Source organism: Thermobia domestica, chromosome 11, assembly GCF_964235325.1.
Source record: "Thermobia domestica chromosome 11, izTheDome1.hap1.1, whole genome shotgun sequence".
Lineage (NCBI taxonomy): Eukaryota > Metazoa > Arthropoda > Insecta > Zygentoma > Lepismatidae > Thermobia > Thermobia domestica.
Genome location: NC_137464.1, coordinates 124,724,050 through 124,854,341, shown reverse-complemented (window position 1 = coordinate 124,854,341; position 130,292 = coordinate 124,724,050). Strand labels below are relative to the sequence as shown.

Here is a 130,292-nt window from a genome sequence, read left to right as displayed (position 1 = left end):
CAGAATGTAAGGGAAATTTGAATACATTTTTAGCAAATTGAAAAGACTGTAATTTTCTGTACATTCCAGCCACACTAGCATTATTCCCAAAATAATTTTACGAAATGGAAAGAACTTTTGTCACTGACTGTACAATCCACTCGAAAATCATAAATATTCGAAACAAATTCATTATTGAAAATGACAAAACAATTCTGATCATTTATCGTGACACAGTGTTGTCACACTTGGTGCAATTGTACCAAATTCAGCACTTTGTCATTCAACGGCCCATTTTCATCCCTTTTTGTGAAAAAGTTGGTACAATTGTACCCAATTGTACCCAATGTAACAAATACTTCTCATTTTCAAAAATGTCAATAAGACTTTTCCTACATTTTACAGTACTCATACTGTGTGTTGGACTCTTAAAAAATGCTGTTGGACATTCATTCTTTGACGTTGCATCGCTTAACGCTAGAAACTATACCAGGAAATAAATGACGATACATTGGCGCATCCGAGCCCCGTATGAACTAGACGAGAAAGTAACAGTGTTGTGGAAATATATTCTTAAAATAATAATAATAATAATAATAATAATAACACACAAATACGTTGAACCAAGTGTTGAATATTCTGAAGAAAACCAGCCTATGCTCAAATAAGTCTATAATTTATGCGTCGTTGCAAAGATTTTACACCAAACGAAAATAGCACGAAAAATATATTGACATAATTCCTGCCTTACCGCGGTAAGTTGTTTCTAATTACGCCATATTGACGTATATAAAGATACCCGAACATTTCTCCGTTTTATAGATCTGTATCGACGCGTTGATTTGGACCCTTGAAAGAGGGGGGGGGGGAGGTCTAGAAATTTACTTATTTTAGTTTCGTGTTACAGAGTCATGTATTACACTGGAATAAATTCAACCCTTTTTGTTTCAATTTGGTACTATTTTTCAGCTCCCTTCAGACCTAGGACTGTGGCAACACTGTCCTGACATGATTGCTTTATTACCTTTCTCATTTCATAGCATTTACAGCACCGTTCTTGACGCTACATTGTCAGAATTTGTCATAATCAGAGAAAAATGTACATGTGTAATGTCGCTTTCTTTGTGGTTAATTATTTCAGCAATATGGCGCTAACCAACATTCATTATATTAGCAGCTGTTGTCATCAGAAAAAGTTCAAGATTTTTCTGTACCAACTCGCTAGAGTCCTGACGAATGCATAGGGAATTGATTTGCGTATTAAGATGCACGTAAAAACTCACACTTAAAGACCGTTTTTTACAAGCCTATATCTGAGGCAATAAGGTGTTAACCAACATTTTAACAAAATAACAAAAATAAAACTCGTTTCTTACCTCAGAGTCGGTGCTGTTGTTGCTTGACACTCCAAACACATACTCTGGGTCATCAAAGCTGTTTTCACCGAGTAGGGGGCCATCTTCTTCATCAGAAACACTAATATGTGCGGAGGTGCTCTGCATAACATTCTCGATAACTGACATTTTCCTGTGGCTTAACACCTTGTTGCACACAACTTTCCGCTTGTACGTTTCTTCTCAAGAAGGATATCACGTGATTGCGCGCGATGACGACACAGCACAAGCACCATCTGTTGATGAATGAAGCAGACCTTCATGCCTAATGTAGTACACTGTTTATCTCAATTTTGACAAAAGTGAGGGTTAGCTCCTTATTGCACCGAGCCCTTCATATATTTCCGTCATTTTTGATCTCTATTGCTAATCTAATGTTGGGATGTATACTATTTAGCAGGGTTGGCTGGTTTAAACCAAAAAACGAAAAATGTTCGTAAAAGTATAACTATTCGTAAAATCTTGATGAACACACATTTGTGGGTTATCACATTTCACTCCCATATATTATTCGTACTATATTCAGACCTAAATTCCCCATTTTTTACTCAAAGAGATTATATTACAAAAGCAACTTTTTTATGTAACTATGGATGTTTCTTTTGTGATTTTTTTAATAGTTTATTATTATTGTTATGCAACCAAAGGAAAATTCTAAACATTGTTTTGTTTTAATAATGTTTACTATTGATAAAATACATCGAAATGCCCTACCTTTTTGGGGAGGGGGGTCATACAAGCCCCATGAGAGGTAATTATTGAAATAACAAGAATCTTTGGTAACTATTTATGTATAAATAGGTAAAAGTCAAAGTGGACTCAAATAATTCGTATCTTTATTCACTTTTCTTACTGATATGCAAAGTAAGTCGTTATATTTCTTTAACTTGGACTAATAAAAGTCGTAGTGAACTGACTTGGATTAAATTAGTTCTTCTGTACTCTGTAGTACTTTGAAATTGTCCATATGTAATTCTGTATAATGTTTCCACTTGTGCAATTATCTTTTTGTCCTTCTGTCCTAATGGCTCTTGACGATTATATTAACAAATATGTAAAGATCAGTCAACGTATTTTTATCAGGAGTCCTTCGTGAGTGAGTCGGCAGACGTATCGCATTTTTGGCCAGTTAGTCGTGGTTTCGAGTTCAAATGGAGGACAATTTCTCTTGGATGTGAGCCGAGAAGCGGTTTGGATTCTGCTTTAAGCTTATGCGACCCCTTCCAGCATAACCCGGTTGTTGCATACTAACACAAAGGCGAAACAAACTTATTTTTGTCCATATGTGATATAAATACATAGAGCAAATTATTTAAACCAAAAAACCTGGTTTAACCCGTAACCTGGGACATATGAATTTTGTCGCAGTAACCTGGAGGTGGGGTATTTTCTACCCCACGTAAATACTAAGCTCTATTCAATACCTTGTATAAAATTTGACCATTAAATTAGTTTCATTCGTTTCTGGGAAATATATTTTATTAATGTATCATAAAAGTTAACTACTTTTCTACAAATAAGACGTTATTTCCAATAAGTTTTCACTTTAAGAGCATTTTAGACGTACGTTTTGCAGTTCCTGAAGTAAAAACAAAAAGAAGCTTAAAAAACAATTACAAACTAAAAATGAATTCTAGCACACTCATTATAAACATGTATGTATCAGTCTATGTGAACAACTAAATGATTCTCAAGAACAATGTACCAGATTTTTTACACTGAATGTAAGCATCCATCACAAACATAATTTCTGCAGTCTCCACATATTGGTGAAGAACATAGAGCACATGTCTGTTTCGTTTTCTTATCATTTCCACGGGGACACTGAGAGCACCTTACATACCTCTTTAGATCCTGCTGGCGTGAGATTGGAAGTTCTTTCTTTAGGATAACAGCTATAGTTTGGCGAATATGTCGAGGAACGTGGCTATTGACCATTCTTCTCATCATATATGGTGCTGTTAATTGTTGTGCAAGCGATTTAATTATGTCGAACCGTGTTTTCTCTTCATTCGGGTGGACTGACAAGTACAATACAGATGAATTTACTAAAGAAATGTTTAAAAGTGTGTAAAAAACAGTAAGAGGCCATCTGCGAGAGCGACGGGCTGTGGAGTACACGGTACATTTTTCATCAAGGGCATCCACTCCACCTTTTGTGCTATTGTAAAACTCAATAATTTCAGGTTTGCCGGAATCTTCTGATACAGAACTTGTATGATGCATGGATGAAATTAAAATCACAGCTTTGTTCTGTTTAGGCACGTGGGATACAAGAGTAGTGTTTTCAGAAAAGCCAAACCAAGAAGAAGATTCTTCTCTTATCCTTGACGGCAGAAACTCTTTGGGAATCTCTCGTTTACATTTCTTCATGGTGCCTACGTATGTTAATTGTTTATTTTGAAGTTCTCTTACAAGCCTCAATGATGAAAACCAGTTGTCGGCAGTTACGTTACGATTCGTTCCTTGTATTGGTTTGGTATGCCTAAGAACTGACTGTGTTGGTATGTCTAATGTCCTTTCTTCTTCGGTCAGAGTTTCTCCATCACTGCCCTTTCCACTGTATATGTATCCATTCAGAAAGTAGTGGGTCTTAGCATCATTTAAGACCATCAGTTTCAGGCCGTATTTTCTGGGCTTCTTTGGAATGTACATTCTAAAGCTACATCGCCCGCGAAATCCAATCAACATTTCATCTACACAAGCGTATTCGCCAATAGAGTAAACTTTCTAACAATTCTCAACAAATTTTTGGAACACCCATGATATAGCCGCTGTTTTATCTAACACTTTTCTTTCAGTTCTTGTATTAGCATCATCAAAACGGAGACATGTTAAAATTACATTTATACGTTTCAAGGACATAATACATCTGAATATCTCCCGACCTGTGCCATCTGTAGCAAACAGTGCTTCTAAATTTTCATCGTTGGATTTGAATATGGCAGTAAAAAATAACAATCCTATAAATGCCTTCAGTTCTGGAAGATCAAGATCTTGATATTCAATCTGATTTGGTTTCTTTAGTTTTTGCCTCACTTGTTGCAATTTAGTGTTTGTGTGACCCAATATGTCTGTTAATATTTCGTCCGTGAACAGCAACTCCCAAACATTTTTCTCATTACATTCTGAAGAAAGGTTTTTAGCTTCACCAATTACCCCTGGTAAATGTGAAATAATATTGTGTCTCCTTGTGCGTATGTTATTACCCGGGCCCTTCTTGCACCATTTTTGTCCATCTTTCCCGTAATAATAGCAAGTACGAGCATCACTCACTTCTTGTACATTTTCTGAAAAACGCAGTTTCTTCGAACTCATGGTAGTTACTTCATTGTCATCATCACTGTCGGCTTCAGTTTCTGTATTGCTGTCAAAATCACACACAAAATCAGGATCTGCATCACTGTTATCACTGAAGTCACTTTCTTCCGCTTCTATAGCACTCTCCACCCACTCACTAAAGCCTGGATCGTCAGTTCGCACACAGTCTTTCAAAGTAGAAGCCATGATGTCCTTCCAAAAGCAAATGATCACAGAGCAAAATCACTTACGTTACTTTGGACGTGGGGTATTTTCTACCCCACCCGAACTTTACAGCAATATAGCTTAGGTTCTCACGCACCCACAACACACCCGTCACCCCTAGCTATCAACAAGCAACTAACGGAAAGGTAGACAGCCGCGCTCCACATTATGGTGGCGGATAGCTGAACTAATTTGGCAAACGTAAATCGCTTGGGTAGAATCTACCCCACGTCCAAGGTTACGGGTTAAATAAAAAAAACCGGGTTTAAAAAAGTTTTTTTTTTTAAATAAAAACAATGGGTTTTGCCAACCCTGCTATTTAGGTAATTTTGATATTCTATTAATGCATATCTTTCTTATGTACAAACCAGGGTTGTTTTGTTTAAAACAATTGATTTTCTTTAAAATAAATTTTATATGTGTTTTAAACGTTTTGTTTTAAACACGAGTAATGCTGGTTTTAAACATATGTTTATTTTTATCTTATTTTTATAAAAAATATCTGCCAGAGGAAGAAAATTGTGAAAAAGTGCTCCCCATTCAGAAGGCTGTTTTCTTCCCGTATGAATGTTTTGATTTCTCGTGGCTACAGCAGGTCAATATGATGATCTACAATTTATTTTGTCTCTTTTTTTTTTTTTTTTTTCTTGTTTTTAGCGTTTATTGTATTGTTTAAATGCTTATCAATTAACTTGCGAGAAAGTGTCGTAGTCGAAGGTTGAACTACTTGTAGAACTGATATTAAGTAAAATAATTATCATGGAAACAAGTTTTTGTGTTGTATTCAGAAAACAAAGGATTCTTTGCTAAATTGTGGTTTCTGAAATTAAAATATTGCAGGCATTCGTTGATACAATACATGCTGGTTTCTCCGTACAATTTGGAATCGTTTAACATGAGTTATACGGGAAGAAAAAAGGACATCATTTGGAGCAAATTTATTAAAGTAACTAAAACTGCATCAGATAAGAAAACGACCATACGAGCTCGTTGCAAAACGTGTAAGAAAGAAATGGTTGGTTTAGTTCAAAGAATGAAGAATCATTATGAAAAATGCAATGCTGTGAAAAAACTGGAAACCCAAACAGATGGTAGATGTGTTGATCCGAAAAATGCTCCTGATGATTCTCACGTCAGTGATGTGGTTGAGATGCAACCGGAAACTTTAGGAAAGAATTAATTTTGTATCACCAATGTCTTTTTCATTATATTATGAAAATTTTATTTCGTTTCCCTCCCCCCCCCACCTCCGTTCTAAATTTTCTTAGAAACTTTAAACCGTGGCATAGCTTGTATTGAAGGGACCAGGCGAGAAAGCGCAAGGTATGGCAGTCACCCGCGTAACTATCCCTTAAAGATGATACTTACTGTCACATCATTGGCGAACGTCAGTGAGGTTCCTAGGAAGACTTGTTCTACATTTGTTCGTCTGTTTATATGTATGTACCACGTTACAGGGTCCAATTTTCGGTTCTTTAACATTAAATTTTGAGAGTAGAGGCATGAGACGTCCGGAATTTGTTGTATAGATTTTGACTACGATCCGAAGTAAAATTCCAAATTTTACTTACTGGCAAGAGGATGTAATAAAAGAGTCGTGACATGAAATAAGTTGAGAATTATTGATCTATACTGAAATGTTCTGTACCCAACACAGTGTAGTCTTAACCAGGATAGAGTAAATGAAAAAGTCGGTTGCAAGTAAAGAGCAAAAAGTCTTAACATATAAGTTATTACACGATTTTGAAATATATGTTTAAAATCATGTTTGAAACTGTTCAAAATGTTTAAAACATTTTTTCGTGTGTGTTTTGAAACGTTTAGAATGTTTTGAACATCCTTTTCATGTTTCAAACATTTTTTTTTTTTTTTTTAAATTTCGACCCAGGTACAAAGTACAAATGTATCATCATGTAGAATTTTGGTTTTAGTTCGCTGTTTCTAAGGCTTTCTTTTCCCAAATTTCCATTTAAAATTTATAATGGCTAGGATAACTACGATCTCATAGCTGCATCATCCAGTTTTTCATAAAATTTTTCTTCATATTTAAAATATGTGGACGTTAAAACTAATTTAAACAAATTTAGCATATATTGTTTAAAGATTTTATTGAAAACATACAATTGCCTTACATTTTAGTGAATAATTTTATTACAATAAAAAATTGTGAGGAGAAAGAGAAACAATAGATGGCAAATGTCTCAGTCTGTGCGTCACCTAATCGTAACAATAAAATCACGCTAATAAATATCTTTTGTCTGTATAACGAAGTACTCGAATAATTGCTAAAATATGGTATGGAATTGTGTGGGTAGGCCCAAAAATTAATAAATAAAATAAAAACATGCAATGTCAACCTAAAGCGTTTTTCACAGTCCTTTGCACCCTTCAAAAACGAACCGCGTAACTCGATGTTGTATCACTGCGCATACAACTATTTGCTGATTGCTGAAGAGGAAATTGTTTCGTCTGTTTCCCGCAATATTTCTGCTGCAGCATGTGCATGTATTTCTGCCGCTGCGATATACATTACTCGTCTCACTCTCACACCATCCCCGTGATATAGGGCAAAATACCCAATACCATATAATTCCCCCCCCCCCACCTTTAAGAGCAACTGAACATTGTTATTTTTCTCCAAATTGTAATTACAGATGAAACTGCAATCAGTTAAATCAAATTATTAACTGAACGATTAAGAGATGGCGCTGGTATGTAACGGCAAGCATATTTATCATTATGAGAGATTGTTTCTTTTTCATCTATTAACTAAATCATTACGCATATCCATGAAAACAGATGGTACTTTTCCCCTTAAGTTCAATTTCTTGATGTGCTTTCTTACATTGTATAGCATGTAAACATACAAATAGTAACTTCAGTACTACAAAGTAAGTAAATAAATAATGTGTATATATAATATTTTGCGAGAACATGACAATTAGCTACTTAAGGTCTTAATTTTCTTCAAGTGAATTGAACAACGTTGATATCGTTTGATAAACTATTTGCTTTTCTTCTGCACTTACGGGTTTCCCTTCTTTATGTTTCACAGAATAACTCGGAGCAGCTCAGGTAACCTGCTGGCTTCCTTGGGCGATATCTTTAAATTGTGGCGCGCACTTTGCGTGTTTTGTCATTGTTGTAACCATTTTCACTTACAAATTTGATTTTGGTTCAAGATTTCGATCCCATATAGATACACACTTCGAGTCGGATCCTAAATGTTCTTACTATGCCTTAACAATGCATTAATTACCATAATATATTGCATTTGTTGTGTACTATTTGCTTATGGAAGAATCAACTGTTATTAATCTCATTTTCATTATATAACTTATAGTTATTTTTCAGTTTTTCACAAAGATTCGTTGTCAAACAGTTGTCATTTCATGAAAATGAGCTAAGAAAAAGAAAAAGAGAAATCAAGTGTACTCGCTGTTCTTATTGAAGACATTAAGTTCCTTATAGTATTTCAGATCATTGTTTGACCTTTCATTAGAGATGAGGAAATAGTCAATTAAAAAAAAAAAAAAAAAAAAAAAAAGAAGGGGGGATAGAGAGAATTTAAAGAGAATAAAACTTGTTTTACTCATTCATTACGAAGTAATATGAGAACTTTTCCAGTTATAATTCGTATATATCACCTTTTTTAAAATGCGATCAGATTAAATGGCCATATAAGAGATGCCAAAACTGAATATTCGGTGCCAGAATTGGCAAAATGTACAAAGGAATCTTCAACATTTAAGAATGTTATGATATTGGATAGGAATGTTCATAGCTTTTGAGTCTTATTATTCTTTTTCTGGCTGCAACGAAATTAAGAGGAAGTACTATATGCATGTTAAATAATGTCCCTTTATTTCTGTACAGAATCTAAAAAGTTTCTTGGAATTTGATAAATAAGATGTCGATAGAGTCTTCATACTATCACGACTGATATTTATTTATGGCGTAACTTTTCTGTTAGATACCAAACGAAAGGATAAGTCGCGGGGATTCAAAATATATTTTATAGGTATTTTATTACATATAACAAAGGAAAAAAAATAATAAATTCTTTATTCAATAAATGAGTAAACTCAGTAGTTTTCAAGTTCTTGAAAAATGAACAATTGCTTGTTCCAAACACTCGCTCGCTTGTAATGGAAACGTACAAGGAGCTCAATTTTGAAATGAAATGAAATTAAGTCTTTTGAGTTTTTCGTCCGACGCTTACGCCGGCTAGGCTAAAGGAGACGGTGATGAAAAATGAATGACATGGTGGAATGAAGAAAGTGGGAGGGAACTGAAGAACCCCGAGGGAATCCACACACACGGTGTTTGTACACCACAAGGTTTACTTGGCGCGAGCTGGGATCGAACCCGGGACCCCACGCGCCAGAGATGAACGCTCTTCCACTGAGCCACCGCGGCTCCCCAAGAGCTCAATTTTGAATGGAAGTAGTGAGTGCAACTGCACATGTTTCTAGATCCGTTAATTAACTCCTTTGTGGCTATATGATTCGCGTACGCGTCATCGGGCGGGAGACCCGCTTCCGATTTCCAGAGGGAGTTCACGTAGTTCGGATCACTCGATAGGCTGTAGGTTTACATTTCATAGAGCCTTGTTGTTGAAGGGAACGATAAACTTTAATCCATCCATCCAACCATAGATTTGCTAGTAGGGCCACTAAGTCATCATATGATAGTGGCTCTGAATCCTAACATTTTAGATTGATTCTCAGCTAGAGGAAACGTTAGGAGTAGGGATAGTAAGTTGTAATTTACACTGGTAGAAGAAATTTAACGTTCTGCCCTTCTTCCTCCTGATGCGTGTCGGCGTTTACATAGTAGTTCGATGATTCAGGAGATCAGTGCGTACTCCACTGCAAACGAGAGAAAATGGTTCCTGATTCTCCTATCACAAGCCCATGCCATTTCATTTTTAATCTCATTGTTTTCTCCCCTTCAGTTTGTTTATTCATTTCTTAGCACAAAATTACGTATAACATTTTTTGTTTAATTAGTTGGCAACATTTGTGCACTGCACTCTGCATTGTTTACAAAAGGTGCAAAGCTTCGTGAAAATCAGAAAAGTTTTAATTAACCCTTTCGGCCCTGGCAGTAACATATGTGTACATCATATTTTAAGATTAATTTAATTACTCTGGAGGATTCAAAATGGCTGGATTTTCATGTCAGTTTCTTTGAACTTGTCTAAATCACTTTCCGCTATTTCTTTGGTGCTTTCATCTGTTGTCAGGTAGCTACGCACATTTCTTGTAGAGTACTTGCAGGGGCTATCAGTATGAACGAAGCTCAGCAACGTAGGCTGTTTTATTCTTGGCAAAACAAAGTATTTGTAATAAATCCTCCTCCTACTTTAGTGATATCTTTTGAGTTTCTAAACTATGTAGATCACAATGATGTTTTCGATTTATGTCATTTTGTATTTTACATACGTATTTCAACCCTAGTACACGCGAATTTTACGTTTATAATTCTCGAAATATGACATCCGCAAACAAAATGACGGTTGTATTTCATTTGTTAAGTCAAAAAGACATTAAGACAAACTAAAAATGAAATCGGTGAGAAGCAAAAAATCAGGGCCGAAAGGGTTAAGCACGAGTTAAACCTATAGCGTACAGTGGACTGAAGACTCGTGCGGAAAAACTAGTAATAATAATTATTAAGAAAACTGTTAATATTATGGAAGTAACTGTTAATTGGAAGTAACTGTAAATAATATTTGATTGTTACCTATTGAAATACAAAATTATAACAATGTGAAAAATATATCGGGGATGATCGTAGATTTCCTAAAATTAGTTTATTACTGATGATAAAGGTAGTCAGTTGCCTTTGAAATATATTAAAATAAGTAAAACATGAGTGGAACGCCAAAGTTAATTATATTGCAAGATATTTAAACTGAGTTTTCTGTTTGCATTTCTATTTTAAGGTGAAGTTGAAGGTTCCTTAAAATTGTGTTCTTTCGTAAACATAACTGAGTTATTGAGGGTCTTTTATTTACAACGTGTGCTTTTAATTACCGTTTCGAGTTCAGCCAACTCGTAGATACACGAAATGAGGAGCTAAATGTTCTATCTAAAGCGATTTACAACTCTCGTAACACACATGTAATTACTATGAATTGGTATCTACAGTTTCTCAAATCAAGAATATTGCTTTCAATGCTGAATGCAGTAATACTGTGGTAAAAATATTATAAACTTCTGTAGTAAATACATTGCATAATAAAGAAAATAATATTAAATGATGTGATGATTTGATTTGAATCGAATCAACCCTCAAATCCTATTGCTGGAAGTCGATAAAATATTGAAATACTCTTGCTGTATGAAGTTACTTTGATTTCTCAACTAATTATACAGTGTTTACATTGACATGAAAGATCATATGAAATGTAAATCGTGAACAGAAAATGTTATTATTAATTCATTAGAATTTTGTAAGTAAACTTGTATTGTAGCAGGTATGTTGTGCATCGACACATGAAGATGTTATTAGGTACCCATCGATCCTTTGCAATACAGCAACAACAAATAACAGGCTTAGATATCTATGAAATGCACTTAACATGTACTCCCATGAACAGCTAAGATTTTGGGCCTGCACAGCGGAATCGCCACTCGCTTATTCTTCAGAAGCGGGAAAGATAAAAAAAAAACAAGATTCAGGAGGTAATGTGAGGGGTAACATCAGGATAAGTTCTTATGTGATCAGAATGCAAAGTAGCAAACGAAAACCATTGACGTAACATTATACCGAATATCTAAGCAGTAATTTGCTAGAGAATAATCGTAAGAACCTTAAGATTTAAATAATTTCACTTAAAAACTTTATTATCGTTATAATTTTATTTATTATTTATGTAATGAGATGTTATATTTTAATAATAATAATATAGCAGCAGAATATACCATATCCCAATCAGCGTATGCATCTTCATACGTAGATTCAATCAGATTAAGGTATTACTTTAGTTGTTTCATATAATAGTCCACTTATAGCATTGTATGTAATCTTAACGTTTCTTTTCTCTTTAGATTTAATCTCAAATACATTTACGTCGCGTCCTCCAGAAATAATTAGACATGTCGCAAATACAATAATTAATATATATATATATATATATATATATATATATATATATATATATATATATATATATATATATATATATATATATATATATATATATATTTAGTATATTTTCCATTAATTTAGAATTTATTTATAATTAACTCTCTTTGAACATATATTATATATATATATATATATATATATATATATATATATATATATATATATGGGGTGTTTCAAAACAACACCGACAGCGTTTGGGAGGTGATTCCTGACACCAAGATAAAACAAAAAGTATAGACCAACCTGGGTGCACAAATGCTTCCTTTCGGACTTGTAGGCTGCCGAAAACATGAAAAAGTGAACTTTAAAGGTCCATAGCTTCAAAACTATTGGACCTGCCGTAGTCGGGTCAAGACTTCACTTAGGAACTAGTATGTGCCCTATCCAACTACCCATGTTTCAGAATCCTGCGGTACTCACCAACTACCTCTGTAAAAAACTGTTGCAGAAGTACCGCAGGGTTCTGAAACATGGATATTTGGATAGGGAACATACTTCTTCTTACGTGAAGTCTTGACCCGACTAGGGTAGGTCCCATAGTTTTGGGAATTTAAAGTTCATTTTTTCATGTTTTCGGCAGCCTATAACTCCGAAAGGAAGCGTTTGTGCACCCAGGTTGGTCTATACTTTTTGTCTTGTCTTGGTGTCAGGAATCACCCCCAAAACGTTGTCGGTGTTGTTTTGAAACACCCTGTATATTATTAACTTTAAATACTCATCTTCCCATTTCTTTGTATGTTAGCAATTCTGTTTGTTCCTTAGTTTAAATAAACTTCTACCACATTGCTTAACTTAACATTCCTGCTGAAGACGGCGCGCCCATTTAATGATCTGTTTTGACTCGAGGATTTACTATACTTCGGATGTGATTTATACCGCCCTTCTAAATATTATTGCTGTAGAGAAATCTAAAATTTTGTTGTTCGCGATATTGTAGCGTCCTTAGTTTATAACACTCAATAATAATTGTGCAAATAGTTTAATATGTAGATTTGAACTGTGTAATGATACGACGTAGTGCCATTTAAAAAAAAAAAAAAAAAAAAAAGACTGCATGTTGGGTTGGCAACATTGTTAATCTGGTAGAATTGCATAGTATGCCAAATAGTATTCTCCTATCGATATTTGCATCATAGAAAATGTCATCATATTTTATGCATTAGTTTAAAAGTTACAAAGTATAAAGGGGTAAAAATTCAAGATAAATGTTCCACCTTGTATATATATGTTAGATGAGTTGTTACAGAAAGGCCTTTTTTTAATTATTATTTGTATGGTTGCTTACAATGATTACATAAGAGAAACCTCTTTCAAATGATCTGAACTAGTTTAAAACACTTTAACTAACTCCATAATTATGATGTATTAAAGAGTATTTTGTAATTAAAGAATATTAGTCAGAATTAGGAATAACCAGCTTAAATAACACTTAAAGAAAGTATGAGAGTTTGTTGCATTATTTTTTATTTTTATTGCAGTTTAAATATCAAAACACACATATAAACACAACTTTTTATCTTGTGAAGAAATACAAAGGTATATATTGATAAGATATTGGTATTGTTCAACCAGTGTTTAATTACGATCCGAACTCTCTTTCCATGAAGGCATGCTCATAAACCTCTCAACAAGTTTATCACGTATCCATGTTGGAACTCTAGGAAACAGAAAGTGGTAAATGAAATAACGGAATGTTGTATTTGTATAGACAGAAGAAGGGCTGGAGGACAAAAGGGCTTTTTCGAAGTTTCTTGTAAGTGCTTTGTCATTCATATAGGAGGGATCCTTTTCTACGAATAGTCCACTCAAGTAATTATTCCAGCGATGAAAGTATGAGCCAAAGAAGTGCCTGTCTTCTTCTGTCATCTCTGCTTCCATCTCATGTGCGTACTCCCCTTGCCTTGCTGCTATGTTTGTTTGATGTGGCAGTGATCCTGTTATAAAAAAATATATATATATATAGATATGTATTAGTAGTATATTTGGCTTAGTTTGTATTTACAATACTTTTATCTATATAAAAAATTAACGTAACGATATTTGCACGGTAATTCATCGTGACTGCTACATCGGTTTTTATTTATTTATTTTTTGTACGTGAGTACGAGGGCTCTGATCTAACTTAGGTTTTTAGCACATTTTCGACAAGATGGTGAAGATAATTGACATGTAGAAATAACCGTAAAATATCGATATTAGTGTTCAGTTCATAGTTTTTGAGGTCTTTGATATGAATAATGACCATCCGATGCTGTTTAAGTCTAAGTTCATCATCATGTATATCCTAAGCGGGGAAGGGATTCAAGTACTTCCCATAAACCTATTCATCCTGTGCGCTAGTATCAGATAAATATAAATAGAAAATTAAACAACTATAACTTCATAATAGCTATACGCCATTGACTACCATATACTAATTAAGTAGACTGAAATGTCTTAGAAGAAACACATCGTTCATGCAAGGTATATGGAATTCTAGTTACATAGCCGTGCGGCGGAGACAAAGGAGAAGAAAAAAGTGCTGAATATACAACTTTGTTTGTACTGTTGATTATACTAACAATCGTGACTAGATTAGTTTGACACAAGACAAAATCTGGTTACTTTTTTGTGTTTGCTTCTGTGACAATACACACTAACAAAAATTAATTCAATAAGTACATTTTATAAGCCACAGTGATTATAGGAACGAGTTAAAACATTTGCACTGAAAATAGTAAAATAAAACTATTTTTTAAGTTTAATTTTACCTGTTGAGTGACCGAATGCTGTGGATAATCTATTGGATTGGTAAATTTTGATATATTTGGAATCCGTAACAGGACCTTAACGGAACTCCAAGTGCACAGAAATCTTTCAAACAGAAACGTTAATAAATATCAAAGTGCATGTGCCGAATTACGTGGTGATGCTTCTGAAATCAGGGGCATCTTGGAAATATCTGTACGGGGTGCAACTTCAAAATTTTAACTGAAAACAAGGGTTAGTTTTGCCCCCATTGAAACAATCGCTAATTTTGGTAACAATTTTGAGAGGAAACAATTTGCCGTATCTCTTACCGTTTGCCAGCTACATAAGCTCATTAATACGTCAATGCGAGGGTTTCCACACACTGCAACTGAAGAGGAGTAGTAAGTAATTTTTTGAAACTAAAGCGAAATACAGAATTGCATATGCTTGGGTTGAAAGAAGTGTTAAATGTTAAGTTGAAAGAAGTGCTAAATAGACAGTAGTTCATGACAATTGGTATCGTATGGCTGCTACAAAAACTGAGTTGTTGCAAAAAAGATACTGGGCCCAAAGAAAGAAACAGCTACTGTGCTATGCATCAGCAGCTTATGTTGACTTCGAGACACACAGCAAGTAAACCTTGAGTAAATGCATAAAAGTAAATTCGGAGAGCGCGTCGGCTGCTGAACGTTGGAAGAATGTTAGGAAATGGGAAATGCACAGAATTGCGCATTTGTGGATGAAGCACGGAACTCTGAAGTAACGAAGTTAGGGATGAGAGATAGAGGCGTCCAGGGCCTAAATTACGCAGCTACTATCCCAGCAATCGCTTGGTCTCAATGAGAGAAAACCCAGAAGAGCGATCTTCGTGCGTTCGGACGGGCCTGGGATCGATTCCAGCGGGTGACCATCCGTGTGATGTTTGTTTGATAGTTTCCGCGGAAATACCAGACGAATCTGGGAGGATACTTTGAAACCATGGCCTGGGAAACACCTTCCGACGCCTTTTTCGTACAAAATCTTAGCTTAAGTCAAGATAGCCCAGAGCCACCTATGAAGTCGACACTCGACGTATCTTGCGTACATCCAATGTGTAATCCCTCACAAATCGAGGGACGTCCTGTGTTGCGCTTTGTTGTTCTTTCGAACAACACACTTGTTAAATTGTGCCCGCGGTTGTGTGTGGGTACTATTCTGGATCCAGTAGCTAACGTGTGACGTGGACTGCAGTTCCATAGTGATTTAGAGCACCTATATTGTGTTCGTGGTTGAGTGATTTTAGTAGGAAGTGTCGATATTAAATAACATTCATGCCTTATACGAAGTTGGAGGCATTCCAAATGCTAATGATTTTAGAGGAATGTCGGAAAAATTAAGGCTGCAGTTCAATTATACACTGCACGCTATCTAGATTGACAAAGTACTTCCGATTGCAGAGATAAGCAGCGTGATTACGGCAAACAGGAAACATTCATCAAAGCTATGGTGCCCGGAGAGGAGTCGTACAAAATGAAAACGTAGACATTGATGTACTTGTAGCTGTTGCAATGAATCCACATGTACTTTCGCTGCAGATCGGACAAGAACGTGCTGACGGTCAATGTAGTGTACTACGTATTCTGAGAAAATAGTTTTCCTTCATTCCATCTCTCTCTGCATCAGGAACTAAATGATGCTGACTGCAATTTACGATTTCTGTTCTGAAACTGGGTAGTCAACCAATTCCGAGAACATGTGAATTTCGTAACCTGTATTTTATGGACTGATGAAGCTACATTCTGCAGCGATGGCAACGTGAATCTCCACAATGCACATTACTGGTCAGCGAAGAGTCTGCACTGGATGCGAGGAGTCAATTGGCAACGACGATGGAGTACTAATATGAGGGGTGGCATTCTCGGGACTCAAGTAATTGGGCCATAGTTTTTTGATGGTCATTTAACAGCGGCAATATTTCGTGATTTCTTGCGACACCATCTACAGTTGCTATTGGCAAACGTACTTCTCCATATACGTCGGACGATGTGGTTTCAATTAGCCCAGCATATAATGACGCCATCTGTAGAGAAGAGTTAAATGTTCTATTTCCGCAACGCTGGATCGGGAGAAGTTCCAATTCAAGTGTCCTCCGAGATCTGACTAGTAAGACTATTTTTTTCTGGAGTCGAATTAAGGACCTTGTTTATATCAATAGACCAACTACAATTAGTACCATGAAACAGTGCATTACAAGTGCATTCCGGAACATCAACGTGGCCGAGCTTGAAGCTGTTGCTTACAGTTATGTACGGTGAATAAATCGTTGTATTGCTGTTCGTGGGCATCACGTTGAGCATTTGTGAAACCAAAGATGCATCGACTACACTCCGCAGAAAGTAAGACGATTCTTTATCTATTTAGTCATCTTTCTGAAATTGCTCTATTGTAAATAATCAGATTCGCAGCCCCATGTTTTGTTCAACCCTTTGGCAACAGCAGATTTGTTACTTTTTTCTTAGTTTCGACCAATTGTTTCCTGTTTCGTTTTGTTCCAACATCATAAATCTTATCTTATTATATTGCTTTTGCCTGCCAACAAAACTTCTGTAGCAGCCATCGGTACGAACTGTCATGAACTATTGCCTATGAAAATGGTTCAATATGTAGCAATTCTTTCAACTCAAGCAAAAGCGAACCCTGTTTCTATTTGACATTTTTAAAGTGGCCACTCCCTCACTAGAGTATTCTCGAGACGCCACTGTTTTCGAAAATTGTATAATTTGTATCTGCACATGCACTTTTGTATTTCGCTTTAGTTTCATACAATTATTTAGTCTTCGAGTTGCAGCATGCGTGAACCCTTGCAGTTAGCTATTAATTAGCATGTGTAGCTACCAAATGGTAAGAGATATGGCAAAATGTTTCCTCTCGAAGTTGTTCAAAATGTAGTGATTGTTTCAATGGGGGCAATAACAACTCCTGTTGTTGTTTAAAATTTTGAAGTTGTTCCCCGGTAGAGGTATTCCCGAGACAGACATTCCTGATTTCAGAAGCATCACTACGTGATTCGGCACATGCACTTTGGTATTAAGATTTGGTTTCAAAGATTTCTGTACATTGGGACTGCGTTAAGGCCCTCTTACGGATTTCGTGAATCACTCAATCGTTTCTGTGTTCCTGGTTTTACTGTGACAAACATCGAATTAGCTTTTGTTAGTATATAAATACATCGTTAGATTTTAACTTGCTTATTTATATTCACTTTAATCCCAACGATCGTTCCAGTGGCTTTGTCACCAGCAACATCAGGGTAACACATACACTTACGTTAAAATCAACCATCTTCGATATGTAAGCAATGTCTTAATAATTTGCGTGACAGATAATACTGAGTGTATTTAATAGTCTGTGGAAATACAAGTTAGATACATCCCGTCTACAATGACTTGATGTTTGAGACAAGAAATAACTGGAATTGATAAGTTAACGCAACACTTTATTGCTGTCTAAACAATTTTTCTAGAATAAGTTTTTTTTTGTGTGTGTATATGTGTAGGTATGTGTGTAATGTCTTTTAACAATGTAAGCCTTGTTTGACATTTTAAATTTATGTTTTTAATTTTGCCAGGAATCAAGTCATCGTGGTTGAGCTATATGATTCATTTACCTGGGATAAACTTTATAACTTTCACTCCATACTTGGCTTCCTCAACGCGCAATGCATCGCTCCATGATGATAGCGCAGACTTCGTTGCGCTGTACACTCCTAGTCCTGGTAAAGCAGCCAATGAACAGTGACTGATTACAGTAATTATTCTTCCTAAAAATAAAAAATAACGTTATTTTTATATTTATTTATTTATTTATTTTTAATTCATGCAGATATTAAAGATATCCTTTCCGTACTAAAAGTAGTATGATAACGTAGATCATACGGAACGTAATACCGGTTTGTGCATCCCATCAGATAATTTGTGTAGACCCTTAACACCCCTTGATTTTCGAAAGCCCTCAATACAAAATTTTAGATAAATTGATCCGAGCAAGTAAGTATATCGCCCACTGACCAGTTTTGTGTGTATGTTCTAGGTAAGAAATAGAATTTCCAATCCCACCAGTGCGAAGTGAATTCGTTATTCGATTCCTCAATACAAGAAAAACGTGATCTGAAATTCATAGCTATATCAGTTTATGGTCTTATCAAAGTGGTACGGAAGGTGGTATGGTGGTACGAAAAGTTTAATCTGAACAGATTGAATAGCCCGACAAAGAAACCAGATGCTCAGTTATCATTTCGTAACTTAATCAAGGAAGATGAGCGTCGCAAATTTGACGAAACCTACGAAAAATATTTAGGTTGCGTCGTGCACAGTAATGTGTGAAATTGTTATCGTTCATTTCAGAAGCTCATGAACATTTGAGGCTTACAATAGAAATCCAATTGCTTGTTATATGTCAAAATATTTGAATTGATGTACTAAATAGTTTGCAGTAACCGTATGGAAAAGAAGTCCAAAGTATGTAAAAGTTGATATATTCAGATATATTTCGTTGTTACGTTAGCACTCAACAATGGATAAGATGCTACTATGCCGGACAAACTTCTGTACTGTCTACTGTGTTAACACGGATAGAGTTTTGCAAGTTATTCTACACTCTTGGAAATTCTTGGATTGCTCTTTAATATACAGATGGTGATCAGAAAAATGGAAACACCTGAACGAAATTGCAACTTACCAGATTAATATGGTGTCGGGCCACCTTTCGCCTTCAGAACAGCCTTGATGCGACGTGGGATGGAGACATAGAGGTAGTGAATGGTAGCAAGTGGAATTTTACACCATTCCTCGTGCAGGGCATCGGCCAGTTCTGTCAGAGAGGGTGGAGGTGGAAATAGTCGCTGGAGTCATGTTTCCAAGACGGACCACAGATGTTCAATTATGTTGAGATCTGGGGATTGGGCAGGCCAGGGGAGGTGTTGAACTTCATCCCGATGTTCCTCAAACTACGCTGCAAAAACGCCAGCTGTGTGAATGGGTGCATTATCATCCTGGAAGATTGCGTCATTGTCCGGGAACAACATCCGGACCATTGGATGCAAGTGGTCTCCTAAAATTGCGACATAATCGTTGGCAGTGATTCGTCCGCTAAGTGTGACCACAGGACCCAATGAAAACCATGATATGGCGGCCCACAGCATCACCGAGCCGCCGCCATGTTTCACAGTTGGGCGGAGACACTGCATAAGTTTCTTTGGGCGTTCTTCACACATAAACACGGCCCGTGGTTGGGAATAGGGTGAAGGATGACTCATCCGACCATATCACACGTTTCCAGTCCTCAACGGTCCAAGTTGCATGGTCGCGACACCATTTGCGGCGTGAGAAAGCGTTATGGTCACTGATGAGCGGTTTGGCCCGTGCAACACGACCCCGTAAGTTCATGTCATGTAATTCGCGGTGGACTGTGATTGTCGAAACAGGGTGGGGGAGGTGCTGATTGAGTTCCTCCGTCACTTGCTCAGCAGTGGCACGACGGTTCTGCGTGACAATGCGCTTTAATACCCGCGTGACCTGCCACTCATGATTTTCTTCCGCCCACTGTTCCGTTTCCTCGATGTGGTTTTCCCGTGTGTTGTGTAGACTGTCATCATCTTCGACACTGTCCCACGCGACACACCTAACACAGTAGCCACTGCCGTCACACTCACTTCACATAACCGCGCACCAACAATTTGCCCTCTTTAAAAATCTAGAGGTCTCCCATTTTACACTACCTCCGTCTGCTGCAGCCACTGGACACTGCTGTTCCACTGCGCCTGAAGTAGTATGGAGACCGACCTAACACACCACCACCAGCGGTCCAGCGCTGCGGGCGCCACGACACCACTGCCAACCCATACATCTGACGTGTTGCCAACTACAGATGTTTCCATTTTTCTGATCACCATCTGTATATGGGTCAATCCGTACGAAGTGGTCCAGAGCTGGTTGCTCGACCATCTCCGAAAATTTTAAAAATTTGAGTGTGATGAACCTTGTCTATGAGAAGGTCAATAACATCATTCACGTTGTGGTATATACGAATGTTCCTGAATGGCGGCCATCTTTGTTGTCGCTGGAGTGCCAATTTTTGTATTTGCAAGCGTTTACAAAAGCTACAGTTGCTCGGGATGTACGAATCAGACGAACACCAAACAAAAACGAATGTTTAGAGGAGAGACTGGGGTACACGGAGAATATAAACTTTTGCGTCTAAATAAATATGCAAGGTTGCAAACCATTACATGAAATCACCAGAAAAACTAGAGAAAATGACATTTTTAAACGGGCTGTATTTTGGAATGGCATAAGGTGGGGGTTCATAAGTTTTGTGCTGAATACTATTGCATGTAAACAATTCTGTAGAAATATCCACAGCTATGATACTACTGGCACCGTAGATTTATGGGGGTCCGAAAGTTGAAGTTTGTGATTTTGATATCATTTTTGGTGCGTAATATCAGCAGGGCTAAAAAATTGCTTATGCCACAAAGTAATTCTGTACGTGAATAAACTATTGCAAAAAAAATCATGACTAATATTACATGGAGAAAAAAGTGAGGACATGGTAAAAAAAAGCACCTGCGTGACGATGGTCGTAGCCCGGAAAAAATTAAATGTTTGAATATGTTTCATGCTAGATCTCAAAAACTACGCATGGTGCAGCAATTAGGTCCGCTTTAGTTTGTGTTCAGTTGTGCAAAAGCTTGCTAGTGGCGTTTGTTCCATCTTTCTAGCTCCATGATCATTGTCACGTCTATATTGTAAGGGGGTTAGTTCCCCCTTGCACCCACTACACCCATCGTCGAACTAAACCGCGGTATTAAGGCACTTAATGTATCAGCAGAGTAATATTGAAATCCAATCCAAGTTACGGAAGTTAGATGTTCACAAGGTTACGTTAAAGGATAGACTAACCTGTGGCTACCTGGGAACTCCGTCCCCAGACCCCCTTGTTTGCTTGATCTACGGCTTTGAACCTCTAAAATTCTATCAAACCTTTGAATTCTACCAAATTTCTTTTCGTATTTCAACTATCTAAGAAATAAGATTTTGTATCACAAGAAAACACCCATTTAAATAAAATGGGAATTACTTCATCTCCACAATAGATACCTTAAAAACTAAAAATACTCACTTTTGGCAATTTTCCTGTCGGTTAGTCCCGGAAGTCTACAATCATGCAAATTTTCATCATTCTAATCCTGCCGGAAGTGCCTAAACATTTTGGGGTGTAGAAGACGTCCCATATAAATAACGTTGGAAAGGCCTTTCAGTTCCCCATAAAACCTCTGTACGGTTAAAAAACTATTTTTGGTCATTTACTTAAGTAATGCTAACGGAAACATAGTAGTATACCGAATTTAAAGTTTTTATTCCACTTACAAGTGCCTAAAATATGACATTGTAAGTCCGAAAAAGGGCCCATTTAAATAACATGGAAAATTTCTTAATCCTCCCTTTAGACCTCTTAAAAATTAAAAATATTCACTTTTGGCAATTTTCCTGTGAGTTAGTACTTCAAAGCTACAATCATGCTAAATTTTACCTTTCCACGTCAAGCGGAAGTACCATTTTATTTTATGTCAGTTCATGTAGTTTTATATTTAGTTAGGATAGATATAACGCAACTTTGTGAACATATTAACTTCCGTAACTTGGATTGGATTTCAATGTCACTTTGCTGATACATTAAGTGCCTTAATACCGCGGTTTAGTTTGACAATGGGTGTAGTGGGTGCAAGGGGAAACTAACCCCCTTACAATATAGACGTGACAATGATCATGGAGCTAGAAAGATGGAACAAACGCCACTAGCAAGCTTTTGCACAACTGAACACAAACTAAAGCGGGCCTAATTGCTACACCATGCGTAGTTTTTGAGATCTAGCATGAAACATATTCAAACATTTAAATTTTTCCGGGCTATGACCATCGTCACGCAGGTGCTTTTTTCGCTTTTTTTTACCATGTCCTCACTTTTTTCTCCATGTAATATCTCTCAGTCATGATTTTTTTTTTTTTTTTTTGAAATAGTTTATTCACGTACAGAATTACTTTGTGGCATAAGCAATTTTTTAGCCCTGCTGATATTACGCACCAAAAATGATATCAAAATCACAAACTTCAACTTTCGGACCCCCATAAATCTACGGTGCCAGTAGTATCATAGCTGTGGATATTTCTACAGAATCTTTACATGCAATAGTATTCAGCACTAAACTTATGAACCCCCCACCTTATGCCATTCCAAAATACAGCCCGTTTAAAAGTGTCATTTTCTCTAGTTTTTCTGGTGATTTCATGTAATGGTTTGCAACCTTGCATATTTATTTAGACGCAAAAGTTTATATTCTCCTCTCCTCTAAACATTCGTTTTTGTTTGGTGTTCGTCTGATTCGTACATCCTGAGCAACTGTAGTTTTCGTAAACGCTTACAAATGCAAAAATTGGCACTCCAGCGACAACAAAGATGGCCGCCATTCAGGAACACTCGTACATACAACGGGAATGATGTTGATGACCTCATGCACACGATTCGTCACACTCAAATTTTTAGAATTTTCGGAGATGGTCGAGCAACCATTTTCACAATTTTCGGAGCACTTCAGATGGATTGACCCATATCTATCTATATACCTAGTTATATAATAAATATTGTCGCAAAGTTAGGAGTGGCGCTGTAGGCATCCAGATTGACACAGTGCTGCCACCTGTGTATAAAGCGGAAGATGCATGTAGTGTGTGTTTGACTGTTCATGACATACGTTGATATTGTAATGAGTTCTGATGGAGCGGGGCGATTACGAAAATTGTGTAGCAGTAATTGCACTACGCAAGGTCGGGAAGCCAGCAGGTGAGACTTTCAACCTCCTGAAACCCCTACAAATCAGCAAGAGATTCGTTTATCGCGTCATACAGCGATACACCGAGACTGGAACGGCAGCTGACCGCGCAAGGAGTGGCAGACCACGAGCGGTACGAACCCCGCAGGTCCAGAAAGCAGTCGCAGCAAGAATTCGAAGAAATCCTGTTCGAACACAAAGTATGATGGCTGCTGAAATGAACATCACGAGAAATTCCATGTCTCGTGTGCTCAGGAGTGACCTACATCTACGGGCGTATAAGAGGCGGACTGGTCACTTTTTAACCCAAACATTAATGTCGCAGAGGGTCTTTAAATCAGAGACTGTTGCGGCGTTACACCAACAATCTGCACAGAAAGATTCTGTTCGCTGACGAAAGGTGTTCACAATTGAGCAGGCCTACAATGCCCAAAATGACCGTGTGTATGCCACGTCATCTACTGCAGCTGCTGAGGTAGCTCCAAGGGTTCAAAGGGCACATCATCCTGCCTCAGTGATGGTTTGGTAGGGAGTGAGCTACTCAGGCAAACCCAGCTGCATTTTTGTGAACAAGGTGTTAAAACATCTGCCAAGGTGTACAAGGACACAGTAGAAACACCTATGGTGAAACCACTGTCTGCTACCATGTTCCCTGGAGATAGGTGGACATTCTAGCAGGATTCCGCTCCAGACCACAAAGCGAAAACAACCCAGGACTGGCTGACACGGAACGTCCCCGACTTCATTTCTACTGCTGATTGGCCTTCTAGCAGCCCGGACCTTAACCCGTTGGACTACAAACTTTGGCAGTCCTTCAGGCAAAGGTCTGCCATAAACGGCATCCATCTGTTGCCCCGAGCAGTGAACAATTTTCCCATGGACGTGGTGCGTAATGCCATTGACCAGTGGCCGGACAGACTTCGTGCCTGCATCAAGGCCAAAGGGGGACATTTCGAAAAATGATTCGTGCTTCAGGTGTACAACATATCAGTGTAAAACATGACCAAGATTCACATTCAAACTTGTGACAGTATTTATGATATAACTAGGTATATATATGTATGTATGCTTGGTTGAATTGGAGTTTAATGCATTTTTCAGCAATGAGGCTATATGAGACGTGGACCTACAGATTAACGCGGGATCCAAACCATGAGTTCCCGCCGGGGATCAAACACAAGTCTTCCGTGCCGAAGACCTGTTCGCTAGCCATATAGCCATGAGAAGCTCATATAGATATAGAATAAGTGTGCGCAATTAAGATTTTTGATGTGGATGGTTCGAAATTGATAATTTATTCTGTCCTGAAAGTTCGTATTATTTTAACTCTTTCCCAGACGTAGGAAACATACTTCCCAATGAGTATTTTATTTTTGAATGTCCCTGGGAAGAGTTCTTACTATCTTAGTAGGTATTGTGATATTACCAGAACTTGAAAACTGTTGAATATCTGTATATCACAAGTTATGACTTGTAATGTTTTTTTTTTTTTTTTTTTTAAATAACGGAAACAATTAACCTCAATGATAATGAGATCAATCCTTCAAAATATCACCCAAATTATGATAAAATTCGTAAGTTTAGGCCACGTATCACATAAGTAAACAACACAATTAATGAAGCATACAAAGTATGTATTACGCTGGCTTCTGGTGAATATATTATACTGATGTATTTTCTTAGTTGTCAAAGTGCACGTACAAATTAATTTACACGACCTACGGACACACAAGGAAATAGAGGCTGGGGCATTTGTGGTGCGGCACACGTGAATACAACGTAGTAACAGAGGGATACACATCTTCAATCATAGATCAAATCTTTACCAATATTCATTTATGCCCGTACATTGACAACAATGATCATATTACAATAAACTACTGACTTTCAGCGAATACCATCTTTATGCAATTCGCTGATTATTTTCAATGTAGATACATCATTTCCACAATCCTACATTGACTAACATGTACTATTAAATCCATAAACCTCTTACTATTTCCAGAGATTCAAACTGAAGGCTAGTTTTATACGGAAGCATTTATCGTTGCAAAAATCGTATCATCGATATTTTACCTTGTAAAGTAGCAAATGCTATAGCATTTCACATGCCATGGCATATCCTATGGTATTTCTTGTTGATAGAACCTGCTCTATTTCGTAGCATTTTCCCCTCCATTTCTTGTCCGATTGCAGCATCGTGGTGTGTTAAAAGGAAGCGAAAGATTTTGTGCCAAATATGCTTGCTCGAGAAATGCTACGATAAATGTTTCCGTCTAAAACTAGCCTAAAACTCAATTCTGCCTAGCATATGCTGATTCCATAACGTTCCTGCCGTACTACTATCACCCTTCCAACAGATACCTCTCAGAGGCAGGTTATTACTAGAAAATACATGCCCTTGATATGTGTCAAGGTGGTATTCAGCTGAATCTAAAATGAGCAATGTAATGACCCTAGGTTTATTACAACTGTCTTAAGAAAGAACAAGAATGGAAAAGTTATCAGGTGAGCTATCATACTCCCATAGCTACCTAATGATACAGTGAAATTATGGCAGGGTTAAGTATTTCCACAAGCTTCGAGAACGTTATTTGTTTGATGTTCCCAAAAATGGTAGCATTGTATGCTGTATTCTCTCGTTGACCTAGTAATTGCAACTCTGGAAAATAAGCAAATGAGATCGGCGTCTTCAAGACTAGTTTTCGTCTTCGGCTAGCAAGACGATTGCAGGTTTTCAGATCGCAAACATAAGGTAAGTCTTAGTTTTCTGAACAAGAAGAAAAGTGTCCCAGAAGAGGTAAGGTTAAACAAAGTCGTTGATCACATGCTTGCTTTGGACAAAGCTTACAGATGTTGACATTGGGAATAGAACCGGATACATATCCATATTTCAAAAAATGTCATGAAAAGTAAAATGTTATCTCTATAATGTTATCTGTTAAGACCTACATTGTAAGAAGTTCATTATCTATATAATTTATTTGTGTGAGATTAAAAAAAATAGATAAAATGATGAATATTTTATGGTGACATATTACAAGCAGTGAGGAGTATAATTCTCATCATAAACATTTTCCTAGATATTAAGTAAACGTCTCCTGAGAAAGTTCAATGTGTTTCATTTCATACACCAATTCTGATTCCAAGTAATTATTATTGTACCATTTCCAGAAAAACTGCCTGTTAAAGGATTAATAAATATGTTTTACTATTACATTGTGTCACTTACTAGTACCTTTTATCTAACGGATTGTAAGTAAAACAAACTAATTGTATCAATCACATTGCATTACTTTGAATGCGCCGAAAGTAATGGGAATTTTACACCGTGTTAAAGGATTAATAAATATGTTCTACTATTATAATGTGTCACTTAATAGTACTTTTTATGTAACGGATTGTAATACTATCTAATTATATCAATCACATTGCATTGCTTTGAATGTGCTGAAAGTACGAGTAAATAGGATTTTCTTTTGAAAATTTAACATCAGACGTAAAAGTACATAATACAAAATGGCACTGATCTTTTTTATATTCCTTTGCAAGCTAATGTTGCAATATTTCGAGTATTTTTCTCGAATATCTCCCCTCAGGAACCAAAAGCAGCTTAAATCATCCTAGGCAATAAGTTCGTCACATGCTTATGTATCAACCAGTGGCGGTTTCTCTTAATGTTTGCTTATTTTGTACAAACCTCCTTCCAATATTTTCAATTTCAATTTGTGCTAAATCACTTTTCGTTTTATTGTCAACATCATCTTTTCTTAAACAAGTGCGTTTGAAACGGGGCTAGCTAGTTGCTTTCTGCTTGAGAGTTTGCCAAACTACCGAGCTTAACAGCTTCTGGGCCAGTGCGGGTGTTGCGCAGTAAGGGGGGGGGGTATCACGCCGTGCACTGCTTCATAAGGATCTATATGCTTGCAGATCTTTTGCAAACAAGTCTACAAAACAAAAACAGCTTTCCCAAAACATAATGCTTTGGAAATGGAACTTCTCCACCGTCCCTCCTCCTGCAGTATTGGTTGACAAGGTTCTCGCCTGAAGGGAAATAGTCTGTTCCTTTGTGACAATGTTGCGTACCGTAACCAAGTCGCTACAGAGGAAAAAAAAAAAAAAAAAACTTGCACCTTGCCTAAATGCGAGATTGCCAAATGGTCATAACTATTGGTTCTGTCAACCAAGTAAGGTCAAGGCAGCTATGGAGACAATAAAAGCGAGCCCGTGAAGAGTAAAGACAAATTGAGGGTGTCGATATTTAATACATTCGTATCTGAATGAGTAGAAATTTGGCAGCATAGATACTGTATTTTCCTTTTCATGTGTGTATGGGTGAATTAGAAAGTTGGAGAGCAGTTTTTTAGAAAAAGAGCGCTAATTGGGGAAGGGGTGAGATTTTAAAGCGGGTAGCGGACTTTGTAGTGTTGTATGTTTGTTTGTGTGTGTGTGTGTGTGTGTGTGTGTGTGCCGGTCTTTGTTGTTCATTAAAATATTGTTGCTGTAATTGCATAATTACGTGTCTGTTCCTGATGTACGTGAACTAGTAATGCAGTAGCAATGAATTCTGTAACGTCTCTGTTGAATCAGCCGTTTTCGAAAACAACTTCAGAAGCAAACCTACTTGTGAAAGACATCGGAAGACCGATTCCGACTCTCAATATAACGTAAGTAATTAGAAGTCAGAAAGAAACATTTACAAGGAAGTTTAATCTCAACTTGTACGAACAGCGTAAGTGGTTATGTGAATGTGAAATTAAAAATACTTTGTTTTGTTTTCCCTGTTTGTTGTTCGGAGCGGGCGAAGATGCATGGAGTAAAAAAAGGTGTGGATATCCAGCATCTGCACGACAAAAAAAAAAAAAAAAAAAAAAAAAAAAAAAAAAAAAAAAAAAAAACGAAAATTCGTCAGCTCATATAAGACACGTTCTAATCTCACTGTGTTGGGAAATGTGAATATTGCTGTTCAACTAGATGCTGGTTTTAGGCGGTCCATTGAGAATCACAATCAAAAAGTGACGTAAAACAGGTACGTGTCCAATATAATCATCAATTGCATTTGGTTTCGTGGCACCTTCGAATTGGCTTTAAGAGGACATGATGAAAAACAGACTCTTCTTCAAATCGAGACATATTTCGTAGATTAATTAATTTCAGTGCAGAACTTGACAGCGCTCTCAAGAGTCATTTAGAAAGCGCAACAATTTTCAAGAATACGTCAAAGATCATACAAAATGAGCTTCTCCTTTGCATACTTGAAGCATGCCACGAAGAAATCGCTATTATCATTTATACTAATTAATAATAATAATAATAATAATAATAATAATAATAATAATAATAATAATAATAATAATAATAATAATAATGAAAAAGGAGAGGTCATCTATTGTGCGCCACCTAAAATTCAAAGCACTAGCCGCCACTGGTATAAACATAGTGGAATTATGAAATTATATAAATTTGGTACATCAATACGGTATTACGTATTTTAAACACCCAATTGCAATAGGGGCATCATTCTCTATACGTCACCCCACCGAAGATATCTGTATATAAACGTTAAGTATACTTAATTTGTTACTTATATTTCGTTGCATGCATTAGACATTATTAGGCATCTGTATCTAATTCAAACTATGCTTTTAGGATTCAGGATTTAGATTTCTGGGCTTTCGGCATGTATGGCAAAGTTAGCCCTTCACGTATGAGGGATGACGTCTCTCGGCGAGCACACTACTCGGGGAATGGGAAAGAAGAAAGGATTGGTGAAGGAAGGAAGCGGTCTGGGACCCAAAAGTTAGGTACCACCCCAGCATTTGCCTGGTGTGAATGAAGAAAACCTCATGCAGGATGACTGGCCTGAAAAAGCTTTTTACACTTTTTCGACCGAGTGCCCCCACCGGGAATCGAACCCGGAACCGCTCGCACCGTTCTAATATACTATCTTGCCCTCACACATTACTGGCATGTTACATAAATCCATGTGTTTACTGTCTTCCATCGCTAACAGTTCAACGATCTTATCTAAGTTTCTTTCTTGCACTACTAACGTTTCTTTGTCAAATGACTTTCATTTCTTTCCCTTTCTCTGTTACATCCTCTGGGTAACTAGTTTCTTGTACTCCATGCTTTTTAAAACAATTTCTGAAACTGGCCTTGTGCACCACAAAAATTACTCTTCATATTTTTCGAAGCACAGGAATACTTACGCTATCTCCCGTGCTTACCACCGTTATTATTATCACTGTTACTGCTGTGCTTTACCCGTGTTTGACTTTGTTTGCTTGGCCTACTTTGATAGTGACTCAACACGTTCACCTGACCTACGTTCCCCCATGATTTCTTTATCATAATTGCGGTGTCATTATCGAGAGTTTCCGCTTACGCTATTTGAAATGCCAGTGTGAAGTTCATATTGTCTTCTGCTGAAAGTCTCTTACGTCATTGATTCCGTATATGAACTGATCCCGCAAGGCTTCCTCTGAAAAGGCACCAAATTTACACAGTGCTGCTTGCTGTCGTAACGCAGCTACAAATTCGATGACAGACTGACTTGTCTGTTGAATAAATCGAAATGTGTACCGTTCAGAAATTGTGTTTACTTTCGATCTAAAATGCAGCACTAACTTATCTTTGATTTTTTGCGTACATCGGATTTTGTATCTTTTCTGGTCTACAAGTATCTTTTAACAACTTGTATGTTTTCGCAACGTAAGCACTTTCTTTGCGTTGGTTTCCATCGCAATGCAAAACTTAACAAACCGTCCAAATAATCACTTATTTCTTGGGCTTCAGCTTCAAAAGCTTCAAAGAATGTGGGGCCTGCCCTCGTCGCCACTGCTATTAAGTTTATTGATAAAAACAACTAATTACCTTGTCAAGACCAGGCTAATCTTTATTTACTAATACTGATACATGTACGCAACACTAATAATTATCTCACGGATACTAATCAATAACTTCATGCCAAGAAATATTATTATTCTCAGTTCTTTTTTTTCTTACATTTCCTGCCATGTGCATACTTCCCGCTGAGCTACACACAGACTACTCTCCTGCAATACAGTTTATTCATCATCACACTAAGTTCGAAACTCTAGAGGCTATTTACTATAACGTTTTTACTATTATAGTCATGATTCAATACGCCTCTAAAACATTCTTTTCAATTAAAGATGAAACTCGACGAAAACTTTAATATCTTGTACAGTACTTCTGCAATTTTTAAGTCATAGATAACTCAGGAACGGCTTTCTTATTTTAGGACTACTTTACATGGTCTTTCAATCTAGTAATGATATTCTTTTTTGTCATGTGAATGTACGCATTTTGACAAGAACAAGAAATTTTGTAAATGCTGCTTAGAGCTTCTATCCATGAAATAGCTCGTATATTGACTAAAAGACCTTTCCAAATTCATGGGCAGTTTTAGTCTGATTTTAAAGTTATGATTTTTCGAAATTATCCGCAATTTAGACGACAGGCACGAGAAGAACGAGAAGTAAAATCCATTCTTCAACTTACTTGTCTAGTTTTTCTTCTTTATTTCTTCAGTTTTTAATTTTTAAAATATTGTGAGCACGTTCCTGCCAGCTTTCCAGTGTAACCATTAGCAGAAACTAAGTCAGTAACAGATATAAGTTCGTCTTAAGATCATTTGGCAGTTACTAGTGTATAGGCGCTAATGAATACTCATTTTACTTACTTGTAGTTGTACGCCTGAAAATAATTTGCACTTTCTGGTTTTCGGCTCTTCCCGATAGCCTTGCTCACGAAGGATAAAAGTAAGAGGAGTAACAACAAAACGTCAAAAAAAATAAATAAATAAATAAATAAATAAAAAAATCGGGTAGAGCAGTGCGAACAACACATTGTCTATCCAACAGACCCGAAACGGAGAACACCAACAAAAAAATGGGCTGGACTACCTATCTATATTCCTCAGATTAACAAGTGCATTAAGATTGTTACGAAGTATATTTTTTCCCATAACAATGAAAACTCTCCAAAATTTTAGAAAAGAATATCACTCAATTTGAGAGCAATTAGACAAACCCCAACGAAAATCAGGTGTCTACGAGGGAAAGTGTTGTTGTTTGGAGGTTTTACTGGTACGACAAAAAGAAATTTAAAAGTACGAGTTACGGAATATCTCAGAGATACTAAAGTAGAATCTCCATCCGGTTACCGGCCTGTTGAAACATTTAAAGAAAAACAATACAATATTGTTGATTCAAAAAGTTTATTTGGACCCGAAAAAGAAATAAACTTGTTTCTGAAAATGTCTTTATTTTCTTTAAAACAATCCAAACCTTAGCACAGATAAAGATGAACAAAATAATGATCAAATCGAGCTCGCCATTCCGTCGCCATTCCGCAGTGTGCTGCACCACCATTCAGGGTGTGACTAGAAACAAGATAAAGTGTTCTAGGCACTGCTCTACAGTCGGAAGCTAGGAAAAACAAATTATTTTTAGGATTCACAATTACAATTAAGTAAGGAGACTATTACAATTCCTAAGCATATCGGCTAATGAACATGATCCACACATTTCCTCTGACCTTTCATGGACGTGCAGATTTTTTATGAACAATACTACTACTAAAGGTGGGTTTTTCTATAGATTTTTAATTTTAATCTATTCTGGCGCCTATAAAGGTCAGTACCATTTTGTATTATGTACCTAGGTACAATGTGTTCCTTAGTTCTATTGATTCAAAAAGGTCCACGAACAAATGTGAATCAATTTGGTTCCTTTGAGACGTAATTATTTATTTTCTGTACAAAGCCCGGGGATAAGAGGCAACCATTTCGGAGCAAAGGAAACTCACAAGTGTAGTATATGTAAAAAATATTTTTTAATTTATGTTAATACAATTTTGAAACGAAACACACACAGCCTATGACTTTAAATCAATTATAATTTGAATAAAAGAACAAGGCAAAACATAGAAACTCATTTAACTAGAGGCTGTCATTAGTTAAAGATAAATAAATTTAAAATTAATTTGGTTGAAGGTAAAACATTACCCAAGTTAAACAAAAGAGGTAAAACTAAAATCCTTATAAACTACAAAATCTTTTTTACAATAACCCCGAAAAAACAACTATATTAATGTAAGTCAAAAGAATTACTGTCTTTAAACACAAATTAAACTAATAGTCGAGCTACTCTAACCTAAAAAAAATATTCTTGTGGTTTAAATTCAGTCTGAGTAATCGGCATGACAATCTGACTATTAAAATGTTAAAAAAATATTTTAAAAACCTGGAGATCAATAAAATTTACAACAAAGTGCATTAGTAGCTTAAATATTTATCTTTACTACTATACTACTACCAGCCTTTTGCAAGTTTATTTATTTATTTTAACATTTATCATTTTCAACGAACTAAAAACCTTCATTACTGAATTCTCTATGTCTATGTCTGTGTATGTGTGTGTTGTTTGCGAATATTTCGCGTCACTCTTACCGTTCCCGAGATATTGACCACAAAAGTTCCGATTTCGGGAGATTTAAGGAGCCATATCTCTGGAACTGTAAGTCATATAGAGATGATATTGGTGTTGATTAACACCTAAGAGGATGGTGAACATTTTGGTACCAAATAGTGACCGCTGGCCGTTGGTAATATCAGCATTTTTAGTATATATACGGTGATAAAAAGTGATAACTCAATATAGCTAATTCAATAGGTCTCTTAATACGCAAGTTCCAAACATGTAAGTGTATTATCCATTGAATTTAATCAAATGAATTTAATATACAATTTCATATGAATTTCGAAAAAAAATAATTCTTTTTAAGTTCATTCTGGCAATGCTCTTCGAGCATTCTCAACTGGCTTACTTTTATATTATTAAAAGCAGAGGCAATTTTTCATTTTCTAGCAGGACAGAAAGAAGTCTCCATTTGGTGAAAATATAAACTTTATTTTAATGTACTAATAATATTACCTTAATATAAATTCTAATAAGTAAACAATTGTGTGGGCGAAAATAAATTCTTGAGCTTCAATTTCAACTCAAGTAATAATATATTTAATAATAACCTAAAATCAAGCTATTTATCACAAACATTTATACTCATTTTAATTATGGTATAAAATACGCAGTTACAGTAACATAACGTTTTATATATAGCAATAAAACATGATCCCACACAAATCAATTCAGTATCCTTTTCTATGAGAAAGTTTACTATATACTAAATCTGTGAAACAAATTTGCTTTTTCAAAAACATTACCATAGTAAGAAATAAGTACAAAAAAGTATCCTTCTCAAACTCTCGGGAGTAAAGAACCAAACTTCACTATTAGTAAATACTGTCGAACAAATATGATATTGTCTCCATATATATATTTGTATATTTTTTTCTACATCACAAAATGTTGAAGAAAAGTCTATAATCGTGTCTTCTTCTTACCTAACAATCATCTGCGTTTCAACTAATCTACAATCTGCTATGACAATCCAGCATTCACCCAGATTCCAGACAGTCTCCATTACTTCCAAATCTCCATTACCTATCCAGACTCCAACCAATCTCCAGTGCAACCACTACTAATCCAGACTACGGCCAGGACCACTTCGCCTTAAATTCGTTGTCACTGGTGTTTTTACACAATTGATTTCTGTGTCTTATATGATGATTTTCTTTCTTTCATAGATTCATATTTCACTTATGTTGTCATCTCTTATCTACATTATGCATTTGTATTTATAACTTCTGCCCTCGGGCCGCGGTGGCTCAGTGGTAGATCGTTCACCTCTGGTGTGTGGGATCCCTGGTTCGATCCCCGCTTAAACCAAGTGAACTTTGTGGTGGACAAACACCGTGTGCGTGGGTTTTCTCGGAGTTCTCCCACTTTCTTCATTCCACCTTTTCATTCATTTCTTATCATCACGGTCTCCTTTATCCTAGCCAGCATAACTGTAGAACATAAAACTGAAAGATTTCATTTCATTTTTTCAACTTCTGCCCTCTTATGTAATGTATTCCAGTTTTGCATTGTCTCTCTACAAAACTATAGGGGAGTAATTTAATTCTCATATTCTCCACACTAGTCTGTGCAGGAATACCAGATTCACAAACAGGTGTACATTTATTTCCTTGATTTTTTCCATCACAAATGTTCAACTAATGCTCCTTTACAATCTTCTGATACAAATCATGGCTAGTGTTGCCCACAAATTGAGAATTTTTTTGGAGTCGAGACGGCGAATCCTTTTTAAATCCTGAATGAGACGAGAAATTTCTCGAGTCCCGTGGACAACAGTTCACCCAAGTCTTAGGTCTCAAACATTGTTTTCTATTACATGATTCATAGGCTAAAATTTATAAACCAATAAATTGATTGTACAAATATAGTGAAAAGCATTTATCAACTTTTAAAGATGTACAAGTCATTATACAATACACTCCAATAGTAAATTATCTAATGTTGTTGTATCACAGTCTTCGTGAACTTGTCGCGGTAAGGAACGATTCTGATAACTTCTAGAAGAAATTAAGACAAAAAAAAAAATCAGGGCATAAGTTTTGTACATATATTTACATAACGAAAAAAAAAACTTTTCAAAAATCGAGGCGATACTTCTACATGATTTACGATATAACACGAGGAAACCGTATTACTCATCTCATCTCGTGGGAAATACTGATCCTGGCTAAATGAAAGACATAACTTTCTAAATCTTGCCATTGGGGAATGACATTTCTTTATACAAGTAAAAATATTAAAACACTGGACTCCTACGAGGGTTTTCACGAGACCACATTGGACATACACATCTAATAATTCTTTTAGAATTATCATACGTACAAACAATGTTGTCTACGAAGCGAGAAATTAGATTTTCTAATCTTGTCTCGTAGGTTTTTTTCTTTTGTGGAACTTTCGTCTCGTCTCGATTCTCGGAAAGCTCTCGTCTCGTTTTATAAATTATTAAGTATTCTACGTTTTGGCAGATCCTGGGACATTTGTGCCTGAAAATGCTCGATCTTCAGCTTCCTCTTTTAACTCCCAATATTTTCTTCTATTTTTCAAATCATCGATCAGCTGTGTTCTTACTCCTTGCTTTCCTTCCATCTTTCCTTCTATGGCAGTATAAAGAAGACAATTTCTTCGCAAGATGTGTCCAATCCAATTGGCCTTCCTACAAAGGATGCTGGTTAAAAGTGTCCTCTTCTCTCCTATCCGTTTTAAAACATCGTTTGTTACTCTCTCTGTTTGGTTTTTCTTCTCCATTATCCTCCAACACCTCATTTCGAAGCTCTCTAAATACTTCTTCTCTAACTGCCGTAATGTATAATATAAGTCTCTGAACCATAGAGTCCAATAGTCTATATATAGCACTTGACCAACTTCTTCGTTAGTCCAATATTAAGGCTGCTAGTTAAGAGTAATCTTTTCTTATTGAATGCTTCTTTGGCTATGGCAATTCGTGATATGATCTTTTTGGTGCAATAAGCATCTCTCGTCAAAATACTTGATCTGAACCTTTTCAAATTCTTTTTATTCTGCTCTGACCCGTAATGGCGCGTTTCCACGGGACATTCTCATGACTTTCGATTTCTTGATGTTGATTTCCATTCCATATGATGTTGAGTTTCCCAATGTCAATTATTTTCTCAATCACCTCCTGTAGTCCTTCGTCCGTTCTAGCTATAATAACGTATCATCTGCACACCTGATGGTGCTAATGATCTGCTCTCCAATCTTGAAATCTTCAATGCCAATTAATGCTTCCTTCATTAAACATTCACTGTAAATATTGAATAATTGGAGATTTCAAGTACATCCTTGCTAACCTTTTTTCGACTGGTCTGGCCTTGGCTTACTTTTTTTTCTTCATTTCATCTACAAGTTATTAGAATCCCTCCACGTCACGAAGTGTATGATATAGCCTAACAACATTTAAATCATGCTTATTGTTGGAGTATGTGTAATGAATTGCATATATTTAAATTAAACGTTGCTAAATGTTCATTGTTCGTACAATCTCTTTATCTATTTATAGTTTTTCTACTATGAATCATGTCACGCTAAAACAGTGTTTGAGAGCCAAGACTTGGGTGAACTAGTGTTGCTCACAAGACTCGAGAAATGTCTCGTCTCGGATTTGAAAATATACTTCTCCTCCCATTTTCTAGACAAGAATCGAGGAACAACATTAGTCGCGAAAAATCACGTTTAAAAAATCAATTTTATTGATTTTAAATTTTAATCATTTTTTTTTAAAATTTAAATAATTTGTCCTCGATTTAAAATAAGTGAGTTTTGTTTCACAATCATTCATGAAATTACAGTAGACTTCAAACCTGTGTAAATTCAATATTGATACAGGAACACTATGGAGTGGTAGAGCACTTACCTCTGGTGGGTGGGGTCCTTGGTTCAATTCCTGGCCAAGTAAGTTTGTGGTTGACAACATAGTGTCCGTGGATTTTCTCGGGGTACACCTGTCTCCTGCCACTTTCCTTTTCCCCACTTCTTCCATCATCATTCACTTGCCTTATTCTTTCGTTTCCGTTAGCCTAAAGGTCACAATCATGGAACGTTAAACTGAAAGATTTCATTCCATTTTCTTTTCAATATTGATACACACTTATAACTTCCGACTGCAATAGAGGGATAATGTGAGAGACTGAATCTGTTCCTCTGACACTGAATCGATATGAAAAGGACTTGCTTGATATTTCTTACAATTATTACTTTATAGAAATCAATATAGAAAGTTTTACCATTTCTTACTAGTTCCAGTTTCAGCAGAAGAATCAAACTGAACTGAAATCTATTCTTCACATATTGAATCAACTGCGTGTATAAAGATCGTTTGTCGCGCCCTATTACTGTTTTCGCTCTACGGGAAAAAGAAAATATTAAAACAACAGTAACGTTAGATTTATATAATTTTGGTTGTAATAGAGGAGTAAAGTCTGAGATGGAAACTATTCTTGGGATGCTAAATCCATATTAAAAACTTAGTGGGAAATCGTTATTTGAAGCAGTTCAGATGAGAATGAATGACAAGTAATACTTATTGTCAGTCAATATGAACATATAATAAGAAGGCATGAATTATGCAAACACGGCTTGCAGTCAGCACACTTTACAAATACAATTGCGCCACGTCTGTAACAATTACGTTCCTACAAAGCATGTAAAAAGCGAAACAAATCATGTTCCTGAAACGTGATACACAAAACTGGTAAAAATGAACGACAGAGGCCGTAAATACTTGTCATGGTACCAAACGTGTCTCTCCAACTGTGAAATCACTGTAGTGGTAATGTAGGTAATGTATCTGATGAATGATTTATACAGTCGGCAGAAATGGAGGGAGACGCTAAGTGATCTGGTGGAGCATGAGACAGGTCAGGAAAGATACGATCATAGAAAGTGATGAGCGGATGTGCATTTGCACATATGCACTGACATGTATCACGCATATCCTCTCCTTTCTCACCCTGACCCTATGGAACGTGTTCCCTCTTTTCTGCCTCTGACCTGTTTTTCGGCTACATGTTTAGTTTTCCTCTGCTACCTTTGCCGTCTGTCCGGCGGACTCTGCGTGCATCCACTATATCTAAATATACGCTTAGAGCAGGCTGTATATTTCAGGTGTGCCCTCGAAAAATATGCAAAACATACTTCAGCCTCACCATATCTCAGCCTTTCTGACGGAGAAAACCCTCCCTTTGCTTAGGCAAAAGAAGTGAATGACCTCAGCTGTGTTGCCAATTCGCCATTCCGTCGTTTGGTCTTGACAGTGAAGATCGTAAGCCACTTAGACAGAGCACAGCGAAGTCCGTGAAATAATTCATTGCGGCAACGCTTTCGCATCCAGGAATTGAAAGATAACAGCCGCAGCAACTTATCCCTCCTCTTTCGAGGGAGGTATGAGAAAATACACATCGACAACAGCACCAGAAAGGGCACACTTGAAATAAAAGGCTTCTAGTTCCCGGTTTGTTGGGAAAGAACGTTTACTTGGAAACTGAAATTAGTAGTACATTTCTACCACCTCTGGTTTCAATAGAGAAATAAAGTCTAAGATGGAACCTATTCTTACGGTACCAATTTCATAGAACCGGTTCTTTTTATTCATTATCGCTTTGCAGCATTGTGATCAGTATTGAAACCAGAAATCGTGTATTTCTGACACTTGTAGTTGACACACTGTACAGGGATAAAGGTAGCAATGAAAGATTGTTTGGACTCCAAACTGATTCCGAAAGACTGCTTGTCGATATCTCTCACTGTTTTGGCTCTATGGCGATCAATATTTAAACAGGAAGTAGTACTAAATTTCTACCACTCCCGGTCTTAGTAGAGAGATAAAGAAGACGGAATCTTTTCAAAGACGGTGAATCGATTACAAAAAGATTGCCTGTCGCTATATGTCATTTCTATTTTATTGTGATAAAGATGAAACAAGAAGTGGATGATTTCTACCACTTCAGGTTTGAATACAGTTAACGAAAACGAAAGTGACGGAAGAAAGCCTAAGACAGACGCGCAAGTGTACATATGTGGTGATAGTCACGGTCGTAGACTGTTCGAAAAAGTGAATAATAATTCTAAACACAAGTTGGCAGTGCAAGGAAATGTCAAGCCTGGAGTTAAAAGCGTTGATGTGTTGTCTGATATTAATCCCAACATTGTAAATAAGGAAGGTAATTATGTAGTAATATTAAGTGGAACAAATGATGTGGCCAAGAATGAAGGTAATGAGGCTGTTAGTAGAATTGCAAAACAACTCTCTATGTTGAATAACTGTGAAACAATTGTGGCAAATATCCCTTATCGCCATGATCTTACTGAAGACTCGTGTGTTAATAAAGCTGTACAAAGCACTAACTTAAAATTAAAAACAATGTGCAATCACTTTAAGAATGTTTTAATGGTGGATATCAGTAAGTTAGGTAGAGAAATGTACACTCAGCACGGTATGCATCTCAATCAAAAGAGTAAGGATGAATTAAGTATTAAGATCTGCGAAATAGTTGATAAGGACGTAGCCAGTAAATTTGAAAGTAAGAAAGCAATAGCGATGCCATAGGTAACACAAGAAAACTAAATTCACTCGACTCCATGAATAAAATTGCATGGGGCCGGGTGAAAACTTCAAGTCTAACGACGTTCTTCATTTTAGTAATATAAGTGGTATAATAGAGGCAAAAAATAATAATAGCTTTTCTAAGAACTATGGTACTAACACAGTTCTGCAGAATGTACTAACAGTCCACTTAAATTTACAGTCAATAAGAAACAAGTTGGCTGAACTTGAAATTTTCCTAGATACATTTCCCTGTGATATCTTATGCATCAATGAACACTGGCTTGCAAATGAAGAAATACATTTGTATGTTCCAACAGGATATAGGTTAGCCGCTATTTTCTGTAGAGATTCAATACTCCATGGTGGTGTAAGTATATATCTGAAAAATACGCTTAATATTGAATACACTGTTTTGAATTTAGCCTGTTTTTGTATTGAACAGAGTTCTGAAGTAGTTGGGTTATTACTAAAAAGCATAAAAGTAATAATTGTTTCCACATACCGAACCCCAAACTCAGATATCAATATTTACATTGCTAATTGGGAAGAGTTAAACATTTATCTTAATAAATACAAAAATTATAAAGTATTCTACCGGTACGAAGTCTATTCTGTGATATCCTCAGATCTCACAACTATTATTACGTTAATGATCAACCAACTAGAAAATCTGCATGCCTAGATAATGTACTTACTAACGAAGATAAGACCAGAATGACGTGTTGTATCATACAACCTTTGCTATCTGATCATAAAGGTTTGTGGCTTCTGATTCCTGACAGTATGCATGGATTCTAACTGTTAGAACTAAAAAGTTTAGAATAATGGGGGAAGCTAACATACAAACATTACGAAGTAATCTAAGGAGAACTAACTGGAAAAACGTAGTTTTAAACGGTAAAAATTATTTCTGAAGTCTTTCATAATTTCATGTGGACTTTGACTAAATATCTAGATGAATGTTGTCCTGTAAAAGAAAGAACTACTTCCTACAAGCGCGTTAACAAATTGACTAGAGGAAATCCCAAATGATGTACACCTCGTCTTCAACTGCTCCGGAATAAAGTAATGCCTCTTTATAAAATAGCTAATGCGGCAGTCAACCAGTGACAAAGAGAAATGTAAAATATCAAGAAAATTGTACAGAAAAGAAATTAAGATGGCGAAAATTGTTGCGAATGAGAATTTCATAAATAATTCAAAAAATAATTGCTCTGCGGCCTGGTCTATTATTAACAGGGAGCTAGGGAAAAAGGCTGTTGAAGACTCGATAAAGATATCCTCAAATAAATTCAATGAATATTTTGTAAATAGCGCAAACAAACTAACTGGTAGATACAAAAATGGCATTAGTTCACAAGTAGATTTCGCTTGCTTATTAACACAGACAAATATTAATCAACCTAGTACTCATTTTCTATGGACCCCTTTAAATATTAGAACTGTACTGTCAGTGGTCAACAAATTAAAAGGTTCGAATAGTGAGGATATATATGGGTTTTCTAACAACATGCTAAAGAAGATAATAGACATAATAGTTGAACCTTTGATCTATTTATTCAATTGCGTACTTCTCGAAGGTGAATTTCCGGAGTGTCTTAAATTGACTGTTACAATTCCGATTTACAAGAAAAATGATAAAACTGAGCTTAATAACTATCGCCCAATATCTTTGGTACCAATAATATCTAAGGTTTTTGAGCAATGTATTAAGAATCAATTGTCAAGAAAATAAATTATTTCATAATATGCAATTTGGATTTAGACCTGGGTGTTCTACGACTAAAGCCGTGGAAAATATAGTATCAGAGGTGTTAGATAATTTGGAGAACAATCTTCATGTTAGATTTGAGTAAGGCGTTCGATATATATATTACATAATATATTAATATGTCACATATATATATTAATTGCGAAGTTACACTATTATTGTATTAATGGCTTGCAATTATCTTTAATTGCATTGTACCTTAGTAATAGAAAACAAGCTGTTCGCATTGGAAATGAGAAGTCAAGTTTTATGTGTGTAACAAATGGTGTTCCACAAGGTAGTGTATTGGGCCTCTTTTCTTTTTCTTGTATATATAAATGATTTTCCAAGTTTTTTGCCCAATAGTTGTGTTTTATATGCTGACGATATTACTGTTGTAAATTCAGACAAAAATATAATTGATGTTCAAAGTAGGAATAGCTAAATGTTAGAGTTGTCTTCTATATGGTTTAAATGTAACGGACTTACAGTAAATCAGGATAAAACAGAAACCATATACATTAATCTTAGTAATTCTACGAGTCATTCAGATACACGCAAATCTGTAAAACTGTTAGGAATGTACGTCGATTCAAAGTTAAATTGCAATGAACATACAGAAAATTTATGTAGAAAGTTATCCAGAGTATTGTTATTGCGTAAATTAAAAATTAATTAGTGAGAAATCTCTTATAACATCGTACAATGCTTTTTTCTTTTTCATTCACATTTGTAGTATGGAATAATATTCTGGGATAATTCTTCTAGTGCACAGAATGTCTTCAAATGAAAAAAAAAAAAAGAAAAGAAAGAAAGCAGTAAGAATAATTAAGGGATTGCCTAAAACAACATCATGCAAGGAAGTATTTAAGGAAATTCAAATTATGACAGTGCCTTCTTTCTTTATTTATCATGTATATAAAAGAAAATTTAGATAATTTTAATCACCGAAGTGATGTTCATTCCTACAATACTAGGCATAAAGACGACCTTAATATGTTACAAGTTTGGTTAACCACTACTCAAAAGAGTTATAACTATACAGGTATGAAATTATTTAATGTATTACCACAAAATGTACGCACAATGCCTCACGACAACTTCAAAAAGTTTTGTAAATCCTTCCTTATAAGCAATTCTGTATATAGTATCTCTGAATTTGAAAAAATCTGTTATCAAGAGTTGAAAGCAAGAACAATGATACATAGATAAAACTTGTATATATATATGTGTGTGTGTGTGTGTGTTATTTTTGACAATGTCTATTGCAACAAATGTTATTTAATGACAATAAAGCATATCTTATCTTATCTATTCTTTGGACGCTGAATCTATTACCGAAAACCATTTCTCTATTACCAAAAACCCGTTTTTGCTGTATAGAGATCAAAATCGAAACGGGAAGTATAATAGATTTTTCCTACTTCCGGTTTTAGTAGAATGTTATAGTTTCAAATTGTATCTTTTCTTGGGATGGTGAATCGAGTCCTATAAAAAGAGTGTCACTATCTATCACCGTTTTTGTTGTATGGCGATCAAAGTTAAAACCGGAAGTACTAGCAATTGTTGACCACTTTCAGTTTCAGAATAGTGTTACGGGTGGAGACGATACCCGTTCTTGAGACCCTGAACCAAGTCCAAAAAACACTTGTCGTTATCTACTCAGGGCTAGTTCTAGGTACTTTTCAAGTATAAACAAACAATATTTCTGCGCCTACACCTAAATGATGATAAAAGAGTAGAAAGGTGTAATGGACAAAAATTCTTCACATAATTGTTACAATTGCAAATTTTTAAATATCTTCCGTCTCCCTGTGAATATTAACGAAAAATGGCGAAATTATAACTAATTGACTGTGCATGAATGCTGAATCAAGTTTCAACTTTAATAATTAATAGTTTTTTTTTTTTTTTTTTTTTTGCTAAATGAGCAAAGATATATATATATATATATTTAAGATGAATTTTGACAAGTACAATTGAAACATAAAAGTCGAAACAGAACAGTCTAACATTAACACAGGACCAGTGGCGTGACGTGACACTTCGACGATTGTTACCGGTTGTTGATATTACAACTATCTTTAGTTTTTCAATATCAGAAAATCTAGTACTTTTTATTGTTTCAGTGTATCAACCACTTCAAACTATAGGCATTGGCATCGATTTTTTTTTTAGGGGGGATCAAATCCCACTTCATTTATCTTAATCTTTTTGAAAATTGTGGCTATTCAGGTTCTTCAGTTTTTTACTAAATATAATCGAAACCGTTCCTTAGAAATCTTAGGTATTCATCAAAGTCATCTATTTTCTTTGTGCAGTTACTTAGATCATTAATTTTCTTTTGTAAGATATTAAACAAGATTTCTTATCTTGATCCTGTAACATAAAACAGTTCAAGTAAAAAAATTGAAGTCAAAACTTTGAAGGGTTTGATAGAATTTTGCTCCACGAATTCTAGTTTGAGAATCCCGTTCACCGATGTTTTCGTCATGGATTTAAAGTCCTAACAGCTCATGTTTAAAGCAATACAGCACATCATTTATCCTACTTCTATAGTTCCATCTTGTGTTTGAGACTGTTGGGATACTTTTGTTGACTACACAGTCCAAAGCATTTGTTCTTTTTGAAGACTTCGAGAAAAAAGAAAGCACGTCACGACATAGTTAAAAAAAAAAAACTCTTTTGTACAGTCAACGGACTTTTCTAAAACTAAATTAAGCCTATGGGCATAACAATGAAAAATTTATACTTCTGCATATCTTTGTTTAACAAGAGGCTGCATCTTCTTACGTCACCAACCATAACCGAAGCTATACCGAACCGAACCCTATGTTTGAGCAACAAGTTTTCCGTATTGAAAATTAGACAGTCAAACACAATTTGGGACAGTCAAACTACAGTATAATGAAGACGATTGCACAGTCCTTTTTCAACACATCAAACTCATCATAACGTGAAAATTCAACTAGTAGGCTAGAGGCTAAACATGGAAATTTGCTGAATAGAAAGTATTCTATACTAAATTAAAAACAAAATATTTCAACTTAATTAGCATAAATCCTAAATAATAATAAGTATTCGAATTAGGAGAAGCGCGGGAAGCATCTCTACTTCTCTCTAATTATCATTACTACTTCACCTTGCTCTTGAAACAGTTCATACAGTATGTCACATTCATATTCGTATACACCTAAATTTAAAAGAAAACCACTATATGTGAAACATACTGATAGTAGAATTGACAGCAGATATCTGGAGGGGTGAGGTAGGATCATGATAGACATACCCAGTGCAGAAAGGGGTCAAAACAAGCACACCATAGAAAGGCAGAAAAGAAAACATGTGAGAACTCCCGAATTTACGCCACATTGTTATTCGTACACTTGTATACAGTTTTACATTTCATAGGCTATCAAGAAACTATAATAGAAAGGGACATGTGAATTTCAACAATCGTTTGAGCGTTTCAAGAGAATAAAATAACACTATCATTATCAACGCACTCTACCAAAATTTACTCTTTCTATTACCTCTGGTAGTGACACACTTCAATTACTCCTGGAGTTGTTTTAATTCAATTCTTCAAAGAGCAAAAGCAGTGAGAGATTGTGAGTAATGACTTTCTCATACAGTATATAGCACAATGTGTTTCATCGATGGACATTTCTGTATATTTAATGACACACTTCAAAAACTGACAATATTTTTGCTCTTTCAGGCACGAGACAACCACCATATAATTTTTTCTAGTGTTTAGACAGAAATAAAATCTCAATAATAATAATAATAATAATAATAATAATAATAATAATAATAATAATAATAATAATAATAATAATAATAATAATAATAATAATAATAATAATTCCCATAGCTCAAATTAACAGTGAATAAGAAACTTTATTTCCAATCAAAGTAAACTTATATTAAATTTGTTCGTTAGAATATCCTCGTAGAATATATACTTCTTGTTCTCTGTTGGTACCGTATATTATTAAAAATTTAAAGGTAACGTATTAATATACAAAGCCATACGAAAATGATATTTTGACATATAAATAATGCACTTGGGAACAGACAGTCTCACAGTAGCAAGTGTTCAATGCGATTACTATGAAAAACCTGCTATTTATATTTGTCTGAAATTATATCCTGTTAAGACAATGAAATAACCTTACGAATACAGAAATTACAGACAAATTTGCATCCTTGGAATGCGAAAGCAAACGAAACAGTATAGTTGAATCACACTGCCAGCTCGATCCTTTTAGCGAGAGGAGAGCGAATAGAATAAACATGCTGATGATATTCTAGATTCTCCTTGTTTTGACAGGGAACGTTCCTATTTTTTCCTGTTCCACTCAGCCGAACGGTAACATAAGGGCCATTCCGAACGTCCAAACACGAGCGCGCAGGATGCTTCTGGCTGCACGCTGAAAGGCGCTTCTGGAGTGCATGACCGCTATCGGGGTTCGCGTTACCTCTGAAATCTGGGGTATCAACAACAGTATGTTACTATTTGGCGCTGACATTTTGCGTTCATTCACATTGTAAATGCAATGCGGCATAGGCCGTCCGAACTTTTCCTTTTCTTTCTTTTTTTTTTTTAAAAAAAAAGATGTAAACATCTTCCCATGTTGATGATTAAATTTAGAGACATGAGAAGAACGAAAAAGTGTCATATTTTTAGCGTTACCGCCGGTAACAGCGGTAATATGCACTACATGTCTCTGTACAGAACAGTCAAACACTCATGAGCTTCAGGTTTAACATTAACACAGATTCGATATTGATGAAGAAGTATGCTCTTATGCTTCATTAAAAGCATATTTGCATAGCATTTTCTAGTGATATGATTATGGTAATTAGCTTAATTTCTCGTTTTCTTTGTTACTGGAAAATTCGTTATAAACACACTTTTCTGGCTTTCAATTTGGAAATGTATCCATTTCATTGAGTATACCACTTTCAATGGCCATCAAGCTATAGCTAAACTTGTTTAATACACGACAAATGACAGAAGTGTGTGCCTTAATCGATATTTAATTTGTCTTCAATTAGTGGTGGAACTTCAAAATCAGGTCCCCACTTAACCCACCCCCGTAAAAATTCTTTTCAGGGCCCCTTAGGTATAAAACATTTAAGTTCTTTCATATGTCTTTGCATCATAGACATTCGAAATAAGGCAATAAGTTACACAATGTAAACACAAGTAGTGTTGTACCCAAGATTTCTTTTGGGTCCGAAGATGTTTCGGAGTAACTTACAAAATGCAAATAATTTTGTGTATTTGCAACCTGAAATTGTGCTAATTTTCTTAAAAATTAAAAGTTCTAGGGGAACCAGACTCTGACTACCTTCGTCGGTGTATCCCTAAACGTAAGTAACTAATAATCAAAACTCTACATTGCATTAGGACCATTTCCAAAAGTTTAAAAATATCGAGCCATCTAAATTTAATACGAAAGAATGGGCTGATTACTGATTGTTACACTGTTATAAAGAAATGAACATATGTATACGCTGTTGTGATTGACAGTAAGAGTTCTGAAAGAAAGAAAAGTGTTAATCATAATCCTAATGACTTTTCGATTACAGTTGAGATTTCGATTATAGTTATCCTTTCGAGTTATATATACATATACCGCGTAATTGTATTGAAACAAATTTTGAAATACATTAAATTTAACTCAGAACTAACCGAAGAGGCCATATCCATTCCATTTTAATTTAACAATTGAATTACTGTAATCAAGTAAAATAAACTTTCAAACGTTTGTCGAGTCGCAAATGCTTCGTTAGCAGTAACTGGTATTGACAATTCCCCCATCTCAACACTTGTATGATTATCACTTTTGAAATTTTGTCCAGAAATCTCATGAAACCTTTCTGGAGCTTTCGCTTGCCTTTCATCTTCTTTCAAGTTTCGTAGCTTTCTTTTCTTATAAAATGCTCACTTGCTTTTTATTATTGGTAGTTATTATTACATGAAAAACAAAGTACTATTGAAAAGTGAAAACATGCATCATTATACTGTAAATAAATAAATGAATAAATAAAAAGCTATTCAGGATAGAAACGACAAATGACAAATGGACTAACAGACATTAACCCTTTGGGGTACTTATGGTACAATTTGTACCATACGGGTGTTTCATGGTACATTGCGTTATAACTATCCTATTTGAGCTTTTTCGTCCTTTTTTTTTTTTTTTTTGTTTGTTTGTTTTTCAAGTCTAGAGGCATTGTAGAAGACCTTACGTATGGTTTCACACCTTCCTGCGTCGAGACATAGGAGGTGATGACGTCGTAATTTTAAATATATATTTTCTTTTATGGCCTATTCCATCTCAAGACAGGCAGAGGGTGCCCAATGATTCTCTCAGATTTTCATGAAATTTAAATATGTTATACTAGGTACAAAAATAAGGGACCCATATTTTTGCATTTTGCTCAAAAAAATTTTTTTGACCAAGTTATGCCCACTTGAAATTTTGGGTCAAATCTCCCGCGCTTTTGGGGTCAAAATCTTTAAATACATATATCTCGAGAACTGTTCAAGATATTTTCATTCTGTTTTCTTTCTCTGAAAGCTCTACAAAATGAGACTAAATTCAATGCTGTAAGTTATATACATACTGAGCTATTATTGCTGAAAGGAAAAAATAGACACATTTTTGGGTCAGTATATCTCAAAAACCCCACCCTTAAAAAAATTCATATTTTCAGGATAGATTCAACAATATCCCAACATGCTTCTGTATAAATTTCAGAGAGAGTAAATGCTTGGTTCAGATGTTAGGACACATTTATTAATTGTGGTTATGCCGGAGAAATTATACATATTTCGTTTTTCAGATTCACTACAAATTAGCTCTGTACATGAAAGCATTTTGAATGTCAGATTCTTCTTCTTGTGTTATACCGTGAAGTCTTCCTGACTGTCCTAAAGGATGTGGTGGTGACAGAATCTTGAGAATATTTTTCACTGGTATTGCGCACTCATGAGCTCGCTGTCTTTTCCCCTCTGGAAATGTATAGCCTTTGGCCGGTCCATGGGGCAGCATGAAATGCACAAGCACTTCCTGAAGTTCAAAATAAACTTGTTTAGCCTTAGCAACCCACCAATTATCATCATAAATCACAGCCAAAAATGAGCCAACTTTGATGTCTTGAATTTTACGTGAAACAACACTTGCCATATATGTTGTAACTGCATAAATTTCCTCTTTCTCATGTTCTGCTGTGCGTGCAGTGTACACATTCTTGTCACATACATACCACAAATGACTTTTCTGTATGTTTTTTACAGCCCGTACACTGGTCCACTGAGCAATTTTTTCATCACGAAATTTTTGAACTTCTGTGGATGCAAGATGGATAATGGTGATGGCTTTCGTATATGTTGCAACAGTGGCAGCAAATTCTGTTGCATTTTGAATGCATTCCAAATGCTCTGATGTCAGGTTGTGCTTCGTTGCAATATGCTTTACTGTTCCGCCTATTCCATCACAGGCAGATTTTCCGTGACCTGTTGCTGAATACAGCCATTTTTTATTTTCGAAATTTAAGTTTGTGAGTTCATGAAGTTGATAACGATTGTTAAAATGGCTCGCTGCCCCATCCGATATCATTGTGAAAGTTTTAATGTCAGCTAAATTTTCAGTGCAGGAGATGATCTTCTTTGTTGCCAGCAAAGCATGAGCCGAATCATGGGTAAGGTCATCACTAACAACTGCATAACTTCTAGTGTTGTTGGCACAGTAAGAAACTCCTGTAAATATAGTGACCTGTTCATTCTCCAATGATAGCTTTGAATCTCATCTTTCATTATGGCCGTCCAATTTTCAGCGAAATCTACATGGAGCACCAGATGATGAGAGTCTTCTTTAACTACCATCTTCTCTGCGGCTATGGCTTTTCTTTGTACTTCTTTGATGTGAAGATGAGTCACTGCTTTCAGAGTCCATGTTGCTACTTCTTCAGTGAAAACATGTACTTCTCTTGACTTCTTCACTAGATTTCCTGCTTCCCACACTGCAAATGAAATTTCTTCGTCATCGTCTTCTTTTTCCACTAATCCAAGAGACCCTGAATTGATTCCTTCCTTTCCCGGACAATCTGCGCATTCTCCATAGAGGCAAGATTCACGTGGAGGGGAGCACAGCACCAGATTTTGCAACTGTTGCCTGATTTCAGTTTTGTCGTTAGATAGCGATGTGCTGAAACTTTTTAACGCTGCACAACAGAGTTCAAAGTTTGCACAATATATGCAAAGGCATACTTCTCTTGGTGGATGGAGAATAACCCATTTCGGGCGAAGTGTGTAAAACTTTGACACGCCAATTTTTACATTCGGATGGTCTTCTGTGAACTTGTGGTAAATCTCTTTAACTGTTCTTGTTAAGAAGCGCTTAACTTTTTGAATACGCTCACCATTTTCTCTCACTGTTATAACGTCCTTAGCATTGGGGCTCTGAAGAGAGCAATCAACATCGTCACTAAGGTAATAACTTTTTGCAAGTGCCACAGTTTCTGGAGGTAATGGGTGACCTAAATATGGATCAGGAATATGGTATACTCCATGCATTCGTTGTATTCTTCTGGATCTGTCTATTAAGTGCTTCGTCACGTGGGGAAACCGGGACAGCAATTCCGTCTTCGTTATCTTGTTGGGTACAATTGTCATCAACCGTACTTTTTCATTGTAAGAGCGGCATCCTTCAAAGGCAGCATTAATCTTCTTATGCCACTGTTCGCAGTTAACACACACTACACGCTGAGCACTTAAATTTTGTTCATGGACAGGGACATCATAAATTTCTGCCAACTTAGAGTTTGTTTTTGCTTCAAATTCTGTTACCAGTTGCTTTCGTTTTCTGGTCACATAAGCTCCTCTTCTTTCAGGCTTTACAACAGCAGGTGTCCTCAGTGGTGTCACATTCATTTCAAGGCTGGAAATGGTCGTGTTCATAGCTTGCATCACTTCTTCAGTTTCGTTAAATGTTGCGTCCTCATCAAGTACATTGAATTCAGGATCACTTTCTTCTGTAGAAATATTTGCTGTGCTTGCACTTACAAAAGAAACATACTCTGTTGGTTTGGAGACGTCAGAACTCACTTCAAACATGTTGGAATACCGGCGATAACAGTTGAAACAAACCAAAGTCTCACAGTTTCTAGGGAACAAACCAAAGTCTCACAGGATATATCATCACGTTTAAATAAGTTTTTCAATAAAAAGGACATATCTTCCAGTTTCACAAATCTACATGTTGTGCTTTTGTACACTACATTTTTATGTTTATGTTGAAAATCTGGGCACTTATATCTTTCACCAGAAAACACAGATTTTCCACTCTTTTTCCCCATAACTTTTAGAATGATGTACACAGAACTTTACCGAAATGATACAAAAATATCAGTAAGTATTCAACCCTCAGTACACAACTCTTGACGTACATTCCAATTTCCAGCTGAGTTTATAAAATTGAATGAAGCACATCTTCTGATTGGCTGGGAGTTGCGACTTTTGAGCCACACTTCAAAATGCCCTCATTTAAAGAAGAAATAAGACGAGTTTATTATTATGACATCATCCTGAAACATAAATAATAAAATAAAATTAATTTGTATGTAGATAATTGTTAAAGAGTAGCAAAGATAATTTGTTACTTTTGTCGTATATTAACGATTATAATAGTGCAGTTCCTCCAAAAATTTCATGGCACGAATATTGCTTGCACAGCTCAGTTCAATTCACTGCAGAATAGTAGTACTTTTTACCACGGATAACGTAAGCTAATTTCACCATACGTGAAGTCAGTAATACCTAGGTACACAAATAAAATAAAACTATTCTGCTCTGTGACTGCTCAATTCTCGAGAAAATTGAACAGTGTTGTACAACCAAGGCGGTAACATCTGAACCAAGCATTTACTCTTTCTGAAATTTATACAGAAGCATGTTGGGATATTGTTGAATCTATCCTGAAAATATGAATTTTTTTAAGGGTGGGGTTTTTGAGATATACTGACCCAAAAATGTGTCTATTTTTTCCTTTCAGCAATAATAGCTCAGTATGTATATAACTTACAGCATTGAATTTAGTCTCATTTTGTAGAGCTTTCAGAGAAAGAAAACAGAATGAAAATATCTTGAACAGTTCTCGAGATATATGTATTTAAAGATTTTGACCCCAAAAGCGCGGGAGATTTGACCCAAAATTTCAAGTGGGCATAACTTGGTCAAAAAAATTTTTTTGAGCAAAACGCAAAAATATGGGTCCCTTATTTTTGTACCTAGTATAACATATTTAAATTTCATGAAAATCTGAGAGAATCACTGGACAGATTTTTTAAAATTTGCCTGAGCTGAAATGGAATAGGCCTTATATGTTTTCTTTTTCGCCTATGTTCATTATTTTTTGGCGGGCTTATTTTTGCACGTAGAAGATTGAAATTTTGCACAAACATTCAGTCCACCGAGTAGTATTTACCAGATTTTTTCAGATTTCTGCGTTAAAACAGGGGGTCCAGAGCGGCAAAAAGTTCAAAAAAGGGATATTCTGACCACAAAAATCCCTTTCTTTGGGATTTTCCCGCCTTAGATACATGATGGAGACATGTGAATAGTACCGCCTGAAAGGCAGTTCTATTCTGAAGAGAATGATGTGCAAACCATGATTCTAGGGTAATTAGGAATGTCTCAGGGAATTTTAACAAAATATCCTTCTGTATACGGGAATATGGGACATTGTCGGTATATATATATATTTTGGTGTGCTTACTTTTGCACCTGGAAGATTGAAATTGTGCATGAACATTCAGCCCACCTAGTAGTATTTATCAGATTTTTTCCAGATCTCTGCGTTAAACAGGGGGGTCCAGAGGGGCTAAAAGTTGAAAAAAGGGATATTTCGGTCAAAAAATCTCTTTTTTCGGGATTTTCCCGCCTTAGATACATGATGGAGACACGTGATTCGTACCGTCTGAAAGGGAGTTATATTCTGAAGAGAATGATGGTCGAAAATGACCCTTGGGTAATTAGGGATGTCTCAGGGAATTTTTATCAAAATATATTTCTGTATAGGGGAATATTGGACATTTTCGGTATTTTTTTGCGGGCTTGTTTTTGCACCTAGAGGATTGAAATTGTGCACAAACATTCAGTCCACCGAGTAGTATTTAACAGATTTTTTCAGATTTCTGCGTTAAAACAGGGGGGTCCAGAGGGACAAAAAGTTGAAAAAGGAATATTTTGACCAAAAAATCTCTTTCTTCGGGATCTTCCCGCCTTAGATACATGATGGAGACATGTGAATGGTACCGCCTGAAAGGCAGTTCTATTCTGAAGAGAATGATTGGCGGATTATAGTCCTAGGGTTAATAGAGATGTCTCAGGAAATTTTTTACCTGAGATCATGGTCTTTTGCGGTAATTTGGGGCATTGTGGGGATTCTTGATAAAATTTCTGCCGCCCTTAGTATTCAAGATAGACACTTGAAATTTGGCACACACATTCAGTCTACAAAGTACTATTTATCAATTTTTTTTGAGATCTCTACGTTCACACAGGGCCGTTCCAGAGGGGCCTAAAGTGTGAAAAAAATTCCCCCCGAAATCTTCCCTTTGACATCACTTTTCCCTCTCCTGGTATACGGTATGGGCATGCAAGTGATACCATTTGAAAGCCAGCTCCATTCTGAAGAGAATGAGGTATGAACCATGATCCTAGGATAAATAGTGACGATGCAGTAGCTGCTTGACTGAAAGTCTAAAAAATACCCCCAAAACCCAGGTTCCAGAAAGGGCTATACACTGTTTATGACAAGGCGAAGCACTCTCTAAGACATTTCTTTCTACCGTGATAATGTCACTCAATCCATAAGCAAAACGTGCAGTTGACTTCCTTTGTTTGTTGATCTATTCCCATTTCAAAGACATATTTGGCAATATTCTCTAGCAAGGTCGCAGAAGGACTGTTCGGAAAGGAATGAAGTTTGTATTTTGTGCATATTGTGGGATTGTGGAAAGAATGTCGCTTTCTTTAGTCGTAATGCCGTAGTGCTTAATATAACATCTATTGAAAAGCTCAGTTTGCCTACGTTTTATCTCATATTCCTATAATCTCCCTTTTTGCCTTCTTTAAAAGAAAACTCCTAAATCTCCTTGCGCCGCGGGAAATTTTCCTCAAACTAGCATCACTTCTGAGCATGACATTGGCGCCAGTTGATGTACAAGACCCTTTTAATTGTAAAGGAGTGTTTTACAGACAACTACACAAAGATTCGACTTCATTATCCTTTTGATGTATTTTATCTGTATCTCAGTCTGTACAATATTTAACCTATTTGGAAAATTCTTCATCATAACAATTTCTCTAATAAATGCTGATATTTAAAACACAAAATTCATTTTCCAGTTTGGCGCCCTCTTCACTTGGCGCCTGCTGAGAATGCGTAGTTCGCAGGATTCAAGATCCGGCCCTGTATTTACAAGCCTACTGTTTTTGTTTTATGGTGATCAACATTAAAATTGAAACGCTTGATATCTACCATTTCCGTTTTGACTTGAGGGTTAAAGGAGATGAAACATATTCTTGGAATGGTGAATCAACTCCAAAAAAACTCTTTTATATATCTTACCGTTTTTGCTCTATGGAGATCAATATTGAAACAGGAAATATTAATTTCTACCCAGGCCGGTAGCCAACCCAAAACTGTAGGGGGGAGGTCTAACCATATTATAGTTCATTTTCAAGCCTACCGTAAAAATTTTAGAGGGGCAGTAGATATTTAGGGGGCGGCTTCCAAGACCCCTCCTGGATACGGGCCTGTTTCTACCCCTTCAAGCTTTTGTACAATATTGCAGGTAGAGATGATGTCTTTTCTCGAGATGATGAATCGAATCCAAAAAACTGCTTACTGCTTTATACGAGGGTCACTACGAAAGTTTTGAGATATGCATTGTTGTGGCACAGTATTTGAATTCCAACCATTGCGTTCGGTAGTGGTATCCAGAGCGAAGAAGCGAAGCAAGTTTCAACTCGCCTCACTTATCGGTGTGGCCGTATTGCCTTCACTTGTTTATTGATGTGAGCAGTATTCGACTGTCTAGAATAGAGCTCGAAAAGGAACATTTTCGGACAATGATCCTTTACGATTTCAAAAGTGGTTTGAACGAGACACAATGCCTTGAGCGTTTGCAGGGGGCATTTGGGGACCTTACTCTTTCCCGTGCTACAATTTTTCGGTGGTTTGGTAAATTCAGAAGAGGCCGGACATCGCTTAAAGGTGAAGAGAGAGCAACAGCTGTGTCAGATGAAAACATTGCCGCTGTGGAACAAATGATTCGAGAAAATCCACGAAGAACTTTCAAGGACATTGAATCTACAGTGAACATTGGATCGCCGGCAGTAACAAAAATTCTTCATGATCATCTTCGGCTCAGGAAGGTTTCATCTCGTTGGGTGCCTCACACTTTGACTGAACAGCAGAAGCTCATACGTGTGGAATGGTGTGAAGAAATGCTTGCAAGATTTGATGGAGGCAATTCTCGACGCGTCTCTGACATTGTTACTGGTGATGAGACTTGGATCTATCAATTTGACCCTGAAAATAAACGCCAGTCTAGTTTGGATCTTTCCAGACGAAAATCCACCCACGAAAATGAAGCGACCGCGAAGTGGGGGAAGAAGATGGTCGCAACTTTCTTCTCCAAATCTGGCCATGTTGCAACTGTTCCACTTGAAGAACAAATGACTGTTACTGCTCAGTAGGTACATCATTGTTTGCTTAACAAAAGTGTTCCAGAAGTTTTGGGAACGGCGTCCAAGAACTGGATTGCGTGGGATCCTGCTTCATCATGACAACGCGTCCGCATACACGGCCAACATCACAATTCAGTTTTTAGAATCTACGGAGGTCAAACTTATGACTCATCCGCCGTGTAGCTCTGATCTGGCCCTGTGTGATTTTTTTTTGTTCCCCAGGATCAAAGATCGCATGCGTGGGAAGAGATTTTGCAGCCCTGAAGAAGCTGTAGTGGCTTACGATAATGAAATTTCAACACTTGAAGAAAAAGACTGGCAACACTGCTTGTAAAAGTGGTTTTCGAGGATGCAAAAGTGTGTACAATGTAATGGTGAATACTTTGAGAAAATGTAAGTGTTAAATTGATTTTAAGTATGTAAGTTATTTCACATCTCAATACTTTCGTAGTGACCTTCGTATTACTGTTTTTGTTCTATTGCGATCAACACAAAGCGAAACTAATAGTCAATTCCGATTTTAGTAGAGTAATACGGGCAGTGATAATATCTTTTCTTAAGGCGCTGATCGATTCAAAAAATTCGCTTGTCGTCATTTATCATCTTTTAGTGTGTCCGGGGTCAAAAGTTCGTAGGGGGTAAAAGTCCTTTTTAAGGTTTTGGGGTACTTTTTGTTGGAGTTGTGCAACACTGCTTGTGCTGCAGAAAGATTAAATTGCGGCGGTGTACTGTCCATGTTAGCAAAGGTGAGCGGTGTAAATTTGCTAATACAATGAGGTAAGTTATATTTTGAAGTAATATTTTGCTTTATGGGAAATAGCACCTACAGTCTGTGGGAGAAACTACGACTTATTTTATTGCTGTTTCATATGAAAACATTTCTTGAGTAACAATATACACTACCTTCCCTTTTCCCGGCAGTAGGAGAAATTCACTTGGTCAAAATGTAACCTTTGACCCTTAGGCCCGGCCTAAACCGGCCGAAACTAGTATGTTGCTATGCTGGAATAAGGTAATACGCTCTTGGACGCCTACCGGATGTAGAAACAAGATGAAACAAGTTTTCTCCTCTTCTTCTTCTTCTCGTCTTGTGTTGGGTAGCTATTTTGGACCCCCCGTCCCTAATGCAAAGAGCGTAAGTGTTCATGGGAACAGACTATATGAAATGTGTCCTTTGATCGAATTGGTCTTAGTTGCTAAGGTGCAGTGTGCGAATTGAAAAATTTTCCCAGGGGGGGATGAATTTCACCCATATGCGCACCCAGTCCTCCCCCTATATATATATATATATATATATATATATATATATATATATATATATATATATATATATATATATATACTAACAAGTACAAAACAGTTGAGATGTGAGATCTCATAAATTTTCACTCAAGTAATATTTAGGTTAGCTACGCAAAGTAAGAATTGTTCCTTTTTTCTACCTTATCTTTATGTCCATTTAAAAATACTCCAGAGGGGAAAAAAAGTTATCCCTGCCAGGGATAAAATTTTTCTTCTCCAGGGTGGGAAAGATTTTTGTCAGGGGGGGAAATCCCTGGCATCCCCCCCGCCAATTCGCACCCTGCTAAGGTGTATATCGTAGAATATTTCATGATTTTTTGAACAAGTGGGATGAGAATTCGTATATGCAAGTGCCCCATAGACTGGGCGCTGAGTGGTTAGTTACTAGGTGGGAATAACGTATTATGACTTTGGCCACGTGAAAGTTGTTGGAACATTAGCAGCAGCATCGAAATTTAGCCTTGGTCCTTTCCCCCGGAGATGCCTGTATAAACAAGATGAAACATGACTTTCCCAGGTCTTGAGTGAATAGTTTGTTATTTGGATTCCATTGAGCATGATCTAAGAACGGAAGCTTCTCATAGCATTTCATAATGTTTTAATAACGTAAGATGAAAATTTGTATACTCAAGTCCCCCCAGTGGCCTAGTGTTGCACGTGAAAAGTTATATGAAGAACTACATCAATGAAAATTATAGTATATGATGATGTCTGTAATGAAGCCGTGATGAGATATTTTTCGAAACACATTCCGATAGAAAACGATGACTAGTAATCAAAATCACTTATGCAGAGAACCCAAAGATCAAATTGTGCCAACGAATTTGAAGTTAGTATAGCCTTAAGGTCACATGAGAAATTGAATGTGGTTAATGCGGCCCTGAATATTGAAGACGCGTTTGAAAATTGAATAATACTTTGATTAATGTTTCAAAGCTTTTTTTTTTTTTTTTTAATAGCCTGAATGACATGGGAACGTAATTACTTCTTATATTCCATACAATAAACCTCCGATTCATGTTATGACATGTTTTGTCGATGGTAATCACGTGTGTATGTGTCTCTGACAAAAGCTTGAAAAAATAGTTGTAATTCATAAGTGATACAGTGTATTGTACATGTGTGTGTAGTGCCTCGTCTTCCAGTGAAGTCAATATCTGAATTCAGTTGCTGCTTTTATTAAAATAAGTACAGTAGAGCGTCGATTATCCGAACGTCGGTCAACCGAACGACCGCTTAACCGAACTGTGTACTCGCTCGCACCTGTTACTCTCCCACCCTACCGTCCATCATCCCCCTCACTCCCAAACCAAGTTTCCCACAGTAGTCGCCGCACTGAGCCACCGCTGGCGGAACATTGCTTCTAATGGGGCCTTCATAAGGCGCTGCTGACCGGCCAAGCCGCCAGTCGCTGTGTTTCAACAATCAGCACACTTTTGTCGGTTTGACACTGGCTGTAGAACAGTAGCGGCTCGATACCATAATCTGAGGTAGTTCTGCACAGTTTGTTTTTTGTATATTAAATTTCCCGTTTACAGCAATTAATTATAAAATGTACACGAACCAGCATAATCTTTCAGCACTCTAATCGTTATAAATGACAATTATAATTGAAATTAACGAATATATATACAACTTTAGTGTATAGCAAGCAAAACACTATTGTTTTGATTATTGGTTGTCAGTGGCGTATTTAGGGCTTTGTTTCGGGAGGAGCTATACACAGCATATGAATAAGCACTTAATTTTCCCTTTGGGATGCCTACAAGTTTTAATGAAATTCGGGTGATCTTGAGCCCGATAGCTCCCCTCTAAATACACCACTGTTGTGTGTAACAAATTTTTAAAATACATATTCATACCGTAAGAAACATACTGTTTTCAGATACCATAACAACTTCGGATTCACGTAATGTCTACAGGCAGAAATTTTATTAATCTACTGAATTATAGGTATTTTATCGTTTGTAAATGAAGTCTATCCGACGTGACTTCTGCTGTACAAAATGTCCTATTACTCTTTCATTCAAGTTCGCGGGGTGGATATGATATCACGCTCGATTGATAAGGCAGCCAAAGTATTGATTCTTTCCTGACATATTGTGCTTCCCAAAAATGTTTTAACTAGTTTAAAATTAGAGAAGTAACGTTCTGCTTCACCTATTGTCGTTGGGGTAGTTAGAAGAATTTCCAAAAGGTTTATGGTTTCCTTAAAATTGTCACACAAATTGTGTTTTGTTCAGAAAATTTGCACAAGCTCGAACATGGAATACCATTATTTTTAAAGCGCGCAACAATTACACTGAACTCCGTTATAAAAAACAAGAGAAGGGCCCTCATGTACATCACGTCGTGTGTCTTCGGCTTCTTCGGAAGTATTCGTGAGTTCTGAGCTGCTGGAAGTGCAGCTCTAGTAAATCCTATCTAACAAACAGGGAAAACGTAATACAGTGCGGCTGGTGAAGATTTTGGTCTCAATGCTAAAGTATAGGGCAATCCGTGCACAGCTCTTGCAATATTATTAAGCTTCAAAAGGTGTTTCCAGTAATTGTACGCTATGTAGCATATCCAGCAGCACAATTTCAGGACACTGTTAGACCAAATATCATCATTACATGTTATTTATTACCTTGATTAAATTAAACACAATTCAACTTAATTGAAAATACATTTATTCCACTAAAATAGCTGGTAGTTCTGCAGCTCTGCAGCTCTTATAGACAAGCCGCCCCTGCTGTAGAAGTAGCGGCAGTATCAAAGCTGTTCACAGCAACAGCTGCGCCAGCTTAGAGTTGAGGCGTGCCGCTCCGCGCATGGCAAATAAACATGTACAGTTCGATTATTCGAACATACCAGTTTTTCGAACACTCATGTTCCCCAATTACTTCGGATAATCGACGCTCTACTGTAAGTAAAAAACTTCGAAATATTAATAGTAAATAAATAATGTAGATATTACTGAAATGTTACGTCCCATGAATAGGCCTGAAGCATTAAACTGCATGTTATATCTTCGTTTAACTGCAAAGAGTTCGAGAGACACGTTCTTGGTAATGACAATGAATTCTAACGTTAAAAAAAAAAAAAAAAAAAAAAAAGACGCATAGAAGGTTACCAAGGTTAGTTCCTTTTCTTCATTGTACGTACATTTAATTCAGTGACATACATATGTTGTGTACTTTGTTGCTAACAAAAGATAAGATTACAGAACATGTGTATTGATGTTTCGTATTTCAATTTTGTTCTCAGCCGTCATGTGATAAAAACGTCCAAAGTGTCGTGTGAAACAGATACTGCACACGAAACGGAAAGAATCATCACTGTCTGTATGTTAAAAAAATTAATATGAATGAAGATATGTGTGTTTTAGCCATTGATAATATCATATGATAGCTTTAAAATAAAAGTGTATACTATATCTGTCTGTCTGTATGTATGTATGTATGTGGTCTGGGGAGTCAGACAAGGGAGCCGAAAGTTATCAAAATTTGGTCATGGTCTCAGATCAAGAGGAAGCGTTTTTGGGGGTAAACTCGAGTTCACGTTACTTTCAAAGTTATCCCACCCCCATGAGGTACGGAACACCCCTAATAGGGGTGGGTTATTGAAACGTAAAAATAATTCAAAACGGCCGATATTAGTGTTGAATCCATAGTTTTTGGATCGCTGAGCTCAAATGTAAATTCAAGTTCACGTTATATAAATAAAAATAATCAGTATGTCTATCTGTCCGTCTGTCCGTGTGACGCCAGAGGGGAGCAGACGGGTGGACCATTAGTTATCAACGTAGATATTACATGAACGGAAACACATTAAGGTAAGTTTGTATGTTGCCTTCATTACAGTTATTTACGGAGGGCGTAGCCAGGGCGGTGAAGTATCAAGACATGTAAAAATATTTCAAAATGATCGATATAAGTTTTCGGGGAGTCGCTGAGCTCAATTGTAAATTCAAGTTCACGTTATATGGATTAAAATAAACAGTATTCTATCTGTCTGTCTGACCGTCCCAGAGAGCATGCTTGGTTGCCGCAAACTTGCCTGTCACTTTTATTTGATTTTATTTCGCTTTCACTTATACACAAAAGCTTATTTTTGCTTAGCGCAAGCTACAGTGCGGGCAACCCAAGCTTTACTTGCGAGACGCTTTTCTTTAAGTTGAAGTAAAAAGCCAGCTCGCGTTCGATTTTCAGTTGTTCTTAAAAACCACGCAACGCTGACCTCTTAACTTTCGGCGACAAAGAAGTATTCGCGTTGTTAGCGTCGTTTTAGCATTCACCTTGAATAAAGGACAAAACTTTAATATTTTTTAAAAAAATTGTACCGTCTAGTACTCTAGTCCCACGTACATATAATATCGCTTCTTATTTCCTCATATTTCGGTAACCATGAGGCATAACGAATTGTGGTATTTATGTATAAAGCATAAATGTGAACATAGATGTCAGCAGATTTGAGCATACTTATTTCGCGAAAGAATACGGAACTGTTGCAAATATTTTAATATGAACTTAAAGTTTAACTTAAAGTATAAACTTTGTCTGAATGCTGTGTTTAAAGTATAAACATTTTTCTGAGTTTTTATATAAAAAGGTAGAAATTTCAAGTACTCGCTGCTAACAAAACAAGATATTGGATATTGGTAAGAAGCTACGTCGCCCGTTGTTCATATTCTTTCCTGGTATCAAGGAGCCTAACCTCTCTTGTGTCAGTTAATGTGCTAGCTAAGACCAAGTGTTGCAATACGCATTTGTGAGCAAAGCACGTATACAGCACTTAGAGGATTGACGGAAGTTTTCACTTTCGGAGGGCAAACTTGCTTTTTGAACTTCATCTCATCATCTTTTCTTTCACATTCATCTTCATTTGGGTTTCGGCCCTAAGTTACCTTCTTACGATAGCGGACTCTGGCATCACTAACGAGCAATCGATTCTCGGTAAACACATAGGATTACCAGCATCTGTTCCTACAAACACAAGCTCTTCGCCTGCTCAAGCTGCATCCGTTGGACCTTCCAGACATACTAGACATTTCTCATGGGGTAGTCAGCCGGTAGCGAATTCATCTAGGGATAGACATCCATCCAGTGATTCTACCCAGTCTGCAAAAAGATTCCGCGGTGGACCACATCCTGCTAACATTCAATCAATTCATGTCGACGACGCCATGGACACGGGACCACCATGTACAGAGTCATCATCAGCTTTTCTCGGCAGAACTCCAGACCCGGTTTATAACTTTCTACTTACCGATTTTGACGCTAAATATACACATCCAAAGATGATCTTTCTGCAGATCATTAAATACGTCCCACGTGCTAATGTTGAGCAAATAATTCACACTAGAAATGGCTATATCATAAAATCAAAAGACCCGAACTTTGGAACCTACTTGAGAAACAAGGCATCCTATGAAATCTTTGGGAAAAATGCCAAACTTGCTAAGAAAACGGATTCTAGGATCAAACAACCTCCACCTCCGAAGAAGATACCAATGCTGTCTGTGGTCATTCGTGGCGTCCTACCTGAATTTACCGATGAAGAAGTTCGTGAAGAACTTATTCAAGAGGGCATCAATGTTGACAAATGCATTCGTATCAAGAATAATTCAGGACCTACTTATATGGTTCGGGTATTATCCCAAAACCAACAAGCTATTGATCACTTATTAGCCTACGGTGCACCCATTTACAAAAAGATCCATAAGGTAGAACCGTCAAAGACTCCTGGACCAGTGCCTATTAGATGTGAGAAATGTCAAGTTTATAATTCTCATTTTACGAACTCGTGCCCTAATCAACCTAAATGTGGCTATTGCGGTGAACAACATAACACTAGATTGTGTAAAAACCAACAGCAACCTCCAAAATGTGCCACGTGCGGAGACTCACACCCCACTTACAGCTATCGCTGCAAGGCAAAACCTCAGGCAGAACCTACTCGTCCAGAGTTTACAGCACCCCTCCGAAGTTCTGACAAGCCAACGCCACCAGCGCAATCAATTTTACACCCTGTCAGTGTTAAGGATCTTCTCCGCTGTTTAACTATTGTGCTTCAAAACATACTGCCTTTTCAACGTGATCATATCCTTCGCACTCTTAGTGACACAGCTAAATCACTCTTCAATATCAATCTCCATGCTACCTACTCCAGACAATATGCCCATTTTCAAATCGCACCACTTGAAACAACCGTATAAAACCATGGCACTCGTATTTCTCATTATGGCAATTATGAATATTCTATTTCTTAATATTCGATCGTTTCTACAACATAAACTTCTACTGGAACAGCTACTGCTAGAGGAACACATTGATTTATTTGCATTAAATGAAACTGCACTCAAACCTACCACCACAGTACGTCTACCAGGTTATCAAATATATCGCCATGACTATTCAGGGCATGGTGCAAGAGCACAGGATGGGGTCGCAGTTGGGTTTTCCCCTAAGGTATCGTTTCGCCAATATCATCCACAGATTTTCATCAATCATCCGGAGCATATTCTTTTGTCAATTTATTACCCATCACTTGTTATCAATATCGCTACAATCTATATACGGCCGCGACACCCCATCCCATTTGATTTTCTTCATTACATAGCACATAACTTCCGAAATGCCATCATCATGGCCGATATGAACATTCATAGTCGAGGTGACCGAGAGAAACAACACTTCTTTGACTATGTAACTCAAAATTTGAATTTACATGTACATCGTTTACCTAGTCATTCACGACCAATTAGTCAAACAACACCCGATGTAGTGATAACATCTCTTAATCTAGTCAGTGACTGCACTATACAAATTCTTGACACTATAGGCAGCGATCATGCACCAATTAAGCTATCGTTGACTAGGGGCCGTTGCCCACAGTCTAAAACCGAATACCGTACTGTCAAGCGATATGATCGAGCAAACTGGAGCACATATAGGCAGAATATTGACAGAGATATTACGGATATTGCTGCACCAAGTAGCGAACACGAATTATATAATACTCTCACTCATCTTACTGACACCTTAACAACAAACGCACGTGTAAGTATTCCTGAAGACAAAATAAGGGCGTACAAACCAAAATTGCCACCTCAATATCTTGCACTTGTAAAGCGCTCACGTCAACACATTAGAGAATATCACCGAACTGGTAATGTGGAAGAGCTCCTTTACCACAGGCAATGGCAAAGAGCAGTTAGGAACTACCTTATTGCATACAAACGGAAGCACTGGATTAGTACTTGCAATAAACTGCGAGACGAAGTACATCCAACCCGATATTGGAAGAAATTTCACCAACTAACGGGTAAAAGTACAATAAATACGTATCCGCTTCAACTTAATGGTGTACCAATTCACACTGATATCGATAAGGCAAATGCTTTCGCTGACCAATTACAGACAGTCTTTACTCCATCAGAATCGCCTTGTCGTGATGAGCGGATTGATCTCTCCACCATCTGTTCTCTACAGCCTTCTACATCACATCACATTGATCACAATCATCCTCTTACAAGGCCTATTACATCGAATGAATTTCATGCAGCTCTTAGTAGAAAACGAAACACAGCACCAGTCATGGACGGAATTTCTTATAGGATGATAAAAGAATCACCGGTCTCGTTTATCACTTTGTTAATTTCCGTTTATAATTTCATCCTCTCAACTGGTTATTACCCGTTACAGTGGAAGGTTTCCAAAGTATGTATGTTCCATAAACCAAATAAGCCCATTCATGATGTCAGCTCATATCGGCCGATTCAGTTGACTTCCGTATTTAGTAAACTATTCGAAAAGATTCTAGTAAATAGACTTCATGCACATCTTAAGGCATATGATCTATTACCAATACATCAAGCAGGTTTTCGACCTAACTTCTCTATCAGTGATCAACTGCTTCGTTTAACTACAGTCATCACAAATCAGTACAATAAAGGACTTCCATCTTGTCTAGCCCGCATGGACTTAGAAAAGGCATTCGATAAAGTGTGGCATTATGGCTTACTACGTAAACTACAGTCACTCCGCTTGCCCACTTGTTACCTTCGACTCATATACTCCTTTATAAGTAACCGTATCGCATATGTTTCAATAGGAAATGTACTATCAAGGCCCATTTTCCCACATACAAGTGTACCACAAGGTTCCGCCCTTAGTCCATTATTGTATATATTATACGCTTCCGACATGCCGAGCCCACCGCCTAATGTGTACATCTTTCAATACGCAGACGATATTGCCTTTTTATCGCTTGGGAAAACAATCCTTCAGGTCAGCAGAAACCTACAAATAACCTTAAACAACTTTCTTAATTGGTGCAGTAAATGGAAATTAACTGTTAACACTGCGAAAACACAAGCTCTTGTTTTCCTCCCTTCAAAACGACGCAGTAAAGTACACAGAAATCCTGGAAATCTTCGTGTGTCAGTAGATGGTCATTTCCTAAGACCAGCAGTTTCTGCAACATACTTAGGAGTGGTCTTTGATTCGAAACTCTCTTGGAAACCTCACTTCCAAAAACTTGCGTTGCAAGCAAAGCGCAGATTAAATCTCCTCCGTCGTCTCACTGGCATAACTTGGGGGCTAAATGCAAAGTTACTACTCAATACCTATAAAGCATTTTTACGGCCTATATTAACATTTGGTAACATTGCCTGGTGCCATGCCTCACCTACGCTATACGAAAAGCTTGCAATTCTCGAACGCCATGTTATTCGCCTTGCATATCGTATTAAATTACCATATCCAAATTACCTCACGTATGAACACATTGATTTTCCCAACATCATTGATCATCTCTCTACTCTTAGGGCACGATATATACAGTCTCGAATCACTACTTCTCATCCCTTATATCTCGATACATTACGAGTTGATGCCCTTACCGACGCACCGTACAGATTTCTACACTCGCCACTCAACATTCTAACAACGATATATATTCAAACATCGAATCTGGACGCAGCTGAAAGAGATATCTTTGCCATTTACATGATTCACGAACATTTACCTCACATTCTACCATCTTAGCACTTGTTTTTTCATTCATAATTAACATTGGGCTTTCATCCTGTCTACATCAGTCTCGAGTCGCCCCGAGACAGAAGATATAACCCTCATGTGTTTAAACTAACTTACCCATTATGATTGTGGCGTGAATGCACTTCATTTCATCTATTCATATCCACATTATATTTATTTACACTTTTAAATGTATTATTTTTCATATCCAGCACCTTAGTACCTTGAATGTATTTCCTGCACTTATGTTTTCTCAGTATTCTTATTCTTATTATTATTCTTGTTATTATTATTATTATTATTATTATTATTATTATAAACATTTTTTCTCATCAAGATTAATGTATTTGTATTTTGTGTTAAATATTAATCTACTCATAGTCGCACTTAGACCAACTACAATAGTTTAACTTCAATTAACTTGTCTTAACATCTGTGCCAAAGAGAGGGCGTAACCCTCTAATGGCTGGGAGTGCAACATCTCTTCCTCAAAATGGATGCTCAAAATGATGAATAAAGATACATATTTTATACCTCTACTCCCTCACCTAAAAAAAGCCCGTTGTTCCTACTCTCTCTCATACCAAACCCCAAACGCTTACCTCTATCAGAATACCACCATGCCCCCTATATTGGATCATCTCTATAACCTCCGAACCCGCTATATCACACATCATATAGCTACATCTCATCTTACAATCACAGAACTCTTGGATCAGACTCCTGCTCTCCCACGTTCAGGATATCCTCCTCTGGACCACCTCCTCGCCATTTACGAAAGAGCTACAAATTCACCTGACTACAACCCGGAGCGCACTATATACCAAACCCATCCACATCTCTATCGATAATTATCCGACCACATAGGCCACGAAGTTTAGAGTAAGCTTACCATCCCTTTCTCAGGCGCATCAACTCTGATATTTATACTTTAAGCTCTCCACAACTTATTGAAACCTGACGATTCTCCCTACAGTACTAAACAATTATTCACCTAAACCACTGGCCAAAGAGAAGGCGTAACCTTCTACGGCCCGCCCATCGCCAGATGGGAATGAAAGACAGTTAAAAAAAGCCCGTTGTTTATCACAGTTAAACCATTATGTTTATTAATATATTTTTTTTTCGCAGGAGCGGATCGGATTCGTGGATGTTTTCATGGCTGTGAATTTGCTTCAATTATTGGAAAGGTGAGGGAACATTTTTATGTTTTTGATGTACTCAAGGATTGCAGCACGGATTTTTTTACTTGTTTTATCTACATAAATTCGCTTGCCGCAAGCTCCATATGGCTTATTTGGCGAGTCTCTCGCTTGCATTTAGCTTAATAAGGCTTGCCATTGATTAGTTTCGCTTATACTTGGCTTTCGTTTGAGATAATTTGATTTGCGTTTCACTTGTAAAGGCAAACTTGCCACAAGCCTTGCCCTGATGTAACTAACTAGCTTGTCACAAGCTTGCAGCAAGCAAATTGGCTTGCATAGTAGAGCTTGCGGCAAGCCAATTGACCTGCAAAGGCAAGTTCGCCGAAAACTTGCAACAAGTTTAAATTGCTGTCTGGGCGTGTGACGCCTGTGGAGGGCCAGAAGAATGGATCGGTAGTTATCAGATATTATACATGAAAAGAAATTGTGATAATACTCATTAAAATAAGTTATCTGTTGCCTTCAATACAGTCGGTCACGGGTGCCCGGGTGATCTCCCAGGAGAAAAATAACATGGGAGAAATGAAACACATCGGATATCCATTTTACGTTGGATTTCCCCTTATTCTTTCCGTTAATTTGCATACTGGTAATTGTACGTTATTAACTTTTAAAGTGGCTACTTTAAAAGTCAAACTTCATGCTTGGTGTGTTTTTTTTTAATAAATAACTGGGATAGCCTAATTTCTTTTTTTAGTGAAACTTTTCAATACGAAGAAAAAAATCCATACTTTGTGTGTTCTTGTGGTATTCATAAATAAGTGGAATAATTTCTTTTTCTTCTAGTTTAACTTTATGAATACGAAGAATAACTTCATAATTTGTATGTTTATTGAGTTTTTCTCAAGTGAGATAAACTTATCCTTTTGCTTAGTCTAACATTTTTTTAATACGAAGAATCACTTCATGGTTCGTGTGCTCTTTATTTCTCTTGAGGTTCTGGTAGAAAACAAAATAATTCAATAAAAATGCGTGGATGTCGATTTCCTACTTCGTGTATTTCAGCGGACTTTTGCCTTCCTAAACTGGAGTATAAGTCCAAATTTGTCCATCCTTTTTTAAATTGGTGTATCTTATAAAGTAATAGATTGGTAGGCTTTCTAGTACATTCAAAATATAGAGGAATGTTCACTTATACTTCTGTGCGAAGTTCGTTATTTTGCTGTTATATCTTTCGGCTCCAGCGCAATTAAAACACCAATCTGTGGATTTTTGCCCCCACTTCCTCTATATTACAAAGTCTCGTCAAAGTTCTGTCTCAAGATTAGCAGATTATAAAAATGAAACGAAATATGGAGAAAAGAAATGTGTAATGCAATATATACAAGGGTAAGTGATAAATCAAAGGATACAGCAGTTATTCAAAATGTCGACCCTTTGCTTGGACACAGACTCGTAAACGACGCGGCCAATTATAATTATAATAATTATCAATTGCAGCACGCACCACGTTCATGTTTATGTCAGCTACTGCTTTTACTGTAGCAGACTTCAAACGATCCACGGTCATGTGAGATTGAGCATACACCTTCTTCTCCAAATAAGATCAGATCTTGTAGTCAAGAGAATTTAAGTTTACATTCTTTGGCGGTGATGAATGCGATTTTGTTGCGACGAAACTACTTCTGCGTCGTCTTCGCCTTGTAAGCTGGTGATGGGTTCTATTGGAACACTCAAGGTTGTTTCTAACATAGTGGTGCCAAGGGGTTTCCTCCACCTTATTGGGAATGTCCTCCTGGTACACTTTGGTCCTCGTTTTCACATATTTTTGGCAAAACTGGATGTCAATGGAACCCCGGTACGACACACCTAGCCAAACCATCGCTGATGCAGGTGATGGGGTGATGGCCTCATTGAACTCGGAGAACTTGTTGATATGCTATAGCACTGATTGTAGCATACATCCTATCATTCTGTCTGTTAAGGTGTTCTTCAACCAAAAATTTTCTCACTTGTGAACAAAATTTGTCGTTGTTTATTATCCACGTATTGCTGCAAGAGCAACTTTGATTTGTCACGTCATATTGTCATAAGCGCTGACTTAACCTCTGGCCTGTCCTTTTGGGATATGCATACAGTCCCAGGCAGGCACGTAGCCAAGGGAGGAGGGTCCGGACCCTCCCCATTGAGACTAGAAATGAAAAAATATTAAGGAAGGATGAAATGAGAAAAAGAAGGATCAGCGTTAAAAATAAAAAGCTACAGCAAGCTTTTGGTTACTCTTTCTTTTGAGGAGATTTATTTTATTTTATTTAATTTCATTTTCCGCCGTGAGAACTTAGCGTTCATGGCTTCGTCAAGAGATACAGTTACTATTACAATTAATAATAATAATAATTACAAGAGAAACGCTACAATTAATAATACAGTTATTTAAAAAAAAATATACAAATAAAGATTTGTATTACTTGCAATACATGGCGGCTAGGTGAGCGAGATAATCTGAAAGAGTCAGGGAATTTGAAATTTCTAGAAAACTTACGGAATTCTCAGAATTTCTGCTACTATCAGGGAGATTTCAAGCTTCCGAAAGCATAGTGCCGTTGTGTAACAGCGTGGACATTTTATCATAATTTTTCGTCATCGCATCCTTGCAGTATCAAACATGTTCTTTCAAAAACAATTATCTACTGCTCCTTTAACCTGTCATTTGGAACAGACAGTAGTTGACGGAATAATAAAAACATAAATTTGTGGAAAAAAGTTGTTAACATTTGATTCAACAGAGAAAGGAACGCAGTTATTGTAAAATATTTTACAAGACATTATTGAGTATGTACTTTTTATAATAGTTGAGGTCATAATGAAAGGAAAATTGTTATATTTGAATAAAGAAAGGAAGGACATAAATATTGTAAACTCTTTTTCAATACGTTTTTTTATTATTTTACTCGAGATTTCTTCCTAGTTTGTTATTAAAATACTTACCAACATATCTTCATTTTATTGTTCTAACTAACCAATATTTGTTAATAGGAAACTAGTTTAGATTGATCGAGCTTTTGGGCCTTTAGAATTTCATGTCTCGCCCCCCCTCCCCCTCCTCCGTTACGAAATCCTGACTAAACGAACCAATATAATGTTACAGTAAAATAGTTTAGAATGATCTAGCCCCTGGTGTGATGACCACAGTATTTCATGTTACGGACCCCCCCCCCCCCCCACTTTCACGAAATCCTGGCTACGTGCCTGTCCCAGGTCTTCATTGATCATTCTTTTCATTGTTGATTGCGACATATTCATTTGCAGGTAATGAGTTTCAGTTTACGGACGGATTTCGAGCGATTCTTGCTTTCACTGCCTGGTGTCCTGACGGATTAAAGTCTACTAGCGCGAGGCTTATCTTCGACACACTAAGTTTCATTATATCGGTGTATGATGCGATAGAATACATGAATTTCTGCGTAATGTTCAGTTTCTGCAGTAACTTAAAGATGGTTGTCGGAGGGTGTCCGAACCTGTATGGGACCTAAACTGCAACACGATCTTCTTACACACCTAGCGTGTTGTAAGTTCAATCAGTATTATGTTTCACAACAACACTAGATTCTTTTCACACATCATTTCTAACTATTGGCATTTTTCGTACATGTTTGGAACAACGCTTCTGTTCACACGGTGTATATGGCAATCAGCGTTGAAACTGGGAGCTGTTGATTTCAAACCATTTCATTTGAATAGAGGGTTAGTGGAGAGGATATAACCCATTCTTGGGATGCTGAATCGACTCCAGAAAATTGCTTTTCGATATATCTTACGGTATTGTTTTTGCTCTATGGAGATCAAACGCTTCAATTCTTGATTTCTGAGATATGAATATGTGAGAGTTTTCCTTTCGAATAGGAAGTAGGTTTAGCATTAAAAATTAATACCTACAAATATTTCAGTTTCTTAGCTTATTCTGAAAAGCGCACCAAATGTTAATAAGAAATTTAATAAAAATGTAAACGTGTATAGCTTACCTTTGTGCTTCCTAAGAAGTGGACATAAAGCCTTCGTGATCTTCATTGTTCCTAACAAATTTACATCTATTTGGTATTGGATTAGTCGCTCTGTCTGCCACTCAAATTCTCCGAAAACCATTACTCCTGCATTGTTCACAAGAGCGGCAAAATCTGAAACAGCACAAAATCGTGATTCTTCAAGAAGTATCGATTTGCTTAATTTTACTTAGAAGTGCCTATAACATAAAGTTGGTCTATGGCGAAAAGTGAAATTCGAATTCTCAGGAGAATTATAAGAAGGGAAGAAGATGATAACAATTGTCTTTTGTATTTTGCAATCTATGGATCACTCTTTCTTCTAAACGCCATGTCTCCATTTGTCGATACAGCCTCCCTAGTACTATGGAACTCTTTTTTTCATGGTGGAATGGAAAAACATGATGTAATTGATGCTACTTTACAAGAATATAAACTAGAAAAGGTCAGTAGAAAACACGTTATCAATTTACTTTTTGATGCTCGTTTTGGCACCCCCTGACTGGCGCCCCGGGCAATCACCCGGTTTGTCCGGCCCTTGGACCGCCTCTGATTTTGACAAGGAAAGGAGGTGGCATATGCAGTGGCGGATCTAGTGATGGGTAAATTCCCGGGAAGATATTTTTCGGGAATATTCCCTGGGAATATTCCCGGGAAGATTCTCAAAATGGGAATTCATCCGGGAATTTATATACAATCAGAAACAAAAGTGCATTCTATTTCTATATTATGATTTCAAAGTTGAATTAATTTATATATCACAGCATATTATTACTGTTGTCCACAGAGGATTCTTTAAAATCTATATATTCTGAACGGTACTATGATTACTTTATTAACACTTTATTATATTTAGAGAGAACGCATAAATGTATATTTATTTACAATATGTTCTATCAATTAAATATGTGTGAAAAAATATATAGTAATAGTTTAAATTTATATGTAAGTGGATTTTCTCAACTTCACTCTATTACTGATATTATAAACACATTAAATTTATAAATGTTATAAACCAATTAGATTGGATAAATGCTAGAATATACGTGTCTCACCAATTTATCAACATTTGCGTATACATATTTATGTTCACAAAATTTGCAAGATACTTACTTATCTTTATATTTTAGCACGTAACATTGCCATACACGACCTTTCATTCTACCTATTTCTCCAAATTCCATACGTTAATTCACATGTAAAAGAAGTCCGAGTACCTATTCAGAAATTCGAGTCAGAGAGAGGAGACAGACCGACATGTATTACTAATAGTACTTCAGGGTTCAGGGTTTATTAATAGTACTCCATCTCTGTTTCTACATAATTCTAAATTACTTTACAAAATGGTTCCTTTGCATCATTTGTAAATTTGTAATTTGCTAATTTTGGCTGTTCTTTAGCACTGGGGGCCAGCTCTTGCACCTACTTTTTTGCGATATTCTATTCCAATGCAGTTGTTTTATGGTTTCATACGTTAAATTATGTTACCAACATTAAATTCAGACAGCATTGCAGAGCGAGCGTTAGCGTATGAAGGCGGGTTAGAACCCCGCATGGCACGTTGTTTTCTATCTTCGTTATCAACAATTCGCTTTCTTTTCTCACATAAATCACTTCCACTTACCTTTCCGTTTTGTATAAATCCCCTACTGCCTTAAAAAAATATGTTCGATACTTTCTTGACTACTTGAACATCACTATCAACTCATTTCTTCCGTAAATCATCCTACTTTTTGCTAGTTTTGGCCTCCAATACTAAACAATTACCCTACTTTTTAGTGCAAATGGAAATGGAACTTAAAAATCATATTATTAGTTATATAAAGTACCGTCAAATAATTTTAAGTTTTTTTAACCTCCAAATTCTTTAAAACGTAGAAGTAAATCATAACATATTGAAATAAAGTAATTAGTCATATGGTTCTTATAATTTGGAAGGTAAAGTAAAGAAATGGAAATAAATTCCTTCCCGGGAATTTATAGGCCAGGGAAAAAACCCGGGAATAATCCCATTTTTAAATTCCTTCCCACCGGGAATATTCCCACTGCCCATCACTAGGCGGATCTAGGCCAGGGCCGGGTGGGCCTAAGCACCCCCAGTTTTTTCAGTGACAAAATAATTTAAGCCATTATTTATATATTTTTATATATACCTATCATACTCTGGGTATTGGCTGCCCCCCCCTTAGTTTTTACCTTCTAGATCCGTCACTGGGCATATATATATATATATATATATATATATATGTAGAAATGATTTTGACAGAAGACTGCTCAGTAGTGATATGACTTTTTAACTTTTTACAAAATTTTTAGTTTCCTGATGTATTTAATGAACTTTTGCCTATACGTTAGTTCTCTGGTGTTATTTTCCTTCGGAGTTGGGAAAACGTCTCGCACCTAATCTATTGTCATATGCCAGGTAAATGAACAAACAATATATGATAAGAATTTTTGATTCGCAAAACATGATAATGAAAAAGGTCTGTTATTCTAGGAAATATTTAATAGACATTTGTATAATATAAATTGTGGTAATGTAATCTATTTATCATATATTTACAATCAAAATGTACAAATCTTTGTCTGCACATCAATCACGCACGCAGAAACTCAAAGATTCCTATGTAAATAGCACATTGTGTTTTCTCTAAGTTATAAGTAAGCAACATAGATACAAGTTATTTTCCAAACTTTAACTTATACTATGCACATTAAACAATTTTGCAAATCACTTTTATTGTGTTATGAGCCTAATAGGTTGATTTTCCGGTGATAAAACTTTAGTATTCTTTGCTTTTATATGTATTTGTAACAGTGCTTCCCTCAATTATCTTTCTAATTGCGATCTCTTCTATTTTCAGATTAAAAAGTGTCATTTAAAACCAAAAGATCAAAATAAGCAGTCGAATCAGATGGGAAAATGTAGACAGAGAATTTAATGACATGTAGAAAACGCGGTCCCAGCATACCAGAAATGAAAACGGACATGAGTGAAATGTGTAAAATGCCTACAAACAGAGACATAGTTGGTAGATATTTGGGATACGATGAACTGAAAGGGCAGTCGGACAGAATAAAGAAGATATCTCAAGAACTGTGTGGGCTTTGGGAGAAGCTTGACTTGCCTTTGTTTTCTATGCTGCAAATTTCAGCAAAAGTTGACAAGCTTATACAGTTGTTCGTAAAATATAATAAAAAGAGGAATGAGGTATCTGAGAAATCTCTCACTAGTGTCTTCGATATTACAAAAGTAAAAGGAAATTGGCTTTGCAAGAAAACAACTTGAATTTGGAGGACGAGTCGGATACACTACAGAGAAAGTTGCCTCTATATCAACGATCCAGCCTTCAAAAAGGCGAAGTAGCTCAATTAGTCCGTGTACAAGCCAAGTGCAACATGAGAGTATCAGTGATACTGAAGAAGGTAAGATCAACAGTGACTGAATTTTCAGAAGACATTGAAACACAAGTATCAAGCAACAAAATCTGCATCCAAGCTCGTGTCAAAACTGTCTCCGTCTACAATAAAAGGAGCGAAAGTTCTTCAGAACTTGACTGAGGAAGAAATAAATGTACCCACACCTTCACAATCGGGGATTTGGCGTCGAGTGATAAAGGAAGCTGAAAAAATGAAGAACCGGCTGAAAGAAATTATCAGTGAAGAGGAATTCTGCTTGCATTTTGATGGGAAGAGAATAGGAAGCAAAGATTATCAAGTAGTCTGTCTGCAGAATTGTGCAAGAAGTCTTCGCCTTGGAGTTTTGGTTTGTGAAAGCGGATCCGCCGAGGACACCTATATCTTACTGCAAGCCTTGTTTGAATGAGTATAATGCATGGAGGAGTATTAAAATCATCATTTCTGACACCACAGCAGTGAAATAGGGCACAAAAGTGGTGTTGTTGTTAGACTCCAGAGACATTTTAAACAAATGGGTCTCAATGAGCCTCAGTTTATAGGATGTCAGCACCATATTCTTGACCTGATTCTGCGACACTGAGTGGATTCAGTGTTCTCAATAAAATCATGGTCACCCAGCTCCAACTATCAATTCACTGAAGATGTTTTGGCCGGGTATGAGAACTTACAAGAACATTATTCTGACACAGGAAAGGTACCGCCACGTGAAAACCCAGGATGGAGAAATGATTTTCGATTTCTATTTGAACTTTGTGTGAAGGATATAATTTCTACCGGAAGAAGAACAAGTGACCTCAGTTGAACTGGCAGAAGCTACCTTCCCTCAACAATGCTAGGTAGAATTCACGTGCAATCTATGCCCTGGTAACCTTTTTTCTCCTTCCAAAATGGAGAGATCAGCTACAACGTACTTGCGACTTCATCGCAACTACATGGGCAAAGGTGTGATTTTCAAATCAGCACTATACAGAGGACACATACAATGAATTGCGCGCTGCTACCTCCGACCTAAAGTTCCTAAAACTTTAAAGTGCTTTCCTGCTCACTGGGTAAAAGAACGTTCTGTGCTGAATGTGCTTCGCTCAAATATAGTGGCCGAGCAAGCTGTGAAAGTGGTGCAAGAGCTTCACAACACTTGCAAAAGTGACAAATATCTCAACAGCATGTTCATTAACAGTAATTCGCAAATTATAACTTTTGCTATGTGTTTGTTTTAGTTTCTCCCTAAATTAACTTATGAATCTATTTTCGTCTCGGTTTTCTTATTTCATTTTATCGATACTAATACATAGAGATGCAAAAAGACGGCTTTTTTAAATCGATGTTTTTTTTTTACATAAAAAGCCGGCTTTTTTTTAAAAAAAAACGAGAATTTTGGAAATTTTGGTTTTCATTTTCATGATTTTTCTATCTAAATAGCTTTCTTATAGTATATTCTATAGTCAGATAAGATTTCCATGACCTAAATGCGATATTTCGCTCTGAAATTCACGGGGGCCGCGGTGGCTCAGTGGTAGAGCGTTCACCTCTGGTGCTAGGGGTCGCGGGTTCAAACCCTGCTCCCGCCAAGTGAACTTTGTGGTGGACAAACACCGTGTGCGTGGGTTTTCTCGGGGTTCTCCCGTTTCCTCCCACTTTCTTCATTCCACCATTTCATTCATTACTCATCATCACCGTCTCCTTTAGCCTAACCGGCATAACCGTGGGACGTAAAACTCAAAAATTTCATTTCATTTCTGAAATTCACCATCAAGATAGATGGAGCACATGCTTTACGAATTAAAGCTAACATGAAGAATGTAGTATTTGAGGGTAATTTTAGAGGCTATTTAACTTTATTTTAACTTTTGAGTTATCGACATTTTTTTCTTCTCTAGATCATTTTAGTTTGTCATCCGTGTTTCATTTCTAAGAGCTTAGTACTCTAGCTTCTAGCACAAAAGTTACACTTACGTTTTTCTATATATCCGTCAAAGCGTACGTTTTTCAATATATCCGTCAAACCATACTTCCACATTTCTGTTATAATGTAGCTGTGCAATGATTTAGCAATAATTTTCCGGATACAACCTTGAATACCAATTTATACAAATAATCAGTAGAGGATTTAGAAAAGTACTTTGAGAGGGGTGTCTGTGATTGTTTCGTTTTCTAAAAAGTCCTAATTTTATTTGGAAGGTGCTTGAAGTTTATGAGTACAGGCATAACTAATATTTCGTTTCGTTCATATGTTTAGCAATAATCTTCCGGATACAACTTTGAAGATCATTTTATACTGAGAATCAGTGGCGGATTTAGAAAAGTATTTTGGGAGGAGTTTTTCTTACTAATGTTTAGTTTTTCTAAACATTCGTAATTTTTATTAGACGGGAGCTTAAAGTTTAGGGAGTAAAGGCATAACTAATAGATGTTTCGTTTGTTTTAGACATTCCGTAACTTTTGGGAACAGGCTTCAGTCCGAAAGACCGCCCCCCCCCCCTAACCTTCGCAAAACTGTCACTGCTGGTGATTAGTACTAATAACGATTTAAAAACAATAAGAAAGGAAGTCGACCAACTGACAGTACGCGCACTATTTCTACATTCACAGATGGAATGAAGAAAAGCTTTGTCAGAATGGTCGAATGCTGGGTTGAATCCCGGACTTCCCGATAGAAGCGCAAAAGCTAACCACGCAGTCATGTTTGTTGTGCAGTTGTATTTAGGTTAAATATATTCCGTAGTCCTTTTTTTGGGGGGTGGGGGTTCCGTAGTGATATGTTGAATCCCTCTTGTTAAAAATTCAGAAAACTTGAGGATTGGGTAAACCGTGATGGTGGTTATATAAAACTTAACTGTAGAATTTCAAGATTATACAGAACCCAAAGCTCTAGATGTGCAGCCTTTAATTGTATCATATACATCTAAGTATTTTTTGTTCACTTTTAGGGTTGGCTGTTTTACACCAGCTTTTTTAAATAACTGGTTTAAACCAAAAAATAAGAAGAACAAAAATGCCAATTGTGTGAACTTCATGGTGACGTTTCCACATATCAAACCATCTGCATTAGTTTTATTTCCTTTTCACCTTTTAATCAAGGTGTCCCATGTTCAATTCTCGGTCGAACCACAACCCTTCTTTCATGCGTGAACCAAGTAGCGGTTCGGATGTCACTTTAAGCGAAAGTCTTCTCCTTGATAACCTCGGTATTACGTAAGGATGTTAAGCCTAAACATACGAAACGAAGTCAAGGTTGCTTAAATATATTGATAGAAATTGGCAAAATTTATCAATTGCCTACGTAGCTTCCGACATTAGCTTGGACTGGACTTTCAATTATATCTACATACTAAATTTGTAATTGAATACCTCAATTTTAGCGTACTGATTATGATACGTTGACCTTTAAATTTTACATGCAAAGCAATAACAGGATTCTCCCGTTATTGTTTTACATTTAAAGTAATGACGGGATTTTCCCGATGGCTAGGGCGGGAGTTTCTCAATTTAAGAAATTTACTGACCGGACTTCTTTAAGCTTATGGGACCTCTTCCAGCATAATCCCGTTGTTGCATAATAACACCAAGGCGAAACAAACTTATAAAAAAAAAGTACATAACTTATAAGTACATAAAGCAAAATAACTAAATCAAAAAACATGGTTTAAACCAAAAAATCTGGTTTAAAGTTCCCCCCAAAAACGGATTTTTGGCATTTTCAAAAACAACCATGGTTCTTGCCAATCCTGCTTACTTTTGTATATAGGAGTTTAAAAAATTCTTATTATATACATTGGTTAAGGCTTTGGAATTGATAATGTAAATATGTTGAAGAAAAATGGTTTAAAATCTTTTTTTTTTCGAAATTGGTTTATTTTTGAGGTTTTATATTATTATCGGCATCAACCACTAATTAAATCACTTTTTGTGTTATAGAGAAACGAAACAAAGTCTACTTTATCAATTTAAAGCAGAATTTTGAAAAAAAAATCCCAAGCAAAAAAGCGAAGCAGAAAAAACCGAGTTTTTTTAAAAAAAGCCGTTTTTTCCCGAGCCCTTGCATCTCTAGTTAAAAGTGAGGGGGCAAGATATGATCTGAATAGTTGTATATTAGTGTACCTGGTTGCTTCTAACAGTTTGTTTAACAAAGGGTTGCATAACTAACAGGATACTATCTTTTACAGTTACAATACCGTATTTCATATTTTATTAAGTAAATTGACAAGAATAACGCAAGTAGGTACTACCCCTTTGTACTCTGAAACAACAAAGGTGTAAAGAAGAGATTTGATTTCTTGCTCATGAACATCTTGAATTCTGTCTGGAAAATTGAGTGATCAGTAGACTTCGGATTTTAAGGCAAATGCCTATTTTGTTCCCTTTATAGGAAGTAAAAAATACTTCGGATCTTTACGAATCATGAGGAATTAAGCCTATTAAAACACTTTATAAGTGCCCTAAAATGCCTAAAATGGAGTTTAGCGCCTATTTTGGCCGTTTTGGCCTAAAAATGCCTAAAACTGCAAAAAATACAAAATTCCTGTATTTTTTAAATAAACTTTTTTTTTAGTGTTGAGTGAAATTTAATTGACAAATCTGAAGGCAGAGTGAGTGTGTTTGTCGAGGCTAATTTTAGTCTAACTCGTATGAAGAAGTGAAACGCAGAGGGTGGTTGTATGTAAAAAATTGTTTCTAAAAGTTGAGCTATTTCTGCTCAAGGTCAAGCCCATTTGTGAAAGACAAAGACAAACCATCCCTTTGCATCCTGCAGACACTGTACTGAAAGATCTCTATCTCTTTCTGTCTGTCTCTCTTTCCCCAGGGGCAAAACCAAAGCTATTGCTAAGTGCATATCGCAGAAACCAATATTCCCCTCCCTGCCGTTCTGCATTCTTGGAACTATTCCACCTTTTCTCTTCTGTAGCGGCTCACTTCAGCTCTTCTGTGATCCGTTCAGCTCTCTGGAATTTGGACAATAGTTTACACACACACATTCACAAATCAACACACAGCTCTATTGAAGCAAGAATCTCTTCGGGTCTTCGCTTTCAATATTTGGGAAAAACCAAAGTCCACGAACAGAAACGATTCATGAAGTGACGCGGTTCAGTTGACTGGAGTATCCATCCATGTATCATTTTCGGGTCAGTGCAGTGATTTATCTTAAACACGTAGTTCAAGAACGATACATCGTCTCTACAACGCATGAACAATTGGACTCAACGGCTTACAGCCCAGTCACAGATCTTGAGGATTCTTAAAAAGAAGTTTTGTATCATACGCAACAATGCCAAAGGAGAAGTCTTCAAAAAGTACCTTGATTCGCCAGTGGTTGCAAGAATTTCCAGATCTAACATACGATGGAAGAATAATCTTTTGTCCATTGTGCAGCAAGCAGGTAAGAAAAGCTATTTTTATTTACAGAATTTATAAATTTAATTAAATCAATTGTACACCCCCCCTCCTTGTTTCTGTATAGCTAGCTAAAGTAAAACCTTTATCAATGGGAGGTTAACTATTTTAAGAGACAACGTTACTGAGCTGCTGAACTCGTGAAAATCTAATTTACATGGAATTTAGATCAGTTAAGAAAAAACATAAAAATAATCCTGTAACACAGGAAAATCTTTAAAATGTAAAGACTTCTAGCAGCCTGCTTAAATGAAATATATGAACGATGGTTTTGAAAGTGCTAATGGAAGAAAGTGTCTAGACTTACACATTCAACAGTTTTAGGGATTCTCGGGGATCTTGAGAAAAGCGGACATGGCATTCTCGGTTCTTTCCGAAGGACTCCCCCCCCCCCGAAAAAAAGCGGTAAAGGTTAAAAACAATGTAAGTTAAAGTTGACATATTGTGTCAGTAACTCCAAAAGGGGTCCTCTTTTCGGAGAAAAATGTTTAATGCCAGCAATTACTCGACAGTTTCAGGAGCTTAAGAAAACATATTTTTGCTATCTCGTTTTTCAAAAGAAAAAAAAAAATACGAAAGAAGTTAAGAAAGGCGGGATTCAATTTTTTTTTAAATGCCAACAGTTCCAAAAGTTTGAAAGAAGAAATGTGCAATGCCAATATTGATTATCTTTAAAAAGTTAAGGAAACTGGATATATCCTTTCATCCCGAAAATATCTAAAAACGAGGATTTCAGTTTGAAAGAAAAACTAGAAATGTCAATATCTTGAAAAGCATAAAAGATAGGAAAAATGTTTAAAGGCCATTTTTTTTTTTTTGTTATTTTTCTCGAAAAAGAAAGAAAAGATCTGTTAATAGTTAAATAACGGCGTTTGAGGTTCATAGATTGTCTCAGAACTTGTTTTACGAAGCAGAAACTTGTTTGTCTCTTTGTTTTTTTATTTATCAATTTTGCTCGAGGTGCTACTGTCTATTGTCTTAAGATGCTATTGATTTCCATCCATAGTTACAGACAAATAAATTCCACACAGGGGCAAGAAAAGAACAGTCTGACACTCGTCTAACAAGAATTACAATTGCGGATAATTTTATTTTAGGACAGATCTTAAGAAAGGAAGAATTTGTCTCTGATGTTCTCTCCCCAAAGCCAAAAAAAAAAAAAAAAAAAAGGAATTCTAATCGATTGCTCTCTCTCTCTCTCTCTCCTGATGAAGAATATCCATACACCTTTTGTCGCAGGGCCGCAAGAGACAACTAATTTCCAAAAAAAAAAAAAAAAAATTAAAAAACGCCAATTTTATTTATTGTATCATGCTGATGTTCACGCTCAACTAAGGCATTGCTAATACTTTATTTTCGTTCTAACTTTGGTTTCTGTCAGTTGATAGTTGCAAAAATTTTGAATTTTTGAAATTTTAAAACGGCCCTTATTTTAAATTTTTGACAGGTCACTGATTTTCACACTGAAACATTTTAATCATATTTTGGGGAAAATTTGGTTCAAATCAGTTAAAAATTTTGTAAATTACAGTTTTAAAGAAAATTTTAAAGGGACGATATTTTGAAATTTTTCATGCAATTATTTTGGCATCCAAATCTCAAACAAAATATTGCCAAATTATGTTTTAATTTTTGCCAAGTTGGAGTGTGTCAGCATTCGAAATTAAATAAAATATAGTGCTTAAAATTAAATTAGTTACAGTGCTTAAAATTAAATATTATTTCTCAGATATTGATATACAATTTTATTGCTTCTGTCTGTAAATTGGGGATTATTCTGAAGTAAAATGCTCATCGATTAGTCTTTTATTTGATCTGTTCTGATTCGAAATGGGACTGGGGTATATTGGTCTTTAACGAGGTAGACCAACAAGTTTGCCTTTTTGTCAACTTTAAATCAATAATGTAACGTTCACCGATTAAAAAAAAAAAAAAAAGCACATTACGACCAGAAAGGCAAGCAAACAGTGATGGTAGTTGTCGCAATTAGTGCTCTCAATCGGGTCAGTTCGGGTCGACTTTTGGTTGGACACCCTCGAGTAACGGGTCGGGTCAGGTCAGCCTAACTCGGGTCACGGGTCGGGTAGCGTTAGACCAACTCAGTTCACCGGTCGAGTCGGGTCACCCGAGATAGTTTGACCCGACCCGACTGGTGAACTGAGTTGGTCTAACGATACCAGACTCGTGACCCGAGTTAGGCTGACCTGACCCGACCCGTTACTGAGGGTGTCCAACAATAAGCTGACCCGAACTGACCCGTTTGAAAATACTAGTCGCAATGTACACGAAGAAAATTAGAGAATTTGAAACCGAAATTAAAGTTAAAACGCCACCATCTTCACTAGTTTTGTAAGAAGCATTTGAAAATATATTTCTAAGCGTTTTTTTTTTTTTTTTTTTTAAGGTTTCTCAGGAAAAGAAGTGCCACTTAAAGCAACACATTGATGGTGCTGGACATCTTGCCAAATCTAAAGCGAAGAAACAACAGAAACAGACACAGTTAACTCAGCCTTCTGGATCTGGATCTGAATCTGGAACTGCGAACACATTTAATGCGGATCTTGCTAGAGCCCTTGTCGCTGCCAACATCCCATGGAACACACTTCAAAATGAAACATTCCGACAGTTTTTACAGAAGTGGTGCCAGCAATCGATACCGTGTGAGTCAACACTCAGGAAAACGTGTTTGGATTCTGAATACAACAATACACTTGATACAATCAGAAAGGATATTGGTGATTCCAGCATTTGGGTAGGCGTCGATGAGACTACTGATGCATGCAATAGATACATAGTGAATGTTGTTGTAGGAAAACTTGATGAAGATGGACCTTCAACTCCTCACTTGTTAAGTAGCAAGGAAATTAAGAAAGTGAGTGCCCAGACAATTGCTTACACCGTGAACAAAAGTTTGCAACTTCTGTATCCTAGTGGTGTGGATGATTCTAAAATTCTTCTTCTTTGCACAGATGCAGCTTCTTACATGATTGCTGCGTTTAAGAACCTAAAACCTTTCTACCCCAACCTCATCCATGTTACCTGTGTAGCACATGCTTTTCATAGAATTTCTGAAACAATCAGGAACGAATTTCCTCAAGTCAATGCCCTCATTTCTAACATGAAAAAAACTTTTTGCAAAGCCCCATCGAGAATCGCTGTCTTTAAAGAAAAACTGCCTGGCATTTCTCTTCCTCCACAACCTGTCCTAACGCGCTGGGGAACATGGCTTGAAGCAGCTTTGTATTACGCAGAGAACTTGGACGCTATTGCTGGTGTTGTTGGCGAACTTCCTGGTGTGGAAAACATTGCAAGTGTTTCAGTTTTGAAGGAACTTTTCAAAGATCCCATTCTCAAAAGAGATCTTGTATATATCAAGTCAAATTTTTCATTCTTACCTACGACGATCACTAAGTTGGAAGCTACGGGAAAGCCACTTAGTGAACAGGTGTCAGTAGTTAACGAAGCCGAAAAGAAAATCCAAAGTGCTACGGGGAAAGTTGGGGAAAAAGTGCAGTGTAAGTGGGAAAGTGTAGTGAAGAAGAATGAGGGATTTCTTGTGTTGGCTCGTATAGGGAAAGTTTTGATGGGAGAGGATGAAACCATCCCCGACGAAGTGGAAATGAAAAATGTATCGAAATTTAAGTATGCTCCTGTAACATCTGTCTCAGTGGAAAGATCGTTTTCGGCAGCAAAGATGATCCTTACAGACAAAAGAGAGAGATTGACAGTCGAAAACTTTGAGAAACTGTTGGTAATTTACTGTTTCCAAAATTACGAATGAGCAAGTTGTGTACTGAATGAATCACCTGATTCACTGAAAACAAAAGATGTTAATAAAAAGGGGTATGTAATAATTTATACTATTATTTTTAGAGCCTATTTTTAATTTTTAGCGCCTATTTTCCTATTTTTAGTACCTATTTTAGGCGCCTAAAATTAAACTTTTTGGTGCCTAAAATTCCGAAGTCTAGTGATCAGATTATTTAATAACAAATTTGCAAAACAAATAAGTAGAAGGATAATATTAATCACAGTAATGAATAATGAAACTTGTTTTGTAGAAGTTATATTGAAATTGAGGATTAACGAACAACTTATATTTTTAACTCCACACAGGCCATTAAATGTATGTTATTACTCCTAGAAAATGAAAGACTATAAATGCTACAAGCATATGCTACGACATTTAAAGAAATACGCAATTGCAATATTAATTACTTTAAATTGCAATTAAAACGCAATTCCTGTAGGAAAGAAATAAATACGGAAGTGCTGTTTTAACTCCACGGGAAGACAAATAACCAATATGTATTCACACAACGGCAAATATTATATGAATTAGTAATACATACATAAACTTTACATTTCGAAATGAAACTATATATTAAGTTGTCACTTCAAAAAAGTGGGGGGCAGCTGCCCCTCTTGTCCCCCCCTAATCGCCGCCCTGCCGAACACCTATAATGGTAACCATATTTCAGTATGAGTGTGAGGTTGACCAGCAAGAGTGAAGTTATGAGTAACCAAGTACGATGCTTTCAGTGCTTAATCGTTATTTGTCTTCACATGAAATTACACTGGACGTCCATCAGCATATTCGTGAACCACATGTCCAAAGTGAATCACAATACTTTCGTTTTCCGCTTATTTTCGGTACCTCTTCATTAGGCATTGTAGACTCTGAAGCAGGATGATGTGCAACATATTCCGAACTAGTGTTTCTTTCAGAAACAATTCTTGCTGTACTGTATTGTGGGGTTACAACCACGCTTATTTGTCTCAATTATCAGTTTTTACTAAAAGAATGTGGGCATAGCACTTCGCATGGCAAGAGAGAAAGTACGTGGGGATCTGAGCAGTACAGCGCTGAAGTAATTAATTGGGGATGAATGAAATGAAATGCATGTGAAAGGAAAGGGTTTTACTGTACCTCAGCCATTTCGATGTGATGAGCCTCTTCAAATATCGGGTGAAGCCTTATCCTCCAATCCGTTGAGTGGTTCCGTCTGGTATCGATCCCGGACCTCACGTTCGAGAGTGAAGAACCTCTCGACCTCAGGGCAACAGCTCCCAGATGTCCTGGCCTCTTCAGAATGACACCTCTGTCATGCAATGGTTGGTGAGGGCCCAGGCGTGCCGACCGTCTCTCAATTGCTGCTACGACGACTCTTCTGAATAGGGGTCCAAAGTATGTTTCTGGCGGCTTCTGTCACACTTGTCACCTGGGGGTCCCGTGTCCCCTGGTTTTGTTCTACTTCCTTGCTTTCGCTTCTTCCTGGTGATCCGCACGTGGGTGACTAGCTCATTACAATTATCTTGGCAAATATGGAAGTTTGTTAATTGCTGAAACGGCGTAGCTGAGTTTGTTTTGATGAAGTTACGGAAACTAGGAAGAGAATGGTAAGCATGAATTTGTATTGGGATGAGGTGACAACATAGGGAAGTCTCATCTTTATTATTTAATAATTACAATTTCTTGTTTGAGGAACAATAACAACATACAGGGAGAATCAGGGCCGGATTTAGCATTTTGGCGCCCCTAGGCCCAATAATTTTTTCCGTCCCCTAGTCTGGTTAAAGTTACTTTCCTAAAAACCTTTATTAAAAAATTACAGCTAGTTCTCCCGTGTTTGAGATCAATGTTGTAACGAAGTTGATGCATAGTGTTGAAAAATAGTTTAACTTTACCAACAATTATTTGTTCCAATGAACTTCAAAATCAGAATGCTCTATTAGCCTGATTTTTTTTAATCAATTGAAAAAATATGTTATGGCTATTTATTTTTATTTCTAGATATTTTTTTAATTTTTTTCTCTCTCGGCCGTGCGTTCCCTGGGAGCTTGCGCTGAGGAAATCCGGCCCTGGGGAGAATTCAAAATAGGCGCTAAGCCTGATATCCTCTACACAATGTTCCAGCGGACCACACTTAGTATTCCGAGGGGCAGGACCGTCGCATGGGCGCCGAGACAACAAATCAACAAAATTCAAGGAATTCAGATTATGTTGGTAAATGTTTTTTTTTTTTTTTTTTTTTTAACAACTAATGTTGATTCAAATATTTTAATAACGATCAGGCCACACTGAAGTAAAATGACCGGTAATGTAAAACATCGTCTTGGATTATTCAACTGGAATTCTCTCCAGCCATCTGTGAAAAGAGTTTTATCTTGGAAAACTGACCGAGATCTGCTACTACTTCTTATCCGTATAATAATTTGGTACAAACTCAAGAAACTTCAGTAGAATTCAATAACATTTCTTTATTCCTATTCCGTCCAAGATATGCTCAAGTAATACCACAATAACTGCAATCCTACAATTATCTTGACAAAAACCGGTTAGCATCATAAATACAACTCGTATGTACTTTCCAATCAATAACAGAATCAATATCTTTTCAGTCCCTTAATTTTGTACCAACCTCATACAATAACTGTGTTCATTAACTATCAGGGAAGTAGCCATTGAAGGGACTCAAAAGTCTCTCCCCACTAAAATGGAAAAAGAAATCTTAATAAAATTCAAATTTAGGCTATCCTACGAAAGCGGGGTGAAAAGTTCTCGGCCTGACCCAAAGATAGCACTCCAATCAGCAAAATTTTATTGCTCTTGCCTGGGGGCGTTTTTCAGTTGTTCGTATAACAAGTGTCAACTTGTTCTCTCAAGTAGTTTGTATGCAGGCATTGTTGCAGTTAGATGTCCTGCATGTTAGTTGTGAAAATGATAAACTTGAATATCGTACGGTAATCAAATTTTTCGTTTTGGGTGGATTAATCCCTACGGAAATTCATCCGAAATTGACAAAAGTTTACGGGGACTTTGCTCCTTCCATGTCAACCGTTAAAAAGTGAGCAGCTGATTTTAAACGTGCTCGCACATCCCTCGAAGATGACCCACGTGAAGGAAGGCCGAAAACCGCAACCACACCGGAAACAATCGAAAAAGTGCATGATATCGTGTTGGACAACAGGCGAGTGAGATAGCTGAGAGTGTGGAGTGTGGGGATATCGGAGGAACGGATGCGAAACATCTTGCACAAAGAACTAGGGATGCGAAAGCTCTGCGCAAGATGGGTGCCGCATTTGCTTTTGGTCGGCAGTCAGCAAATGCGAAAACGATTTTCGCAGCAATCTTTGCACCGATTCAAAAGGGATCCGACCGATTTTGTGCGGCGATTTGTGACAATGGATGAGACATGGGTTCACCACTATACGCCAGAAATGAAACAGCAGTCCAAGCAGTGGGTGGAAGCCGGTGGTGCAGCGCCGGAGAAAGCGAAGACGATTGTATCAGCCGGAAAGTTTATGGTCAGTGTGTTTTGGGATGCGAAAGAGATCTTGTTAATTGATTACCTTGCAAAAGGGAGAACAATTACAGGCGAATATTACTCCAACCTTCTTGACCAGCTCGATGCCAAAATTCGCGAGAAGAGGCCTGGCTTCAAGAAGAAGAAAATCATCTTTCACCAGGACAACGCACCTGTGCACAAGGATGCGTTGACGATGGGGTTTGGGGTACGATTTGCTCGGCCATACTCCATATTCTCCTGATTTGGGACCACCGGATTTCTATCTGTTCCCAAACTTGAAGAAATTTCTTTCTGGGAAGCGCTTTACATCGAATGAAGAAGTTGAGAGGGTCGTGGATGACTATTTTCACAACCTTCCAGACTCTCACTTCCGAGAAGGAATACTGATTGATGTTGGAGAAACGCTGGACCAAGTGTATTGAAGTTAAGGGAGATTATGTCGAAAAATAAAATCATTTTTGAACTGGAACTCAGTCTTTCATTGTCAGGCCGAGAACTTTTCACCCCGCCCTCGTATATTGATTTAAACTGAAAACAGTTTTTAAAAGGTATTACAATGCAATTTTAAGGCTTAATTTTTACGAAAAGTTTCGAAGGGTATTGCCGGACCTCATGTACTTAGAGGAGCTTTAATATTTGTATATTCTATGCTATTACTATGTTGATGTCAAGTTAAAAAAAAATAAATAAGAATTACTATTTCAATAATTCAAAACCATGTTTGCATTAACTTTTATGTTTTTACTACAAAAGCCATTCACTTTAAACAATTGACATAATACCAACTTCTTTTATCTTGCATTATGATCTTACGTTCCATATTTATCCTTTTCAGACCTGGGGGTATCATATGTGATACCTTAGATTTTGCGTCGTGTTATGAAACGTTGTAAACGAAGAAAGTTGTGCCTCTATGGTATCACCAACTATAAGGCGTGCGCTCTGTGATAGGAAATCGTTCTGTTAGTTTTGTTCGGTTTTGAGCCCTGCAAGAGGCATAAGAATGGCAGGAAACGTTGGAAGAACACATGGTGGAGCTTATCAGAACGTCCCTTGTCCATCCAACAAAAATTTTGGCAAATCGGAAAAAAAAACTAATAATTATTTTAAAAGGTTATTAAATATTGTCAGATTTGGTGTAGAAATTCTTTAAACTATTATTGCCTTACTTTATAAACAAATTCCATTATTCAAGACACAAGTAATGAATAATAAAGGTATTTAATTTGGACAAGATACATTTTGAAACTAAAAAATTGACAAGGGACGTTTTGAAAGCAAATCTATCGGACAAGAGACAATTTGATATAAAATAATGAAAATCTGGAATTATTTTCTGCTTCTTGATTACCACTCATATCTTCTATCTATATATATAAAAGAGAACGTACAAATCCTTTGTTAGCTCATCACGCTAATACGGCTGAACCAATTTCTTTCATTTTTGGGGGGTTATTAAAATTTGGACCCTAGATGGTTTTTATCATATCACTTTAATTTTCAATTACCAGTGTCTTGAGATAATTGACCATTCAAGTGTCCATAACGTAGAAATCCTTTGTTAGCTCATCATAGCTAAATCTAACCGTATTTATATGCAACCCACATGACCGTGTCACTCGGCGGGTTAACATAAATGACAGGCGATATAATGTTAACATTTACTGCAATCTTCTATGGTTTTTATCATATCACTTGAAAGCGAAAAAGTAAAAATTATCTAAGTAACAAAGTTTATTGCGTTCCGGGGTGACCCCAGCGAAGCGGGGTGAACGCTGCTAGTCTATGAAAATGAACTGCGATACTCCACAGACGTCTAACAAATAACTTTTGTAAGTGCTTTTAAACTTCAAGCACCAATTTTACTAAGAAATAAGTGGAACAATATGGCTGATATGACCTCAACAATGTAATCACCATAAAATATAAAGTTATTGCACAAATCTTTTGTCAATTATCTCGGTTGAGCCAAAGGTAAGTACCAACCAACTAGTTTGTGGACTTTTGTGTCAAGCAATGCATTTTTGTGTCAAGTAATTGCTCAGGAAAATCCATGAACAAGAGACAGTTTGAAATAAAACAGCAAGAATCGTGTTCAAGTGGGAATGTACATAGGACGTTTTGCTACGAAATTTTATTGCTGTAAGGTGTCCGCCATTTTGCAGTGGACAAGAGACGTTTTGAATAAAAGTGCATATTTCAAATCCATTTTTATTTGCGTTCTGGGACGTTTTGACCAGAAATAAAAGCGCAAAGATGTAAATAATTATTCGATGATTCCGTGTATATTGATATCTCGATTTTCAAAAAAAGTGGACAAGAGACGTTTTGATAATAAGCTCCACATGTGATGAGCTCTCGTGGTAAGTTTCATTTATTTTATTACTTGTAATAGATATTACTCAATATTTATGTTCTTTAGCCATACAAGAAATGCAATATGTTTTTATGAGATTTCATGTAAGTTATTACATTATAATAGTAATGAATAGTGAGGGTGTAGAATATGATACCTTAGGTCACAACCGATACAAATGTAGTTACGGGAGGATGTTTTTATTGCGTACTTCCTTTGCTTTTACGACGCTTACTTCCACTATGATTTTTCTTCACATAAAAAGACCCTAATTGAATGTTAGGAAGATAGTGATAGTTAGTATGTTTTATGTTATGTTTTTCTGAGAGCAAAAGGAGTTAGGGGGTCGGTGTTCAGGTGGCAAAAGGGACAATACAACCATACTAGTATGTTCCAGTTTACAAGAGTAGAAATGAGTACAGTTTTCAGTGTATTATTTAGTGTCTCTTCCTCAGTATACTTCTCAGTGCAAGTCTTTTCAATGTATTATGAACTGATATTGCACACACGCCAGGGTTTCCAATATTGGTTGAAAAATTATCTAATACGTTGCTCAATTGACATATAGGTTTTCTTTATTAGGTGTGTTTAATTTTGCTGGTGAATTAATAAGTTTCATTACATACGCTAGCTTATTATTAGACTTCGGAATTTTAGGCACCAAAAAGTTTAATTTTAGGCGCCTAAAATAGGTACTAAAAATAGGAAAATAGGCGCTAAAAATTAAAAATAGGCTCTAAAAATAATAGTATAAATTATTACATACCCCTTTTTATTAACATCTTTTGTTTTCAGTGAATCAGGTGATTCATTCAGTACACAACTTGCTCATTCGTAATTTTGGAAACAGTAAATTACCAACAGTTTCTCAAAGTTTTCGACTGTCAATCTCTCTCTTTTGTCTGTAAGGATCATCTTTGCTGCCGAAAACGATCTTTCCACTGAGACAGATGTTACAGGAGCATACTTAAATTTCGATACATTTTTCATTTCCACTTCGTCGGGGATGGTTTCATCCTCTCCCATCAAAACTTTCCCTATACGAGCCAACACAAGAAATCCCTCATTCTTCTTCACTACACTTTCCCACTTACACTGCACTTTTTCCCCAACTTTCCCCGTAGCACTTTGGATTTTCTTTTCGGCTTCGTTAACTACTGACACCTGTTCACTAAGTGGCTTTCCCGTAGCTTCCAACTTAGTGATCGTCGTAGGTAAGAATGAAAAATTTGACTTGATATATACAAGATCTCTTTTGAGAATGGGATCTTTGAAAAGTTCCTTCAAAACTGAAACACTTGCAATGTTTTCCACACCAGGAAGTTCGCCAACAACACCAGCAATAGCGTCCAAGTTCTCTGCGTAATACAAAGCTGCTTCAAGCCATGTTCCCCAGCGCGTTAGGACAGGTTGTGGAGGAAGAGAAATGCCAGGCAGTTTTTCTTTAAAGACAGCGATTCTCGATGGGGCTTTGCAAAAAGTTTTTTTCATGTTAGAAATGAGGGCATTGACTTGAGGAAATTCGTTCCTGATTGTTTCAGAAATTCTATGAAAAGCATGTGCTACACAGGTAACATGGATGAGGTTGGGGTAGAAAGGTTTTAGGTTCTTAAACGCAGCAATCATGTAAGAAGCTGCATCTGTGCAAAGAAGAAGAATTTTAGAATCATCCACACCACTAGGATACAGAAGTTGCAAACTTTTGTTCACGGTGTAAGCAATTGTCTGGGCACTCACTTTCTTAATTTCCTTGCTACTTAACAAGTGAGGAGTTGAAGGTCCATCTTCATCAAGTTTTCCTACAACAACATTCACTATGTATCTATTGCATGCATCAGTAGTCTCATCGACGCCTACCCAAATGCTGGAATCGCCAATATCCTTTCTGATTGTATCAAGTGTATTGTTGTATTCAGAATCCAAACACGTTTTCCTGAGTGTTGACTCACACGGTATCGATTGCTGGCACCACTTCTGTAAAAACTGTCGGAATGTTTCATTTTGAAGTGTGTTCCATGGGATGTTGGCAGCGACAAGGGCTCTAGCAAGATCCGCATTAAATGTGTTCGCAGTTCCAGATTCAGATCCAGATCCAGAAGGCTGAGTTAACTGTGTCTGTTTCTGTTGTTTCTTCGCTTTAGATTTGGCAAGATGTCCAGCACCATCAATGTGTTGCTTTAAGTGGCACTTCTTTTCCTGAGAAACCTTAAAAAAAAAAAAAAAAAAAAAAACGCTTAGAAATATATTTTCAAATGCTTCTTACAAAACTAGTGAAGATGGTGGCGTTTTAACTTTAATTTCGGTTTCAAATTCTCTAATTTTCTTCGTGTACATTGCGACTAGTATTTTCAAACGGGTCAGTTCGGGTCAGCTTATTGTTGGACACCCTCAGTAACGGGTCGGGTCAGGTCAGCCTAACTCGGGTCACGAGTCTGGTATCGTTAGACCAACTCAGTTCACCAGTCGGGTCGGGTCAAACTATCTCGGGTGACCCGACTCGACCGGTGAACTGAGTTGGTCTAACGCTACCCGACCCGTGACCCGAGTTAGGCTGACCTGACCCGACCCGTTACTCGAGGGTGTCCAACCAAAAGTCGACCCGAACTGACCCGATTGAGAGCACTAATTGCGACAACTACCATCACTGTTTGCTTGCCTTTCTGGTCGTAATGTGCTTTTTTTTTTTTTTTTAATCGGTGAACGTTACATTATTGATTTAAAGTTGACAAAAAGGCAAACTTGTTGGTCTACCTCGTTAAAGACCAATATACCCCAGTCCCATTTCGAATCAGAACAGATCAAATAAAAGACTAATCGATGAGCATTTTACTTCAGAATAATCCCCAATTTACAGACAGAAGCAATAAAATTGTATATCAATATCTGAGAAATAATATTTAATTTTAAGCACTGTAACTAATTTAATTTTAAGCACTATATTTTATTTAATTTCGAATGCTGACACACTCCAACTTGGCAAAAATTAAAACATAATTTGGCAATATTTTGTTTGAGATTTGGATGCCAAAATAATTGCATGAAAAATTTCAAAATATCGTCCCTTTAAAATTTTCTTTAAAACTGTAATTTACAAAATTTTTAACTGATTTGAACCAAATTTTCCCCAAAATATGATTAAAATGTTTCAGTGTGAAAATCAGTGACCTGTCAAAAATTTAAAATAAGGGCCGTTTTAAAATTTCAAAAATTCAAAATTTTTGCAACTATCAACTGACAGAAACCAAAGTTAGAACGAAAATAAAGTATTAGCAATGCCTTAGTTGAGCGTGAACATCAGCATGATACAATAAATAAAATTGGCGTTTTTTAATTTTTTTTTTTTTGGAAATTAGTTGTCTCTTGCGGCCCTGCGACAAAAGGTGTATGGATATTCTTCATCAGGAGAGAGAGAGAGAGAGAGCAATCGATTAGAATTCCTTTTTTTTTTTTTTTTTGGCTTTGGGGAGAGAACATCAGAGACAAATTCTTCCTTTCTTAAGATCTGTCCTAAAATAAAATTATCCGCAATTGTAATTCTTGTTAGACGAGTGTCAGACTGTTCTTTTCTTGCCCCTGTGTGGAATTTATTTGTCTGTAACTATGGATGGAAATCAATAGCATCTTAAGACAATAGACAGTAGCACCTCGAGCAAAATTGATAAATAAAAAAACAAAGAGACAAACAAGTTTCTGCTTCGTAAAACAAGTTCTGAGACAATCTATGAACCTCAAACGCCGTTATTTAACTATTAACAGATCTTTTCTTTCTTTTTCGAGAAAAATAACAAAAAAAAAAAAAAAAATGGCCTTTAAACATTTTTCCTATCTTTTATGCTTTTCAAGATATTGACATTTCTAGTTTTTCTTTCAAACTGAAATCCTCGTTTTTAGATATTTTCGGGATGAAAGGATATATCCAGTTTCCTTAACTTTTTAAAGATAATCAATATTGGCATTGCACATTTCTTCTTTCAAACTTTTGGAACTGTTGGCATTTAAAAAAAATTGAATCCCGCCTTTCTTAACTTCTTTCGTATTTTTTTTTTTCTTTTGAAAAACGAGATAGCAAAAATATGTTTTCTTAAGCTCCTGAAACTGTCGAGTAATTGCTGGCATTAAACATTTTTCTCCGAAAAGAGGACCCCTTTTGGAGTTACTGACACAATATGTCAACTTTAACTTACATTGTTTTTAACCTTTACCGCTTTTTTTCGGGGGGGGGGAGTCCTTCGGAAAGAACCGAGAATGCCATGTCCGCTTTTCTCAAGATCCCCGAGAATCCCTAAAACTGTTGAATGTGTAAGTCTAGACACTTTCTTCCATTAGCACTTTCAAAACCATCGTTCATATATTTCATTTAAGCAGGCTGCTAGAAGTCTTTACATTTTAAAGATTTTCCTGTGTTACAGGATTATTTTTATGTTTTTTCTTAACTGATCTAAATTCCATGTAAATTAGATTTTCACGAGTTCAGCAGCTCAGTAACGTTGTCTCTTAAAATAGTTAACCTCCCATTGATAAAGGTTTTACTTTAGCTAGCTATACAGAAACAAGGAGGGGGGGGGTGTACAATTGATTTAATTAAATTTATAAATTCTGTAAATAAAAATAGCTTTTCTTACCTGCTTGCTGCACAATGGACAAAAGATTATTCTTCCATCGTATGTTAGATCTGGAAATTCTTGCAACCACTGGCGAATCAAGGTACTTTTTGAAGACTTCTCCTTTGGCATTGTTGCGTATGATACAAAACTTCTTTTTAAGAATCCTCAAGATCTGTGACTGGGCTGTAAGCCGTTGAGTCCAATTGTTCATGCGTTGTAGAGACGATGTATCGTTCTTGAACTACGTGTTTAAGATAAATCACTGCACTGACCCGAAAATGATACATGGATGGATACTCCAGTAAACTGAACCGCGTCACTTCATGAATCGTTTCTGTTCGTGGACTTTGGTTTTTCCCAAATATTGAAAGCGAAGACCCGAAGAGATTCTTGCTTCAATAGAGCTGTGTGTTGATTTGTGAATGTGTGTGTGTAAACTATTGTCCAAATTCCAGAGAGCTGAACGGATCACAGAAGAGCTGAAGTGAGCCGCTACAGAAGAGAAAAGGTGGAATAGTTCCAAGAATGCAGAACGGCAGGGAGGGGAATATTGGTTTCTGCGATATGCACTTAGCAATAGCTTTGGTTTTGCCCCTGGGGAAAGAGAGACAGACAGAAAGAGATAGAGATCTTTCAGTACAGTGTCTGCAGGATGCAAAGGGATGGTTTGTCTTTGTCTTTCACAAATGGGCTTGACCTTGAGCAGAAATAGCTCAACTTTTAGAAACAATTTTTTACATACAACCACCCTCTGCGTTTCACTTCTTCATACGAGTTAGACTAAAATTAGCCTCGACAAACACACTCACTCTGCCTTCAGATTTGTCAATTAAATTTCACTCAACACTAAAAAAAAAGTTTATTTAAAAAATACAGGAATTTTGTATTTTTTGCAGTTTTAGGCATTTTTAGGCCAAAACGGCCAAAATAGGCGCTAAACTCCATTTTAGGCATTTTTAGGGCACTTATAAAGTGTTTTAATAGGCTTAATTCCTCATGATTCGTAAAGATCCGAAGTATTTTTTACTTCCTATAAAGGGAACAAAATAGGCATTTGCCTTAAAATCCGAAGTCTACTTATTATTCAATACGAATACAAGATTGAATTTGAATGTGTGCATGTGTAGTTCTGTACACATGTTCTTGCGTGTAATACGAGTCGTACCTCAGCAATATATTTTATTTTATGCAATCTATAAAAATATAATTACTGAGGAAGTGAATTATAGGAATGCACTGACATGAGTACTTTCTCTTTTACAGCACTCACAGAAGAATATATAGAATTAGCACTGCGCTTGAACCCTTCCAACTCCAAGTTTGGAAGCAGTGACGACGATAACGAATTTGAAGAGTAGAGTGTTCACAAAATCGAGACACTTGATGTTGGTGGATGTGTCATTCTCAAATTGTGTCAGTTTACCATATAACTCAGAATTATCTACCGACCGACACTTTTCATCCATTCCGTTATTGGACATGTTGTCTGAGAGAAATATTCTGGCAAAAGGAACAATAATGAAATCTCGCATTCCAAAATGTGTACATTAATTGAAGACGGACTCGCAATAAAAAGCCGGGGGTAGAGGCAGCTACGACCAGGTGGTTCGAAACGATGATAAATTAATAATAGTAAAATGGTTTGATAATCAATCTAAGCTCTTTGCTTCTTTGAATATAGGGATGAATCCTGTGACGAATATCGCTGCAGGTGCAAAAACCAGAAAGAGTATGTGCAGGTTCCAAGACCAGCAATTGTCAGAAAGTACAATCTTCATATGGGCGGTGTAATATCCAAGTAGCGCATCAAATCAAGGGCAAAAAATGGACTGTAAGAGGGCACCGATCCTGGGTGGCCGAGGGGGCTGCCCTCCCCAAAGCTCATGTCGGCCCCCTATTGTATTTATGAATATACAATATTTGACATAATTTGAATTCAGTTTGTCTTAAAAGCCTCATATATATACTTTCTGCATCTGAATGCCTCCCCCCAAATTTACAGAGAAATCGGCGCCCTTGCTGTAAGATGTATTTTTCACTTCGTCGAGTTTGTGGCAGCAGCAGCTTGGACTGAATGCCGTGAAGAGGCTAAACGCCACTAAATGCCAGAAAAATACATTCTTGATTACTATAAGTTCAAGCTGTTAATTGCACAAGATCTGATATTTGATACGGGTGCTGCCGCTGATGCAAATGCAAGTTCAAGAGAGGAAATGAAATCTTTAAGTTTTACGTCCCACGATTATGCCGGTTAGGCTAAGGGAGACGGTGATGATGAGAGATGAGTGAAAATGGTGGAATGAAGAGATGGAGGAAACGGGAGAACCCCGAGAAAACCCACGAGCACGATGTTTGTCCACCACAAAGTCCACACGGCGCGAGCTGGGCTCCACCAGTGAGCCACCGCGCCCCCCAAGTTCAACAGAGGATTCCAGTGGTGAAGAAGTTAGAAGGAAAAGAAAACAGAGGCAAATTGTTCCTATACCTCCTAAGAAAAGAACACGTCATGCAGAACTTGTGCCAGAATATAATCCCGAAATACAGTCTAGTAGGTCAAATTTCAGGATGGAAAATTTCAAAATTTCAAGCAATTTCAACATTTGTACGATACTCATCTTGTCTTATTTCACCAGTTGAAGAAATTGCTTGTATTTATTTAGAATGTAATCGAAATTAAAATATTGTATAGATAGGGCCTATGTAAAGTAGAAACGCTTTCAAAGTCTTGACTGGAAGACCAATGAGAAAACGACCATTAGAAAGACCTAGTCGCAGATGGGAGGACAATATTAAGATGGATCTCGCAAAAATAGGAATACAAAGTAGAAACTGGATCCAGTTGGCTAAGGATAGAAGTCAGTGGAGAGCTTCCGTGAAGGTGGCATTGAACCTTCGGGTTCCATAGGCCATAGAGTCAGTTAGTTAGTTAATAGATATGTAATCATAACATTGTTTCTTACCATTTTCACTATATACGGACATAACTGCTAATCTAAATTGGAGGCAAGGAACTCATGTATTGGCTTGGTTGTGACCTAAGATATCAAATATGATACCTTACTGTGTAACACATCCAGAGCGTTGCTTTACTAAAAGACATTTTCCTACTTTTTGGTCATGAATGACCAATTTAATTACAGTCGTGTAAATTTTTACCTGCTATCGTAGCTTCAGGTCTGAGGAGGTTACATCTAGGAGTACAGAATAAACTCTGGTTGTTTTTCATAACCAGGGGCGGACTGGAAACCATAGGGCCCACCCTGCTAAACTGAAATGAGGGCCCACTGTATAAAATTTGTAAAAAATGTACTTGGCATTCTTCATATGTATTACATATAAAAGTCCAAAGTATTACATATAAAAGTACTTTTTTTTTTTTTAAGTAACCAAACCTGCAACCACCCTACTTAACGAAGATACGTATTTTGTCATAGCTGATCTGGGGCTCCCCTCCCCCTTGATACGTAAAAAATACCACTTACTTCAGTCGGGAGTCTGCTCGCGAATGTGCCGCAATCTCTCTCGGTACCTGTCTTTTTGGTGAGAAGAAAATGTAACCCACATACACAAATTCGTCTAAATATTGCTGTATAATCTCGAGGAAGTACGCCCCGCTCTTAGCAGACAACTCCCCCCTCCCAAGCGTGTCAGGTGAGACAACAGACATGGCGTCAGTGTTGGAAACTTGAAAAAAGCTGTAACTTTGTGGCCTCAATGCAACACAAAGAATGCGATTGGAAGTAAATTTGCGATAGATTTCGAAACGCAAGATTTTCCTTGACATAAGTAAGTCATAATATCATATCTTCATGTCGCAGAAAGATTAGATATCGTCTATCGTCTAGTGTAGTCCGCCCATTCCTCGGCTGGCCCCAACTTCTCTTTTCATATGAATACCTACTTTGCACATTACAAATAATTTTTACATTTTACTACACTTTTATTTTAAATTAACTTTAAATAACTAAAGGAAAGTTAACATTTACACGATATACACACTGATTTGACTGACAGCATAAGTGTTCAGCACTTTTAGAAGTTACACCAACGCTTACTGAGCCCTGTGCCGGCAGCTAGTGCTCTCAAACGGGTCAGGTCAGGCTTCATCGGGTCAGGGCTCGAGTCGAACCTCCTTGGGTCACAGGTCGGGTCAGGGCTGCTCTAGTCACGGGTCGGCTCGGGTCAACTTTCTTATGCGTCGTTTCGGCTAAAACCTATTCGGGTCATGGGTCGGGTCGACGTTCAACTCGACCCGAGAAGGATTTAGCCGAAACAGCGCATAAGAATGTTGACCCGAGCCGACCCGTGGCTAGAGCAGCCCTGACCCTAGCGTAGGTGATCTGACCCGATCCGTGTCTCAAGCAGGCTTGACTCGACCCCTGACCCATGAAACCCTGATCTGACCTGTTTGAAAGCACTACGTGGCAGCAAACAGTTCAGTTAATTTCGTGTTCCCCTGTTGAAGTTGTGTAATTTCAAGTAAAAATAGCCATAAAAGATAAGCTACAATTGACTGAAATCATCCAAAGACGTGGTGTATACATTATAATTTACAAACATCTTAGACAGAAAAACAGGAAAAAATACCTGGCAACTGTCCTGCAGTACTCGAATGAGTCACATCACGCTCATTTGTTTCTTGGGGCTTCACAGATTCAAATAGCATATGCTGTTTTGGGTCAGATGCAGCTTTTTGTAAATCACATCTTCGTTTGTGTTCTCGCTTTTTAACACCACTTTTATATTTTTTCTTTACAGTAATCTTACAATCACCCCTACCATCCATACTGACACAACCACATCTGTCTTCCACGACAAACGACATGTAACTGGTGTTCCAATAATTGAATTGCTGCTATCGAATTTGCTCTTCGATTTAATATACAAATAAAACACGAGCCGAGGGCAGCAACTTCATAGTAATTGTTTGAGGTTTGTATAAAACAATCGTTGATAGTGGTGACTAATTTCTTTTCGCTTTACCGCACTGAAAAAAAAAAAAAAAAAAAAAAACGAAGCCTGATCCGACTTCTTTCTTCGAACCTTGGTCTGAGGACAATGCAGTTCAAAAGCGTTCCGGCTCCACCTTCACTTTCCACAATAACAATATCTACGAAACTATTGTTTTTTTTTAAAACATCGCCACTCGACGGAGTAGGCAATGGTATCCAAATCCAATAACAGCCTGAAATCTACTGTGTTTCTTATATTTAAAAAAATAGTAGTTAACGTGCTCGTTTTTAACAGCTGCTGTATCACAAACCCCGCAATGTTTTAGGGCCTGATTGTCTTATAGACGGAACCTTTTCAAGTCGATAAACGTGAAGAAGAATAAGGTCTGTTCATGAAAGTTTAACTTTACGTCTTTTTTTATGCAAAACACAAGTTTGCGCGAGTTACTCTGCCATATTTTTGATGCTGGTAGGTTTAATTGAGCACATCTTTTTAAAATTGGTGAAGGGGGCCCACCCTGCATTTGCAGGGTAGCAGGGTGGGCCAGTCCGCCCCTGTTCATAACACATTAAGGAGGGCGCCTGGGAATTCTCGCCCCGGGCGCTTACAATCCACGCTATGGCCCTGCCGGGAGGCACTGCTTGTACTATTCTATTTATTATTATATTATAGACGTATTATTTTCTCCGGTGGGGCACTCTAAAAGTTCGGGGGGCAGTGCCCCGTAAAAATATATCTGAAAGTAACACTGTTCCGAACTCAAGTCCAAGGAATTTGCACTTGAGCGTCTGTGGTTTTTATCGGGCTTAGCTATCTCGTTTCCTCCCACATTTTCATTTCATATATTAGTTCACTGTCATTCACCGTCATTAATCATCCGTTTCACTTAGCCTAAAGGGCATAACCGTGAGACATACAAATAGAAATTTCACTTCATTTCAGATGGATCTCCATAAACAATTTTTGTCTGCTTGTGAATAATTTATTGGTATATTTCCTACAATCTCTGTGAATATAACTTCGTATTTTCATAGCCAAATCCTTCTAAGGCAATGTACTAAAAATATAATAATAGGCCTAATAATAATAATAATAATAATAATAATAATAATAATAATAATAATCGTTCAGTTTTACTATACGGATCCCTAGTATAAGTAGTAATAGAAGTAGGACTAGGGGCTAGGGGTAGCAGTAGGAGTAGGAACGGGTTAGAAGCCGCGCAGAGGTTCGTTGGGTTCTGTTCTCGACATAAATGGGCAAATTAAAGACTTCCCCAAAGTTTTTCGTATATTTTACAATCTGTGGATCCGTATGGTAAAACTGAATAATAATAATAATAATAATAATAATAATATGTATTATCTTTTAAAAAAAGGAAAAAGAAAGTACTCTTGTTTTGTATTTAGTATGTAGAAAGTCCGCCCCCTCCAAAAAGTTTTGGGTCGTCCGCTGTCCCTACAACAACTCGCTGGTTATACCCTTGTTGTTTTGTTTGTTTTTGGTACAATACTCATTTCACGAATTCCTTTACTATTATACCTTTGCACCTGCCACCTAATCCCTTGACAGAGTACATTTGACCATTGACTACGAGTCCAGCTGTTCCTTTCTATATTGCAATAGTAATAGTAAAATGCAGAGTAATCAATAATAAATTGCTGGTTTTTTTTTTTTTTTTTTTTTTAGGGAGAGAGAGAGAGAGAGAGAGAGAGAGAAGACGCATCTTTAGCCAAAGAAAAGAGCGATTTTAAAATGTGCAGTCTTGCTAGTAGAATGAATGAACTTACCTAGGCTTTCAAGTGTGAGCAGATCTTCTGTGTTTCCCTTCGCAGCCTGAATGCTTGCGTCATTTGTTATATCAAGAGATAAAATTTTTAGTCTTTGATTGCCACACTGATCACGCAGAAGGCGCGCCCCTTTGCCTTCGGGTTGAAGGCAAGCTGCCAAAACAACGAAGCCCAGTCTATGCGCATCAAGGGCGAGTGAGTAACCCAGGCCAGAATCACAGCCAGTGATAAACACTGCTCTTTTGCTATTGTTGCTGTCTCCAAGCGCACGTACAAATGGACGGAACACAATGTTTCGAACAACTTTGTAGGTTACACTTGCTGCGAGAAATCCCACTGCTATTTTTACAGGCTTCGTAAAAATATGCATTTTAGAAGACGTGTAGGCAGAACGCGATTCACAGGAATACTTAAATTTCCCCTACAGCAAGTTCTTATTCGAGGCTTACAGGTAAAAACTTAATAGAAGTAAGACAACACAAAAATAATTTGCCTGTCACAAGAAGTATACCTGTTATGTTGTTTGTCACTTTGCCAAGTTCTAGTGCTTCCCTCAGACGACAAACTTTGAAACTACTTGAGTTTCATTCAATTCAATTTTAACCATAGTTTAGATTCATATCTGGCGAATGACGTGAAGCAGTCATGTTTTATTCAAACAATGATCCTCACTGATGCTTTTCCAAGAAAATAAATTCATCTCGATTGATGGATGTGGAATAAATTAGGAAAATAAGGTTAAAACAGAATAGTTTTCTTTCTTATTTTTAAGGAAAAGAACTGCGTATGTTAGAAATATATGTATTATTATGTGTTTATCGGTAAGTAATGTGGAAACTAGAGGAATACTAAAACTACAAAAATCTCATGATTGAATAACCAGTGGCGTTCTCAGAATTTCGTTAAGGAGTGAGAGACTCAAACATAAATCTCATCATTTCAGAATACGTGTGTTTTTCTTATGTAGGCCTATGTATGTATTTTAATATAGGCTATTAAATATTTATTTTTCCATGCTATCTTGTTCAAGCGGTGTTTAAAACCACGAATCGCAATGTTAACTTGAGAGCCGAATCACAAGCGCATTAATACATGTTGCCGCGCGAACCTTTTCGCAGGAAAGCCTTTGTGTGTGTGTGTGTGTGTGTGTGTTTTGGTTGGGTTCTCATTCGCCAAGGTTTCAACTGGCGCTGCTCTGGGTCTCAGCTGATATGCGCGGAGCGGTGTTTTCTCGTTCTTTTCCTGCCGCTCCGAAAAATATTTCTTGGTTTATTTGTTTTTAATAATTCATGAAGACAATAGTAATAAATGTATTGGAAATTCGCACGTGATGTATTTCCAATCCTCACAATTAAAACTCGAGAGCATGAAAACTATTTTGATTATTCATTTCAATTGATTAAGGTAAGAAAGGATATATCTACCTGGAAAAGGTCAATCATAAACAGAAACACACAAGCAGCTACCCTCCCACATAATAAATTAAAAATACGATTTTTTTTTCTCAAAGCACAGCAACTCTACGTTAGCAATGAGTAAACCAGCTGCGAACCGGCAACAATCATATCAACAATTTCTTCAACAGTTTTGTCTGCACATTTTTCTCTTAGTCGAGAGTACACATTGTTGACAATTTACTTTGCTTGACTTTAAAGAGCCCTTCCTCATGTTTGCAATAATACTGAGAAGATAATTCGGATTCATTCATGATTTCAATTTCGCGCTTAACACTCTCCATGATTTCAGTTTCACTACACCCACGTACCCACACTAACGCAAGCCCGAAGACGATATTTGGCAGAGCAGTGTTACTCTCTGCACAAAAATTGCAGAAGTTACATGTGAGTCACGTTCTTTCTTTTGTTTCATTTATCAGCAGGCATAGAAGTTTCTTACGGGGTAGCAACTCTAATTTATGTATCATACAAAAATATTAAGCCATTTCCTATCCATTGTGGACGATTTCTAACATTGATCAATTAACTAATTTTACTGGTCTTCTGTTTTTGATATAAGATTTTTCAAGTTTATAATCTTGCAACACTTGCAAGAGACTCGCATCTTAGCTACCGGCTTTTCACTCTTTTCTTTCCTTCTCTCTTTCCGATTCTGAGTCGTGACGTCATTTTCATAACACGTTACTAATAAATCTAGTACCTTTTATTTTAAATATTGTTTCTATATTAACATTTTTATATACTTGAACTCAATTAGCTCTTTGAATGATCTCCTAAGTAATGTTTTACGTGTGTAACGTGAAGAACTATGTAACATGCGCGGAGTCGCCCGAATTGAAGTTGCGTATCTCGGCTATCAGGATAAGGTCGCGGCGAGTATAGTGACTGGCTGTAACTATTCCATGATGATACTTATAGCCCAGTAAATAAAGGACCGCGAGCTGAAATAATTTAGAAAAAGCTGAAAATTTCAGGAATTTTTTTCATGTGATCTTCAATAAAATATCAAAGTCCCCTAAAATCCCGTGTGCGCCTCATCCTCAAAATGGCGGCCAAAGATGGCGGCCGTCCGGAATGCGCATGTCTCCCGATTTTAGCTTGTAACTCTGAGACTATTTAAGATATTCCAATTCTGTAAAAGCACTTTTGTTCTAGAAGCTCTAATCTATGACTTTTCTTAATACTTCTTTCTCGTAAAGTTTGACACAAAGTCACCATTTTCCATTAAAGTATAAAGTGATACATTGTGAAAGTTCTGCTCTTGGATTGGATGTAGAAAATCTCCAAAACCGTTAGGAATTCGCAAACAATGCTCGGAATAGTTTAGATTGAACATTTAATTAGCTTTGCTTTAAAAAAAGAATCATCCAAATCGGAATACAATTAGTCGAGAAATTCGACTTTTTTGAAAAATATCGGTGGACAGAGCTGCTTTGTTGTCACTCAATTGTCCATATTGTGTTCCTTTAAATCTCCTTTTTTTTTTCTTTTTACTAGCAGAAATAAAGTATATATATATAATACTCAGTAGACTCACCCTTAACATCATTGGCATAACAGCTGGTAGTCTATATATTATTATATTCTAAATATACATAAATTTTAAGCTAATGTGGTTCATAGTGGTATGAAAGTAAACAGCAAACTACTGCCTTCTTATCTCAAAGAATGAAGCAAACAAGAAAAGAAAAGCAGATCATGTCTAAAAATAGAAGCATCAACAATGCATTCGTATCGCGTCTACCTAGAAAGAAGCAATTCCTTCATTGGAAAAAGTTACTCCCGAGGATCCACAATTATTAAATTTTTTTGTTGAAAATGTAACTAGAAGTAAGAAAGGTGATTCAAATATGTTATCTCGGATGCATAACATGATCTGCCATTCAATTATTTCTATGTGTCGGCCTCGTACGTTTATATCACCAATCCATCTAGCAACTGGAGTTTACTGTTTGCGATACTATGGATTTCGTCAATATATAGATAGATATACTTGCATAGTTTTGGAATATCAGCCAGCTACGCTGAAGTAAGAAGATATGAATATTCTAGAGTGTGTTCTATTATTCCAATCCAAACAGATCATTCTCAAAATTTGATTCAGTTTGTTTTTGATAATGCAGCGAGAACATTAGATGGTCACGGTACTTTCCACAGTGCTTGCTACAAGGGATATTAAATTTTACAGCAAAACAACAAACAATGAACTTTCAAATGTTGAAATAAAGAGTTCGATACCGGCAGAAAATATGATAGTACAAAATCTCCGATATGCTAATTTTCACAGATGAAGTCTGACTTCTCATGCATCTCATAAAAGATTCACCTAAGCCAGGGTGGAATGGTTTCATGCACACTATCACTATGACCACCGGCAGTTTAAAATGAGCAGCATAACTGCAGTTCCTTTTCTAAACTGGAAATCATCAAATTTCTGTACAATTTACACTTCCTTTCTATTTACTTGTGACGAAAGTAAGAAGGCGGGATGGGATTCTTGTATCGCTACTTTTGAACAGCTTCTGTATTGGAAGGCAATGGAAATAAATCATCTGCTCAACAAGATAGTGATTTAGCTAAATTAGTTGTCAGAAGGTGTCGTTGGACATATTATCTGGTACTTTAATTGAAGAACTCTGGGGCTTCTTGTATGCGCAAAATACTGTGGTACACATGTTAAATGGAACTACATATGCAAGAGCACTGAGATCACTCAGCACTTTTTGACTTATGTAGCACCATCAACAGATTTGCAGTTTAGTTAGGGACCTTGAAGAGAGTAATATATGTTCATACAACTCATAGGTACAAAAACCGTAAACGATTTAAAGGATAATCCAGACATTAAAATACTTATGACCTATCTAGCCGAGTCAAAGCTGAACTGTGGCTTCAAAGTTTGGAACAAGTAAGATTAATAATACTTTATATTCGAGCGGAGCGTCCTGAAGACTGGGACTTTCATATTTATACGGTGAAATGCATGATTCCAAAGTTTTACGCAGCAGGACATTTGAACTATGCGAAATCTACACAGTTTTATCTGCAACAGATGGAAGAATTGGGAAATAAACTGAAACCAGCAGAACTTGAAAGATACTTTGATGTGCGAAGGAAGGATTACTTTTGGAGTGGAAGTGCAACAGATATGGTAATTGAACAGAGTTTGATAAGGGCAATGAAAGCTTCCGGAGGATTGAGCTATGGGCGAGATATTGGCTGGCTCGGTCTTATCTTTTCCAATTACAATGGAAGTGAGTGAAACCTTAGAAAGTTTCTGTGAAAGTAGCAAGAAGAAATTCTTCAGAAGTAGCAAGAACTATCTAAAGCGGTCACAGTCTTCCACCAACCCAATTTAGATCCCCAAACAGTCATTAAAATAGGAGAAAAATTGGTTACGCGGTTGTATGGAGAACACAATCAAATTTCTTTAGACGAACTTCGATATAAGCCTACAACAGGATAATGCCTAGAAAACTATCCTCCAAATTCAATTTGGCAAATTTCCCACTTACAAGTGCTGCTGCCTCTCAACACAGTGTATGTGTTTACCTTCAAGTACACCAATGATTGGGGAATGATTTGAACCCAACCAAATGGGGGTGGCAATTAATAGAAGGTAAATTGTTTCTAGTGGCAATTAATAGAAGGTAAATTGCTTCCAGTGCAATAAAATTGAAAGCTGCTCCTGACAATCTGCTGAACCTTGTATCTTGTCCATGTAAGATAAGAACATAGAAAGACTGTGACAGCAAATTTGAATCTAGAAAGGCAGGACTGACTTGTTCCAAACTCTCTTTCAATTGTCGGGGAAATATTTGTTCAAATATGTTAATTCCTGAAAAGACTGAAGACCATGAAATTTTCATGTATTAAAGAAGGTAGGTGTAATACATATTTTTAAAAATTTTTACTCCCTTTTTGACTATTTACAATGAAGAATTTACTGTACAAGGGAGTTCAAATGAGATGTAAAAACGGATACTTAATTTTCAACAATGGTGGCTCGTTGGTATGTAATCAGTGAGGCACACTACATAACTGTAAGTTGGGTTGTGTGTCTACAAGTAGACTCAATGCAAATTGACCATTTGGTATCCTTATGAATATACAACCAAACTTAGTTATTCCGTGTGCACCACCGGTTGCATAACAACGAGCCGCCACTGTTTTCAATGTACTTAAAATTATATTACTCTTAACAAAATTTACAGAATAGGGCTTTTGTTTTTCATAATAAAAGTGCTTTTTACATAATTAAAATATAATAATCCATTTTTTTTGGGGGGGGGATATCGGACAAGTGTCCTCTTTGGTCGCCATTTTGGTATGAAATTCACTAGGTTTTATGACAGTTTTGAAATTTCAGTTTGGAATCCAAGGCATGAATGCCATAAATCCAGCACAACTATGAATTTCGAAACTTCGTAGTGCTGGACTAGTAGCGATTAATTTTTATCCAACTACATTTAATTTAAAACATCGGATTTCTCGACTAATTGTATTCCGATTTAGGTGATTCTTTTTTTAAAACAAAGCTAATTAAATGTTCAATCTAAACTATTCCGAGCATTGTTTGCGAATTCCTAACGGTTTTGGAGATTTTCTACAACCAATCGCAAGAACAGACTTTCAAAATGTATCACTTTATACTTTAATGGAAAATGGTGGCTTTGTGTCAAACTTTACGAGAAAGAAGTATTAAGAAAAGTTATAGATTAGAGCTTCTAGAACAAAAGTGATTTTACAGGATTGGAATATCTTAAATAGTCTCAGAGTTACAAGCTAAAATCGGGAGACATGCGCATTCCGGACGGCCGCCATCTTTGGCCGCCATTTTGAGGATGAGGCGCACACGGGATTTTAGGGGACTTTTGATATTTCATTTAAGATCACATGAGAAACAAATCCTGAAATTTTCAGCTTTTTCTAAATTATTTCAGCTCGACACCCTTTTTGGTCCTTTTATTTACTGGGCTATTAAGCTTACTTTTCGTAGGACTGATTTCGTTGTTACGTGCCTACAATATGTATAAGAACTCACTTTCCAAGAATTCTATGATTTGTTATTTAGTAAATATAAATTTTCTTCTTATATTAAGAATGCACCTGATACATGCATACAATGGTGAATTTACATATCCCCCGGGAGAAGATTTCAATACTCGAGTGGTGGAAAGTAAATTGATAATCCACATTGAGCACGATTGGAGATATGGCCCTAGGGGCAAATATTTTCCCCTTCGGCTCGCCCTCTGAAATCATCACTACATGCATCTATTAATGCAAATGAACGAAAACATCATGTACCTGGATTTTCTCAGGGTTCTCCCGTTTTTTCTCCAGTTTCAGGTTTTGCCAAGGAGAGAAGCAAGATTGTCTACCAATAGTTTTTATTACTATACTGGCATACAATATTAAAAAAACAATGTTTCTCGAGTTTAGGGGGACCAGTGACGTAACTAGGGGCAGACGAGGGTTGTGCCCCGGGCGCCGGATTGGGAGAGCGCAAAATTGGGAAAATATTTGGGGGAGCGTTTTGGTTTGGTTGGTGACGGAAGCGTCAAGAAGAGTTCTTGCCCCGGGAGACAACTAGCGTGGTTGCATCGCTGGGAGGGACCATCTTCCTTAGCCTCGGAGCATAATTGTGTTGCAGAGTAATGAAGATGATGAGAAATACATCACCTACACTGAATGGCATAAAAATAAATAAGAAAATTAGAGGAAGATACTGCCCATAGTAAAGAACGAATTACGTTCCAATGTTCTAGTAGAAGGTCTCCAAACTTTTTACCCTAAGTGCATCTGCACACGATACTGGCAATGCCAGTGATGAGCTTGCTTTCAGTGTAATCAAATCCAGTTTTTTAGTACCGCGGTGGCTCAGTGGTAGAGCGTTCACCTCTGGTGCTTGGGGTCATGAGTTCGATCCCACCCCCGCCAAGTGAACTTTGTAGTGGACAAACACCGTGTGCGTGGGTTTTCCCAGGGTTCTCCCGTTTCCTCCTACTTTCTTCATTCCACCATTTCATTCATTACTCGTCTCCTTTAGCCTAACCGGCATAACCGTGGGACGTAAAACTCAAATATTTCATTTTCAAATCCAGATTTGCACATGTAACATCGTTGCCAGCAATAACAATGCTGCCGGTGAAGCATCCACGGGGGGCAATGTTTTCTTATGAGAATGCACACACGGCCGACAATACAGGCCACTAAATACATTTCTGTCAGTGATGTCAACCCGTAGGAAATCTCGCATTTGGAAACATATGGGATTTTCCACTATATGTATAGCTAGGGCAATCCCAAAGCATAAAAAACATAATAGCAATTTACACATATGGTTGGCATCTTTTTTGTGGTTGTGTAAGGGTCCAGAAGAAACTAATTTTATAAGCATAAGCATAATTTTAGAAATTAAAGCATAAAGCAAAATTTGAAATATACATATAGCACAATTCTTGGAAAATTCTGTTTAACTGCAAGTTTAACATACAGTATTAATATTTTATAAACCAATATTTATAATGCAAAATCTTTGAGAACATTAACAACGCAACAATTAAAAGCTTATTTTTATTTCTGTGAAGTTTTCGGAGTAATCCTTTAAAGTGGAGAAAGGAAACAAGGAAAAGAAGAAGAAAACTTTCCGCCAACAATGAATAAGCAATAGTTTCCTTTTAAGTGTAACTGCGCAGTTATGTAAGATGATTCGAAATGTATATACAAAAATTGAATTCCACACTATATTGTTATGTGGACCTCTTGAACTTGAGCACTTTTTGTACTTTTTGGTGGTATCTTTTACTTTCCTTATCTGTATATACGTATGCACCTCTTAGGTTCACACAAGTGATAGAAAAAACTGACTCGAGCAAAGCATACATTATCTCTTTACAATGGATTAAGTAGAAAGTTCATTAAATAGGAACGAAACTGGTTGCATAAAATATTAATAAATGGACCAGAATATTTAGAATATTTAATGTATAGTAAATATTGCACATTATACACGATTAATGTAAAACAATGATTGAAATTAACAATAAAGCATAATTTGGAAAAAAATAAAGATAATGAAACAAAAAGTAAAGCATAATGTGGGGTGCTCTATGTATAACCTACACCAACAAAATCATTTCTGTACGGAAGCATCAATAAGCGTGTAAGTGTTGTCAACTTTCAGTCTGAAGTCTATTCTTTGTTATCGGCAAAGTCCATACTACTGAGGAATGACTTAACCATATGTGATTCTTAAAAATCAAGTACCAAGAAACGAAACTTGTGCTTTGTTATTTGAAGAAGAAAAAAACAATGAACAAATGAAAGAAACTAAAATATCAAAGGAGAAACAATTTCCAAACGTTCCACACGAAATGCGTGGAGAACAGAACTTTTCTATATTATTCAGCTCAGTATGTGATGGTACAAATGTGTGAACAGTATTTCTGACAACATAACAAAATATACTTGTTCTCGATTAACGAAAATAGGTATTCACAAACTATTTTATAATTGTAGAAGATCGAAATTTATTGATAATTCACCCAGAAATTGAAAAAAAGTGACACATCACATACAAAGTTTTGTTTTCTTCTTCTTCTTCTTCTTCTTCTTCTTCTTCTTATTATTATTATTATTATTATTATTATTATTATTATTATTATTAGTAGTAGTAGTAGTAGTAGTAGTAGTAGTAGTAGTAGTAGTAGTAGTAGTAGTAGTGGTAGTAGTAGTAGTAGTAGTAGTAGTAGTAGTAGTGGTAGTAGTAGTAGTAGTAAAAGAAGAAATAGAACGTGTAGTAGTACAATTACTAGTAAAAGAAGAAATTAAGGTACAAAATGGGAATTTTTGACTCTCGAGATGGGAATTTTTGACTCTCGAGATGGGATTTTATAGTGTTTCAAGTTGACATCACTGCTTTCTGCAGTTTAGCTAAAATGAGTGAGTGACAAGACGATGTGCTGTGTATTCTTATTTCGTTTCGTGTGTTTGAAGTTTTGTTGTTTCCACTTTATTTCTATTACAGTTGTTTTTAATTATTACAGTATTGTCTTGTCCTACAAACTACTTCAGATTATTTTTTTTATTTTTTTTTACAGTCCCTGTTTTGGAGTAGCTAATTCCCTTTGTTAAATAATATATAAAATGTGGGAAATCTGGCGAGTGCCGATTTCTCTTTAAATAATTTTCGTCAAATACAATGTGGAAAACTTGACGGGTATCGATCTCCCTCTAAATGGCTATCATCAAATACAATATCGATACGGTGACCATATGTCCCGAGAAAATCGGGACAGTCCCGATTTTAGGGTCTTTATCCCGGCGTCCAGAATAAAGACCCCAATGTCCCGAATAATTGATGGGGGAAAATAAAATCTCTTTTACATTGAGTTTTTACTTAGAGAATCTGAGTAACTTACAAAGGAGGGAACACATTTTGTTTTCCTGGGATCACAAAATTGGTTTACAGTTTCTCAACGAAAAAATTTTAAATTGTATTTGTGAACTAAACGCGGTAAGAATATTACATTTATTCTTTCGTCGCTGTGCAGCTCTCGCGACTGTCTTAGTTTAAACAATAAATAGGTTGGCTGCACTTGCAACTAGGGCTGTTCCGATAATCGAGTAATCGATAACAATTCGATAAATTTTCAAAACCGTTTCATCGATAAAGAACTTTAATTTTATCGAATTATCGAACTTTCGAGACTCCCGAAATGTTCGAGACTCGAAATGTTCGGGACTCTCGAAGTGTTCGAGGGTCTCGAATTGTTTGAAAGCAGCAAATTGAGAAATATCAATATGATCGCATTTGTCGAGTCACTTGAATATTTTGAAAAGTTCGGGATTATCGGAGTGTTCGGACGAAACAATGTATTCGAGGTTATCATAGTTAAGTATATGCAGTATCATAGTATATCATAGTATTACATATATTCAGGGTGTTCATTTTAAAACTTCTCTCCTTAGCAATAAAGTGAAGGAAAAGTCTTTTTCCCACAGATCTGTACAAGGTTTAAGCAGTCTATCAGAAGAGAGAAAGAGGAAGAGAAAACATGCATCACCCGAATGGAATTGGAATCCAAGACACCATTAGTCTACTAATAGTCACTTTGCCCATTGCGCCAATAACGGGGAAGCAGAAAAATAATTTTACATATGATTTAGAGGGTTTAATTTAAAGTTATGTATAGAGACAGCTACTGATATAAGTAAAGGTAAGGAAATTCGATAATTCGATTCGAAGTTTCGACTTATCAAACTTCCGTTTCGAAAATTAACTATCCGGCGCTCGAATGCCTTCGAGTATTTGAGATTGTGAAACAAACCTTGAGAATTTTGGGTGCGAAGCTCCCTATTACAGGCCGTTCTGTTTGTCTGTTTGAATGTGGCATCCGACGATAACTTTTGAACGGATTGTCCGATTTTGATGGAACTCTTTTAAAATGCTCTCGTTTGCTTTCACCAGACATCTATTGTTTTGGTTGCCAGGTACGACAAGGGAAATTTTCCCGAATTCAAGTATCTGTTCTTACTTTGAGCGTAGGCGTGTGAAAGCTACGATAACTTTCGAATGAATTGTCCGATTTTAAAGGGGATTGGTCTAAATGCATATGTCAGGTATCTGTTGCTCTTGGTTACTTTACGATATTTGATTTTGTATCCTCGTCGCCATAAGTGCCTTTACATCGCAGTGACGGGTATGTGACCGCGCAGTACTCCAAGGAAGGGATGGTTGTATAAGAATTTGTGATTAATTTTGAAGAGTTTTTATTTTGACTAGGGAATTAACATAGGTGAAGGGAGTAAAGACACAGATTTGAAGCATCAGTTCACTGTTATTGAAGCATCAGTGCACGAAAAGATTCGTACTCTCAGTTTTCTATTTATTGTTTTATATGTTAAGTTAAACACCACAATATGTATCACTGATATCGCAGATCGTATTATTTTTTAAAATCGTGTTTGTAACCTATTGTCAAAACATTCATCTCCAGACATGATGTAGAGAGAAGAGAAAGAGATACGACATCTGTAATATATGTATATGTGATTCACTAAGTAACTGTAGAAATTAGTTAAAGGACACATAAGAGAGCGAAAAGGAGCACCAGAAGTCTGAACTTTTTAGAAACGTCCTAGATAGGTGAAAATATAGTTAAAAATTGCAAAAGGCATCATGTAAATTACCTCTCTTTTCTTATATTCTAGTATACTTTTTCTTTCACATCTAAACATCTCTATTCAGAATTACGAGATAAAGGTGGAGAGAGAAACATTCCCATTTCAAGAATTATATCAGGAAAAAAAATCTTTTGACTTAGATTAGATTCGAACTCGCAACCCTTGAATCCATGGCGTAGCACTCTACCGATTGAGCTAACAACTACTGGTGGAAAAGCCAGATTTCTACAACTACCGGTTGCTGAATGGTGTGTATTAACCAAGTTTACCGAGATAATTGCTTCATATAGCTATAATAATAATAATAATAATAATAATAATAATAATAATAATAATAATAATAATAATAATAATAATAATAATAATAATAATAATAATAAAGCAGAAGAAGAACAGAATCTAAAAAATCACATATGTTAAAAGTTTGACGTGCAGAGTAAGTCCTAATATGAGATTTTATTAATTATATATAATAAATGTAAGCGTGGTTTATTCGTGCGTGCTACTCAAACTGCGCAACTCACTACCTAGTCCCATAAGGGTTGTACGCGTATGGTACAGTAGCCTTGCGTCCTCCAACCGTGAAGAATGTTTCTGTTTGAACCTATGCGTGTCCTAAGAGGAAGGAGGAGATTGAAAGAAAGAAAAGTGGTTTAGAAATTATGCAAACGTAGAATATCTCACGAGGCGAGGTGATATAGAATTCAGCGTGTCTTTCAGCTACTACTCTATACAAGACGTACATCTACGACTTAACGTGGAACCCGAACCACACGACTCCTGACGAGAATCGAAACCCGTATCACCTCTAGTTCTATCATGGGAGACACAGGAACATGTAAAAATAATCGAAAATGAACGATATTAATGTTAAATCCATAGCTTTTGAATGCATGAATTATGTATGATACCCTCTATATCGTTCACATCAAATTTTAGCATTATCTGCATGGAGGTTTAATGGGAGGGGTGAAAATTAAAAATTCCTAATTGAAATATATGAGTGTCTATTCAATAGCTTTCGGGGCCGCTGAAATGCATAGTTACACTCCCGATACTATTAAAGCCCAAAGATTTACTCTTTCGTTGGCAGGAAGTTTATTTATTTACTTATCTCAGGACACCTTAAAGTTAAGGATATGAAACTCGATGCATATATTTCTAATTCAAAATTATTAGATAGGTATTGTAGCTTAGACTTCTAAGGAGGGGAAGCAGGGTGCGAATTACCGGGGGGGATGAGGGGGATTTTCCCCCTCAATCACATTTTGTTCCCCCCCAAAGAAGTTAGCTGAAGTATCCCCACCGGGGATGCTCGCTTTCCCCCTCAAACTATGCTTAGTATAACTCCAAATTTCACTGATTTTTGTTATTTCTTGTAAATTTATTCTTCTAGCTGTATTTCGAAATGATCGATGTAAACTGTTCAGTTTTGGTCATTTCTACTTACCACCTAATTATCCACTATTTTCAACGTTGTTTAGTAGAACTATATTATTATGACTACGGTTGTTACTTGCAACTGTACCTTCGTACCCTTCAGTTCGTCATCGTTTGTGAATTTGAATGTACTAATTGCGTATAACAAAGCCACATATAGATTTATAAATGTTCTTAGCGGTTGGCCAAGAAGAAGTAAACAAATAGCTTCTTCTACCATACTTGGCGAAGTTCGGATATTTCATATTCATCCTCTATATTTGTATCGATTATCATCTTATTTTAATTTTTGTTATAACATGTTATTTCATTTTCCATGTACTCTTTGTTAGCACATGGTCTTCATTCCCTAGTAAGTTGTGTGTATTCCCTAGTAAGTTGCATTTAATTTGTGATAATTAGCATAGTAATCACTGCTTTTACAGTTTACGGAAATGAACTTTTGAAACTGTACTCAAAATCTGAGATATAGATATTCTCTCGTAAGTATATGTTAACGTACACGCTGGGGGATACGCTCCTAGTGAGCAGACATGGTAATGAAGGTGATTTTTAGATGAATAAGCGAATAATTCAAGATTTGTTTCAGCATTTGTTAATACGACTGGTTCTCCGTGTCATTGTCCGTGTCTGTATAAGCATTTCAAATGGAGAGTTTTTTTTTTAAAGTTAACCCTTCATTTTTCCATCTTTTCGCTGTACAGTTTGCTGTCCACGCAATTAATGTTGTCTGAAAAACTTCAGTGTAATGTTTTACTTTATTTGAATAACGTAGCCCATAGTGAATCAACTCATCTTCAACCTAACAGTAAAGTAACTTTTAAGTGTTGACTTTCCGTGCCCATCACGGAATCGATATTTGGAGAAAAAAAGTCGTGATGAGCACAGCTTTAGCGGGAAGTAGAAGCACAAGTTCGAAATTTGAATTGAGAGATTTTAAATATTTGGCCTTCGATTTGACCTTGATGTGAGAAATCGGGACCAGCAACAACCCATTTCTTATTTGATGGGCTAATATCTAGATTTTCTTTAAAAAAAAAATGTCCCGTTTAACTGATAATTTTAGTGGTTTTCACAAGACTGAAGTAGGTTTCTTTTCGCAACCTGTATGTATTAATGCAAAGTGGAAGCTTTCAATATGAGTGGAAAAATTAACATATGCTTGTGATCATGGCTATCGCTCGAGCCGAATTATTAACTAAATAAACCTTAGAGAGCTACGGGGACAAGAGTGAGTACAACATTAAAACACGTTCAGAAAGGTTTAGTGGTGTGTGTGTGTCACACAATATATATGTGCATAGTTATTGTCCGTAGATTTATTAAATTAATAAATCTCTTATTTATTACACATGCCACATACACACACACACACACACACACACACACACACACACACACACACACATATATATATATATATATATATATATATATATATATATATATATATATATATGGGGGGTAAGGCATTTATTGTCTCATTTTGAAATTTGAACCTTCAGACTGTCTTTGGCCTAATTTTATCCCCCCCAATATAGGTTATCTAATTCGCACACTGAGGGGAAGGGACAATTTACGCAATGATTTCCTTCACATTCGAATAAAATACTGCCCCATTATATTGCAAAAACTCATTTCGAGTGGTGTCATTGCTAATAGTTTTCCGTATTTGTTTATATCCCTACTCATTTATAACAGTATCTCACTTTTCCTGTGACGGGAGCAACACCTAAGCGAGCATTCACTAAAGTAAATGCCATTAAAATCTATATTCATAGCACAGTGGTGCAAATAAATTTGAACTCTTTGGCAATCTTTAGCATGGGAAGCGAATAAAGCCACTACATTGGAAAAGCAGCTAATGAATTCCTCTCCGAAAAAGATCACCCGCGCATTTATTTTACAGGTGGTGGTTTATAGCTATATTTAAGTTTGTTGAAATTGCTCCAGTGAGGCGAGACACTGAAGTCATTCGTAATAAGGGGGAAGGGACATGTAAAAGTAGTCAAATATGAACAATATTAGTATCGAAATCATAGTTTTCGTGGTCGCAGATGAATAGTGACGCTGTCGATGTTGCTTAGGTAGAAGTTAAGCCTTGGTTGGCATGGAGGTCAGAGTGGGAGGGTGGGGCAAAAAATAAATAAAATAAAATCGAAACATCCTATATTTGTGTCGAATATATATTTTTCGGTATCTCTGACATAAATAGTAATATTCCAGATGTGGTATATGACCAAGGTCGGCCCCATTCGCATGCGGTTTCAGAGGAGAGAATCGGTGAAGATTTCAGAACAGTTCCTTTGACTTAAATTTCAGTACACTGAGAGGGAAGAGTGGTAACACACAAATACTGGTGTCACATCCGGACCTATCAGAGGTATGATTTCTGGGAAACTGTCGTTGCTCCAGTGAGGCATTACCCCCTGATCAGTCCCTAACATTCTTACTGCTTTACAAGGGCGTAGGCAGGAATTTATTTCAGTGATCGAAAGCATTTTTAGGGGTAAATTGTGCACCCTCCAGGAGCCCATGTAGCATCGTACGTTCAACAGTACTTTTTCTGAGCCAAAACTTTGTCTCTCTCTCTCTCTCTCTCTCTCTCTCTCTCTCTCTATATATATATATATATATATATATATATATATATATATATATATATATATATATATATATATATATATATATATATATATATATATATATATATATATATATATATATATATATATATATATATATATATAAAACAGTAACAGGGTCGGTTGTAGACATTTCGTAACTGTAAGCAAATAATATTTAGGCGCCCCGCCTATATGATAATAAAAGAATTGAATGCTGTAATGGACAAAAATTCTTCAGATAATTGTTACAATTACAAATTTCTTCAATATATAATAATTCAGTCTTCCAGTGAGTATTAAAGGAAAATGGCAAAATTAAACCTAATTAACTGTGGATGAATCATGACCAAAGTTCCAGTTTTAATAATTTATATCTTTTTATTATTATTATTATTATTAAATAAGCACAGGAAACAACTAAAGTGTATACCTAAGATGTATTTTGACAAATACAGTTGAAACATAAAAGTCGAAATAGAATAAAACTAATGAGCTTCAAGTCTAACATTATCACAGGTTTGATTTTGACAGAGATATGCTCTTACACTTCATTAAAAGCATATTTAAATAGTGTTTTCTAGTGATACAAATATGGTAATTAGCTTAATTTCTCGTTTTCTTTGTTACTGTAAAGTTCATGTTATAAAGACACTTTTCTGGCTTTCAATTTGGCAAAATCTCTTATTATTGCATCCATATCAATTTCATTCAGAATGTCATCTTCAATGGCCATCAAAGCTAGTCCATTTAATCGTTCTTGAGATATACTTGATTTCAAATAATTCTTTATTAATTTTAGTTAAACTAGTTCAATACACAACAAATGACAAAAGTATGTCTTAATTTATATGTAATTTGTCCCCTATCAGTGGCAGAACTTTAAAATCAGGTTTCTCCGCAAAAATTCTTTTCAGGGCCCCTTATGCCTATAGAACAATTCAATTCTTTCATGTTTCTTTCCAACATAGACGTTCGAAATCAGGCAGTAACACAATGTAAACACAAGTAATGATGCACCCATTGAGGTCCGAAGATTTATTCGGAATAGCCTACAAAATGCAAATAATTTTGTGTATTTGCCCCCTGAAATTATGCTAATTGGGGGATCCAGACTCTAAGACTGCCTGTTCAGTGTTTCGTCCACACATATTTTATGGGGCCACTCCCCCCGGGAGGAGATCAAAATAATACGTCTATAATATAATAATAAATAAAAGAGTACCAGCAGTGGCCCTACTAAGTGTGCCCCCCGGAAGATGTTTTCTGAATAGAAAACTGCACCTATTAGGGATGCGCACGATACAACATTTGTGGCTGTCTCGTCTCGAAAATGTGCTGTAAAAGTGATGGCTCGACTCGAAAAATGTATATTTCTCTATTGGAAGAGCCGTGTCTCGACTCGAATTTTGTCTGGAAAATTCTGTCTCGACCTGGCCCCTTGCGCATCCGTAGCACCTATGTCGGTACATCCCTGAACACAAGTAACTAATAATCAAAACTCTACTTTGCATTAGAATTATTACTAATTTAAAATATCGCTCCATCTAAATTTATTAGCAGAGAATGGATTAATAATTATTGTTATCTGTCATAATAAAACGAGCATCTGTATACGCTGCTGTGATTGAAAGTGAGAGTACTGAAAAAAAAATACTTGTCATCCAAATGACCTTTCGTCGCTTTCGATTATATCCTTTCAAGTTCTATACTTATATGCCACGTGAAAACTAATTGTATTCAAACAAATTTTGAAATACATGAAATTTAATTCAGACCCGTAACCGAAATGACCGTATCGTTCCATTTTAATTCAACAATTAAATTACTGCAATCAGGTTAAAATAAATTTGTCAGCTTCAAAAGAATGTCGACCTGCAAATGCTTCGTTAACAGTGACTGATATTGACGACTCCCCACCTCAATATTTGTTTAATTTTGTCCAGCACTCGAAAGAAACTTTTTTAGAGCCTTCGGTTGCCTCTTATCTTCTTTCACGTTTTGTAGCTTTCTTTTCCGATAAAATGTTCACTTGGTTTTATATCGTTGGTCATTATTATTACATGAAAAACAAAGTACTATTAAAAAGTGAAAGCACACATCATTATAAATTAAAAATATAAACAAAAACGAAATGACTTAGGATAGAAATGAAAATGTTGACGAATGACAAATGACTAATAGATATTAACAAAGTGAGCATTAAGCACTGGACAGCGATTGTGAGTCATTAGGAACTTAAGTTAAAATTTCCCTCAGAAATGATTTTTAAAGAACCCATTTGTACCGCCCGTCTTTTCTTAGTATTCGCTCCACTCTCTGGACGAATGGACAAGAAAGCCTACTTGCTTGCATGGGGGCCCGAAGAATGTTTTTAGGGTGGTCATCTCCCTCGTTACTATATTACGTTTGGTATTTTTATTTGTATTAAGAAAATCTTAAGAAATTATACATATACATTATACTTGTCGTAAGCCAGGTGGGACCTGGCCCTTTCGTTCCCTTTTGGGTGCCCATGCTTGCTTCAACTTTGATAATGTGCATTTCATTTACGGTGATCTTTCTCAACCCTTAACTGTTGAGAAAGGAATGAAGAGTCTGTTATATTTGTATTTTGTGCATATGGTGGGATTGTGGAAAGAATACCAGTCTTTAGCTCTACGGTCATAGTGCTTAATACAACATCTATTGGAAAGCTAAATTTACATTGATTTTATCTCATATTCGTAAAATATCCCTTTTCCCTCTTTAAAAGATCTATCCTGTGCCATGGAAATTTTCCTCAAACTAGCATCTCTTGTGAGTGTGGCATTGACATCAATTTCTAAAGGATATCAGGCTTAGCGCCTATTTTGAATTCTCCCTGTATGTTGTTATTGTTCTTCAAACAAGAAATTGTAATTATTAAATAATAAAGAAGAAACTTCCCTATGTTGTCACCTCATCCCAATACAAATTCATGCTTACCATTCTCTTCCTAGTTTCCGTAACTTCATCAAAACAAGCTCAGCCACGCCGTTTCAGCAATTAACAAACTTCCCTATTGACCAAGATAATTGTGATGAGCTAGTCATCCACGTGCGGAGCACCAGGAAGAAGCGAAAGCAAAGAAGTAGAACAAGACCAGGGGACACGGGACCCTCGAGGTGAGAAGTGTGATAGAAGCCGCCAGAAATACACTTTGGACCCCTATTCAAAAGAGTTGTCGTAGCAGCAATTGAAAGACGGTCGGCACGCCTGGGCCCTCACCAACCATTGCATGACAGAGGTGTCATTCTGAAGAGGCCAGGACATCTGGGAGCTGTTGCCCTGAGGTCGAGAGGTTCTTCACTCTCGAACGTGAGGTCCGGGATCGATACCAGACGGAAACACTCAACGAATTGGAGGATAAGGCTTCACCCGATATTTGAAGAAGCTCATCATATCGAAATGGCTGAGGTACAGTAAAACCCTTTCCTTTCCTAACCTTTGTGTCTCTGTGATTTCTTCTATTAGAAAACATGCATTTCATTTCATTCATCCCCAATTAATTACTTCAGCGCTGTACTACTCAGATCCCCACGTACTTTCTCTCTTGCCATGCGAAGTGCTATCCCCACATTCTTTCAGTAAAGAACTGATAATTGAGCAAATAACTCCACAGTACAGTACAGCAAGAAATTGATGTGCGAGTCCATTTCATTTGTAAAGGGGTGTTTTACAGCCAACCAAGCGAAGATTCGACTTTATTGTCCTTTTGATGTATTTTATCTGTATCTTAGTCTGTACAATATTTATTCGAAGCTATATGAGGAAAATTTTTCATCATAACATTTTTAAAATGAATATTTACATTTAAAACAAAATTCATTTTTCTAATTTGGCGCCCTGTTCACCAAGATAATTGTGATTCAAGATCCGGCCCTGCAGTAACAATGGAATTCTGTATTACCGCCCGACTATCGTTGTTGTGAAAACATTCATCATAATATGACGTAGCAAAATGAGTTACATTAAGGTCTAAGATCTAATATCAAAGTTGAAACATCGCAAGTAAAACAAAAACATATAATAGCAAAAAGTTTTGAAAATAATTTCAGTTTAAACTAGCTGCGACTACATTTCATTCAAAATTGAACTTCTGGAGCGCAACATATGAGCGTAACTAAAAGAAAAAATCAATAAAAACAGTCGGGATTTGAACCTAAAGAAAACAAGTAGGAGTCCCTTATACTAACCATTCATCTACTATATTTTGTTTACTAAAAATATTTTCCATGCAGCAAAATGCCATTTCACACTGAAACATTAACAACATAAGAGCAAAGTTTTCAAGAAAATTTGCCAAAGCTTATGTATTAAAAGTATCCCGGTATTCGCCCAGTGGTACTGCAAAATCACTAGTCAGGATGCCTCGTATCGAAATTTGAACCTGAAGACTCCCAATTACAAAGGTCAACGCTAACCAGTAACCTACGTTCGCTCAGTAAATGTCATGAAATTACTTTTCTGTAATTATTTTTGGAAAATGTTTATTATTTTCATGAAGCAAAGAGTGCATCTTCTACTTGGGTTGAGAACTATATCCTATACTTCTAAGAGTCAACTAATAGTTGATGTTTATTATTTCCGTCGATTTTCTACGTCTGCTAAGTTATTTCAATTTTTTTAAGTTTTCCCTTCCGGTTATAACAATGATTAGAAATGAAGAGTCCTCTTCTTATACAATTCTTGATCATTGTAACATTTTTTAGTCTAAATTCTGAATTATTGAAAATATTTAAATTAGTTAGAATGAAGAGGATAATACTAAGAAACATGATTAGAAAAAAGAAACATTGTTGTTTAACGAATTGATAGAATCAAGCTTTTTCAAAACATAAAAAATACTGTATGGTATGGGATGATCATGGAAAAAGTAAAAATAGCCATCGAGGACACACTAACCAACCACTGTACGCAGGTAAGTCAAGGTTCGTTAACTTGAAAATGAAATGAAATGAAATCTTTGAGTTTTACGTCCCGCGGTTATGCCGATTAGGCTAAAGGAGACGGTGATGAATAATGAATGAAATGGTGGAATGAAAAAAGTGGGAGGAAACGGGAGAACTCCGAGAAAACCCATGCACACGGTGTTTATCCATCACAAAGTTCACTTGGCGGGGACTGGGATCGAACCCGTGACCCCAAGCACCAGAGGTGAACGTTCTATCACTGATTCGTTAACTTGGTAGACGTATATGAAGAAATCACTAACAGAAAATAGCTGATAGCTTTACGCCTAAGCATCTCAGCGACCTCGAAACTATGAACTCTACATGAACATCGGTTGTCGTTTTCGATCATTTTATATGTTACTCCCTTCCAAGGTCGCAAGGTGTCTTGCCCCTTATCCCAATGCATGAAAGGCAAATGATATTTTCGCCAGCCAGGGGCAGGGAAGGAAGAACGCACACAACTCGCTGAATAGCTTTAGGGCAAATACCTAAAGGCACAAGCAATAAACCACTTGACCAAGAGCAATGTTGCCAAACATAAGACAGGGTAAGCCCACGCTCAGCCTGTTCGACACAAAATCACTGACCCTTCGAACAAGATAACATTATTGCGCTCTCAGAGTCAGGTTTTAATTGCATTTGTGTTGAAGTACGTTTTCTTTGATTTTTAAACATTTGATGAATTTCTTACACACTGTTGTGTATGATATTTTCTATGTGGAATATTATTGAATATTTTCTACTGTACACATTGTGTAAATAGAACTCATCTGTATTTCTTACATTGACTTTGAAAACTTTAGCAATGCCCTCATGCGCTGTGTACGGCTTTAAAATGAACACACGAAATAGAAAAGTTGGTGAAGCGAATGTCAAGTTCCGTTCATTTCCAAAGCAGGGAGATTTACAGCAATTGTAAAGCAATAGGGTGTAATTTTGTCATCTGTGGTTGGACCCAAAAAGCCGTAGGTCCACGCTGCTTATGCCCTTAGCAGAGCTGAGCTGATTTTGAGTTTAACATCCCGTTCAGCAGCGAGACTATATGATATGTAGACCTACTGGTTAACGTGGAATCCGAATCACATGAGCTCCCACCGGGAATCGAACCTAGGTCTCCCACGCCAAACGCGCGTACGCTAAGCTTGTGCCCTTAGTTTTATGAATTTTACCAAATGAATGAATATCTACATATTTTAACACAGTATATGAGTTCTTTGCTATATTGCTTTTGTAGTAATATTTTTGTCATTAATTTCGTTATTATGTACCTTTCTATATAAAATAACAAGTTCTGGCTGGCTGATTGATCAACGCTAGGCCAAACCGCTTACGCTAGAAACTTGAAGTTTAGAAAGGGCATATGATTTGTAATGTAAGGTCCCACTAAAAGAAGAATATTTGGAAATTTGAAGGAAAAAGGGAGAAAGAGGAGTGGCAATTATCTTAAAATGCCCATACCTTGGAATCTTTGAGTGTTAACGACATGAAATTTGGTATATGGACTTCTCATTTAAAATAATTAGATATGTATGTAAGCGTTTTTATGATATTTGCCCTAGAAAGGAAGAAAATAGGGTAAAGTTACAATTGTTATAATTGGATGGTCATAACTCGAAAATCGTTAAGGTTATTGACATGAAAATTGGTTGAGTTGATTTTGAGTTTAACGTCCCATTCAGTAGCGAAGCTATATGAAACGTTAACCTACTGATTAACGTGGAATTCGAAATACATGAGCTCCCGCCGGGAATGAAAATTGGTGTTTAAATTTTGCAAGTAAAACAATTAAAGACATGTTTCTGCGTTTTTTCATTTTTCCTTAGAAAAAAAGGTTTAAATTGTAATTGGTAAAATAGAATGGCCATATTCCAAAATCCCTTAAGAGTAGAAACATCTTGATTAAAGATGTATTTCAGCGTTATATATATATATATATATATATATATATTACGGTTAGAAGAAAAACAGCAAGAAGACAAAGTTGGGAGTTGAAATTGTTACAGTAAGATAGCCATATCTCGAAACCACTTAAGATCAGATGTCTTAGGGATATGAGAAGTGAGAGGTCGGAGAAAGAGCAAATGCAAGCGTCTTGGGGCGGACTCCCCGCCTAGCCGAAAGCAAGTTATGCAATAAAAAAATTTGCATCAGTTAGACTTTACACGGCGGTTTCTGGGTGTTGGTTTTTGAAGCTCCAAGTTAATCACATAACTTCAATTTACATGTCTTTATTTTCTAAAATTCAGCAGTTGTTTATAAGTGGGTATTTTGGACTCAAATTTTACATTTAAATTCATATGTTTTTTCGTTATTTATATCTAGTATCAACTTTGTTTTCTTTATCAGAAAGATAGAAGAAATTTTCGATTATTTTTACATGTTCCTGTGTCTCCCATGATAGAACTAGAGGTGATACGGGTTTCGATTCCCGTCAGGAGTCGTGTGGTTCGGGTTCCACGTTAAGTCGTAGATGTACGTCTTGTATAGAGTAGTAGCTGAAAGACACGCTGAATTCTATATCACCTCACCTCGTGACATATTGTACGTTTGCATAATTTCTAAACCACTTTTCTTTCTTTCAATCTCCTCCTTCCTCTTAGGACACGCATAGGTTCAAACAGAAACATTCTTCACGGTTGGAGGACGCAAGGCTACTGTACCATACGCGTACAACCCTTATGGGACTAGGTAGTGAGTTGCGCAGTTTGAGTAGCACACACGAGTAAACCACGCTTACATTTATTGTATATAATTAATAAAATCTCATATTAGGACTTACTCTGCACGTCAAACTTTTAACATATGTGACTTTTTAGATTCTGTTCTTCTTCTGCTTTATTATTATTATTATTATTATTATTATTATTATTATTATTATTATTATTATTATTATTATTATTATTATTATTATAGCTATATGAAGCAATTATATCGGCAAACTTGGTTAATACACACCATTCAGCAACCGGTAGTTTTAGAAATCTAGCTTTTCCGACAGTAGTTGTTAGCTCAATCGTTAGAGCGCTGAGCCATGGATTCAACGGTTGCGAGTTCGAATCTAGTCTAAATTAAAAGATTTTTTTCCTGATATAATTCTTGAAATGGGAATGTTTCTCTCTTCACCTTTATCTCGTAATTCTGAATAGAGATGTTTAGATGTGAAAGAGAAAGTATACTAGAATATAAGAAAAGAGAGGTAATTTACATGATACCTTTTTGCAATTTTTAACTATATTTTCACCTATCTAGGACGTTTCTAAAAAGTTCAGACTTCTAGAGCTCCTTTTCGCTCTCTTATGTGTCCATTAATTAATTTCTACAGTTACTTAGTGAATCACATATACATATATTACAGATGTCGTATCTCTTTCTCTTCTCTCTACATCATGTCTGGAGATGAATGTTTTGACAATAGGTTACAAACACGATTTTAAAAAATAATACGATCTGCGATATCAGTGATACATATTGTGGTGTTTAACTTAACATATAAAACAATAAATAGAAAAACTGAGAATACGAATCTTTTCGTGCACTGGTGCTTCAATAACAGTGAACTGATGCTTCAAATCTGTGTCTTTACTCCCTTCACCTATGTTAATTCCCTAGTCAAAATAAAAACTCTTCAAAATTAATCACAAATTCTTATACAACCATCCCTTCCTTGGAGTACTGCGCGGTCACATACCCGTCACTGCGATGTAAAGGCACTTATAGCGACGAGGATACATAAGATGCCGTGCGGCTCTGGGGCATTACCAACCTCAGATTCAATGCGTACCTGGGAAGGGAGGGATGCGGCCGAAGCGTGGTGCCGACAACACCACATTCATCTACGACTGAGATCAAGAAAATTTGGAGAATTAACTCCACACTCCCTAACTGGAAACAAGGTTATACTGCTAATTCAAACTGAAACGGTGTTGGAAAACGTGTTTAAGTTACTGTAGTGAAAATGTCAGCGAAAAGATGATATGAGATATTTGGATCATTCTTAAACTTAGATATTTGGATAGGGCACATACTAGTTCCTAAATAAAATCTTGACCCGATTACGGTAGATCCTATAGTATTGGAGCTATGGACCTATAAATTTGATTTATTCATGTTTTCGGCAGCCTATAACTCCAAAAGGAAGCATTTGTGCACCCAGGTTGGTCTATACTTTTGGTTTTATCTTGGTCTCAGGATAGGGTTGCCATATTTTGAAATTAGAAAAGCGGGGGATTCTAAACCGTAAGTACTGATGTGAATATGTGTATTACAAATACTGACGATCCGTCTGACCATTTTTTAGTGATTTCTTTGTTAAGTTACACCTCCAATGTACTTTTCTAACAAAACTAAAGTAAAGCAAATTTAGTTTTTGTCTTTAATGTTTTATTAAGTTCAACAAATGTGAGTCTCGAATTGTAAAGTAAGTATTACAGTAAGATATCTCTAATAAGGATATCTGTAAGACAAGTTGCCCCCCCCCCCCCCAAAAAAAAAGCAAGCGATATATGGCAGATGTTGTTTATACGGTTTTCTCTTAAGAAATACAAAATAATTTCTAACCTTTTATCGTAAGAAAGTTAAAACATATTTAGGGGTCTTGGTCCATCTCTTATAAAGTTTTTAATCGTTTTCAAAGATTTCTACTTGAAATCATACTAACATACGAAATTACCAGTTTCACAACATATGAAATACAGTATAAACATTTTAAAAGAAAAAAAAATACTAATAATGAATCTAATCTAAACAAAATGCTAAGGATACAATGGTTCAATTTGCAATCATTTCTGAATATATAAAGACTAGTTGAACATATAGATTACGTAACAACATAGACTTGTACAGTTGAACTGGACAGAATGTTATCAAAGAAATACGCATCCATGAGATCATACATTAGTATTCATGGGTTGAACCAAAATATGCATGATTATGCCATTTTTTTTAACATTTTTCATTTTCTTTAAAAAATCTCGATTGCATAAAATCTTATCATAAAATTCTACGCATGATACGTCTTTCATATTAACATATGCCAACTTATCGGACCGAAATCCGGGAGTCGACATACACAATTTATATCCACACATAGCTCATGTAATTTAGAATGCAATATCATAACAAACTTGACCATTTAATTTTAGATAGAGCGATTACTTTGTTAAGATGGATAGTTTTGATTGCATAAATAAAACTAGAGATATCAGATCGGATAATTACCCAAACTGGTGCTGTGGCCTTACGTCAAAATCAATAACAACTGTCATATTGAATTTTGAAGTTAGGTTATGAGTTGAATGAATTTGGTAATGAAGTTCAATAGTAAAAGTGTGTTATCAATTTGTAACCAGCATGTACTCACCCAGATTTTGATCAGGGACGATTTGGGAGGTTGATCCTTCTTCTCTGGTGGTCACTTCAAAACTCTCTCAAATTCATTACTCTCTTTTTGTCCACCTACCTTTTCTTCCTAGTTTTTGGTAGCGTCATTTCTTCCGCTTACAATTACAATTTTAGAATTACTTCATAACTTGAAGTAGGAAGTGTTTGTTATTGCCTTGACACATTGCTGCATAACATAAGTTATATTTCCTATTAAAAGAATGTTTTATCTAGACATAGTTTTGAATTGTTACGAGACTTCCTTACTTTCTTTACGCATGTGAACGACCTAACAGCACCAGACTAGGAATTGAGTTTTATTTGCATTTAAAATGTGAAAGTTTACAAAATATTAATCTCAAAATTAATGAAATATGATTTGCCCTTTACCAAATCGCTTCAGTCATATTACAATATTGTACAAAACCAGTAGTAATAATTTGACAGTTTCTACGTTCATCTTGTTTCTGTCATCTGTCCACTCGCGAATGAGATTGACACAGAAATGTAGCGGTTTACGTTGAATATAACAACACTTTATCAACAAAGTCGTCTTAAATTTTTCTCCAATCCAAAAAAGCGGGCGTGATTGAGAGATGATTAAGCGGAGGACGAATATAAGACCTGAAAATCGGGTGGTATCCGCTAAAGTCAGGTAATGTGGCAACCCTAAGTCAGGAATCTCCTCCCAAACGTTGGCGGTGTTGTTTTGAAACACTCTGTATAAAATAATGCAACACGTTATTCTGAATTGATGCAAAACTCTTACGTTTTTAAAGCCGCCTACATTATTCGTCCAGGAAGCAATCTGCCTCCACCAAACGACGCTTCTGAATCCGCTAGTGTGTGGATTCATCATAATGTATATACAAACCTACTGAAGCCTATAGAGCATATGCTACACTGTATATTCACTGTCGAGAAAATAGATTTATTTCCGTTTTTCATCTTCATTAAACTTAGTGATGATTTCAAGGCTTCCCCCGGGTAGGCTTACCATACGTCCTAGATTCAAGCATGTGTTCGGAAAATTGTCTGGGATTAACTAATGCCCGAAAGTTTAGGGAAAATGGAAGACCGGGAAATTTCACTGTATTTGGTCAAGTGCTTGGCTTGTAATTCTGTCTTGTGCTGATATTTATGAAAAAATCAATAGTGATAAGGTGTTCTTTGCAAGAATACTTTACACAAGAAAATAATTAAGACAATAATATAAAAATATATTTTAAGTATAGAAAATGAACATAAGCATTTTTTGAACTTAAGATTACACTTTTCTTAACTTCTCAATAAACACACACCATTCTTAAAAATATCCAGAAATTATGGTAATCCTACCCCGGGAGATTTTGAATACACGGAGGGTGAAAGTAGCAAAAATACTGGTAAGCCACGATGAACATGATCAGAGATATGTTTGTGGGGGAATATTCCTCCTGACCAGCTCCCTGAAATCATCACTGACTTGACTAATATTTATTTGACTGAAAGGCTAAAGGGGGAGTTTGCGCTCAAAGCATCATCATATCTGATTGCGGCAATGTGTGAACTGGTGGTGATTAAGAAAAAGGAAACACAACAGAAGATAACATATTTGGCTTAAAAATAAAATTTTGCTACAATATTTTAGCAACACCGTACGTGATTGATATGGTTGAGGTATTGGGCGTATACTATATCGTATGAAGAGCAAATTGCCCTATTTGTACGTTGAAGACCGTATGTCTGGCAACACTGATACAATAGCTGTCAGCAAATAACAAACAAGAGATAAAATTAAGGAAGAAATATAACTTCCTGAGTATGTGTGTGTGTCGGTCGAAAAAACAATCCCTTTGTGTACGCTTTTCTTTCTCCTCGCAAATACAACTTTGCAATAACTTATCAGATGATAAAGGTTGTTTGATTAGTTTGGCTGCAAGAAGGAATCATTGGAGAGGTAAAGGAACCAAATTGTCCATCACTACTTTTGATAATACCTGAAATTTCGATAATTTCAAATACTCGAACAGTTTTGAGTAACCGATCACAACTCGATAAATTTTCACTCCCGAAGTTTAATAGGTCCTCAGCCTTATCGAACACGCCTACTTGCAACTGCATTGCCTCACCCCTCCAGATCGTCAGCTCCAGTTAATTCAATTTGACACTTATCACCTGAGCAGTGCGCTGTGCTTCGTCGAGCTTTGTTTATTCGTTTAGTGAATTTTAGTTCAACGTTTTGTTGTTGTTCTGTTTCTTTTTTCGCAAACATGAGTGATGATAATAAGGGCAGAAAACGTAAGTGCTCATTTAATGAGGAATTAAAAAAAGGAACATCCCTTCTTTAAAAAAAAAAAAAAAAAAAAAGTGACAATAACCTACATGTGGCAGGGGATAAAGTATCAGTAACAGATGCAGCACGTGAATATTTGACTTTATGTAAGAACTTGATTGACAGAAAACAATCCTCATTTCTACCGACGAAAGTTAAAGACCTTCAAAGAAAGACTTTTGCTGCAGGACAAGGCTGTGAGTTACAACAGGTGGAGGAGACTGTCTTCGTTTTATGACCATTGCATAACCTATTTAGATCTTTGGAAATCAAATGTAGACAGCCTGAGTCAACTGTCTTGGATAGATTTAAAGAGACAACTAAAATGGGAAGAAGTAGAAGAAAGTTGGACTTTTTTTCAAGATAGTATGCCGCCTATTTCATTTGACGATTTGTTTAACGAACTAAGTATGCTGAACTCATATCTTACAGAGACTGTTTTGTCAGAGTGGACAAACTAGAAGCTTTCATCAGAACAAAGATAGTTAACCATATTCCAGGACTTGAAGAAAGATGATATAAATGTTCCTAATCTTAAGATGAGCTCCTCCGTGGCTAAGCGGTTAGCGCACGCGCCTTTGGCGTGGGAGACCCGGGTTCGATTCCCGGCGGGAGCTCATGTGGTTCGGATTCCACGTTAATCAGTAGGTCCACGTCTCATATAGCCTCGCTGCTGAAAGGGACGCTAAACTAAAATCAACTCAACTCCTAATCTTAAGATGTTTGTTGAGTTTGTTCTTTGCTTGCCGGGAACAAATGCTTCGGTCGAGCGGGCAGTTTCAATGATAAACAACTTTTGGGGTGCTAAAAAGTCCGTGATGTCCATTGATTGTGAAAAATCAACTTTAGTAATACAGATGAACTGTTCACAAACGTGTACAGAAATGTACGAGAACATCAAGTAAAACCCTGGCCTTATCAGAGAAATGTGATTGGAAAGAGTTGAACGCTGAAAAGGGGTAGTACAGTGAACATATGAACTAATCTAATATTCATTTCTTTTCTTTTACTCTGTCCATCAGTTATTGCAACGTTCGTTCTTTAGAATAATTAGCACTAGGGATAATGTCATTGTTTAATAGAGTAATGTAAGTAAACATAGCAAATAAATTACAAACTACTATCATGTGAACAGGTTTGGATTTTAGCTTAATAATAATAATAATAATAATAATAATAATAATAATAATAATAATAATAATAATAATAATAATAATAATAATAATAATAATAATGTTTCAAGACATAAGAGGGTTGAGAGTTTAAGCGATAAGAACCTTGGCTGAGGCACGGGCGTCATTGGCGGGGGGGGGGGGGACGCGTCCCC

At 36.5% G+C, this 130,292-nt stretch overlaps 1 protein-coding gene across 1 annotated transcript; it reads right to left on the bottom strand.

Annotated features, from left to right (window-relative positions):
- Positions 1-13,495: 13,495 nt before the first annotated feature.
- Positions 13,496-101,121, bottom strand: sro (SDR family oxidoreductase shroud). The gene is made up of 4 exons (XM_081731107.1): positions 100,585-101,121; positions 70,743-70,895; positions 18,433-18,585; positions 13,496-13,990 (listed from the first exon to the last, which is right to left on the bottom strand). The coding sequence occupies exons 1-4, from the start codon at positions 100,952-100,954 to the stop codon at positions 13,632-13,634; spliced, it is 1,035 nt and encodes a 344-aa protein (XP_081587233.1). The 5' UTR covers positions 100,955-101,121; the 3' UTR covers positions 13,496-13,631.
- Positions 101,122-130,292: the final 29,171 nt, after the last annotated feature.

What these genes read in the sequence shown, in the direction of transcription:
- sro (XM_081731107.1), bottom strand. Translation starts at nt 100,954, where the DNA reads ATGCATATTTTTACGAAGCCTGTAAAAATAGCAGTGGGATTTCTCGCA. An exon ending in GCTCACACTTGAAAGCCTAG is followed by an intron (nt 70,896 to 100,584) that starts GTAAGTTCATTC and finishes GTGCTGTTTCAG; the next exon opens with ATTTTGCCGCTCTTGTGAAC. An exon ending in AGTTATAAAGTTTATCCCAG is followed by an intron (nt 13,991 to 18,432) that starts GTAAATGAATCA and finishes TTTTTATAACAG; the next exon opens with GATCACTGCCACATCAAACA.